This window comes from Rana temporaria, chromosome 13 (genome assembly GCF_905171775.1).
Source record: "Rana temporaria chromosome 13, aRanTem1.1, whole genome shotgun sequence".
In the NCBI taxonomy this organism is placed as follows: domain Eukaryota; kingdom Metazoa; phylum Chordata; class Amphibia; order Anura; family Ranidae; genus Rana; species Rana temporaria.
Genome location: NC_053501.1, coordinates 99,685,177 through 99,829,355, shown reverse-complemented (window position 1 = coordinate 99,829,355; position 144,179 = coordinate 99,685,177). Strand labels below are relative to the sequence as shown.

The window sequence follows — 144,179 nt, the reverse complement described above, 5'->3', positions numbered from 1 at the left end:
ATTGAATGCGTGTTTCCCCGCATTCAATTTGCATAGCGGGAGAATGTGACTGGCTGTGTATGGAGCCGGTTCACATATCTCTGCAGCGGGTCTGGTGCGGTGTGCTAATGCCCAAGTAGTTTCTTAAGGGTACAAAATAGAAATTCTATCATGCCCACCAAACAGATTTTTCCCCTCCAACCTCCAGCTACAGCCGACTCGTCGGGAAGCCCTACTTGGGGCAGTTCAAGACCTGCTGAAATGCGGGGTGGTTATTTTTGTCCCAGTACAGGAACAGTTTCAGGGGTTTTTACTCAAATCTGTTCATAGTACCAAATAAAGAGGGCGTTCCTCCAATCCTGGACCTCAGGGCCCTCAATTGCTTTGTGAAGATACAAGGATTCCGGATTAAATCAGTTCGCACCGTCGTCACTGCCCTCCAGTCGGGGGACATCAAGGTCGCCTATTTGCATGTCCCCATATGCACCAGATATCAGCAGCTACAATATTGCGATCGGGGAAGACAACTATCAATTTGTGGCCTGGCATCGGCACCAAGCTGCTTGCCCCAATTTTGGCCCTACTAGGGCTGCGGTGCGGCAGTTGACATCCCAAAGATGGTCGTCACTCCGATTTTTGCATGCGAGTCCTGGGCCTCATGGTGGCATCGCTATCGTGGGCTACTTGGACGATCTTCTGAGGGCCACTTCAAGCTCAGAATTGGAGGTGAGCGTGTTTATAACCTGTCAAACCCTCCGACACTGGTTGCTGAACACTCAGAAGTCAGTAATGGTACCGACTCAACGCTTAGTTTATCTGGGGTTGATTCTGAACTCCTCAGAGGCAAAAGTTTTTCTCCCTGTGGAAAAGTTGTAGAACCTTAGGGCTGCTTGCCCTAATTTTGGCCCTACTAGGGCTGCGGTGCGGCAGTTGACATCCCAAAGATGGTCGTCACTTGCTTTTTGCATGCGAGTCCTGGGCCTCATGGTGGCCTCTTTTGAGGCGGTACCATATGCGCAATTTCACAGGCAAGTGTTACAGAAGGAAATTCTGTCCAGATTGGACAAGTGCCCATCTTCCCTGGATTGTCCAATCCGGGTGAGCCACCTGGTCAGGACCTCCCTAGTTTGGTGGCTGACATCACTGGCACTTGTGGCCGGGAAATCATTCTTTCCCTTTCACTGGATGGGGATCACGACGGATGCCAGCCTTCCTGGTTGGCAGGGGGAGTCTGGGGGGGTTCAGTCGACCCAAGGTCGCTGGTCTCCGGAGGAATCCCACTTGCCGATCAATGTCCTGGAACTTCGGGTGATCAGGCTGTGCCTCTCCACTTGGTCTCAGAGGTGCCTCTCCACTTGGTCTCATAGGCTACAGGGGCGTCCAGTCAGGATCCAGTCGGACAACGCCATGTGGCATATGTCAACCATCAGGGAGGAACAAGAAGCTCGGCTGCAGCGTCGGAGGTCGCTCGCATCTTAAGGTGGGCAGAAAGGAGCATATCCGCTCTGTCGGTTGTATACATTCCGGGCGTGGAAAACTGTCAGGCGGATTACCTGAGTCGTCGGATGCTGGACCAAGGAGAATGGTCTCTGCACCCGGATGTGTTTCAGTTCCTTTGCCAAAGATGGGGCACACCAGATGCCGATCTCCTGGCATCTCGACTCAATCAGAAGGTATTGAGGTTTGTGGCCAGGTCAAGAGACCCATTGGCAGACGCGACAGATGTTTTGGTGGCACCCTCGGGCTCTCATTACTGCGCTGCTGAGCCTTTCACGTAGTTTCTCCGCCCAGCCGGCGCAGCTGCCGCTGCACACTGTGTGTTCCCTCCAGCTGTCGGGTGTAACGTGTACCAGAGCCGCTCGCCCTGGCCCCGAGTTAGTGTGGTAACGGGCGGGTGGGTGGGATGTTCGGCTTGTGATGGGGGTGTCCTTCGCCGGAGCCCGAGGTCAGCTGTTGCTATAGGTGGGGGGGTTGGCATGGTGTCGGCCACCCAGTCACACACGAGCCGCCCAGAGCTGGTGTTATGAGAAGTGCTTGTGTCCGGTGCCCTGAGCTGGTCTGATAAGGGGGGTGGGGGACACAGTGGCTGCATTTGATGGGCACAGTGGCTGCATTTGATGGGGCACAAGTGGCTGCATTTGATGGGGCACAAGTGGCTGCATTTGATGGGGCACAAGTGGCTGCATTTGATGGGCACAGTGGTGGCATTTGATAAGGACATAGTGGCATTTGACGGGCACAGGTGGCTGCATTGACGGGCACAGGTGGCTGCATTGACGGGCACAGGTGGCTGCATATGATGGGCACAGGTGGCTGCATTTGATGAGGCACATCTCTGCTGAGAGCTGTCATTGGTTCCTTGGACCGCCAGCATGCTAGCAATCAATTGCGTCATGCCCCCCCCCCCCCCGTGCAGCGTGCTTCTCCTTTTCAGCTACTGTCTGCATTTGATGGGGCACAGTGGCGGCATTTGATGGGGCACAAGTGGCGGCATTTGATGGGGCACAAGTGGCTGCATTTGATGGGGCACAGTGGTGGCATATGACGGGAACAGTGGCTGGATTTTATGGGGCACAGTGGTGGCATTTGACGGGCACAGTGGTGGCATTTGACGGGCACAGTGGTGGCATTTGACGGGCACAGTGGCAGCATTTGATAAGGACACAGGTGGCTGCATTGACGGGCACAGGTGGCTGCATATGATGGGCACAGCGGTGATTTGATGGCACAGTGGCTGCATTTGATGGGGCACATTTCTGCTGAGAGCTGTCATTGGTTGCTAGGACTGCCTGCATGCTGGGGGGGGGGGGGGGGACCCTGTTTTACCGCACCAGGTGACACCAACCCTAGTGACGCCACTGATCAGCTACTGCTCCGTTCCGTCAGACTCACTGTTTGTTTCGATGGCTGGTCCCATGAAGGGCATAGCGTTCTCGTCGACCACTATCTCGAGGTGGATCCGACATATAGTGATTCAGGCTTATGCCATAAAGGGTCGGGCACCCCTCTTTCCTGTCACGGCACATTCGACCAGGGCAATAGGTGCGTCTTGGGCTTTCCGACATCAAGCATCTGTTTCCCAGGTGCGTAAGGCGGCGACCAGTTTACATTTTCGTCATCCTGGTCTACACTATGATGCCTGTTGGAGTATTGAGTGCTTCTTTAGTTTTAGTGCCTCAACACTTTTTGTATGATTTGTCTGGCTGTTGTATATGGTGTTTTCCCCCTTCTTTTGCTCTGGGAATTGTTCGTATTTTATACTTTTTTTGTACTTTGAAAACTTCTCAATAAAAAATTATTTGGAAAATAGGGGATAGATTTATTGTATTTTTTTTATTTTTTTTTTTACTTGTAATGGCAGCGATCTGCGATTTTTTTTTTTTTTTTTTTTTTTTTTTTTTTTTTTTTTTTTTTTTTTTTTTTTTTTTATATTCTGACCGTGACATTGCGATGGATATATTGGACACTTTTGACCCATTTTTGGGACCATTCACATTTACACAGCGATTAGTGCTATAAAACTGCACTGATTACTGTGTAAATGTGACTGGCAGGGAAGGGGTTAACACTAGGGGGTGCTGAAGGGGTTAAATATGTTCCCTAGGAAGTGATTCTAACTGTAGGGGGAGGGGACTCGCAAGAGGAGGAGACCCATCTGTGTTCCTCTGTACTGGAAACACACATCAGTCTCCTCGCCTCTGACAGGACATGGATCTGTGTGTTTACACCCCATCATTACACACACAGATCCATGGTCCTGCCGTGATGCCCGGCGGACATCGTGGCCGCTGGGCACGCACAGTGGGTCCCGAGCAATGGGGCGTGCACCTGCCTGGGAATGCAAGGATGTCATATGACGTCCACTCTGAAGGAGGAAGGGTTCCCGCTGACGTCATTTTACAATGACTCGGTAGGGAACGTGTTAAAGAGACCATGTTGCTACAAGAAGTTACACATAGGCAGCCTGTATACGATTAAAGTGTTAATAAACCCAGGAGCCTGCATTCACTATATCTGGTCTCCCACAGTACACAGAACGTGGCAATTATTTTAGTAACTATAAACTACAGGAGAGTCAGGACGCTCTACGTTGCAGATAGAGAAAGGAGCTGTGTGTTGGTGGGCGTCCTGACTCTCCTGTGTAGTCCAAGGGAGGGGGCGAGCACGGCACTCCACACCAGGGAGAAAGCCTCGCATTACCATGTGGAGTTACAGACAGAAGAACAGGAAGTGATGATTTCTCAGAAGAAACAGATCCACGGTCCTGCCGTGATTGCGGGCAATCGCAGGTGCCCGGCCGACATCAAGTGCATCGGGTCCCGAGCAATGCCGTGCACCCCCTAGACGCCCGGGAAGCCCAGGACGTCATATGACGTCCACCCAGGATGGGCGATCCCATCTGTGGACGTCATTTGACTATGGGCGGGATCTGAAGTGATTAAAAGAATATTTCACTTTTATTTTTTCACTTGAAGCATCATTAAAGCGGGAGTTCACCCATTTGTTAAATTTTTTTTTTTCTCCCCTTAGATTCCTGCTCGTTCGGTCTAGGGGAATCGGCTATTTGTATTAAAATATGAGCAGTACTTACCCGTTTTCGAGCTGCATCTTCTTCCGTCGCTTCCGGGTATGGGTCTTCGGGAGCGGGCGTTCCTTCTTGATTGACAGTCTTCCAAGAGGCTTCCGACGGTCGCATCCATCGCGTCACTCGTAGCCGAAAGAAGCCGAACGTCGGTGCGGCTCTATACTGCGCCTGCGCACCGACGTTCGGCTTCTTTCGGAAAATCGTGACGTGATGGATGCGACCGTCGGAAGCCTCTCGGAAGCCTGTCAATCAAGAAGGAACGCCCATTCCCGCAGCCCATACCCGGAAGCGACGGAGAGGATGCATCTCGTAAACGGGTAAGTACTGCACATATTTTAAAACAAATAGCCGATTCCCCTAGAGAAAACGAGCAGGAATCTAAGGGGAAAAAGTGCCCTCTAAGGGTGAACCCCCGCTTTAAAATCACTGCTCCAGAAAAAACTGCAGTTTTAAAAACTTTTTTTTTGCATTGATACATGTCCCCTGGGGCAGGACCCAGGTCCCCAACCCCTTTTTAGTACAATAACTTGCATATTAGCCTTTAAAATTTGCACTTTTGATTTCTTACATTCGAGTCCCATAGACTAACGGTTTTCGAATGTTCGCACAAACTTTCGGTCTGTTCGCATGTCCTGGATGCAAACCGAACTGGAGGGTGTTCGGCTCATCCCTAGTGGTGTGTCGTGTGGACTGGCCAGAGAGGGATTACTTTGATGCAGTTGGCCGGCTTAAACATGTATTGCAATGCATGTGTAGCGCTACCCCCGAAGGAGCCGCTGATTTGTTGTTGGGATCGACGTATTAAGTTACCTTAGTGCTGTCTAGTGGTGTAGTTGGAGAACAGAGTTTTGAGCGAATGTCCAGATAGTGAATAAAGGTTTTTCAATGCTTTATTTCCAGGCCAACACGGTCAACATCAACATCAAATAGGAAGAAAAAGCTTGATGAAGAAAGAGGAAAAACTTTGCAGTATGAGGCCTGGATAAGAACCGAGCAATCCTGCTCTCAGTAGTACCAAATTACAGTTCGTCGCCACTCTAGTTGGAGTGGGTGAAGTGCCCCCGGACAGACTCCTGCCACAAGCCTGGCAGCCGAAGTGTCACTTTAGATTGCTGGGAGGAACAGATCTCTCTCACAGACCTGGCTCTAGGGCCTCTGCCACAGGCCAATTACTTGAATGAGCTAAATGGACGAATTGAGCAAATCCTCCCAGTAGGTTTTAGAATAGGTCACCGGATGACAGCAAAGCATACCTGTCAGCATTCCGGTCACCAGATGCCTGATTGGTTCTTTCAAGCCCTGTTGGACAACCTGCCTCCGGGTTCTCAAGCCGACCCCCCAATCGAACGGCATCCAGCCTGGGATCCTCTCAATAGAACTGGGGACCTAGTAAGTCACTGGGGCCCCTCACGGCAACGTAGAGCTCCGCGTAGCATTCGACCCCGGCCTGGAAGGCCATTGCCGGGGTCCGTTGGATGCGCGCACCCTAAAGGTGGATGCCGCACCTGGAACCCGCGGGAAGAACCAATAAAGATGGCGTCTGCCACAGGTATACTCTCCCCCAGCATGCCCCGCAAGAGAAAACTCCTCTAATTGGCTGGTGGGAAAAATTGCTCTGCCAGAACCCCTCTAGCGCCACCTGTCGCCCAGGGGTGGAAACACCACCCCTGGAGCGCAGGCTGACTTACAGGACATTTCTGGAATGACAGCAGCCCAAATTTGACAAATTGTGAATGGGAGCAAGAATAACTCTCCCATTCCCCACTAACTTTAGCGTAGTGCCCATACTGGAAGTAAGGGGGCGCTACATATGTGAACCAAAAATCCCTGTTTGCAGGGAATGTATAAAAATGTATAGCAGTGTGCAGAGGACTGATGCACATGATGGGTTATGTATACAGTATGTGTAAAGCTATTTGGATTTGAACACAGACATATTTCTATTTCTATAGAGAAGTTAGATTAAGGCTGCATTCACACTATAGCGTACTGAATCGCGGCGTTTTGTCCCGCGAATTGCGGCGGCAAATAGCGGCGTTTTGTACCGCGATTCGCGGCGACAAAACGCAGCGATTGTGAATGCAGCCTGTGACCCCCTCTATGGAGATGGTTCACATCTCCTAGCCGAACGCCGAAAGACGCCTGAAAAAAAGGTCCGGGACCTTTTTTCAGGCGGCAGGTGTCAGGCGTTCGGCGTGGAGATGTGAACCATCTCCATAGAGGGCAATGCTAAAGCATCCCTCTGGCGTGTCGGGGCGGCAGCGGCGTTCACACTACAGGCGTATATACGCCTAGGTGTGAACGGGGCCTGATAGAAACCACCAAACTTATGTATCCTCTTCTACAGAGAATCTATATTGTCTAATAAAAAATGATTTTGACCATTTATTAGAATGGGGTTGTGAGAAAAAAAACTAGGGGGCCTGATTATTTCACTTGTCAAACACACGTGACCAGCTCTCCTCCAATCACAGAGCAAGTCCATGCAGTTCTCCTCCAATCACATGCCGCATGTAGCCGCACACCAAGCTTCTACCTGTGGATGTCGGAGTTGAACACAGGTGACTGCATCAAGGCTTGGACATTTGCAGGTAAACACCCAGGCCCAGATTCTCAGAGGACTTACGACGGCGTAGCGCCATGTACGCCGTCGTAAGTCCGAATCTGAGACGTCCTATCTATGCGCCTGATTCTTAGAATCAGTTACGCATAGATTTCTATTCTATCCGACCGGCGTAAGTGTCCTACGCGTCAAAATATGTAAATCAGCTAGATACGCAAATTCACAAACGTACGCCCGGCCGGCACAGTACAGATATGCCGTTTACGTTAGGCTTTTCCCGGCGTAAAGTTGCCTTTGCTATATGAGGCATAACTGCGGCGTACCAATGTTAAGTATGGCCGTCGTTCCCGCATCGAAATTTGAAAAATGTACGTTGCTTGCGTAAGTCGTCCGTGAATGGGGCCGGACGTCATTTACGTACACGGCAAAACCAATACGTCCTTGTGGCGTACTTTGACGCAAAGCACACTGGGATATTCCACGGACAGCGCATGCGCCGTAAGTGCAAAACGTCAATCACGTTGGGTCACAGCACATTAACATAAAACACGCCCCCTATTTACGCTACGCCGCCGCAACTTACGGAGCAAGTGCTTTGAGAATACAGCACTTGACCGTCTAAGTTGCGGAGGTGTAACGTAAATCGGATATGTTACGCCGCCGCAAAGATACGCTGTTCTACGAGAATCTGGCCCTTAGTGTGCGGCTAAATGCGAATAGCGGCGGCCACTGTCAGCCTGTCATTAGTTTAACCACCTCAATACCAGGCATTTTTACCCCCTTCCTGCCCAAGCCATTTTTCAGCTTTCAACGCTGTCACAATTTGAATGACAATTGCGCGGTCATGCTACATTTTACCCAAATTAAATTTTAATAATTTTTTCCCACAAATAGAGCTTTCTATTGGTGGTATTTGATCACCTCTGCGGTTTTTATTTTTTTCGCTATAAACAAAAGAAGAGCAACAATTTTTTTTAAAAAAAAGCAATATTTTCTACTTTTTTCTATAATAAATATCCCCAAAAATATCTAAAAAAAAAAAATCATTTTTTTCCCTCAATTTTGGCCGATACGTATCCGTCTACATATTTCTGGTAAAAAAAAATTGCAATAAGCATATATTGATTGGTTTGCGCAAAAGTTTTAGCGGCTACAAAATGGGGGATAGATTTATAGCTTTTTTTTTACTAGTAATAGCAGCGATCAGTGATTTTTATTGTGGCTGCGACACTTTCTCTTCCGTTCATGGACGGACACAGCAGCCTTTGACCTTAGGGTTATATCCGCTTCCTTTAGGAGAGTTTAGGCAGAAAAAAAGCACTTTAAGTGTTAACAACACATTCCTCAGTGCAGCTCCTCCCAGGGGGCGCAGGACGGGTAAGTAGTGGCCCCTTGCTCAGGTAAGGTGGTATGGCTGGATTTTTCCCCTGGGAGGTCGACTGAGGGTTTTCCCTGCTTTCCTCTCTTCCTTAATTCCTCTCCCTCCTTTCCCATTTGGGAAGCGGCTGTGAGGGTTTTTTTTTTCTGGGGTCTCTTTATTACACCGGGGCCTGTGTGTAGCGGGGCCTGTGTGTAGCGGGGGCTGTGTGTGTTCACTACAGGGTCTTTTGTGTGTGTGTGTGTGCTGCACTGTTATTGATCATGGACGCGTGTTTGCATGTTCCCATTTGCACAAAGCACCAGAGATCTGTGCTTTGCGGTCGGAGAGGACCGTTTTTTTTATAATTTGCGGCCCTTCCGTTCAGCCTGGCATCGGCACCACAGGTTTTTTGCCAAGGTGCTCGCCCCGATACTGGCCCTGCTAAGGCAGCGAGGAATCGCTATCGTGGGATATCTGGATGACCGCCTCCTGAGAGCTTCTCAGGGTTACAGGAGGACGTGTCTATCACGTGTCAGACTCTCCAAGAGTTCGGCTGGCTTCTGAATATCCAGAAGTCAGTGTTAGTTCCATCCCAGAGACTGGAATACCTGGGACTAGTCCTGGATTGTACGGAGGCGCGGTTTTTCCTCACAACGGAAAGACTGGAGTCCCTGCGATCTGCTGTGCAGCCGTTGTCGGCAGAAGTGGTTGTCTCTTCGATTCTGCATGAGAGTTCTGGGTCTGATGGTGGCCTCTTTCAAAGCGGTCCGTATGCCCAATTCCACACCAGGGAGCTACAGAAGGGAATTCTGTTTCGTTGGGACAAGCTCCCGTCTTCTCTGGATTTCCAGATTCAGTTGAGCTATCTGGTCGAGTCTTGGTGTGGTGGCTGACGTCTCTGGTGCTTCGAACCGGGTAGTCTTTTCTACCGTGCCACTGGACAGTGGTCACGACAGATGCCAGCCTCTCCGGTTGGGGGGGCGTTTTGGGCACCCAGTCAGTCCAGGGGCGCTGGACTCAGGAGGAGTCCCGCCTGCCGATCAATGTTCTGGAGCTCCGAGCGATCAAGCTGTGCCTTGCCAGGTGGTCCCTGGATCTGCAGGACCGACCAGTCAGGATCCAGTCCGACAACGCCACGGCTTTGGTGTACGTCAACCATCAGGGGGGCACACAGAGTTTAGCTGCGGCAATGGAGGTCGCGCACATCCTTCGGTGGGCCGAAAGGTCCATTCCGGCTCTGTCGGCCATGTACATTCCGGGGGTTTTCGGAATTGGCAGGTCGACTTCCTGAGTCGCCAAAAGCCGGACCAGGGTGGATGGTCACTTCACCCGGAGGTGTTTCACAGCCTGTGCCAAAGGTGGGGCACTCCAGACGTGGACCTTCTAGCGTTCCGTCTCTATCGGAAGGTGCCACGGTTCTTGGCCAGGTCGAATGACCCGTGGGCCTATCGCCTAATTTACGCCTTCCCTCCTCTGTGGCTTCTTCCTCGCCTGCTGCGCGGAGTGGAAGCCGTAGGGATTCCAACAATCCTGTTCGCTCCAGGCTGGCCGCACCGCTCCTGGTACGCGGACCTGGTGCGTCTGGTGGCAGACTACCCCTGAGAGAAGATCTTCTGTCGCAGGGTCCGATCTTCCATCCTGTTTTACAGTCGCTGGCTTTAACGCCGTGGCTGTTGTGAGCCAGTTGTTGTAGGACCGGGGCCTGTCAGGCTCGGTGGTTTCTACCGTGCTGTGTGCAGGGAAGTCTATGTCACGTAGGATTTACCATCGTACGTGGAAGACCTGCGTCTCTATGTGAAGAGATGAAATGGCACCTACGTGCATACGTGGTGTCTAGGATTCTGCTGTTTTTTACAGTGGGGAGTGGATCAGGCTCTCGCCTTGAGTGCGGTTATGGGTCAGATTTCAGCTCTGGCTGTTTTACTTTCAGCGACCATTGACAGCGCACCCCTTGGTGCGCTCGTTTGTGCAGGGGGTCCGGCATGTGGTCCCTTCTGTGCGCCTTCCACTGCTCCCATGGGAATTGGATTTGGTCCTCTCGGTGCTTCAAGATGCTCCCTTTTGAGGACGTTCCGAAGTTCCCTTTGTTGACTTTGTCACAAAAGGTGTTTTTTTTCTGGTTGCTATGACATAGATCAGACGGGTGTCTGAACTGGCGGCCTTGTCCCGCAAGGATCCCTACTTAGTCATTCATGAGGATGAGGTGGTGCTGCGACCGCAGCCTTCTTTTCTCCCAAAGGTCGTTTCGGCCTTTCACGTTAATGTGGACATTGTTCTTCCATCCTTATGTCCTCAGCCGAAGAACCCGAAGGACGCCACTTTACATTCCCTGGATGTGGTTCGGGCTCTTTGTGTGTGTTTATCTGCTACGGCTCCGTTCCGTCTTACCTCTGATTGCCAACAAGAGTTTCTCCACCAAGTACTAAGTCATGTTTTGCTTGGGGATCAAATACTTATTTTACTCACTGAACCGCAACTTAATTTTATACCATTTGTATCACGTGTTATTTTCTGTATTTTTGGTTGCTATCATTTAAAATACACCTATGATAAAAATGATAGACCCTTCAAGTGGGCAAACTTGCAAAATCTGCAGGGGATCAAATGATTTTCCCCACTGTAATTTTGGTAAAACAAATCCCAATAAGCTAGACAGTGTTTTAGTGTACCGTGGGAGGTGCTTTTACTAAGGGAGAGATGGAATTTGGGAAATGTAGTTCCAAAACATCTGGGGTGCCAAGGTTCAACATCACTGGCCTAGCGCAAGATTACTCTTACACACACTTTTGTATATAGAACTTTTGATGCAACCCTCTCTTGTGTATGGTTGCTTTTTTAAATATATATACACTTTTTTAGTCTGTTTGATTCAATCTTTGCTTATTACCATTTCTTTTTCTTTTTTTGGCCAGGTCTTTAGAGCGCTCACTGTGGTTGCATAGTTGCTCGGGCCTTGGTTGGGCCCCCGCCTGGGTGGTTTCCTCCCCCCCCTCCCTAAGCCCCTGTGGCTTTCTTCCTCTGCATAGGGGCATTGGGGCTTTTGGTGGTAAGTTCCTTCCCCCCTTTTCCATTGGTGGACCTATCAACAAGTAGATCTCCAAAACAAATGTGATATCTGTGTTGTATTATTCATTTTTCCTTTTTGCATTTATATAGTTGCCTTATTGTATATGGTTGAGACATACAGCCCCTGATGAAGCTCAAAGGCGAAACATGTCGGATAGTGTATGATTACTCAACCCACCATTAGATCTTCAAATCTTGAATGCAACCATCATCTGTAAACCACTTGTAGCGCCGCTACCCCCTCATGAGCCGCTGGTTAGATTGGGACGGCATGATTATGTTACCTCTGTGATTTGTCTAGGGATGATGATGGAGTAACGGAATGTCCAAACAGCAGAGTGTCGTTTTCTGTGCTTTATTTATTTGCCCAACTTGGCAAACAGTTAACTTGAGGTAGATAGAGATAGGTTGGTGAAAGGAGAATTTGCAGATTCAGGCCTATGGATAAACGGAAGCAGTCCTGCTTCCAATGGGACTTTAACTCACGTCGCCACTCCAGCCGGAGTGGGTATAGTGTACCTGGACAGGCCCCTCACACCGACCTGGCAGCCAGGGTATCACTTAGAACTTCTGAGAAGGAACAAGTCTCTGTCACTGACTTGGCTCTAATAGAATTAGGATTAGTAGTGAGACCTCTGCCACAGGTCAGTACTCAGGAACATGGATAGTAGAGCGAATCCTCTCAGTGAATACAATTTGCCTGAATCTCCCTCAGGTAGCTTTCCACATGGTCACCGACTAACAGGTTGCCATCGAGCAAACTGTCAGTGTGCGGTCACCGTGATCCCCGATGGATTGTCTAGGCCCTGTTGGATTGCCTGCCTCCGGGCTCACCTCAGACTGACTCCCCATCGAACTCGCTTGGGATCTTCCTCATGAAGTGTAGGGACCCAGTAAGTCACTGGAGCCCCCTTGCAGTTTTAGTTGCTCCGGGCCATGGGAACCCAGAGTCAGGAACTCCGTGTAGCACGTGCGCCCCGGCCTGGTAGGCCATCTCGCCTGGGCCCGTGATGTGCGCACACCCTAAAGGTGGGTGCCGCACCCGTAACAAGCGAAGACCCCACAAAATGGCATCCGCCCTAGAAGTACCCTCCCCCAGCATGCCCCGCTAGGGAGAAACTCCTCTCATTGGCTGCTGACAGAAGGCATCCTTCCCTGGACCCCTCTGGAGCCACCTGCTATCCAAAGATGGAAGGGTATCTTTGGAACACAAAATGGAACCACAGGACAGTCCAGCCGGACAGAAACCTAATTTAACGAATCATCATGAATGAGAGCAAAATAACTCTCTCATTCCCCTCTAAATTTGACATAGTACCTGTACTGAAAGTACACATGCACTACACACTTTATTGTGAATCACCGATGTTGTGTTACTGCTTTACTTTTTATCAATTTTGTATAATTAAAATAAATCCTTTTGTATCTTTTACTTTATTTGTACTCGAGTCTTCCATTGTTATGGTACTAATTTATCCAAGCACCGTTATAGTCCTATCTCCTTTTTCTTGATTCCGTAGTTCCAAAACATCTGGGGTGTCAAGGTTTGCCATCACTGCGCTTGGCACTAAAAAAATAGTTATTGCCCGACAGAAGAAGAGAGAAGCAGAGCAGACCATTGTGATCCGGTAAGGTAACCAGTGCAGTACTGACACCAATGACTTAAGGGGTGTCACGGACTTTGGGCTGCAGGAGAACCATGGCCTGGAGAACTCTGTGTTATAATGTGTTCTTAAGTTATCCAGACAGGGCTGGTCACTAATTGCTTGTGGCTTCTTATGCAAGTTAGTTGGGGGAGCCAGACTCTCTAAGGAGGTCATTGTTATGATAATAGGACTAGATCTACTGTGTAAGGTGACTTTTGTCTAAAATAATGGGAGTAGCCCTTATCTGATGGTTTGCTGTATAAATTCAGTGCATTTCTAAAAATAAAGCAGTTCCTTTTCTGGTGTACGCCAAGACTGGTGTTGTCTGGTCCATTCGGGTTTCTATAGCCAGATCCATTAGTCTCGTGTTCCAGGACTTGGAAAGCAGGTTCTTGGCTGAAATATCCAACAGGGTTTCCGACTTTCCGTAGGCCCTCACATGGGGCATTTTATCTCACTTACATCAATGACTTTGACTCATTTTATCCAATGAATTGGACTCAATTTATTCAACGGACACCAATGACTTGGGCTCATTTTATCCTACTGACACCAATGATTTGGACTCATTTTATCCCACTGACACCAATCACTTGGACTCATTTTATCCCACCGACACCAATGACTTGGGGTCATTTTATCCTACTGACACCAATGACTTGGACTCATTTTATCCTACTGACACCAATGACTTGGACTCATTTTATCCTACTGACACCAAAGAATTGGACTCATTTTATCCCACTGACACCAATGACTTGGGCTCATTTTATCCCACAGACACCAATGAATTGGACTCAATTTATCCCACAGACACCAATGAATTGGACTCAATTTATCCAACGGACACCAATGAATTGGACTCAATTTATCCAACGGACACCAATGACTTGGGCTCATTTTATCCTACTGACACCAATGACTTAGGCTTATTTTATTCAACCGACACCAATGACTTGGGCTCATTTTTTCCCACTGACACCAATGACTTGGGCTCATTTTTTCCCACTGACACCAATCACTTGGACTCATTTTAACCCACCGACACCAATGACTTGGGCTCATTTTATCTCACTTACACCAATGACTTGGACTCAATTTATCTAACGGACACCAATGACTTGGGCTCATTTTATCCTACTGACACCAATGACTTGGGCTCATTTTATCTCGCTTACACCAATGATTGGGCTCATTTTATCCTACTGACACCAATGATTGGGCTCATTTTATCCTACTGACACCAATGACGGGCTCATTTTATCCTACTGACACCAATGATTGGGCTCATTTTATCCTACTGACACCAATGATTTGGACTCATTTTATCCTACTGACACCAGTGACTTGGGATAATTTTAACCCACCGACACCAATGACTTGGGCTCATTTTATCCCACTGACACCAATGACTTGGGATAATTTTAACCCACCGACACCAATGACTTGGGCTCATTTTATCCTACTGACACCAATGATTTGGACTCATTTTATCCTACTGACACCAATGATTTGGACTCATTTTATCCTACTGACACCAATGACTTTTCATTTTATCCCACTAAAACCAATGACTTGGGCTCATTTTATCCCACTGACACCAATGAGTTGGGCTCATTTTATCCCACTGACACCAATGAGTTGGGCTCATTTTATCCCACTGACACCAATGAGTTGGGCTCATTTTATTCCACTGACACCAATGAATGGGACTTTTTTTTTATCACATTGACACCAATGATGAGGCTTTATTTATCCCAATTACACCAATGATGGTAATCATTTTATCCAACAGACACCAATGACTTGGGCTCATTTTATTCCACTGACACCAATGACTTGGGCTAATTTTATTCCACTGAAACCAATGAATGGGACTTTTTTTTTATCACATTGACACCAACGATGAGGCTTTATTTATCCCAATTACACCAATGATGGTAATCATTTTATCCTACTGACACCAATGACTTGGGCTCATTTTATCTTGCTGACAGCAATGATTTGGGCTAATTTTATCCTACTGACACCAGTGACCATCAATGAGGCTTAATTTAGCCCACTGACACCAATGAAAGGGACTTTATTTATCCCAATTACACCAATGATGGTGGTCATTTTATCCAACTGACACCAATTACTTGGGCTCATTTTATCCCACTGACACCAATGACTTGGGCTTATTTTATCCCACTGACACCAATGACTTGGGCGTATTTTATCCCACTGACACCAATAATTTGGCTTATTTTATTCCACTAACACCAATGAATGGGACTTTATCCCAATGGCACCAATGATGGGGCCATTTTTTCCCCCACTGACAGCAATAATAGAGCTTATTTTTTTCACACCGACATAAATGATAGGGTTTATTTTTCCACTGATTGGGGTAATCCCACTGTCTTGTTAGACTACAACTGACAGCAATGATTGTCACTTGTTTAACATCACTGGGATTCATTCAATGATTGTCACTTGTTTTACAACCACTGACACCACTTGATGCTTATTTTATTCACACTGACATCTAGGGGTCCAGTCAAGTCACCCAGGAAACTCAGGAGTCACTTACCATTTCAAGGTGGTCCCTCAGTGTCCCCCCATCTGCTCCATCCTTAACCAGAGGCTCCCCTATCTTCCCTGGTTACTTGCACTCCCTGCATGCAGTTACATCAGTGATGTTGGAGTGGTGGGGCTGGGGCAGAATGTGCTTTCTGGGTGGGCACTGTGCTTTTAAAAACACAGATGGGGACAATTACAGTATAAGTGTCAGCCTCAATGTCATGTGTTTCTACTTTGCCTAATGAGTGTGCTACAACGAGCAGGGTACCTTCCTGCTGCATTGCCTGGTCCGCTGTATGGCCACCGTACAAACGTCTGATGGACCCTGACTCGGGTCATTTACATGACCTTTATGTACTACTATTTTTGTATATTTCTGTAAACATGCTACTGGCAGGGTCACCGCGGAACTAGGGTGACCACATTTCCAAACTACCATTCAGGGACCCCCTTCCCAAAAATCAGCTTGTGCTGTAACAAATCACAGCGCAGTGATTGGACACAAGAGGCAGGATTGTGCTCCCCCAGGCATTCCCGGGCAGGGCAAGTACTGTCAGTGAGTAAGGCGGTGATGTGGTGGCCATTTTTGGGAGCATCAGATTGGCCCGGGGGTGGCTGTGTCAGTTTCATTCCAGGACACTGTATTGTGCTGGAATGAATGTGCCCGGGACAGACCTGCAAAATGCAGGACTTTCCCAGGCAATCTGGGACATGTGGTCACCCTACGTGGAACAGCTGGTGTGACCTTCTGGAGATGCCATTGTGGCACTGATTAGATCTCTGGTGTCACTGTGGAACTTGTATCTCTGCAGTTGTGTTACTGGTGGTGTCACTATAGATCTGATTGTATGTCTGCAGATGTGTCACTGCAGATCTTATTGTATGTCTTCAGATATGTTACTGGTGGTGTCACCGGTGCCACAGTAAGAAGCAGGTAAGTTAAAGGGGTTGTAAAGGTATACATCTTTTTTTCCCCAAATAGCTTCCTTTACCGTGCAGTCCTCCTTCACTTACCTCATCCCTCGATTTTGCTTTTAAATGTCCTTATTTCTTCTGAGAAATCCTCACTTCCTGTTCTTCTTTCTGTAACTCCACACCGTAATGCAAGGCTTTCTCCCTGGTGTGGAGTGTCGTGCTCGCCCCCTCCCTTGGACTACAGGAGAGTCAGGGGGCAGCCGAGAGTCAAGCGATTGCTCGGCCTCGGCTTCCGACATCGCTGGCGCGCTGGACAGGTAAGTGTCCATTTTTTAAAAGTCAGCAGCTGCAGTATTTGTAGCTGCTGGCTTTAGAAAAAAAAATGTGGGTGGACCTCCGCTTCTAAGAAGATTCTTCCTCTCTATTTGTCCTGTTTACCATTATCATTGAAAGTGAAAGTCAAAGACAATTCCAAATTTTGGGTTGTCCCCAGAAACGTAATAGAGGAGAAATCTTCCATTGAGGACACTAGTTCTGGTGACCTGGGGTCCCAAGGAATTTCCTTAGCTTGCAGGGATTTCCTCTCACTTCCTGATTGGAAATGGGACAGGGAGTGAAGGGAAATCTCCGAGATGGGACACAGGTGGCGGAAATAAATCTGACAGGGGTTATAACCCTTCCTTACTCTATCCAAAATAAAAAAAAAAATAAAAAAGTTTTGCCGATAGCTCTGCTTTTACTCTCCATGTCGGGTACTGCACTGTAGGGGGAGGAAGAGAGCACAGCACATATTGTGCAAGACAGCTCTCCCTTGCTTTCACTTTTAGTGTAAACACAGTGTGATCAGGGAGCTGCCCCCCGCGTCTCCAACTAATCAGGCATACAGGGGGGCCGCACAGGGTCTCAATTGTTACTCCTGCAACCCCTGTAGGTCCACCTGTATCTAGTGTCTTTCTGCCCAGCCCTTCTCTGCCCTGCTACCTGGATATAGTGTCTCCTGCCCAGCCCTCCTCTGCCCTGCTACCTGGATATAGTGCCTCCTGCCCAGCCCTCCTCTGCTCTGCTACCTGTATATAGTGCCTCATGCCCAGCCCTCCTCTGCTCTGCTACCTGTATATAGTGCCTCCTGCCCAGCCCTCCTCTGCCCTGCTACCTGGATATAATCTCTCCTGCCCAGCCCTCCTCTGCTCTGCTACCTGGATATAGTCTCCCCTGCCCAGCCCAGCCCTCCTCTGCTCTGCTACCTGTATATAGTGTCTCCTGCCCAGCCCTCCTCTGCCCTGCTACCTGGATATAGTGCCTCCTGCCCAGCCCTCCTCTGCTCTGCTACCTGTATATAGTGCCTCATGCCCAGCCCTCCTCTGCTCTGCTACCTGTATATAGTGCCTCATGCCCAGCCCTCCTCTGCTCTGCTACCTGGATATAATCTCTCCTGCCCAGCCCTCCTCTGCTCTGCTACCTGGATATAGTCTCCCCTGCCCAGCCCTCCTCTGCTCTGCTACCTGTATATAGTGCCTCCTGCCCAGCCCTCCTCTGCTCTGCTACCTGTATATAGTGCCTCCTGCTCAGCCCTCCTCTGCTACCTATATATAGTGCCTCCTGCCCAGTCCTCCCCTGCTCTGCTACCTGTATATAGTGCCTCATGCCCAGCCCTCCTCTGCTCTGCTACCTGTATATAGTGCCTCATGCCCAGCCCTCCTCTGCTCTGCTACCTGTATATAGTGCCTCCTGCCCAGCCCTCCTCTGCTCTGCTACCTGGATATAATCTCTCCTGCCCAGCCCTCCTCTGCTCTGCTACCTGTATATAGTGCCTCATGCCCAGCCCTCCTCTGCTCTGCTACCTGGATATAGTCTCCCCTGCCCAGCCCTCCTCTGCTCTGCTACCTGTATATAGTGCCTCCTGCCCAGCCCTCCTCTGCTCTGCTACCTGTATATAGTGCCTCCTGCTCAGCACTCCTCTGCTACCTATATATAGTGCCTCCTGCCCAGTCCTCCCCTGCTCTGCTACCTATATATAGTGCCTCCTGCCCAGTCCTCCCCTGCTCTGCTACCTATATATTGTGCCTCCTGCCCAGTCCTCCCCTGCTCTGCTACCTGTATATAGTGCCTCCTGCTCAGCCCTCCTCTGCTACCTATATATAGTGCCTCCTGCCCAGTCCTCCCCTGCTCTGCTACCTGCATATAGTCTCTCCTGCCCTGCCCCCCTCTGCTCTGCTACCTGGATATAGTGTCTCCTGCACAGCCCTCCTCTGCTCTGCTACCTGTATATAGTGTCATTTTTTTTTTTTACCCTTTTTTTGAGAAAAAGAGTTTGAACCAGCCTCTTACGGTGTGCACTGTACCTCCTGGGATATGATCCACTTTAAATTGTAAGCTCCCTGGGGGCATGGACTGATGTGAAGCTATGATACTTATAGCGTTGCGTCCATTTTTTCTGCTACATAAATACCTGTAATAAAATAAACATGAGCACCTAAAAAAATTTTTTCAAGTGCTCGTGTTAAAGCCCGACTCCGGGCAAAGACAATTTTTTTTTTACAGTACCTCCCTCCCAGCCACCCCCATCCAAGTCCCTCACTGCTGCTGGTTCTGGTATGGGGGGACCACTGATCCAATGATGTGGTGGCGCCCCAAGAACACTGGTCCCGTGCCAGCAGTTCTCAGCCCCTCATAGAGTTTAACAGACAGTCTGCAAGTTGGTTGGTTGGCACATGTGTGCCCTCTAGCTGCAGCTAAATGCCCAATGTGCATGGGACCTCAGACTACCTTGGGGAACTACAAGGTTACCCCCAGCTGATAGAGAGCCGCTTGAAAATGTATATCTAAAGTCAAATCCTCCCTGTTTTGGGTTCAGCGCTCTACCAACACTCCAACTGTCCAGATTAAATACCAAAGGCAAAATTAAAGTGGCAGTGGGGTGGACTGAGGGGCAGCGGGTTGGACTGGGGGCAGCGGGATGGACTCGGGAGCAGCAGAGTTGGCAGGGGGGGCAGTAGAGTGGACTGGACTGCAGCGGGATGGACTGGAGGGCAGCAGGAGGGAGAGGGGGGAAGCAGAGTGGATTGGGGGGCAGAGGGCTGGACAGAGGGGCAGCAGAGTAGGCGGAGGGACAGCAGAGTGGACTGGGGGTAGCGGGATGGACAGGGGGGCAGGGGAGTTGACACTGAACTGGGACAGAGATGCAGGGAAGACAGATTGGTGGCAGGCACTGGGAACATCCCAATGGCATGTATGCTGTTAGAATGTGTCCGGTTGTCTGGCAGTTTGAAACCTGGACACATGATGCAAAAACAGGACTGTACAGGTAAATCCTGGACAGGTGGCAACCCTACAGGTAGGGCAGCCCGTTTAATGGGCTGACCTACCTGTAAAAAAAGTGGGGAAAGAAGTCCCTGAAGTTTTTTCTTTTAAAATCACACAAAACCGATCCGCATGGTGCGGTTTGCCTATGCGTGCCATTTAGAATGAATGACAAGCCCGTGCATCTGCTAAAGAGCGGTGCGATTCTCTGCGTGTCACGCAGTAATGTGAACTGAGCCTGATGCCGCGTACACATGATCATTTTTCGGCATGAAAAAAACGTAGTTTCCAAAAAACGTCATTTAAAATGATGGTGTGTGGGCTTCACATCATTTTTCGGGTTCTGAAAAACAACAATTTTTTTTTCCGAACATGCTGCATTTTTTAACAACGTTTTTAAACGCTGTCGTTTTTCATGTTGTAAAAAATGATCGTGTGTGGGCTAAAACAACGTTAAAAACCTGCGCATGCTCAGAAGCAAGTTATGAGACGGGAGTGCTCGGTCTGGTAAAACTACCCTTCGTAATGGAGTAAGCACATTCATCACGCTGTAACAGACAGAAAAGCTGCTTGTTGGACTGCTGCCAGTTTTAACTGTAGTTCTGCGTCTCTTATGTGTTTATCCTTCTGTAGTTCTGCATCTCTTATTTGTTTATCCTTCTGTAGTTCAGCGTCTCTTATGTGTTTATCCTCCTTCGCTAACAGGTCCATCACTTTCAGCACCACATCTGCCGTTGGGTTCGGACCGAACCATGCTAGCTTCTCTCTCATTGCCTTGTTGGTTGGTGACTCCTCCTGAATCACTGGTGTCTCCATCTCTTGTACTGCTGGCGTTGCTGCATCCAAGTTCTCCTGGTCTATCTCCATTAGTTCTGCTATGATGACCCGCTTGGTTTTGTTGCTAGCAATCCTTCCACGAACTTCCAGTAGTTCTTTCGGTGTCTGCTTGGAATCCGGGTGTAAAGGAGAGTAGAAGGGAAGATCCCGCTGCTACCAACCATTTGTGACGGTATCGGTATGATATCCCCGTCAAGCATTCCCTCCTCTCCATACAAGAACATCACAGGATCATCCACACATGAGTCAAGACTGAATGCTGGAACCAAGACTGATTTATTGGCAGCTTGCTGCTGGTTATAAATACAGTTTTACAAGCTAAATCCTTAATCAAGGAACACACTCTCTGGAGTTTCTCATACAGAATATAGCCAGACAATTCGGAGCCGACCTGAGACACATTTTCTTTAAATAATGACATCAGGGAAGTTAATTACAAGGTGTACAGAACACATTAGCTGGGCAGCCTGGCACCGCATAATGAAGCAATCAGAATACATAACATGAGTCACCTCTAATCACAGTACAGGATTAACATCCCTTTGAAATAAAGAGCTAGCTGCAGACGGGTCATTAACATGTCAATAGCTTGTAACACATGAATCCATTTTACCTTTAACCCACAATTTAACCAAGCAGGGAGAATTACACTGACATATCCTTCACAATGGCCCCCCTTTTTCTCCCTGCTACGGCAAACCCGGTTGGACCTTTCCTGGTCCAGTAGGGTTGACGGGTTCAGAGCTTTCAGTCCGAGGTTAACTCCGTTTGGCGTGACTGACCTCCATTGGCAACTGCTTCCGACTCAGGTATGCCACGCCGGTCAGTCCCCAAGTCTTTGTGTGATCTGCAGAGTCACCAGAAGTCAGTGTGAAGACGGCGAATGGGTCTGTGCGCCGCCGTCTAGGTGTCCCGCTATGGGAGGGGCAGGTTATGGCTCTGAAGTGACAATCACAGGAGATTCATAAAAAGGAAAAGTTATATTTGTTGAAATGCTGTAGCACTGGTGCTCAGAGTCCGGGGGGGAGGGGAATCAGAGCCCCATAAGGTCAGCCACCCCCTGCTCCCTCCACAGCCGCCGGTTCTCCTCTTTGAGCTTCTCCAGCTCCATCTCCAGTTCATAAAGCCTGGGGGGGTCAGCCCGCTGTGACCTCAGGTGGTTGTTCTCCTCCTCCATGCGGCTTATGCACTCCTCCAGCTCTATGTACTCACGGATCAGCTCCTGCTTGCTCATGTCCTGCAGGCTTTCCACGTGGTCCTTCATCATCAGGAACTGGGTGGTGGTGTAAGGGGCCACCGGTGGGCCCTTGGCGAACATCTCGGCCCGCATCTGGGGCGCCCGCTGCGACTCCCTCTCCTCCAGTCGCTTCTTCTCCTCCCAGGTCCGCTGGTTATATGACTTCCAGGACCTCTTCTTCTTGGAGGGTAGCTGGCGGTGCCTCTTTCTGCCCAGCTCCCTCCAAGGCCCCTCCGGCTCATGGCTGTCGCCCATGACCAGCTGACAATGGTGTTCCCTGTTGTCCGTAATAACAGATTGTACCATGAGGGCTTCGTAAGGGGTGCCCAATGGTTCTTCCTGACCCAGCTCCTGGGGATCCCAAGCCGAGTCTACACAATGGGCTGCTGCTGGTGGGCGGTACCCAGATTGAGACCAATTTGATCTGGTGTTGTCATTCAGGGGGCAATTCTGCTTGAAGTGACCCAACTGTTTGCACCGGAAGCAGCGTTGTTCGTTGTCCTCCTGGCGTGGATAGCGAGGGCTCGATGTCATCGGTCTGTTAGGAGGTTGGTATCTAGCGGCTGGTGGGTGTGAGGGCACTGTTGGTCGTGGAGGTTGTACCTGTGGTGTGACCTGGTTCGTCTTGCGAGTATCCGCATATTCATCCGCCAACTTAGCGGCCTCTGGTAGAGTCATGGGCCAGCGATCTCTCACCCAGTCTTTGACATCCGTCTGGATGTGATTGTAAAATTGCTCCAGGAGCATTAGTTGCAAAATGTCCTCTGCGGTGGTGGCCTGGCTGCTGTTAACCCAGTTAGAGGCTGACCGAGATAACTGGCATGCCCATTCTGCGTAAGAGTCTTTCGTGGTTTTGCGTGAGTCCCTGAACTTCTGTCGGTGGGACTCTGGGGTTACTGCATAACGAGCCAGGAGCACTTCTTTAACCCGGGCGTAGCTATGGATATCCTGATCTGGCACGGTCCGGAAAGCATCAGAAGCTTTGCCTGACAGTTTGCCTGACAATATTGCAACCCACTCTCCTGTAGCTATTCGGTGCAGGTTACATTGTCGCTCAAAATCTGCCAGGTAGTTATCAATTTCACAGTCCTTTTCATCAAAAGCTTTAAAAGCGCTAAACGGAATCTTCCTTGTGTCCGCTGCTTGTTGGACTGCTGCCAGTTTTAACTGTAGTTCTGCGTCTCTTATGTGTTTATCCTTCTGTAGTTCTGCATCTCTTATTTGTTTATCCTTCTGTAGTTCAGCGTCTCTTATGTGTTTATCCTCCTTCGCTAACAGGTCCATCACTTTCAGCACCACATCTGCCGTTGGGTTCGGACCGAACCATGCTAGCTTCTCTCTCATTGCCTTGTTGGTTGGTGACTCCTCCTGAATCACTGGTGTCTCCATCTCTTGTACTGCTGGCGTTGCTGCATCCAAGTTCTCCTGGTCTATCTCCATTAGTTCTGCTATGATGACCCGCTTGGTTTTGTTGCTAGCAATCCTTCCACGAACTTCCAGTAGTTCTTTCGGTGTCTGCTTGGAATCCGGGTGTAAAGGAGAGTAGAAGGGAAGATCCCGCTGCTACCAACCATTTGTGACGGTATCGGTATGATATCCCCGTCAAGCATTCCCTCCTCTCCATACAAGAACATCACAGGATCATCCACACATGAGTCAAGACTGAATGCTGGAACCAAGACTGATTTATTGGCAGCTTGCTGCTGGTTATAAATACAGTTTTACAAGCTAAATCCTTAATCAAGGAACAATGGGAGCTCCACCCCCTTTTCACACACTCTGGAGTTTCTCATACAGAATATAGCCAGACAATTCGGAGCCGACCTGAGACACATTTTCTTTAAATAATGACATCAGGGAAGTTAATTACAAGGTGTACAGAACACATTAGCTGGGCAGCCTGGCACCGCATAATGAAGCAATCAGAATACATAACATGAGTCACCTCTAATCACAGTACAGGATTAACATCCCTTTGAAATAAAGAGCTAGCTGCAGACGGGTCATTAACATGTCAATAGCTTGTAACACATGAATCCATTTTACCTCTAACCCACAATTTAACCAAGCAGGGAGAATTACACTGACATATCCTTCACAGTGCGCATTCCTGATACACAAAGAAACACGTTGCTCCTTAACAGACGTGTGAGGAGCAATAAATTGTTGTGTGCCAGGGTCAGTGCCAGGTCAGGGCCTTCTTTCCCTCTTGGGTCGGGCAGCCTATTGAAATGAACAGGCTTCCCTACACACGACACGCATATGCAAGTGTACATGCATAGATCTAAACCAGCCGTCATTAAATTGCGAACCGTGGTTCAAACACGGACTGAGCGACACTGCTGTCCGGACCGTCAGCCCGCCAGTCTAACCAGTCAGATCCCCGCCACTCAGCAGTCCTTGTTGCTAGGACCAACGGTATCCCAGCAACCAATAACATTGCGTGGGCACCCCGTTTCTCTCCCCACTGTAACTCCCTGCCTGGCCACAAGGCATGGTGTGGCATCACATATGCGCCCCCCCTCCCCTTCGTAACCCAAAAACACCCCTCCCCTTCAGCAAGGTTCTCGGTGCAGCTCCTGCCCCCTGTAGCTTGCTACCTCTGCCAGCTCCCGCTCACTGTCTGTTCTCAAGGTATGCTGTAAGTTTACTTCACACAGATTTACATGGACACACTGATGAGCACGCTTTATGTTAAGAGGCACTCCGATGGCCACCACCTGATGTGATTGGGACATCTGATGTAAGGTGGCACTCTGATTGGCACACCTGATGTAAGGTGGCACTCTGAGGGGGACACCTGATTCAAAGGAACACTCTGATGGGCACACCTGATGTGATTGGGACACCTGATGTAAGGTGGCACTGTGATGGGGGACACCTGATGTGATCGGGACACCTGATGTTAAGGGGCACTCTGATGGAGACACCTAATGTAAAGGGGCACTTTGATGGGGACACCGAGAGTAAAGGGGCACTGTGATGGGCACGCCTGTTGTAAAGGAAAACTGATGGGCACATCTGATGTGATGAGGACACCTGATGTAAAGGGGGCACTCTGATGGGCACACCTGATGTAAGGTGGCACTCTGATGGGCACACCTGATGTGATGAGGGCACTCTGATGTAAAGAGGCACTCTGATGGGGACGTCTGAGGTAAAGAGGCACTCTTATGGTGACACCTAATGTAAAGGAGCACTCTGATGGGCACACCTGATGTGATGGGGACACCTGATGTAAGGTGGCACTGTGATGGGGACACCTGATGTAAAGTGGCACTGTGATGGGGACACCTGATGTAAAGTGGCACTGTGATGGGGACACCTGATGTAAAGTGGAACTGCGATGGGGGCACCTGATCTAAAGAGACACTCTGATGGGCACACCTGATGTGACGGGACACCTGATGTAAGGTGGCACTTTGATGGGGAAACCTAATGTAAAGGAGCACTCTGATGGGAACACCTGATGTGATGGGGACACCTGATGTAAAGGGGGCACTGTTATAGGGACACCTGATGTAAGGCGGCACTGTGATAGGGGCACCTGATGTAAAGGGGTACTGTGATGGGGACACCTGATGTAAAGGGGGCACTGTTATAGGGACACCTGATGTAAAGGTGGCGCTGTGATAGGGGCACCTGATGTAAAAGGGGTACTGTGATGGGGACACCTGATGTAAAGGAGCACTCTGATGGGAACACCTGATGTGATGGAGACACCTGATGTAAAGGGGGCACTGTGATAGGGACACCTGATGTAAAGGGGTACTGTCATGGGGACACCTGATGAAAAGGAGCACTATTATGGTCACACTTGATGTGATGGGGACACCTGATGTAAGGTGGCACTTTGATGGGCATATTTGATGTAATGGGACACCTGATGTAAGGGGGGTACTCTGACGGTGGCAACTGATTTATGGAGGTAGTCGTCTGATGGGGGCACCTAATGTAAGAGGGAACACTATTGGGGACATTTACAGAGTATTACCGTGTGGTGGAAACTATAACAAAAGCGTCGGAGAGCGTGGCTTGCACCAAAAAAAGGAAATCAGTCACAGCACAGACTTGAGATTTGGACCTCGGCCGTAAGAAAATGTTAATGACCGGAGCTCAGGCCCATTGAGAATAATGGGGTTCTTCCACTTGCGCGTTTTCACGCGTTGGGATCTGAGGTACCAAAAACTCAGGTGTGAAAGAGGCCTAAACCTTTTTATTTTTCCTATGGGCAACCCATGTCAGATATTGATTTATTTTTACATTGAAAAGAATGTACTAAGAAAGCTGCGCGTTATTTTATTATTTCCTCATGGATTGCCTGTCACTGTACCCCAGTATTTATACTCAGGTCAGGCGCTGCCTTTCCCGCCTCTCTTCTGAGGAGACACACCGCAGTGGGAGTGGGAGTGTCCGCACAGTAGTGAGGGGCGTGTCCGCAGAACAGTAAAGCGAAGTGTACGCACAAGCAGCGAAAGGGGGCGTGTTCGGTTCGCGCTCTCGCTGGCCGTGCCCGCGCTCTCCATTATATAGCGCGGGCATCGAGGCGCGCTCTCGGGTCGTGTCAGCTCGCCGGTGACGCACGCGTTGGTCGCTCTCGTGCGCGCGCTCCGTCGTCATACAATTATAATCGCCTATTAAACGCTGTGTGTGGTGTTGGCAGCCGTGTCCCGTCTTTCCCTCGTCTCCAGTCCTGTCATGGCGAGCGGCCTGTAGCGCCATATACCCGCTACACCCCCCGCTCCTATCGGCCGCGGGGCATTGTGGGGAACCAACATGGCGGCCGGCAGCAGCAGCAAGGCCTCTGTCGGGGCCCTGGAGGCCGCTCTGGACCGCAAGCTGCAGGGAGTCTCCAATACTATGGAGTCCATTCAGAACCTCTCCACCTGGTGCATCGAGAACAAGAAGCAGCACTCCATCATCGTCCACTACTGGCTGAAATGGTTCCGGAGATGTGAGTATGGCGGCCATTATTGGGGGGGGGGGGGGGGATTGTACCGGGGACAGGTCTGGGGGGGCTCTACATAATTATTATCGGGGGCCTCTGATCTGGGCAGCGGTTATTTCTATTCTCACCATTAGGGGGCAGTGTGTGTGCCAGGAGATGATTGACAAGCTGTCATCATTACAACCCACTCTGTGTGCCCCTGACCCAGTACTGCCACTTGGGGGCATTCTGTGCCCACACTGTCAGGTGTGGTGTGGGGGTGAAGATGTCCACCCGTGGTTTCACGTCGTGCGATGGGGGCAAAGGTTTGTGCCCTAATGTAGGAGGGAGTGAGCGAAGGTTTGTGCCCATGGGAGGAGCGAGGTTTGCCACGTAGGGGAAGGGAGCGAGGATTGAGCCCGTGTACCCACGTAGGGGGAGGGGAGCGAGGTTTGCCACGTAGGGGAGCGAGGTTTGCCACGTAGGGGAGCGAGGTTTGCCACGTAGGGGGGGGGGGGAGCGAGGTTTGCCACGTAGAGGATGGGAGCTAGGTTTGCCACGTAGGGGAAGGGAGCTAGGTTTGCCACGTAGGGGAAGGGAGCTAGGTTTGCCACGTAGGGGAAGGGAGCTAGGTTTGCCACGTAGGGGAAGGGAGCTAGGTTTGCCACGTAGGGGGAGGGAGCGAGCCATGCGCCCGCGTTCCCACATAGGGGGGAGAGCGAGGTTTGCCACGTAGGTGGGGGGAGGAGAGCGAGGTTTGCCACATGGGGGGGAGGGGGAGAGCGAGGTTTGCCACGTAGGGGAGAGCGAGGTTTGCCACGTAGGGGAGAGCGAGGTTTGCCACGTAGGGGGGAGCGAGGTTTGTCACGTAGGTGGTTATTTCTATTCTCACCATTAGGGGGCAGTGTGTGTGTGTGTGTGCCAGGAGATGATTGACAACTGTCATTACAACCAACACTGTGTGCCCCTGACCCAGTACTGCCACTTGGGGGCATTCTGTGCCCACACTGTCAGGTGTGGTGTGGGGGTGAAGATGTTCACCCGTGGTTTCATGTCGTGCGATGGGGGCAAAGGTTTGTGCCCTAATGTAGGAGGGAGTGAGCGAAGGTTTGTGCCCATGGGAGGAGCGAGGTTTGCCACGTAGGGGAAGGCAGCGAGGATTGAGCCTGTGTACCTACGTAGGGGGAGGGGAGCGAGGTTTGCCACGTAGGGGGGGGGGGGAGCGAGGTTTGCCACGTAGGGGGGGGAGCGAGGTTTGCCACGTAGAGGATGGGAGCTAGGTTTGCCACGTAGGGGATGGGAGCGAGGTTTGCCACGTAGGGGATGGGAGCGAGGTTTGCCACGTAGGGGATGGGAGCGAGGTTTGCCACGTAGGGGATGGGAGCGAGGTTTGCCACGTAGGGGAGCGAGGTTTGCCACGTAGGGGAGCGAGGTTTGCCACGTAGGGGGGGGGGGGAGCGAGGTTTGCCACGTAGAGGATGGGAGCTAGGTTTGCCACGTAGGGGAAGGGAGCTAGGTTTGCCACGTAGGGGAAGGGAGCTAGGTTTGCCACGTAGGGGAAGGGAGCTAGGTTTGCCACGTAGGGGAAGGGAGCTAGGTTTGCCACGTAGGGGAAGGGAGCTAGGTTTGCCACGTAGGGGGAGGGATCGAGCCATGCGCCCGCGTTCCCACATAGGGGGGAGAGCGAGGTTTGCCACGTAGGTGGGGGGAGGAGAGCGAGGTTTGCCACATGGGGGGGGGGGGGAGAGCGAGGTTTGCCACGTAGGGGAGAGCGAGGTTTGCCACGTAGGGGAGAGCGAGGTTTGCCACGTAGGGGGGAGCGAGGTTTGTCACGTAGGTGGTTATTTCTATTCTCACCATTAGGGGGCAGTGTGTGTGTGTGTGCCAGGAGATGATTGACAACTGTCATTACAACCAACACTGTGTGCCCCTGACCCAGTACTGCCACTTGGGGGCATTCTGTGCCCACACTGTCAGGTGTGGTGTGGGGGTGAAGATGTTCACCCGTGGTTTCATGTCGTGCGATGGGGGCAAAGGTTTGTGCCCTAATGTAGGAGGGAGTGAGCGAAGGTTTGTGCCCATGGGAGGAGCGAGGTTTGCCACGTAGGGGAAGGCAGCGAGGATTGAGCCTGTGTACCTACGTAGGGGGAGGGGAGCGAGGTTTGCCACGTAGGGGGGGGGGGAGCGAGGTTTGCCACGTAGGGGGGGGAGCGAGGTTTGCCACGTAGAGGATGGGAGCTAGGTTTGCCACGTAGGGGATGGGAGCGAGGTTTGCCACGTAGGGGATGGGAGCGAGGTTTGCCACGTAGGGGATGGGAGCGAGGTTTGCCACGTAGGGGATGGGAGCGAGGTTTGCCACGTAGGGGATGGGAGCGAGGATTGAGCCTGTGTACCCACGTAGGGGGAGGGGAGCGAGGTTTGCCACGTAGGGGAAGGGAGCGAGGTTTGCCACGTAGGGGAAGGGAGCGAGGTTTGCCACGTAGGGGAAGGGAGCGAGGTTTGCCACGTAGGGAAGGGAGCGAGGTTTGCCACGTAGGGAACGGCAGCGAGGTTTGCCACGTAGGGGAAGGCAGCGAGGATTGAGCCTGTGTACCCACGTAGGGGGAGGGGAGCAAGGTTTGCCACGTAGGGGGAGGGGAGCGAGGTTTGCCACGTAGGGGAAGGGGAGCGAGGTTTGCCACGTAGGGGATGGGTGCTAGGTTTCCGCTAGTGTTCCCACGTAGGGGGAGGGGAGCGAGGTTTGCCACGTAGGGGGAGGGGAGCGAGGTTTGCCACGTAGGGGAAGGGGAGCGAGGTTTGCCACGTAGGGGATGGGGGCTAGGTTTCCGCTAGTGTTCCCACGTAGGGGAAGGGGGCGAGGTTTGCCGCGTAGGGGAAGGGGAGCGAGGTTTGCCACGTAGGGGATGGGGGGCTAGGTTTCCGCTAGTGTTCCCACGTAGGGGAAGGGAGCGAGGTTTGCCACGTAGGGGAAGGGAGCAAGGTTTGTTCCCACGTAGGGGGAGGGAGCAAGGTTTGCCAGGTAGGGGGAGGGAGCGAGCCTTGCGCCCGCGTTCCCACGTAGGGGGGAGAGCGAGGTTTGCCACGTAGGGGAGGAGGAGAGCGAGACTAGCCACGTAGGGAAAGGGAGCTAGGTTTGCATTTCCACGTAGGGGGGAGCGAGGTTTGCGCCTGAGGTTTTCCCACATAGGCGGGAGAGCGCAATCTTTTCCACATAGGGGAAGGGAGCGAGGTTTGAGCCCGTGTTCCTACGTAGGGGGAGGGAGCAAGGTTTGCCAGGTAGGGAGCGAGGTTTGCACCCGCTTTGCCAGGTAGGGGGAGGGAGCGAGGTTTGCTACGTAGGGGAAGGTAGCTAGGTTTGTATTCCCACGTAGGGGGAGGGAGCGAGGTTTGCGCCCGCGTTCCCACGTAGGGGAAGGTAGCTAGGTTTGCATTCCCACGTAGGGGGAGGGAGCGAGGTTTGCGCCCGCGTTCCCACGTAGGGGAAGGTAGCTAGGTTTGCATTCCCACGTAGGGGGAGGGAGCGAGGTTTGCCACGTAGGGGAAGGGAGCTAGGTTTGCCACGTAGGGGAAGGGAGCTAGGTTTGCCACGTAGGGGAAGGGAGCTAGGTTTGCCACGTAGGGGAAGGGAGCTAGGTTTGCCACGTAGGGGAAGGGAGCTAGGTTTGCCACGTAGGGGAAGGGGAGCTAGGTTTGCCACGTAGGGGAAGGGGAGCGAGGTTTGCCACGTAGGGGAAGGGGAGCGAGGTTTGCCACGTAGGGGAAGGGGAGCGAGGTTTGCCACGTAGGGGATGGGGAGCGAGGTTTGCCACGTAGGGGATGGGGGCTAGGTTTCCGCTAGTGTTCCCACGTAGGGGAAGGGGTCGAGGTTTGTCACGTAGGGGAAGGGGAGCGAGGTTTGCCACGTAGGGGAAGGGGAGCGAGGTTTGCCACGTAGGGGATGGGAGCGAGGTTTGCCACGTAGGGGAAGGCAGCGAGGTTTGCCACGTAGGGGAAGGCAGCGAGGATTGAGCCTGTGTACCCACGTAGGGGGAGGGGAGCGAGGTTTGCCACGTAGGGGAAGGGAGCTAGGTTTGCCATGTAGGGGAAGGGAGCTAGGTTTGCCACGTAGGGGAAGGGGAGCGAGGTTTGCCACGTAGGGGATGGGGGCTAGGTTTGCCACGTAGGGGAAGGCAGCGAGGTTTGCCACGTAGGGGAAGGCAGCGAGGATTGAGCCTGTGTACCCACGTAGGGGGAGGGGAGCTAGGTTTGCCACGTAGGGGAAGGGGGCGAGGTTTGCCATGTAGGGGAGCGAGGTTTGCCACATAGGGGATGGGGGCTAGGTTTCCGCTAGTGTTCCCACGTAGGGGAAGGGAGCGAGGTTTGCCACGTAGGGGAAGGGAGCAAGGTTTGTTCCCACGTAGGGGGAGGGAGCAAGGTTTGCCAGGTAGGGGGAGGGAGCGAGCCTTGCGCCCGCGTTCCCACGTAGGGGGGAGAGCGAGGTTTGCCACGTAGGGGGAGGAGGAGAGCGAGACTAGCCACGTAGGGAAAGGGAGCTAGGTTTGCATTTCCACGTAGGGGGGAGCGAGGTTTGCGCCTGAGGTTTTCCCACATAGGCGGGAGAGCGCAATCTTTTCCACATAGGGGAAGGGAGCGAGGTTTGAGCCCGTGTTCCTACGTAGGGGGAGGGAGCAAGGTTTGCCAGGTAGGGAGCGAGGTTTGCACCCGCTTTGCCAGGTAGGGGGAGGGAGCGAGGTTTGCTACGTAGGGGAAGGTAGCTAGGTTTGCATTCCCACGTAGGGGGAGGGAGCGAGGTTTGCTACGTAGGGGAAGGTAGCTAGGTTTGTATTCCCACGTAGGGGGAGGGAGCGAGGTTTGCGCCCGCGTTCCCACGTAGGGGAAGGTAGCTAGGTTTGCATTCCCACGTAGGGGGAGGGAGCTAGGTTTGCCACGTAGGGGGAGGGAGCTAGGTTTGCCACGTAGGGGAAGGGAGCTAGGTTTGCCACGTAGGGGAAGGAAGCTAGGTTTGCCACGTAGGGGAAGGGAGCTAGGTTTGCCACGTAGGGGAAGGGAGCTAGGTTTGCCACGTAGGGGAAGGGAGCAAGGTTTGTTCCCACGTAGGGGGAGGGAGCAAGGTTTGCCAGGTAGGGGGAGGGAGCGAGCCTTGCGCCCGCGTTCCCACGTAGGGGGGAGAGCGAGGTTTGCCACGTAGGGGGAGGAGGAGAGCGAGACTAGCCACGTAGGGAAAGGGAGCTAGGTTTGCATTTCCACGTAGGGGGGAGCGAGGTTTGCGCCTGAGGTTTTCCCACATAGGCGGGAGAGCGCAATCTTTTCCACATAGGGGAAGGGAGCGAGGTTTGAGCCCGTGTTCCTACGTAGGGGGAGGGAGCAAGGTTTGCCAGGTAGGGAGCGAGGTTTGCACCCGCTTTGCCAGGTAGGGGGAGGGAGCGAGGTTTGCTACGTAGGGGAAGGTAGCTAGGTTTGCATTCCCACGTAGGGGGAGGGAGCGAGGTTTGCTACGTAGGGGAAGGTAGCTAGGTTTGTATTCCCACGTAGGGGGAGGGAGCGAGGTTTGCGCCCGCGTTCCCACGTAGGGGAAGGTAGCTAGGTTTGCATTCCCACGTAGGGGGAGGGAGCTAGGTTTGCCACGTAGGGGGAGGGAGCTAGGTTTGCCACGTAGGGGAAGGGAGCTAGGTTTGCCACGTAGGGGAAGGAAGCTAGGTTTGCCACGTAGGGGAAGGGAGCTAGGTTTGCCACGTAGGGGAAGGGAGCTAGGTTTGCCACGTAGGGGAAGGGAGCTAGGTTTGCCACGTAGGGGAAGGGGAGCGAGGTTTGCCACGTAGGGGATGGGGGCTAGGTTTCCGCTAGTGTTCCCACGTAGGGGGAGGGAGCGAGGTTTGCCACGTAGGGGAAGGGAGCTAGGTTTGCCATGTAGGGGAAGGGGGCGAGGTTTGTCACGTAGGGGAAGGGGAGCGAGGTTTGCCACGTAGGGGATGGGGGCTAGGTTTCCGCTAGTGTTCCCACGTAGGGGAAGGGAGCGAGGTTTGTTCCCACGTAGGGGGAGGGAGCGAGGTTTGCTACGTAGGGGAAGGTAGCTAGGTTTGCATTCCCACGTAAGGGGGAGCGAGGTTTTCCCACATAGGCGGGAGATCGCAAGGTTTTCCACATAGGGGAAGGGAGCGAGGTTTGAGCCCTTGTCCCCACGTGGGGGGGGGGGGCAGTGGACTGAGGTTTGCCACGTAGGGGAAGGGAGCTAGGTTTGCGCCTGTGTTCCCATGTGGGGGGGGTGAGATTTGCCATGTAGGGGGAGGGAGCCAAGTTTGCGCCCGTGTTCCCATGTGGGGGGGGCCCCACGTAGGGGGAGGGAGTGAGGTTTGCGCCCACGTGGGGGTGGTGGTGCGAGGTTTGCCACATAGGTCAAGGGAGCTATGTTTGCACCTGTGTTCCCACGTGGGGGGGGCGGGCGAGGTTTGCCACATAGGGCAAGGGAGCTAGGTTTGCGCCCGTGTTCCCACGTAGGATGGGGAGAGCGAGGTTTGCCACGTAGGGAAAGGGAGCAAGGTTTGCAACCGAGGTTCCCATTTAGGGGGAGCGAGGTTTGCGCCCGTGTTCCCACTTAGGGGGAATGAGCGAGGTTTGCGCCCGTGTTCCCATGTAGGGGGAATGAGCGAGGTTTGCGCCCGTGTTCCCACGTAGGGGGAGGGAGCTAGGTTTGCAACCACGTTCCCAGGGAGGGAGTGAGGTTTGCGCGGTGTTCCCACGTAGGGGGATAGTGAGGTTTGCCACGTAGGGGAAGGGAGCGAGGTTTGTGCCCACGTTCCCACGTAGGGGGAGGGAGTGAGGTTTGCGCCCCCGTTCCCACGTAGGGGGAGGGAGCGAAGTTTGCGCCTGCGTTCCCACGTGTGTGTGTGTGTGGGGGGGGGGGTGAGGTTTGCAACGTAGGGGAAGGGAGCTAGGTTTGCGGGGCATGGGTGTAAACCACATTCAAAGTAAAGGCACTGGAGCAAATCTGCATTTGCTTGGTGGAGGAAGGGTTGCACAAATGCATTCATTTTGGAGTAACCTTTCTGTCTGTTGTGGAGGGGGAAATGTGCACATGCCATCACTTGGCTGGTAAATTAAGTTTTGTGCCCGTGCTTTCATGTATGAGGGGGGTGGGAGCAAAGGTTTGCGCCCGGGCATTCACTTGGAAGGGGTGAAGCGCTCTTTTTGGTGTAGGAAGGAGGGCTGTGCCCATGCATTTTCTTGTTGGTAGCATTGCCGTCAGTTGAAGGGGTGGGGCAACGTGTTGTGTCAGTTGAAGGGGTGGGGCAATGTGTTGCACCTTCGCCTTTATTTTAGGGGGAGGATTTGTGTCAACAACCACACTTTGTTGCTTGGGTGGGTGTTGCACCCAAACCAGGTAAAGTAGATCGGTAGGCAAAACTTTTTTCATTTTGGATATAGCAAGGGAGGGTTATAACCCCTGTGAGATTTGTATTTATTTTTTGTTTGCCATCTGTGTCCCATTGCAGAGATTTTCCTTCACTTCCTGTCCCATAACCTATATTTACTAAAATAATTGCATTTCCATGTTCTGTGTACTGTGGGAGACCAGATATAGTGAATGCAGAGTCCTGGGTTTATTAACACTTTAATCGTATGCAGGCTGGTTATGTTTTACTTATTATAGCAACAGGGTCTCTTTAACCACTTCCATACCAGGCACTTGCACACCTTCCTGCCCAGACCAATTTTCACCTTTCAGCGCTGTTGCACTTTGAATGACAATTGCGCGGTCATACAAAACTGTACCCAAACTAAATGTTTATCATTTTTTTTCCACACAAATAGAGCTTTCTTTTGGTGGTATTTGATCACCTCCTGGGATTTATTTTTCTGCAAAAAATAAAAAAAACTGAACATTTTGAAAAACAAATGCTTTTTTATTTTATTTTTTTTCGTTACAAAACTTTAAAGAAGTACATTTTCTCCTTCACTGATGGGCATCAATGAGGTGGAATTGATGGGGTGCTGATAGGTGGCACTTCCTCCAGTTTGCTCCAGTGCACATGTGCGAATATCTCCTAAACTGTGCAGGTTTAGGAGATATCCGGGGTACCTACAGGTAAGCCTTATTATATGCTTACCTGTAGCATAAAGTTGTTTTATAGGATTTACTACCACTTTAAAGTGACCCTGTGGCTAAACCTAAAAGCTCTTGTAACAGAAATGAAAGTTATACTTAAAGGGTCACTAAAGATTTTTTATTTTTTTTTGCTAAATAGCTTCTTTTACCTTACTGCAGTCCTGGTTTCATGTCCTCATTGTTCGTTTTTGCTCGGATGTTGCTGTAATTCTTCTCTGTTCTGGACACTTCCTGGTTGTCTGTTTCCTGATCACCACAGTACTGGGAGATTCTAGTTTCGTTTTCCAAACCATCACTGCTCTATGGCTCTGTGCTATCACAGAGGCAGGTTAACATGCACAAACGAAACTAGAGGTACATTATATGATTGTTTTTTATCTATTTGTAATCGTTTTTAAAAGGAATCAGTTAACTATTATGTCTCTCTACCCTGTAAACAGTCATTTCAGCAAAAAAAATGTTTTCCTTTACAACTCCTTTTAAAGCCGCCCATACACTATTCATTTTTATTTGACCTGAGCAAAGGGCATGTTCTTCTGTTCGCACTATGAACCGCATGCGATTCAGAGTGGAGAAATTTCAGCTCATTCATGTTGAATGGTTTTGCAACTGGATTGCATTGTCGTTTTTGTACCATCTGGGGGGGGGGGGGGGGTGTAAATGCTCTGAGTTTGACCTGCATTTGTGGTGGTGTTGAGATTGCCCTGACACCTGCTATAGATCACAAGGGCAGTGCGATTTAAGTGTGGTATGGGAAATGCGCACAATCCATGGGGTTTTTGCACCACATTAGTGTGGACCTAGGCTACACAATTCTGGTCTATTGCATTCTGGAATCTGTCATAACGGCTTCATTTTCTGCCCTGCTAGTTTTGGTTTATCATTCATAGGATGTTGGGTGAGAGATCATTTCTGCTGGTTTATCAGTAACTGGCCAAAATTTGCATACACTGGTTGGCTTTACCTGGTCCAGTCCTGGCATTCTCACCATGCTGAACTGCAAAGCTGTTCAAAGGATCTTTACTGTGTCCTCTCCATTCACCAGAGCTTTGTCATTTTTATTCTATTGATGACCAGGGTCTCCTTAACCACCTCCTACCCTGTAGCCAAAAGGCTGCTACAATGCAGGCTCACATTGCCAGGAGGCCGTCTATGGACGTTGTCCTGTGGTCACGCTTCCCGCATGCATGGGCATCGATCGATGATTGGCTATGTAAAAAGACTTAATTGAAATCAATTTGATTTAAATCATCATTTTTAAAGGGCAACTGTTATCCCTGAGCCGCTGTTGGCTCCCCCTCCTGAGCTGCTGTTGGCTCCCCCCTCCTGAGCCGCTGTTGGCTCCCCCCTCCTGAGCCGCTGTTGGCTCCCCCCTCCTGAGCCGCTGTTGGCTCCCCCCTCCTGAGCCGCTGTTGGCTCCCCCCTCTTTAGCTGCTGTTGGCTCCCCCCTCTTTAGCTGCTGTTGGCTCCCCCCTCTTTAGCTGCTGTTGGCTCCCCCCTCTTTAGCTGCTGTTGGCTCCCCCCTCTTTAGCTGCTGTTGGCTCCCCCCTGTTTAGCTGCTGTTGGCTCCCCCCTCCTGAGCCGCTGTTGGCTCCCCCCTCCTGAGCCGCTGTTGGCTCCCCCCTCCTGAGCCGCTGTTGGCTCCCCCCTGTTGGCTCCCCCCTCCTGAGCCGCTGTTGGCTCCCCCCTCCTGAGCTGCTGTTGGCTCCCCCCTCCTGAGCTGCTGTTGGCTCCCCCCTCCTGAGCTGCTGTTGGCTCCCCCCTCCTGAGCTGCTGTTGGCTCCCCCCTCCTGAGCTGCTGTTGGCTCCCCCCTCCTGAGCTGCTGTTGGCTCCCCCCTCCTGAGCCGCTGTTGGCTCCCCCCTCCTGAGCCGCTGTTGGCTCCCCCCTCCTGAGCTGCTGTTGGCTCCCCCCTCCTGAGCTGCTGTTGGCTCCCCCCTCCTGAGCTGCTGTTGGCTCCCCCCTCCTGAGCTGCTGTTGGCTCCCCCCTCCTGAGCCGCTGTTGGCTCCCCCCTCTTTAGCTGCTGTTGGCTCCCCCCTCTTTAGCTGCTGTTGGCTCCCCCCTCTTTAGCTGCTGTTGGCTCCCCCCTCTTTAGCTGCTGTTGGCTCCCCCCTCTTTAGCTGCTGTTGGCTCCCCCCTCCTGAGCTGCTGTTGGCTCCCCCCTCCTGAGCTGCTGTTGGCTCCCCCCTCCTGAGCTGCTGTTGGCTCCCCCCTCCTGAGCTGCTGTTGGCTCCCCCCTCCTGAGCTGCTGTTGGCTCCCCCCTCCTGAGCTGCTGTTGGCTCCCCCCTCCTGAGCTGCTGTTGGCTCCCCCCTCCTGAGCTGCTGTTGGCTCCCCCCTCCTGAGCTGCTGTTGGCTCCCCCCTCCTGAGCCGCTGTTGGCTCCCCCCTCCTGAGCCGCTGTTGGCTCCCCCCTCCTGAGCCGCTGTTGGCTCCCCCCTCCTGAGCCGCTGTTGGCTCCCCCCTCCTGAGCTGCTGTTGGCTCCCAGACCATCCCATTCACTTTAATGGGGCGGCTGGTGATATGGCAGTGACACAACAAGGTGTGGGACGTGGCGGCAGCAGGTGAGTGGATGACCGCTAATAGGTGCTGCCATGATGGATCTGAAATGACAGGTGCTCTTTAATGTAAGGACTCCTTCTTGCTGGTAGTTGGAATCTTTAATATTTGCAAACAAAATTAAGGTTTCCTATTAAGAATAAGGTTACTAAAACGGCCATATCAGAACCGTTACAATCATACAGTTTGTAGTGTACATAGATTTTCAAAACAATGAGATAATTCCTGAACTTGGGTTTATTGTGTGAATGCATCAATGCAGTGCATGTTATATCAGCTTTCAGAGCTTTGATTTGTTGAATGAGTTTACCAAAAAATGTAAATATTGCAGAATATACAGCCCCCTCATGCTACGTAACTAAGCTCCAATAATTTTGATTTGATTTAATTTTCTTTTTTGATTAAAAAAATAAAATAAAAAATGATTGATTTATATTCACCCTGGTCCCTTTATGACAATCTTGTCCCTGACCTCCTTGGACAGCTCTTTGGCCATGGTGGAGAGATTAGAATCTGCTTCTGTGGACAGGTCTTTTATGCAGGTAACAAGCTGAGATTAGGAGCACTCTTTAAGCCCACCTTCACATTGGGCCAATTTTGGCATGACAGAGGTCTGTGCAGAAACACCCATAGATGTCTCTGAAATCTCTCCCAAAGTCAGGCTGACATGTTGGGTTTGAAATCATGTGCATTCAGCTGAACTCTAACACGATTTCTAACCCACAGCAGTGTGAACCTTGGCTTAGATCAAGGGGTAGGCAACCTGGGGCCTCCACCTGTTGCAGAACTACAAGTCCCATCATGCCTCTGGGAGTAATTGTAACTGCCAGCCTTGCAATGCCTCATGGGAAATGTAGTTCCACAACAGCTGGAGGGCCCCAGGTTGTCTTGGAGTGCTCCTAATCTCAGCTTGTTACCTGTATAAAGGACACCCGGGAGCCAGAAATCTTCCTGATAGGGGATCAAATACTTATTTCACTCATTAAAATGCAAATCCATTTATAACTCTTTTGAAAAGTGTTTTTCTGGATATTTCTGTTTATCTCTCACTGTTAAAATAAACCGACGAAATGATAGATTTTATGTGTCAGCGGGCAAACGTACAAAATCAGCAGGGGATCAAATACTTTCCCCCTCACTGTATACTGATAATCCTTGTCCTGATGATCAGTGCAGCCTCCAACAGTGCCGATCAGTGCCGCCTCATCACTGAAGGAGAAAAATGACTATTTTATAACAAAATAAAACTTTTTTTTTTTTTCTCTCGCAAAATTTTCAGTCTTTTATTTTTTTTTATTTTTTTTCGTTCAGCAAAAAAAAAAACAGTACGGATTAAATATCACCAAAAAAAAGCTCTAATTTGGGTACAGTGTTGCATGACCGTGCAACTGTCATTCAAAGTGTGACAGGGCTGAAAAATTGGCCTAGGCAGGTAGGGGGTAAAAGTGCCCTGTAGACAGGTGGTTAAGCAAGCCATGTTGTAATCGCTAGCGCCGGTCCTCAGAGCCATGCCTGCGCACACATAATATGGGCTGTATTTTTATTTTACCTGCCAAGGCTGGTAGGCTAGGTGTTGGTAATACATGACTGTACAAACAAGTCAGTTGGCCTTATATAAAAGAGCCAATCAAAATGCCAAGATGTTGCCCTGGCAAACTAAACATGAGAACTGCTTTATGGTGCTGTAAAAAGTAGTAAACTTCTTGGATGTGATCTGTGAAAAGTTAAATATTGATGGATGTACCCGGTGCAGTAAACCTGTTGCCAGAGTAAAGGGTGGTTGTTGGGTGATGGGCGCACTTTGCTTTGTTTATAAGGATGTTTGTGTCACTTGCTTTGCTTTGTGCTGGTTTTCAGATGGGGCTGATTGTATAGAACAATGAATGCTTCCAAGATGTGCAGTGTACTGCTTCCAGTAATGGTAATTAGTAGTATAGCAGTAAGACTCCATGCAGATGATATTTTCATAGGATATTGCTGAGCATTTGTGCCTGGGTCTTGATGGGCTTTGGCCTCTTGTCACCTAGACAGGGCTATGCTTTTAGGCTGCATTCACACCTGAGCGTAGGTCGTTCAGTCGTTTCATGCTTATTTGCGCGTTCAGCGTCGTCCGACGTTTTTGTACTTCAACGTTTTTTATTTTAGCCAATAGGAAAAATTATCATCTTTTCATCACTTGTTGCTATGTTGGTAGATTTTTTTTTATCTTCTGCCTGGGTGAAAAGTTCTAGTCGCTTGAATCGAGAGTTTTCATTACTTTCTATGGGAAATAGAAATGCTCAAAAATGCCCAAACCGCCCAATTTGCGCGACAAAAAAGGGTCCGGAACTTGTTTGGGCTTCAGGCGTTTTGGAGTGGAGATGTAAACCATCTCCATTGGGAATGTATTTTTTCCCCTCTAGCGTTTTTGAGCGTCGCGCTTCAGGCGACAAAACGCTCAGGTGTGAATCCAGCCTTAAAGAGGAAGTAAACCCGGGGAAAAAAAAACACCTGCAAGACAAAGGCATAATGAGCTAGTATGCATGGCATACTAGCTCATTATGTAATGCTCCCCTTTGATTGAAGCCCCCGCAGCCATCCTCTTCCAAAGCCTGGGCAGCTAACATCTTGCCCGGGGGTTACTTTGTGTATCGCAGCTCTGGCACTCTGCCTGGAGCCGCAATGACGTCACTCCCTCGCGGGAGCCGGCAGGGACGGCACAGCCTCAATTAGGAACGGCACACTACAGTGCGCCTGCGCCGTAGACAGCGGTGCCCGTGATTATAGTAAATATCTCCTAAACCGTGGAGGTTTATAGAGAGATTTCAAGCACCTACGGGTAAGCCTTAATCTAGGCTTACCTGTAGGTTAAAGTGGTTGTAAAGGGTTTACAACCACTTAATTGTGGTTGTAAACCCTTCCATATACCCAGTTAAGTGACTGGCCTCAGGTGATGCACAGAGATGGGGGGGGGGGAATCCTCCTACATAATGTGTACCTGTTTATCTGCATTCTTCTCCATCTGTTCAAAATCCAGAATTGATAAAACTTGTTTAAGTGGTCAGAATAAAGGGGGCATATAGCTGAAATTACTCTGCAGCGCTTAGTGAGGAGCGTTTTGAGAGCTGATAGGAAGGAAAGGGACACCCCCCCCCTTCACACAAGAAAAGAGCTGAAGCTGTCAATCACAGGCTGTGTGCTGGTGGTCTCTCCCCTGTCACTTTTTTTTTTCTCTTGGTGTCAGGAAACTTGTCAGAAGTGATTCATGCTGATGGCAGAGGGAGGAAGCAGACAGAAATTACACTTGGTGCTGTAGTTTGAGACACATTATAGAGGGAATATGCTTTGTTTACCGGACAAAGCATCTGGGTTTACAACCCCTTTAAAACGAAGTTCCGACAAATATTTATTTAAACGGTCAGCAGCTACAAATGCTACTTTTAAAATAAGGACACTTGCCTGTCCCGGGTGCCCGCAATGTCGGCACCCAAAGCCGATCTCTCCCTCGGCTGTCGGGTGCTGCCGCCACCATCTTCGGTAAGGGAATCGGGACGTCAAACCTTGTGGCTTCACTACCTAGTCCCCTACTGCGTATGCGCTACCCCACTGGTACCGGTCTTCTGGGACCTGTGTGTCTTCCAGAAGACAGCGGGGGGGGAGAGGTGTTGGAAGTGGCGTAGATACCAGCGGGTGGCTCGGGTATCTCTGCCTGGAAATGGGAGAAAAATACCTGTATTAGACAGGTATCTAACCCCCCCCCCCCCCCTGAAAGGTGCCAAATGTGACACCGGGGGGGGAGGGGGGGACGTACCCGAGGAGCGGAAGTTCAATTTTTGGGTGGAACTCCTCTTTAAAGTGGAGTTTGCAGCCCCCCATACCCCCTGAATGAAAATCACTAGGGGCCCATTCACTACATTGCACTGTCAGGGGAAACGCAGGAATATGGTTTGCACAATGATCTACAATGCACGGCTGTGTTATTTCTTGGTGTGTGCCCTCCATTGCTGGCTATGTTTGTGATGCCATGCAGAATGCAGCACACCAGTGTCATCAGGTCCTAACTGAAAGCATTATTATAATGTAAAATTTACACAGAGCGGTGTCACAGGACCTCGCTGCAGGATCCTGGGAAAGCCGAGGATCCCATGAGAATGTTCTCCTGCACAGGGCTGGGGTATCTTCTAAGATGTGGGAACCTCGGCTTTCCCACCATCTATCATTGAAGCCCAGTGAACCTTCAGAAAGCAGCCAGACGCTGTGCTATAAGATAAGCTTCCCCTTTTATTTATTTGACTCTTATTTATTTTTGGTGGGGGTGGGAGCTGCAAGGTGAACAGATAATGCCCTTTCATGTCAAATCTGATTTTAAAAGAGAATTTGGAAGGGAAGAGCGAGCCAGAAATTTAACAATTTGAATCAAAATGTAGTTTTTAAATTTTGCTTTGCTTCCTTTTTGCTCTTTTTCCGTTGTATATCCCTATGAAAATTAACTTCAAAACTTATTTTATTTTTTATTTTGGAAAGTGTAGGAAGAAGTTATAATCAAGTCAAAGGGGTGTTTTTTATTTTATTTTTTTACCTAGCATATAAATCTTAAGCCCCGTACACACAATCGGAATTTCGATGGAAAAAGTCAGTCATCGGACTTTCTTCTTCTTCTTTTTTTTTTTTTTTTTTGAGGAATTCTATCGGAGTTTAGATATAGAACATGTTCTCTTTTAGGCCCCTTTACACACGGGGTGGATCAATAATGATCCGCCTCCGTAAGCTCAGTGGGGATCGCTCCGTTGATCCCCGCTGAGCCGGCGGATGACAGGGTGGTCCCCGCACACTGTGCAGGGACCGCCCTGTCTTTTCTCTGCTCTCCCCTTTGGGGGTATCTGATGAACACGGACCGTATGTCATTCATCCGATTGGTTCTTTGCGGAGGACGACTATTACGGGTGTCAGCGGATGTTCATCCGCTGACACCCGCAATCACATAGGGACCAATGTGTGTCCCTTTTTCATCCGCGAACGGATGGATGAAAAAGCGGACATACGGTCCGCACGTGTGAAAGGGGCCTTACTCCGATGGAATTCCGATGTGAGTTTGGCGGGCAAAAGCCCGATCGTGTGTACGGGGCATTGTGGAGTTCTGTCTGACTAGACAGGTAGTGATGCATGTATCTGCAATGTGAGGGATTTCCCCTTTTAGACGGCTGTCACGGGATCAAGTGTCCCTTTATTGGAAGATTTCCCCTCCATTCCTGTTCTGCCACCTAATCTCCTTTTTTTTTTTTTTTTTTGCTTTTTTATTCTGGTGACATTGGTGCTCAGGACATATAGTGAATCTCCTTAAAGGGGACACAAATAGGAAAATACATTTGCTTTAGAGCCGGTTCATACACGGACGGCATGACTTTGAGGGCAACTCGGCAAGGCGATCTCAAGGCGACTTGAGAGGCAGCTTGCAAAATGACTTCTGTATTGAAGTCTGCAAGTCACCCCGAGTTGCCCCCAAAGTCGTACAGGAACCTTTTCCCAAGTCGACTCAAGTTCCATTGACTACTGCGGACCGCGACTTGTCAGGCGGCTGAGTCGCCTGACAGGTCGCCCCTGTGTGAACCGGCTCTTAGTTATACTATAAATAGAATCGCTTTCTCTTTTTTTCTTTTTTTCTTTTGTGAATGTTTGTGTTCAGGGTTTTTGTTTTTTGCTTGGCAGCTCTACCATATTCTTTATACTTCATTGACTTGTTTTGAGTTTCCTTCACGTGTTATTTGGGAATGGCATACTTTGATGGCTCTTTTGAGGTTCTTGTAATTTCATTTAGTGTGAGCAGATCATTCTTGCATTTAATGGGAGAAGTTTTTTTTATCTTCATGCATTCTTTGCATGAAGATAAAAAAAAAATAGTTTGAGCAGCAGCCTCCCCCCCCCCCCCCCCCTAATACATACCTGAACTCCGTCTCTCTCCAGTGATGTCCACAAGTGTCTAAGCCTCTGGGACTATCCTCCTGATTGGCTGAGACACAGCAGTGGCGCCCTTGGCTCCCGGGGCTGTCAAAGTCAGTTAGCCAATCACAGGATAGAGGGGGGGTAGGGCCGTGTCAGGGCTCTGTTTCTGAATGGATACACAGAGCTGTGACATGGCTCAGGTGCCCCCCATTGAAAGCTGGTTGCTGTGGGGGCACTCAACAAGAGGGAGGGGCTGGGAGCAGCGAAGAGGGACCTGAGGAGTATCTGTGCTACTCTATGCAAAACCAACTGCAAAGGAGGCAAATACAACATGTCTGTAAAGTTTTTTTTATTTTTTTTTAACACCCACACAATCACTTTAAAGAAGTGAGAAATGCGCCTGTTACACACATACATTTTTCTTTTTTTTTTTTCCAGTCTGCTGGAGGAATAAGAAAAATCAGATTTTTCTCCATCCATGTTGATCAATACAGAAGGATGAATCTTTCCTGACAGCTATTGTATGCTTAGTGCTGGCCGTTGGCATAATACCCATACAGTGCCTTCATCTGATTGGATTCCGTCACTGTTTGGCTGACAATTTTTCCACCCAGCTCCTTTGCAAAAGTTGATGAAATTCTGTATACCAGCAGATTTGTTCTCTTGTTAGCTATGCCACTTCAGCCATGGGCCATTTGGCTGGCAAAAGATCGGAGCACTTTTTTAGATTCGCCACTGTGTCGCTTTAACTGACAATTGTGCAACGTGGCTCCCAAACCAAATTGCCATCCTTTTTCTCCCACAAATGGAGCTTTTGGTGGTATTTGATCACCTCTGTGGTTTTTATTGTTTGCACTATAAACAAAAATGGAGCCTAAATTTTGAAAAAAAAGCAATATTTTTGCTTTAATAAATATCCCTCCAAAAAATATATATATATTTTATATTCGCAATAAGCGTTTGGTTTGCGCAAAAGTTAAGAAATCAATGAGCAGCGACGCTTCACGGGTGGTTTTAACCCTTTTTTGGCCGCTAGCGGGGTTTTAAAATTGCCCCACTAGCGGCCGAACAGTGCAGTGAAAACAGTAAAGCGCCGCTAAAAATAGCAGCGCTTTACTGCCGACGCCTCCACTGCCCCATTGTGAAAGGGCTCTTGGAAAAAGAGGGAGGTGAAGCCACCACTACCCTGCAAAACCCCTCACTACAGTGGGGACATGAACAAAAGGATCAACCAGGTGTTTTGTTTTTCTATTCTGCAAAGAAAAAGTGCAAAAAGGAAAATCCAGAATTTGTTGCACTTTTCAGTATCTTTATTTTGGCCTTATAACTGTATCACAGACATGACGGGAACAATCAGTTGTATAGTGACTGATGAGTCAATTCACTAAAGGATTTTGCAAGAGCTATGACAATCACGTGACGGATTTTTTGGAAATATAGCAGGAGATAATGGTCAATATCTCAATGTAAAATGTTGAATGCTAAGTAAATACTGCACATTTGTTACAAATTTGAGGTAAACACGGCAACAAAAAGGGTAAATTGTTTCATCACCAGGCAGGATTTTAGTACAATGTAACAATGAGGAGTACTGTACTGGTCAGCAAGTTAAAAGTATACATTGTATTCATGTGGAAGTGTTCTACCCTGAGCTCAGGGTATTCTCTAAATATTTCACCAGAAGGAAATTGTTTGTTCTGTGAATGATAGATAGCGCACTGGAATGTTTTCAGTTACATTTCTGTGTGCATTCATTTATAGAACTTTCTTCCTCCTGGAGCACTATTATGCATGCAAAAATATATTTGGTTAATAACACATGGGGTGTGTGTGTGTGTGTGTGTGTGTGTGTGTGTGTGTGTGTGTGTTTGATTTTTTTTTTTTTCTTCTGTGAATTGGGTTAAATATTGCATACATTTTTTAAAGGATCACAAAAGGAATTTTTTTTTTTTTTTAGCTAAATAGCTTCCTTTAACTTACTGCAGTCCTGGTTTCATGTCCTCATTGCTCGTTTTTGCTCTGATGTTGCTGTAATACTGTTCTGGACACTTCCTGGTTGTCTGGCTCTGTATGAAAAAAGTCATGGGAGAGTTTAGTTTCGTTTTCCTAGCCATGACTCTCTATGGCACTGTCCAGCACAGAGGCATAAAATAACATGCAAAGACTACTTTCAGTTTCGTTTTTGCATCTAGGAGGTACATTATATGATTGTTCTATTTTTAATCATTTTTAAGAGGAATCCGTTAACTATTATGTCTCTATACCCTGTAAACAGTCATTTCATTAAAAAAATGTTTTCCTTTAGTGATCCTTTTAGGGCCGAAACAACTAATCGATTATGAAATTAATCTATTACAATTTTCATAATCGCTTAATCGGCCAGTAACATAATGGGGTTAAAAAAACTAAAATGAGCCCTTTATAGTACAAAAAAACAAATCGCTACTGTAATTACTTTCACTGTCCCACAGTAAAAAAAAAATAAACCCCTTACAGTAGCGATTATTTGCTCTTTTGTACTTATTTTTGTTTTTTTAACCCCATTATGTTACTAAACATCTCAGGCCGGGGTCACACCTCTGTTTTTTGGTGCTTTTTCCAGAATCACACTACAGTTCATTCACATGTTTTCCTATGGGACACGTTCACATCCATGATTTTTTTTCAGCTGCTGCCTATTTGGAAAGGGCGAGGACTTTTTAACGCAAAACGGTGCCATTTTGTTTTTTTTGGTTCAATATACTTCAACGGAGAAGCTGCAGAAAAGCATGTAATGTGTTTTTGCGGCAATTTGTGTTTTGTAATCTGCCCAACAACAAATTGGGCCAAACTTTTTTTTTTTTTTTTTTTTTTTAAGGCTATTATCCGATTAATCGAAAATAATCGGCCAACTAATCGATTATGAAAATAATCGTTAGTTGCAGCCTTAGATCCTTTTAAGTTAAATATCTTAGTGAATTGACCCCTGAGTGAGTATGAACAGATACACCATTTATTGATAGGTTTTTCAACTTTACAGTATAACTAAAGGCAATTTTATTTATCTGGATGGTAGAGAGAAATTGGGCCCCCTGTCGGTTTTTTATTGCTGTCTGTGCCCCCATTCAACCTCCTTTTTGTTCTGTTTACCATCTTTGTAAGCGAAACAAAGGAAATCGTACATTTTGGGTTGACCTCAGAAAGGTAATGAGGGGGGAAATCTTCCAATGAGGTCACTAGTTCTGGTGAACTGGGGGCTCTCTAAGGGATTGCATATTTCTTCTCACTTCCTGTTTTGGCTATGGGGCAGGAAGTGAAGGTAAATCTCCTGAAAGGCACAGATGGCGAAAATAAATCTGACGGGTTATAATCCTCCCTTGTTCTATCCAAAATGGGGGGGGGGGGGGGGGCTATAGTTCTTCTTGAATGTGTTTCCTGACCCTTTAATACTAAAGCCTTCACATTTTGTCACTTAGTCCACATCTTAAACTATCAATAAATGGTGTATTCATACTCGGTCACTATGAGATTTGTTTTCTGCATTCTGCAAAAAAACCTAATGGTTCCTGCTGTTCTCCATCTCCTCCTTCTGTCCTTGTCCCCAATGCAGTTAAGATTTTTGCAGGGCAGTGGTGGCAACTCTGCACATGCTCAGTTTTCAGTGAGTTTCTATGCTAAGCATTTACTTCCCATCACATCTGAGCAGCCATGTGACACACGTGGGTGTTTACACAGTGGTAAATGACAGCTCACTCTCCCTCCTCCTCCATGCCCACTAACCAGCTAAACACAATGGAGGTGGGATATTGCATGTGGATTGATGGAGGCTTCACCTCTGTGCTAAGAAACGGGCTGGAGGGGTGTGACAGTCTGCGACTGGCAGAAATCTGTCCATCCCATATTGCCAAAAAGTAATAAAGTTTTAATTTCAAATATCTTTGACCATTTAAAAATGCCAGCAGCAGAGGACTAGAAGCTCCTCCTACTTGTGTTTCTCTGCAGACAGAATGGGAAAGATCTGGGTCACGTGACAGCTGTTTATCCATTAGGAAACAGGTACAGTGAGGGGAAAAAGTATTTTATTCTCTGCTGATTTTGTGCATTTGCCCCACTGACAAAAATGATCAGTCTATAATTTTAATAGCAGGTTTAGTTTAATAGAGACAGAATATCAAAAATATGCATAAAAAAAAGCATTTAAAAAGGTTATAAATTGATTTGCGTTTTAATGAGTGAAATAAGTATTTGACTTCTTCGCAAAACATGACTTGGTACTTGGTGGCAAAACCCTCGTTGGCAATCAGAGGTCAGATGTTTCCTGTAGTTGGCAACCAAGGGTTGTTACCCTTTTGCCAAGCTGCTTGGTGATGGTCTTGTAGCCCATTCCAGTCTTGTGTAGGTCTACAATCTTGTCCCTGGACAGTTCTTTCGTCTTTACCATGGTGGAGAGATTGCTTCTGTGTACAGGTGTTTTTTATATACAGGTAACAAGCTGAGATTAGGAGCACTTCCTTTATGAGTCTTCCTAATCTCAGCTCGTTGCTGATGGGGGATCAAATTATTTATTTCACTCAAATCGATTTTACAACTTTTTTTAAGTGCATTTTTCTGGATATTTTTTTTGTCTCGCTGTTAAAATAAACCGACCATTTAAAATGATAGACTGATCATTTCTTTGTCACTGGGCAAACGTACAAAATCGGCAAGGGAACAAATACTTTTTTTCCCTCAATGTACTGCACATTGTGTGTTTATCACTTTAAAGCGGGGGTTCATTCGAAAAAATTATTTACGTTGGATTGAGGCTAATTACGGGAAGCAGAATCGGGTGTTTTTTTTTTTTTTTTAAATCAATGCAGTACTTACCGTTTTAGAGATGGATGTTCTCCGCCGCTTCTGGGTATGATCTTCGGGACTGGGCGTTCCTATTTGATTGACAGCCTTCCGACGGTCGCATACAGCGCGTCATGAGTTGCCGAGGCTTTACGGCGCCTGCGCACCGACGTTCGGCTACTTTCGGAAACTCGTGACACGCTTTATGCGACGGTCGGAAGGCTGTCAATCAAATGGGAAGGCCCAGTCCCGCAGTCCGTATCCGGAAGCGGCGGAGAACATCTATCTCTAAAACTGCAAGTACTGCATTGATTTAAAAAAACCACCTGATTCTGTTTCCCGTAATTAGGCCTCAATCTAATGTTAAAAAATTATTTTTTGGGTGAACCACCACTTTAAGGCTGCATTCACACCTGAGCGTTTTGTAGCCTGAAGCTATAAAACGCTAGAGGGGGGAAAAATCCATTATTCTCAATGGAGATGGTTCACATCTCCACTCAAACGCCTGAAGCTCAAACAAGTTCTTCACCCTTTTTTTGTCGTGTGAATCGGGCTGATTTGGGCGTTTTTGAAAGTTTGTATTCCCATAGAAACTAATGGAAACGCTCGATTCAAGTGTCTAGCGCGACAACGAGCGAATACGTGTTAATACGTGCGACAAAACGCCGGAAAAAAACGACCGAAAACGCTACGCTCAGGTGTGAATGCGGCCTAATTGTTTTAATTTTTTTATTTAAAGTAAAATAACCGTTTAATGTAGGGCTGTAGATTGTCTAAGAGATCCTCATTTGTCACAAAATAATCAATTCTGAATGGCTATTGAGCTGATGAAATGCTAAGAGGTATGTCATACAGGCAGTTTGGTGCAGTGTTTGTAGACTGCGCTCCCCTCCCTTTGTGATTTGTAGAGAACATCTTTTGAAAGTTCAGATAGGAATGCAATTTTCTGTTCCAGATCTGACATTGGCCAAAAATGTGTGATTAAGAATTAGCGCTATTGCTGCACCATGTGTTTTGCATAGATACAAATCTTGTCTGTTAAAAATTTGGGAAACCTTTTGCCTGGCAGTATTTCTGTACCCCGAATTACCAAGTATCGGCACCGTCCTTTACAACATTTCACTCTGCAATGCGCTGTCAGATTTTCACTAAATGCAGGTTGTGTATGTGGATCCATAGAGCTGTGTGGAAGTTTAAATGTAATATTGTGTTTTAGATATTTGGTCTTCAGTTTTGTATTTTCCTGTGTAGTCGGATAGAATAGTCTTTGATTTGTTTTCAATGAATAGAGATTGCTGTTCCTAATGCACATTTAAAATTCTAAACTGCCACTGTAAGTTTCTGAGAACAGTGGAACTCATTGAGAGCGGTCCGCTAGGGAGCTCTTGGGTCCTCAAAAACAAAGTGCCACTGGGAAATGCTAAAAAAAGTGATCGCTATCCAGCAGAGGTGTAGGCAAAATGCCTACAGGTAAGCCCTATAATAAAGCTTGCCTGTAGGTTAAATGAATATCTCCTAAACGTGCACTGTTTAAGACAGAGGTGTCCAAACTTTTTTAAAAGAGGGACAGATTTGATTAAGTGAACATGTGAGTGCCGACCATTTTGCCTGGCATTCTTTGAAGTTGCCAAATAAAATTAAATGGAAATCAACTAATGCACTGCCCCAGGGCTGTGGAGTCGGTAGATAAATGTTCCGACTCCTCAGTTTTTTGTACTTCCGACTCCTCTGTATTAATATGCGAATGTATTTTATACATTCCTACTGGCTGGGAAGCAAACAGTCTACTGTATTGAACAGTTTAAGAAAAAGACAAACACAAGCTGTTACACCAGGGGGGGGGGGGATCTCTTTTGTGGCCCTTCAATCCTCCTCTCCCCCCCTCCATATGAATCCCTGAGCACCACATGGAGCTTGGGGATTTGTTGGGGGGCCACACTTGACATGTATATCCAAATTGCCAGTGGTGCCGTACGAAACCAGAACACGGGCCGGACTTTGGACATGCCTGGTTTAGGAGATCTTCAGCCCGGGATGCAGCCAGTGACCTCACCGGCACATACGCTCTGAAGGTCTGGCATACTGTGCCGGAACCGAGGGTTCCCGCACATCAGTGACATCATTGTGGCTCTGGCCACTCGCAGCACTGGAGCCTGCAAACCCGAGAAGAAAGACCACGGGGGTACTGCGGCAAAATGTATATAAAAACCTGTGTTGTCCGATCTAAAAGCAGTCCTCTGTTAACTCTGTATCCAGTGAGGAGGGAGAAAGTAGTTGATCTCCTCTCTCACTACTGTCTCCAACCCGTAATGCTGTATGGGCTACCTGCCCACGTCCTTCCAACCGATCAAGTCATCAGTTGCTAAGGATATGTTGAGTAGCCCAGAGCTTTCTGGGTTGCTGATGAAAGTGGGGAGAGGAGGAAGATCCGGGAGGAGGTGCAGGCTGTGCTTTTTTCCTCTCTGTGCTGTATAGGGGCTGTATTACCTCCCAGTCTCCAGACTGCTTGTGTCCCGGCAGCAGAAATTGTGGGTGGGGTCAATCAAATCTGCACAGTCTGATCTGTGGGTTCTGTATCGTCTATATACAGACAGAAAGGGAGAGGACTTGGAGGCAAGGGGGGGGGGGGTGGTTTAGGTGGTGGAAAGCACAGCCCACACCACCTCCTGGCTCTCTCCAGGGACTGGCCTTGCGGTAGACGTACCCTTCATGGATCAGAAGGATGTCACTTTGACTATGGGATGATTTTTAGCTCACACTGGATGAGCCAAAACAGTCAGGGGACAGGAGTGATCTTTCCAGGATATGGATCCGAGCAAAGAGCATGTCTGCTGGACAGTAAATTCACTGGACATATTACATGCAACAATTTGAGTGTCCACTAGAGAGTAACAGTGATTGCAGGCACCATGACCACCTAGATAAAGAGAGCGAAATTCACCAGCATGAGGTGATGAGAGGCATGAGGACACCAGATGTTTTTTTGGGGGGAGCAGCTTGTCACCTTGGGCTGTTGGAGGAGCCTCCTGTATCTCACTAGGTCTGAGATCCTGTCCCCAGCCATTGTTCTATTAGATTGTGCAACGAAAGTGACGTTCCGACCGGGAAAAAACTTGCTGCACGTGCGCGATGCGTTCCACACACTTTATAATCTGGCAGGTTGCGGTATTTTGATACAACACCCATGCGGACCCTTTAGTACAGTGGTCATCAACCCTGTGCTCAGAGCCCACTAACAGGCCAGGATTTTTGTATTACCTTGGGAAGATGCAGACTAGAATACTGCAATCACTGAGCAGCAAATTATATCACCTGTGATGCATTTTAGTTATCTTGCAAACCTGGCCTGTTAGTGGGCCGAGGACTCGGAAGCATTGAACTTAATTTTTCTCAGCACGTCGTGTTTTACGTCACCGCGTTGCACACGGTCGGATTTTTGACTGATGGTGTGCAGGCAAGACTGATGAAAGTCGGCTTCATTGGATAGCCGACGAAAAAATCCATCGGATTAGATTCCATCAGATATCCAATCGTGTGTACAGGGCTTAAGCAAAAGTAATCATCCAAAGACCATCACAGGTATCCATATACAATTTTTATTTAGATATGCTAACTTTTATTGCTGAAATTTAAGCCTTAGCTCGGTGTAGTAAGATGTCCACATGGGTATTCTATCAGATACCCGTCAGATCATGAAGTGTTTGCAATGTATTGCACCGTGGAACGCATTACATGCGCCTCAATTATGGTTTGGTTGGAAAGGCCCTTCCGTTGCACAATCCGATGGGTAACTGTAATCTGATGGAACACGGCTCCCCTCCCTCCCCTTCATGGCCACAGAGGGAAGGGTATAGTGGTGCTAGGAGAAGGGGTGTGGTCGCCCTCTGGTGATCGGAGGGTTGCAGTGCAGGTTGTGCTGGCCATGGACCAGAACTGGTCTGCAGCCTGGGGATTGGGGACCCCCAGCTTTAGACAACTTGATTTTGCCGCGGACTACATTTTAGGGCTTCTTCACACCAGTTGCAATGTGCGTGAAAATGATGTGTTTACGTCTACATTTCCTTATGTTTTATTCATTTAAACATTCTGCAAGTATAGAAAGATGGCTGCTGATCTCTTTGAAATGCACCCAGCTCCTAATGTCTTCTGGTGGGCTGATAATTCACAGCAATAGTGTAGACTGAGTGTTGTCAGCTACACAACCACTCCCGCTTGCAAGTGTACGGTAGAGATGCACCAAAATTTTGCCCGCCAAAACATATGGGCCTAAAATGGTGTTTTTCGGCATTTTAAAGTGTGGGAGAAAAGGGTGCTTGATAATGATGCTGAAAATGTGTGCAATTTTGGCAAATTTTACTATGCTTACGGTGTTTTTCTCATAGGTCATGTAATTCCAAGACCGCATAAAAGTAACACGGGTGCGTTGATGATGCTTTCTTGCTATGTTTTCAATGGGAAGATGCAGGGCTTTTTCCTTTTTTGTGTGTATTTTTTTTTAATTTTATTTAAGTGCTTTTGAAAGACTTTCAAGTCCATGGAGTGTGCTGAAAACTTTCATACAACTGTTCATATGAAGATTCGATTGGAAATCCTCTAATGTATGGTCTGCTTGAAACTGGAGATATAAGCTGATTGTTTGTCATGTATGGCTGCTTCAGATTTGATCAATTCTCCTCATTGTGTTTTCCCTGACAATCTTCCATCTGCCCACATGTACAGTTTCCTGTTGGATGTGTCTCTAGTATTTGCCAATTGATAGTAGTATTGGGTAATATTCTCTGTGACTTTTGCTTCTTGTAAGGAAACGGCCAAAAGTTGACCCTACATGTTACAATCTGATTGTACTACATCCTTTAAATATACCGACTGCTATGTAGTGCAGGGGTCTGCCTGATTGGATAAAACTTGTTTGGATTGTTTAGAGAGACCTTCACTTTGATTTTTTTATGGTCGATCATGAAGACTGAACGATGATTTTACGTTCCAATTAAAACTTGTATCACCAGCTTAAAGGACCACTATAGCAAAAACATTTTCTTTAGCATGTAGCATGCAAACCAAGCTATCCAGAAAGTGTCAGTTCTAGGTATGGATGTATAAAGTATTTACATATAAACTGCTGGGGGTGTTTGCAAAGGTCACCTTTTTAATTTACGTGATTTTCTTTTTTGCTGAAGGAAAATAGAATTGTTGCCTTAAATGCTTAAAAATTTTATAGTTGAGCTTTTTGTTACCTACTTGTTGTACAAAGACCCCAATAAATCTGTGTAAATGGCTTCCTTCGTAGCTTTGCAATGTTTTATGAGCAAATCTTGCACACCAGTTGATCCATTCAGTTTAAAACTCTGAAATACATATTTTTTTTTTTTATATGGTCTACAAGACTGAACAAATTGAATCTGGGCTTTGGATTGGTTTTCCCTCCTCTCCCCTCATTGCATGCAAATGCAGCCTGCCTAAAAACTCCAACTTCCACAGACGTCCACTTATGAAAGTGTTTTGATATTTGTTTCCCGCGATCGGGTAACAGGAGCTGAAGAACGGGGAGAGGTGAGTGTAAACACACCTTCCCCGTTCTTTGTGGCAGTGTCAGTGATCGTCTGTTCCCTGTCATAGGGAACGACGATCAGTGATGTCACACGTACAGCCACGCCTCCTACAGTAAGAAACAAACATGAGGTCACACTAAACCCCTACAGCGCCCCCTAGTGGTTAAACCCTTCACTGCCATTGTCATTTTCACAGTAATCTGCATTTTTATAGCACTTTTTTCTGTAAAAATGACAATGGTTCCAAAGATGTATCCGCCATAATGTTGCAGTCATGAAAAAGATCGCCGCCATTACAAGTAAAAAAAAAAAAAAAAATGCCATAAAACTATCCTCATTTTGTAAACGCTATAACTTTTGCACAAACCAATCAAACGCTTATTGCGTTTTTTTTTTTTTTTTTTTTTTTTTTTTTTTTTATATAAATATGTAGAATACGTTTCGGCCTAAACCAGGGGTTGACAAATTTGCTTGGAATCTAGGAGCCAGCTAAAAAAGTAAGGAGCCAGAAAACGCGCTCCGTCCCGACGAGCTTGCGCGCAGAAGCGAACATACGTGAGCAGCGCCCGCATATGTAAAAACGTTTAAACCACACATGTGAGGTATCGCCGCGATTGATAGAGCGAGAGCAATAATTCTAGCCCTAGAACTCCTAACTCAAAACATGCAACCTGTAGAATTTTTTTTAAACGTCGCCTATGGAGATTTTAAAGGGTAAAAGTTTGTCGCCATTCCACGAGCGGACGTAATTTTGAAGCGTGACATGTTTGGTATCAATTTACTCGGCGTAACATTATCTTTCATAATATTAAAAAAAATGGGGATAACTTTACTGTTGTCTTATTTTTTTAATTTAAAAAAGTGTAATTGTTTCCCAAAAAAGTGCGCTTGTAAGACCGCTGCGCAAATACGGCGTGACAAAGTATTGCAACGATTGCCATTTTATTCTCTAGGGTGTTAGGATAAAAAATATATATAATGTTTGGGGGTTCTAATTAGAGGGAAGAAGATGGCAGTGAAAATAGTGAAAAATTACATTAGAATTGCTGTTTAACTTGTAATGCTTAACTTGTAATACCAACGGCCACCACCAGATGGTGCCAGCTCACACATCTGGTGGTAATAACTTGTAATACCAACGGCTGTAATACCAATACCAACGGCTCACCACCATTGCCCAGACATATGAAGAATACGGGAGATTGTTGTCACATGTACCACACAGCCAGTACTTGCCAGATATTCCTGCAGCTGCTTTAATGTTGCTGTACGCCTCTTGGCAGCCTCACTGACCAGTTTTCTTCTCGTCTTCATCAGTTTTGGAGGGACACCCAGTTCTTGGTAATGTCACTGTTGTGCCATATTTTCTCCACTTGATGACGGTCTTCACTGTGTTCCATAGTATATCTAATGCCTTGGAAATTCTTTTTGTACCCTTCTCCTGACTGATACCTCTGGTGCTTTGGAAGCTCTCTGCGGACCATGGTTTTTGCTGTAGGATGAGACTGAGAAAATGTCAGGAAAGACCTACTAGAACAGCTACAACTTTTTTGTTGAGGTTAATCAGGCACTTTAAATGATGGCAAGTGTGTACTGACTCCTATTTAGCCCTGGTTCACACTGGTGCGTTTTGACATGTCAAATCGGTGGCATTTGCCGGCAGTGGCACTGTCCTAATCGGTTTGACTCTGCACCAATTTCAAAGTTTCTGTACTACTTTTTGCGATTTCGGCCCATGATTTACACTGATATCTGTGCAGAAACTGCAGATGTCTCTGTAATCGTGGCTGAAATAGGGACTGGCAAGCAGCAGTAAAATTGTGCAAGTTCAGCTGAATTCGCATGGCTTCATTCTGCAGCTCAGTGTGAACCTGGGCTAAAGATGAATAGGAATTTGCTTTATACTGACCACAGCTACGTTCCCAGTTATAAGAGGGTGTGCACACTTGTATGCAACCACACTTTATTTTTAAAATATTTCAGCTTTTCAATTGAGTTTGTACAGTTTAAGAGCCGGTTCACACTGGGGCGACCTGGGATCCGACTTTAAGTTGCCCCAAGTCGCGTGGTCTAGAAAATGAATGTAAGTGAATGAGAACAGTCTTAATGTACGCTACTGAAGTCGCTCCGACTTCAGAAAAGGTTCCTGTATTACTTCAATCCGACGCTAAAAATCGCGCCGCTATACCGGCACCGCATCTCCACTGCCCCGTGTGAAAGGACCTTATTCTGTTAGTTGCTGATCAAGCAAACACCAAACTAGTGGTATTGGAGTTGTTGAAGTGGACCCTTTATTATTTCACTTTTATAGTTGAAAGGCAATGCCAATGACCCCTATTTAAAGGAGTTGTTTGTATTGCATGACTTGGGATATGTAAAATGGATAAATGTGTAATAAACACACAAGCCTAGTAAAATCAGTTGGGAAACCTTGCTGTGTCTAAGACTACTTGGATTTGTGTGTATTCTGTTTTTTTTATGTTAATCCTGCTTAGCTGGACTCATTGATCCTACGTCTCGGGATTATGTGAGCCTGCAGTGGACTGGAGAGAACGCATGGCGTTAAAATGAAAACAAATTTTTCTGTGCAGTTTGTCTGCTTTTTTTACGTGATTATTTTACAGGTTTTCTTGATGTTGGATCCAGATCTGATTCGGGTGTCCGTTTAATAATCTGTTTTGCACAAAGGTTATAGCGCTTACAGAGAGAGACCCCTGCGTGATACTGATTACAGAACACAGTTGAAGGCCATGTTCACCTTTTGCTTAACCACTTAACCCCCGGACCATTTTGCTGGCCAAAGACCAGAGCACTTTTTGCGATTCGGCACTGCGTCGCTTTAACCAACAATTGCGCGGTCGTGCTACATGGCTCCCAAACAAAATTGGCGACCTTTTTTCCCCCACAAATAGAGCTTTCTTTTGGTGGTATTTGATCACCTCTGCGGTTTTTAGTTTTTGCGCTATAAACAAAAATAGAGCGACAATTTTGAAAAAAAATCATATTTTTTTGCTATAATAAATACCCCCCCCCCCAAAAAAAATTTTCCCTCAGTTTAGGGCGATACGTATTCTACATATTTTTCGTAAAAAGAAATCGCAATAAGCGTTTGGTTTGCGCAAAAGTTATAGCGTTTACAAAATAGGGGGTATTTTTATGGCATTTTTATTAATATATGGCATTATGGCGGACACTTTTGACACATTTTTGGGACCATTGGCATTTTTATAGCGATCAGTGCTATAAAAATGCATTGGATTACTATAAAAATGCCACTGGCAGTAAAGGGGTTAACACTAGGGGGCGGGGAAGGGGTTAAGTATGTTCCCTGGGTGTGTTCTAACTGTAGGGGAGGTGGCCTCACTAGGGGAAATGACCAATCTTCTGTACATTGTATGAACAGAAGATCAGCATTTCTCTCCCGGTCCCCGCTCTGTAACGAGCGATCGCGTGTGCCCGGCGGCGATCGTGCCCGCCGGGCACGAGAGTCAGGGGGCGCATGCGCAGCCCCGGCGGCGCGCAAGCGTCCCTAGTGGCCTGTGCGAGAGCCGACGTATAGCTACGGGCTCTCGCGCAGGGGAGCCGACCTGCTGCCGTAAAATGACGGCAGCTGGTGGGCAAGTAGTTAAAGTGGTGGTTAATTCTGTTGCGCCACTTGTTGCCTACAGGCGAGCCTATAGTAAGGCTTACCTGTCCTGTAGGTACTGTGAATATCTAACTGGTGCAGGTTTTAAGAGGTATTCAAAGTGCATCCAGCTATTGACCTCACCAGTGCATGAGCTCTGAAGTTCCGGCTTACAGTGCTGGATCTTCAGAGCCCATACTGTAAACGGCAGCTCCTGTGCATTTGTAGGAGTGACGTCATTCCGCCCCCCACCACTCATGTGGCCGCGAACCCTTTAAAGATGACCAGAGGAAGACCTCTCGGCAATGAGATGGAAGGGCTTCATTCGAAGCCAAGTCTCGAAGCCATAATGTGCTAGTATGTGATGCATGGTAGCACAATATATTGCCTTGCAGGGATTTTTATTTTAAATTTTTTTTTTAACCATGTGGTTTACTACCGCTTTGAACTGGCCCATGCAGACAAAGGGGCCCTAGCAATTTAACCTCCTCCCGCTTCGCGCTATGTCCGGAAAATGGATGTAGCGTGGCTCTCAAGTTCTGGGAGGACATCTTCCCACGTGCACGCCTCTGGACATAGATGATCAGATTGTGGTAAAGGCCCAATCATAGCAGCCCTTTGCTATGTGATCAGCTGGTCGCTAGTAAACAGACTTGTTGGTTCTCATCATTCCTTTCCTAACATGCTGTCTCTGTGAGGAAAGGAGAGCCGAGAACCAGCAATTCTGAGAGGGGGCACAGTGATGATTACACTGATGGGCCACTGATCATCAGTGCAGCCTCATCCTCACACACAGTGAAGAACAACAATTAGGTATTTGCAAAACTTTGGTTTTATTTTTTTCTTAAACAAATGAAAAAAAAAAACATTCAGTGGTGACAAAATACCACCAAAAGAAAGCTCTATCTGATAATAAAAAATTTAATCTGGGTACAGTGTGTTTTGTATGAGGGCGCAATTGTTCAAAGTGTGACAGCGCTGAAAATTGGCCTGGGGGTAAAAGTGCCCGGTATTAAAGTGGATAAAATATACCGTGCCATTTGTAAAACTATTGGAGATTTGTCATTCCTAGATGGGCCTTTGTCACTTTCGTTTTCAAAGACGGCTCAGCGGCTGTTTTGTTGTAGCCCATGTCCTGGAAATGAGTCTGATGTAGGAAGGATTGCAGCATTTTTGAATATCATTGTAGAAAAGGAATGATCGCTTTTCACACTTTGTGTTACTCTGACCTGCCAAACGTACACGAGGCAATTGCCTTTTATTTTTCCGGCATGTTTACAATGAGTACCGGCACATATGTTCATGTCTGTGTATAGCTGGATTGCCCTAGCTGGTTTGTAGTTTAATTTTAGTAATTGTGAGATGTTGGTTTCTAATTTTTATAAAATCCAGATGCCATCTTGGACCACATATCCTATTTTCGCAGAATTTTTGGGTAGCGTTGCTGTATATTGCTTATGGATTGGTAGCTGGCAGTCGCGTCGGTTGTGGGATTTTTGTTGGGTGTGCGTTTTAGGAATTGCTGAGGTTCAGGATTTCTCCAGTGGCAGCTTACCTTGTTGTGTTCATTCATGAAGTGTGTTTGTGGTGTGTGTGTGTGTGTGTGTGTGTGTGTGTTTTTTTTTTTTTCTTTTTGCCCATTATCCCTGGGTAAAAGTCGGCCAGCTCTGTGTAATGTGCACGTTCTAAATGGTTAATATCGGTGGAAAAGCTTTAACTAGAGCAGTTCAGAGATCTTTTGTTTGACTAGACGAGTATATTTATTTAAAGAAATCACACGCCTGAAATGCTCCAGTGCGTCTTGTAGTCTCTAGAGCAAGAATCTGAATTGTATGTTTATGCCGTTCAAAAGTAGCAGCTGTTCGTATGAAGTCCTTGTGTGCAATGTTTATAATTTGTGTTCTATTTATTTCCTCACATTTTGGTCCTGGTTATAAATGTTGGCTTTCATTGGCTGTGCCTAAAATATTTGGCACTTCATGACCATTTAGCTTGTGTTTGGGCTCTGAAGGAGTTTATACCACATGTGTTTTATCCCAGATTAGCTAACTGGATATTTTTGTATGCGAGCCTCTTGAGAATTGTTTTTCTTCAGGTGTTAAGTCATTAAAGTGATTGTAAACGCTCTTGTTTACGCAAACCGGTTAATACTCCCCTACTCTGTGCAATGGAATTGCACAGAGCAGCCCGATTCACCTCTTTGGTCCTCTGCCAAAACTCCTGACTCCTCCTTCTCCTTTTGGTGTGTCACCATAGAAATACGCTTGCTATGGTGGCACACCTGTGGGCTCTATCCCAAGCCACGCTGCCTGTGCACATAGACAGTGAGGCTTGGCCTCTTTCCCTCATCACAGGATTTTACTGACAGCAGCAGGATCCAATGGCGCCCAATGCTCTCAGCCAAGACTAAAAGGGAGAGAAGACCTGCTAAAGGGCACAGCGGTGGGTCAGGGCTCAGGTAAGTGTAAGGGGGGTTGAGGGGGCATCCTGCTACCTAAACTTTTTTTTTTTTCTTTAATGCATGAAAGTGACTGGGCTTAAGAATGTTTGTTTTTAAAGCGGTATTAACTACTTCCCACCCGGCCACTGTACATATACGACCGGGTGGGCGCTTCTTCCTGAGTGGACGTTCAGATTGCACGCCCGTGCAGCAGTGCGATCCCGATGCGCTTGTGTCACACGGACACAGCGCATCTCCGATCGACAGGAGGGCTCTGCGATTTAGCCCTTCTGATCACTTGATAGCTGTGTCCAATCACAGCCATCATGTGATGTAAATAGAGCCAGTTGCTAGGCGATCGGCTTTCCTCTCCTTACACAGAAGTTGTCGGTGAGGAGAGCGGATCGCTGCAGCTGGCCGGTGATCAGTGTGTACGAGCGTGTTTTTTTTTTTTTTTTTTTTACACACTGATCACCAACTCTGTGCCCCCACACAGTGTAAACGCACACAGTCCCCATAACACCCCCACATATAATGTAACGGTAAAAGCTCATGTCCCAATGATTATTTGAACACGTGTCCGTGATCACACAAACCAATTGTTAAACACTTAACAGCTTTTTTTTACAATTTTTATTTTTTTTACCAAAAACATGTAGCAGGATACATTTGGCTCTAACTTATGACAACATTTAATTTTATTGTATTTCTTTTAAAATGGAAAGAAGAATCAATTTTTTGTGTATATGTGTGTGTATATATTTTATCTAGAATCTATCTCCCCCCCCCCCCCCATTTCCGCTTCCCCCACCCCCACTTATATCGCAAAAAATAAACGGAGTCGTGAATAAATACCACCAAAAGAAAGCTCTATTTGTGCGAACAAAATTATAAAAATGTAATTTCTGTACAGCGTTGCATGACTGCGCAATTGTCATTGAAAATGCGAGAGCACTGAAAGCTGGAAATTAGTCTGGGAAGGAAGGGGGCGAAAGTGGCCAGTATTGATGCGGTTAAGCACAAAACCAAACGTGTGTATAATGCACACTGGGTATTTAAACACCACTTTTAAGAACTGTTCACACGCTCGGTTTTCTTGGCAGTAAAAAGTCCACCGACAAATGGGGGAAAGCCGGTAACCCGACAGGAAAACTGGCATGGAGCTTTGGCCGGGAATCCCGGCCGTGTGTATGCTCCATCGGCACTGCAGTCTTTCCCATAGTTAAGTAGTAGATCTGGCGGGAAAAAAGACGCAGGTTCTTTATTTTTCCGACGGGATTCCCGGCTGTTTTCCTGATGGGAAAACTATGAGGAAGCATACACACATCCGGTTTTCCCGGCCAAAAGCTCTCCTGGCAGTTTTCCTGCGGGGAAAACGGGTCGTGTCCTTTTTTTTTTTTTTTTTTTTTTTTGCTTCTCAACATCCTTTAATGTCGGCCTGTGTGTCCATGCACATGCATAGGCATTTAGAGGTAGAAAAAAAAACTGCCAGGATATTCTTCATCAGCAGCAAAAAAGTCTGACATGTCTAAACAAGGTGCATTCGCACTTGGCCATTAATTTCAATGGCCAGAATAAATTGGCATTCTGACCAATGAAATTGACAAAAAAGCACTTGATGTTTCTAAATGCATTTACAAAAATGCGGCGTGCATGAGGCCTTCATTCTGGATGGAGTACAGGGGCAGATTTTTGGACGGCAGCATTGTCTGCTTTGGGGGGGGGGTGTTAAATGTACTAACAAATCAAAGCTAAACTCTAGCTCTAATTTTATAATCCGTTAATGCAAACATTTTTCTTTTGGGACATAAAAAAAAAAGAAACTGATCATTATTGGCATGCCCTGCCAGTGTTAAATGGTTTGTCTCACCTCAATGCTGATGCATTCTGCTGGAGAGCTTGTTCTTTTGAATAACAGATTTACTGGCCAGATGAAAGCCTAAAAAACAAAACCATTGCAGCTTCACATCTAATAATCGGTAAGCCACAATGTGCTTTCCTTTTTTGGGTTTAGTACCACTTTAACAGACTAAAACAGAGCAAAAACCCGCGTTCATTGTTGGTTTACATAGACTTAAAATATAAAGTCAGAAGTTTTCTATGCATTAAGATAAACGGCATTCTGTGTGTAGCAGCCCCCCTAATACTTACTGGAGCCCCATCTCTGTCCAGCAATGTCAACGAGTGTCTCAGTTGTCTGGAACTCTCCATCCTTAATGGCTGAGACACAGCAGCGGCGACATTGGCTCCTGCTGCTGTCATTCAAAGTCAGCCAGTTGGGAACTAGAGAGGGCGGGGCCAAACCACAGCTCCGTGTCTGGACATATGGCGCTGAAGATCCGCTTGGGTGCCCGATGGCAAGCTGCTTGGTGTGGGGGCTCCTAACAGGAGGAAGGGGCCAAGAGCACAGAAGAGTGACCCCAAAAAAGGAGGATCTGGGCTGCTTTGTGCAAAACCACTACACAGAGCAGCAAAGTATAATATGTTGTTTTTATAGAAAAAAAAAATCACTTAAATTACTTACCGGTCGCCATCAAATGAAGGGGAAGCGGTGCGGCTCTCGTTCTGGGTGGACGTCCTATGACCTCGCCTCCAAATGTCCGCTTTCGCAACCCTGACCTCCGTAAAGAGCCGATGATGCTGTTCTGTAATCATGTGATCGGCTGTGTCCAATCACAGCCGCTCACATGTAAATGCGGAAGTGACGGTAATCGGCTCTCATTGCCTCACGCTGACAGTGTCGTAGGGGACACCCCGGACAGGTAATTGGGGCACTAATTATTAGTGCCCTGATTACCGTAAAGCTCCCAAGTGATGCCCATTAGTGCGGCATATCGGTGACGCCTAATCAGCGCACATCAGAAAAATTACTTATTTACGACGTTTTACAAACGCAGACTTGGTAAAAAAAAAAAAAAAAAAGCAGTGATTACGAGCAGTAATTTTACAAAAGATTTGGTAAAAAAAAAGCTTTTTGTGAAGAAAATGATCAATGTATTTTGGTTACAGTGTTTCATGACCGCGCAATTTTCATTCAAAGTGTGAGCTGAAAAATGGCCTGGGCAGGAAGGGGGGGAAGTGCCCTGTATTGTAGTTAAGCATTGGACATTAAATCAGACCTTCCATGCCAACCAGAAGTTTTTTTCTTCCTGAGCCCTCTTTTAACCATCTCCCTACCGCCCGCCGTCAAATGATGGCGGGAGGAAGAGCCTGTTCTGGGTGGACGTCATTTGACGTTGCGCCTTCCAAAGCCACTAGGGGGCACGCGCAGCAGAACCCGATGTGCGTGCCCATCGGCCGAGATGGCCGAATGGCACCCGTGATTGCCCAGTAACTGAGCAGGACCGTGGATCTGTGTGTGTAAACACACAGATCCACGTCCTGTCAGGGAGAGGAGACTGATGGTGTGTCCCTTGTACATAGGAACACAGATTGGTCACCTCCCCCAGTCAGTCCCCTCCCCCCACAGTAAGAATCACTCCCTAGGGAACACATTAACCCCTTGATCGCCCCCTAGTGTTAACCCATTCCCTGCCAGTCATATTTATACAGTAATCAATGCATTTTTATAGCAGGGATCGCTGTGTGAATGTGTCAAGTGTCCGCCGTAATATCGCAGTCACAATAAAAATCGATCGCCGCCATTAGTAGTAAAAAAATAAAAATGCTATAAATCTATCCCCTGTTTTGTAGCCGCTATAACTTTTGCGCAAACCAATCAATATCCGCTGCTTGCGATTATTTTTTTAATTTTATTTTTACCAAAAATATGTAGAAGAATACGTATCGGCCAAAACTGAGGAAAAAATGTCTTTGTGGGGGAAAAAAAATTACAAAAATTTCATATGGATAATTTTCATTTCAAGTGTGAAAGCTGAAAAATGGCTTGGGCAGGAAGGGGGTGAAAGTGCCCAGCATTGAGGTGGTTAAAAAGCCATTTGTAAACGGTTCTGTTCTTGCCATGTTTTGTGTTTGGCTTCTTTCACTACGGGTAGGTTAGTTGGCTGCTTACCAGTTTGTACTGAAAGTGGGTGCTTGTGTTGCTGTGGAGAAGACTCCCTTGAAATGAACCTTGAGAAAAGCGGCCTGTTTATTCTACTGATTGTGCTTCACTAGCTAATGAGTCACAGGCCTGGAACAAACATAAAAGCAGTGGTTTGTGAAGTTTGAACTCTCCGCCTGTGTACTTCTTCCACCAGTAAACCGGAGAACTGGGATGCAGTGGAATTCTCAATGGCACTACAGCAATCTTTTTTTTTTTTATATGCCATGTTTGTTAAAAAAATAAATAAATAAAATGGCATCCATTTTTCAGTACATAAAGTTGCGCTGCCAGCCCATATAAAATTCATCACAGTGCACTTTCGCAGATGCAAAACATAGTATAAAAGGCCTAAAAGAGAATCTATACCCTTGTTTTTCACAAGTTTAGCTCTGCTACTAAAACTGCATCTATAAATGGCTGCACCTGATGCATGTAGTAGTGATTCATTTTGCACGATGGTGCAATGATCCAATTCTGTGTGGTTGCTACACCATGTTATTTGTGTACCTTACTCTATAGCAGTGGTCATCAACCCTGTCCTCAGGGCCCAATAACAGGCCAGGTTTGCAAAATAACTGAAATAAATCACAGGTGACATCATTTGCTCCTCAGTGATTGCAGTATTCTAGTCTGCATCTCCCCAAAGTAATACATAAAACCTGGCCTGTTAGTGGGCCCTGAGGACAGGGTTGATGACCACTGCTCTATAGGGAATTTTTTATATATATATATATATATATATATATATATATATATATATATATATATATATATATATATATATATATATATATATATATATATATATATATATATATATATATATATATATATATATATATATATATATATATATATATATATATATATATATATATATATAAAAAATATAAATAAATAAACAGGATTTACATAGTGCCAACAGTTTTCACAGCACTTTACAATATAAAGCAGGGATATGCAATTAGCGGACCTCCAGCTGTTGCAGAACTACGATTCCCATGAGGCATAGCAAGACTCTGAGAGCCACAAGCATGACACCCAGAGTCAGTGGCATGATGGGACCTGTAGTTTTGCAACAGCTGGAGGTCCGCTAATTGCATATCCCTGATATAAAGTGACGATGCACCAACAGTACAATTCAATACAAGAGGGTTATGCCACGTACACACGATCCGAATATTGTACGAAAAATGTTGTCCGAGGAAGAATCGTCCGATAATCGGATCGTTAGTACAGGGCCTAGACGAGCCGATCATCTTGGTTCATCCGATATTTTATCGGACATGCATGAACATTTTCCTCGTACGATTTCAGTTTGGCCAGTACAGTTGTCGTCCGAAAATACTACACAGATGCATTACATTACATGACATCACTTCCGATTTTTTTTTTTTTTCTGTCGTACGAGAATTTTTGTGACTTTAGTAACCTATTCAATTTCTACTTGGGACTAGTAAACGAAAAAAGTTGGACCATCTGTCGTCTGATTTTCGGATCGTGTGTACGTGGCATTAGGATTATGAGGGCCCTGCTCCTGCAAGCTTACGATCCAATGGGGAGGGGTGACCAGTTTCTACATGATTCACTTTAGTAGCACAATTGATCTGCTAGAATTATTCAGTGCAGCTCCAGTCTAATCGGATGATTCCTACAAGTAGATCAATCTTTTAGTAGCAAGATGTTTAAATTGCCAGCGCATGTCTGTACAAAGTAAACCCTTTGCAATACAACTCAGCAATGTACAGTATATCCACTTAAGGACCGGACCAATATGCTGCCTAAAGACCCAAGGTGTTTTTACAGTTCGGGACTGCGTCGTTTTAACAGACAATTGCGCGGTTGTGCGACGTGGCTCCCAAACAAAATTGGCGTCCTTTTTCCCCCCACAAATAGAGCTTTCTTTTGGTGGTATTTGATCACATCTGCGGTTTTTAGTTTTTCGCTATAAACAAACATAGAGCGACAATTTTGAAAAAAATGCAATATTTTTTACTTTTTGCTATAATAAATATCCCCCAAAAACATATATAATTTTTTTTTTCCCTCAGTTTAGGCCGATGCGTATTCTACCTATTTTTGGTAAAAAAAAAATCGCAAAAAATCGTTTATCGGTTGGTTTGCGCAAAATTTATAGCGTTTACAAAATAGGGGATAGTTTTATTGCATTTTTTTTTTTTTTTTTTTGTTTACTACTAAAGGCGGCGATCAGCGATTTTTTTCGTGACTGTGACATTATGGCGGACACTTCGGACAATTTTGACACATTTTTGGGACCATTGTCATTTTCACAGCAAAAAATGCATTTAAATTGCATTGTTTATTGTGAAAATGACAGTTGCAGTTTGGGAGTTAAACACAGGGGGCGCTGTAGGAGTTAGGGTTCACCTAGTGTGTGTTTACAACTGTAGGGGGGTGTGGCTGTAGGACTGACATCATCAATCGAGTCTCCCTAATAAAAGGGATCACTCGATCAATGCGCCGCCACAGTGAAGCACGGGGAAGCCGTGTTTACATACGGCTCTCCCCGTTCTTCAGCTCCGGGGAGCGATCGCGACGGGGCGGCTATAAACGAATAGCCGCGCCGTCGTCCCGGATCGCTCCCCAAGGCAACCCGACCGACGCATGTACCGGGGGGGGGGGGGTGGGGGGGTCCCGATCGGACCCACGTCAGAGCACGTACAGGTATGTACATGTGCCTGTCCGTGCCATTCTGCTGACGTATATGTACATGAGGAGGTCGGCAAGTGGATATATACCCTTCCATGTCTGTGTACTCGAAGGGCCCATTCACACCAGAAACTGCATTGTTTTTATGCACATTTACATGCAGTTGTGTGTTTGTTTGTTTTTTTCCCATCTGTGTTTGTCCTTTTGAGGTTACCTTCTTCTTTCTTTGGGCTTTTATGTGCACTGCATTTGCATTAGTTTGCAGTTCAGAGAACTTTTTTCACTGCACTCTAATGGTGTGAATTCTGCCCATAGAATAACCTGGACTTTGGCTTCTCTGTGCAGGTAGAATGCAGTCAAAATGCACCCAACTGCACCTTGTGTGAATGGGCTCTTAATTTCTGGTTTGAGCTGAAAACACTGAGAGACTTATCTGTACTGAAATCCCCAGCAGTGTTTGCCCTGCCGAATTCTGTTGTGTTGGGCTAAAGAGCACCTGTCTGGGATCATCCCCATAATCTAAGTGGGGGGGGGGGGGGTAACCGTTTTGTAGTCCAGAGGAGATCTCGGGCAGGTCTCATAACACTGCTTGAGATTCAGCATTGGCACAGTAAGCTAGGTGGTCACCAGATTTCTGGCAGGATTAACAAGTTTTTTTAAATGGCTGGAACACAGAAATGTCAATGTATTGCAGTGATGTACTGAATGTTTGTTTCTATTTGGTTTCCCCAGACAAATGGTTTAACCACTCCCTGTCTGGGCTTTAGCAAAATGACAGCCGGGTGGGGGTGCAGCGAGACAATCGGTGGTGCGGTGTGTCGCTCGGACACACGGCATCCCCGATCACTGTAAAGAGTCTGACGTAGGCTTTTTACCATGTGATCAGCTGTGTCTATTAACAGCTGATCAGTGTTAGGCTGGGTTCACACTACGGTTTTCCCGTCCGTCAGCCGCATACGATTTATATGAAAAAACGTATGCGGCTGAAACGGACGGGAACGTATGGCACCGCACATATGTGCATTTTCCATTAACATTAATGTTAAAGGAAAACGTATGCGGTTGCCATACTGTTTTAAAAACGACCGCAAAACCGTGGTTGAACACGGTTTTGCGTACGTTTAAAAAACGTTTTGCCAGCAAATCGTACGCACCCGGATGCATCCGAGTGCATACGATTTGCAATGCATTGTCTATCTCTACGTTTTCCCGTCCGGGCCCGTACGTTTTCAATACTGAAATCGTATGCGGCTGACGGACGGGAAAACCGTAGTGTGAACCCAGCCTAAATAGGAAGTACCTGTTATCAGCATCTATTCAGACTGACTGTGTGGAGAGCTGGTGAGCTGCTTTCCTCACACAGGGATCTGCAATGATTATCAGCGATGCCAACCAGTACCACCCCTTCATTGCCGCCTATCGGTGCACCATCATTGGTGCATATTGTTCCCTTCTCAGATAAATTACTTATTTTCAAAATTTTAGAACGGAAATTAAGGCCCCCCTCGTGTCTTCATTTGTTTATCAAAAAAATAAAGAAGGGGTTCACCCAAAAAAAAAATGTAACATTACATTCAGGCGAGTTGTTAATGACAATCTTTTTTTTTTTTTTTTTTTTTTTTTTTTTAAATCGTTGCCGTACATACCGTTTTATAGATATATGTTCACCGCGGCTTCCGGGTATAATCTGCGGGACTGGGCGTTCCTAATTGACATGCTTCCAACCGTCGCATACAGCGCGTCACGAGTTGCCGAAAGAAGCTGAACATCGGTGCGCAGGCGCCTTATAGAGCCGACTCGCAGTCTGGCTTCTTTCGGCAACTCGTGACGCGCTGTATGCGACGGTCGGAAGCATGTCAATTAGGAACGCCCAGTCCCGCAGATTATACGCGGAAGCCGCGGTGAACATATATCTATAAAACGGTATGTACGGCAACGATTAAAAAAAAAAAAAAAAAATGTGATTGTCTTAACAACTCGCCTGAATGTAATGTTAAATTTTTTTTTTTTTTTTTGGGTGAATCCCCGCTTTAAATACCCCCGAAAGAGCGCCCTGTCTCAAATGATAAATGGTGTTGCATGACTGTGCAATTGTCATTCAAAGTGTGATGCCGTGAAAGCTGAAAGGGGGGTAAAAGTGTCTGGTTTTGAAGTGGTTAAAGCGGAGTGCCACTCAAAAAATGAAACTTCCACTTATCTGTTACTCACCCCCACCCCCCCTCGGCTCTTGCCAGCTTTCAGGGGGGGAGGTACCTGTTTTTGACAGGTACCGTGCCCTACTTCCGAGACAGGGCTAGGGCCCGTTTCCCGGAAGTTCAGCCCCCTCCTCTGCAGCGGGACCATTTAGCAAGGGCAGCATGCTTTGCGCATGCACAGTTGGGAACCAGCTGTGAAACCGAAAAGGCTTCACTACCGTGTTCCCTTACCAGGAATGGCGGCGGCTGCACCCAACAGCCAATCCGAAGATCCGCTGTTGCTGCTGACTTTTTATTTATTTTTATTTTTTTTCATGGGGAGAGCAATTGATTCAGAGTGGAATGCAAAAATGGTTTCTAGCTTGCACTTCACTTAATGGAAGCTGTTAAAATCTTTAATTCTGTTTGCCAAATCTTGGATTAAAGATTTAGTCCAGCCCAAGTTTTATATTATAGTTATTACTGTTAAAATGTTATAATTGTTGGTTACACCTTACAATGCTATACCAGGCTTATCTAGGTATTGTAGATCTAAATTCTAGGGGATTATGTGCTCACTGGGGCAAACACATTATTGCTGTACTTGTTATACCACTATATGGACTGCAAGAAAAATCTACTCTGTCCATGTGATGCACATTCACTTCCACTTTTTTCTGATTTATATGCGCTCGATCACACTTGTGTACAGATTGGTGGTTTTCTGCACTAGAAAAAACACTGATCTCTGCCCGGGCACACAGAAAACAGTGATCTATGTGCCCAGTTCACACTTGAACCTGGCCTTCGGGTGAGCTGCTGTGCTTGGATCTGCAACAGGTCTGCTTCTTTTTTTTTTTTTTTTGTCCTGCACTGTTGCTGACCAACAGAATTCTGGCCTATAGAATGTATATAACCGAGAACCAGGCTCATGCAAAAAATTGTGTGTGTGTCTGTGTGTTTGTGTTCTCCCTGTCCTCCTGACAGGGGAATCTGTTTTTTTTTTTTTTTTTTTTGTTTTTTTAAATCGAAGCTGTACTTACCGTTTTAGAGAGCGATCTTCTCCGCCGCTTTAGGGTATGGGCTGCGGGACTGGGCGCTCCTATTTAACAGGCTTCCGACGGTCGCATACATCGCGTCACGATTTTCCGAAAGTAGCCGAATGTCGGTGCGCAGGCGCCGTATAGAGCCGCACCGACGTTCGGCTTCTTTCGGCTACTCGTGACGCGTTGTATGCGACCGTCGGAAGCCTGTCAATCAAATGGGAACGCCCAGTCCCGCAGCCCATACCCGGAAGCGGCGGAGAAGATCGATCTCTAAAACGGTAAGTACTGCTTCGATTTAAAAATAAAAACTACCAGATTCCCCTTGACAAAATGAGCCTCAATCTAATGTTAAAAAATTTTTTCGGATGAACTCCCGCTTTAACAGGAAACATTGTAACTAATGCTTCCTTCTTGTATCAAAGGGATAAACTTCTTTGTGTAAAGAGAAAATCCAGGCAGTCTGCCAAGTTTGTAATGACATTAAACATTGTAACAAACTTCCTTCTTGGAGCAAATGTCTGTGTCTAAATGCAGGAAGTTTAACCACTTGGTCAAAATCTTTTTCTGACACAAAGTTAAAAAGTTATTAAATGAAAACAAAATGTTTTATTTTTTTAATAACAAACATGTTATACTTACCTCCACTGTGCAGTTCGTTTTGCACAGAGTGGCCCGGATCCACGTCTTCTGGGGTCCCTCGGTGGCTGTCTCTGGTCCTCTCCACAAGAACTCGCCACATTCATGCAAGAGAGCTCGCATGGTGATGAGTCCTTGCGGGCGCGCTCCTGTGATACAGCGAGCGGCCATAGCCGCTCACTGTATCACTTGTCCCTGCCCCTTGGCGCGCCGCATCACTGGATGTGATTTCACCGCCAGCCAATGGCTGCGCTGCGCTCAATCCATCCGCTCTAGCCAATCAGCGGTCAGGCTGAGCGACGAAGAGGATTTAGGGACAGAGCGCGGGACTTTCGACGGGTCAGGTAAGTAAAACGGGGGGGCCGGCATCATCAGATGTTTCACCTTAATGCATAGATTGCATTAAGGTGACAAAAAATTCCTTTACAACTCTTTTTAAATCCAATATTTTTTTGCTAGAAAATTACTTGGAACACCCAAACATATATTTTTTTAATAGAGACCCTAGGGAATAAAATGGCAATTGCTGCAATATTTTATGTCACGCTGTATTTGCCCAGCGGTCTTTCAAATGCAATTTTTTTGGGGGGAAAAATACACTTCAATGAATGTATATTAAAAAAACAGTAGTTGGTCCATTTTTTGTTTTTTTTTGTTTTAACGTGAAAGATGATCTTGCACCGCGAGTATCGTGATCTATCTTCTAAGCAAAAAATCGTGATTCTCATTTTAGCCAAAATCGTGCTGTTCTAATGGATTAGCAGAGAGCTTGTCTTGTCACATCACAGCTCTGAAAGTATCTTCGTTCTGCCTATGTGGATTGGGGGTGTGACTTCCTCCATCAGCTGTCTCCCAGTGTAAAACAAGAAACCATTGTAGCAAGAGAAAATTCTAACCTGATTTCAAAAATTCGAAAGAATAGCAAGCTGAAGACTGCAGATATACAAGTAAAACTTATGTAGGGACATTTATTTAATCTCTGTGTATCTGAGGCTGTTCCTTTCACTGGGTATATGTGAGTTTACATCCACTTTGTGACTCTTCCATATAATTGTGTAAGACTGAACTTGGAGGCTGGCGTTCCGTTCCAGGCTGGATTCACACCTAATGCCGATGCGGCTCCCAGCCGGGTCCTGTGTGTCCTGGTTCACTGCTTCAGTCTGAATTTTGACCTGAAATGGACCAAAAGACACACAGGGCTCCTGTGCAAATTTGCACTGGAGCTGCATTGGAGATTTGTGAACCTGGCCTTGGGGCCCTTTCACACACAATTTTTTGCGCGTTTTCGGTTTAAAGGCATAACAAAAATGCATGTAAAATATCTCTTTAAACCCATAGAATGCTTCATACCACTGTGGGTGTGCTGTGTTTTTAAAAAGTCCTACATGCTGCATTTTGCGCATGTTTAAAAAGCACACATCCCCATTGAAATGAATGGAAAACGCATAAATGCTCAGTGGTTGTTTTTGTTGAACTTTCATGTGTCCATGTTTCACAGGCGCATGCTTGGGAGTCGGGCAACTAGAAAATGCATATGCATTTTGTTTTTTCTCAGCAGAGCAGTGTAAAAAAAACAGATTTCTAGGTATGACAGTTTTTACATCCCTTGTGGAAGTTGTAATTGACTGCAGTATAGTGGTGCCTACTCCAATGTCCTCCACTAGCCCATGTCGAGCAGCTGCCCTGCTGTATTGTAAACACAAGAGGTCGCTCGTTTTCTCAGTGCAACTGCCATTCAGGGAACGCTTTTTTGCATTTTTCTTAATCCAGAGCTCGACAAATCCCGGTCGCCAGGTCGACTAGAAATGGCGTCCTGGCAATTTTTTTATTTTTTTTGTGTGTGAAGTCCCCAGCTCTTCCTTGTGTGAGCTGGCGCCATCTGGTGGTGGCCGTTGGTATTACAAGTTAAGCATTACAATTTAAACAGCAATTCTAATGTAATTTTTCACTATTTTTCACTGCCATCTTCTTCCCTCTAATTAGAACCCCCAAACATTATATATATTTTTATCCTAACACCCTAAAGAACAAAATGGCGATCGTTGCAATACTTTCTGTCACGCCGTATTTGCGCAGCGGTCTTGCAAGCACACTTTTTGGGGAAAAAATTACACTTTTTCAATTAAAAAAATAAGACAACAGTAAAGTTATCCCCATTTTTTTTTATATTATGAAAGATAATGTTACGCCGAGTAAATTCATACCCAACATGTCACGCTTCAAAATTGCGTCCGCTCGTGGAATGCCGACAAACTTTTACCCTTTAAAATCTTCATAGGCGACGTTTAAAAAATTCTACAGGTTGCATGTTTTGAGTTAGAGAAGGTCTAGGGCTAGAATTATTGCTCTCGCTCTACCAATCGCGGCGATACCTCACGTGTGGTTTGAACACCGCTAACATATGCGGGCGCTGCTCACGTATGTGTTCGCTTCTGCGCGCAAGCTCGTCGGGACGGGGTGCGTTTTCTGGCTCCTAACTTTTTCAGCTGGCTCCTAGATTCCAAGCAAATTTGTCAAACATGTTTTGCAGACATGCTTTGGATGTAAACGTCAGTGCCGCTGGAGTTTACTGTCTTGGGTTGTATGTGATGGTACTTATTAGTGGGGGCCTAAAGATTAATTTACCAAGTTAAATCCCTGTGCCAGAAACAAAGCGCATCAGGTGGGATCTGTGCATAGTCTGTATATGTGGATTTATTTGTGTGGCAGAGCTGAAAACGCCCCATCCATAAATTCATTGTCCAGAAAGAAAAAAAACACTGGTGCCTGCGCTTATCTGCACCATTCACTGCTACACCAGGATGCCAGGCTATTCGAATTTGAACTCTTCTCTCCTACGCATTCTTATTGGTCCTTCACAATAATGGGCCCACACTGGCTGATGGGAATTTGCGAGGTGCAGGATGGGGGGTAGTGAGTATTGATGGAACGAGGAAGTGTTTTTTTGAATTCTTTCAGAAATCCTGAAGATTTGGGCATTGTGGCAAGGACTTCAGGCTGCTGAAGATCAATGTGGGCTCCTTAGAGTTATACTTCAAAGCTATTTTTGCATTTTGCCTTGATTTTTAGTAGTACCTGAATTTGTCTTCAGAGACTCCCAACATCGGGAGCATTTCCTCGCACATGCTCATGATGGAATTCATTGTGAAAAAACAAAAAAAAAGACTATATACAAGCACACTGCTATGCTGCTCTCTCCTCTCGCAGAAGGTCTAAAATGGTTAATGAATATTTTATGATTATTTTATCATTATTACGTTCATTATAATGATTATTACCAATATGAATTTATTTGTGTCCAACAGTGTATTTCACATGATTTGCGACATTTTAATTGAAGTAAATTATATAATTAGGTGAATTTCATTACTGATGGGGTGTGTGTTTGATTTCTATATCTATATCTTCGCTTAATAAATTTGTTTCGCATTGACTTCAATAGCATGCAATACAGCATGCGGCTAGAGGCGGGGGGTGCTGGAGAGCCTCAGGAACAGAGTATTTTTGTGTCTTTCCAAGCATTCCCGAATGGCGCAGTTCGGTCCCGCTCGGCTCCAGCGCCCCCCATCTCAGGCCAAATGCGGTACTGCACACCCACTTTGTGTGTGTGTGTGTGTGTGTATGTGTATTGTATTGGAGCTGCACGATTAATCGCAATCTCGATTTACCCCCCACGATCTTCGTGTCATTGACGGATCAATGACATCGAATCAGCACACGCGTGTTTCGCGGCACGCCGCGGGATCGCAGAGCGGTAAAACACACATTGAAACTGTCTCCGCTCTGCTCACCCTCACAGCCCCGCCTCCTCCTAACCCCCTGTGCTGTGATAGACAGAATGCGGTTCTAATGTTGGGATGTGTTCGGTCTATCACAGCATGGGCTTAGGAGGAGGCAAGGCTGTGTGCGAGCAGAGCGGAGACAGTTTCAACATACGGGCGGTGAGTTGCTTTCTAGCAGAAAATGTGTGCTGGACAGGAGTTGTAGCACAGTGCTAGTACTCCTGATTTTGGAGGTGACTGGGTCAATAAAGAGAACCGGTCACCTCCAATTGCTAAACCACAGGGAATTGTTTTCTCCTGTGTGATAGCAATAAAGTTAAGTGAAAAAAAGATTAATAAAAAATAATTAAATGTAATAAAATAAAGGTTTACCATTTTAAAGAATCGTGATTTTTGTTCCAAGCAAAATCACGATTCTCATTTTCCCCAGCTCTAATGTATAGAAGGGGTGTCAACTTCCTGAACAAATGGTTGGTTTCCTAGACTGTGGCCCAGTGGTATTAGAAAATGCTGTGGTGTCAGTGAGAGCAAATGGTGCCCCATTGGTTTTAGTGGAAGAAATGGTTGGTATGTATTCAAGGTTAGGAATGGTGCCCTGTCATTGGTGTCATTGGGAGGAATGGTGCCCCATCATTGTTGGTGGATGCCCCAAGGGCTGTATAAAGGCAAGCAAAGGGGGCCACATTTGGGCTGCGCTTTGGGGACCCCTGATCTATAGTCTAAACTAGTTTTTCCTCCCCCTGTCTGGGACATACTATCCCAGGGGCAACCAGACAGGAAGTGAGGGAAGCCATTTAACTTATCCAAAGCATTTATACTTTGTTTCAGGTGTGTGTGTGATAGCTAGGCTGCAGATTTAAGATTGAAGCGCCACACCAACCATTTCTGGGGGGGCAGAAACTCCCTTTATCAGGGTTTGTAATGGGAAACCGTAGATCTGGACAAACTGAGTGAACTGCTTTACCAGTGTGACAACCAGCACAGGCCTTTACAGCAAATACTGGCCATTACTCGGGTCATTCCTATTCCAAAATGCTGCTGCAGAGCACCCCCCAAATCCTGATGGTTCACAGTATATGAATATTGTGCTTAAAAAATAAAAAAAGTCGGCTCACCTACATATTTCACAATGGAGTTCTGGGTCTCGGCAGCCTGTGGCGAGGTGACCCATATTACATTTGCAAAGCAGCATGGATTTTCATCCGCAGTTGCTCGCTTTTTTGTTGCAATTTTGCTGGTTTCTCCTGCATGTTAACTGGTGCCTCTCAAAATGCATTTGACACTCTTTGAAGGAAAAAAAATGACCCAGAAAATGCATCAACTGCAACATGCAATAGTGTGACCCTAGCCTCAAGGAACCACACAGGGCATCACTGGATGGTGCCTTGTACCTACTGTAGAGTTCATATATGTAAGTTTGCATTAGTAACCCGCATGCTGTAAAATATTCTGTGAAACACGAGAGCAGGATTCCTCCTTGACAACTTGTTGGGGGGGGGGGAATTTTTTTTTTTTTTTTTTTTTTTTTTTTTTAGTTCTTTACACAAACTTACGTTCATTAATTGATGATTGACCTCTCTTCTCTTTCCTCCCACACAGCTGGGTTTCCACATCGACTGAATCTGTTCTACTTGGCCAATGACATTATCCAAAACTGCAAAAGAAGGAATGCAATTGTCTATCGTCAATCTTTTGCTGAAGTGCTGCCAGAAGCGGTTTCTCTAGTAAGGTAGGTGACTTATTTTATTTTAATAGTTTTATGTTTGCTTTAACATCTCAATGTTCTTGATTTCCAATCCAAGTGATATTATTTTGTACTAAAAAATGTGTAGAGAACTGTTATTTTATGTCATAGTCTTGCCTAGATATTCAGTACCATTGTTAAGGCTTTTCAGATCGCGGGCAAAATTGTCGTGTTTCTGCCCATGATTCTGAATTGTCGCGGGACGCACTTGCTATTCCTGTTACTTTCAATGGCACCCGAATTGCGGTGCAGAACTTCTTCTGGGTGACGGGCATCTCGCAATTCTGTTTTGTGCCATTTCACTGCTATTCGTTGGGTGGCATGCTGCGATTTGGGTGCCATTGAAGTAACGGATTGAAAGTGTGTCCTGCGTTTTGATTTAAAATCGCAAGCAGAATTGCAGGGAACACTATAATGTGAACAGAGCCTCAATCTTTTGATCATAGACCTATGTTTTGTGTTCTGTATGTTAAAGCAGAACTTAAGGCAAAAAAAAAGGCCAAAAACTGCTTTTGCTGCAATGCTTGTCTTTTTGTCTAGAGCTGTGCCAATAGATGTCCTCAGTCTTCAGGTTGACGACAGCATCTTTTAAAAGTGATTGAAAACCCTTGCTTGTACTTGGTGAGGGGACTATTGGGCGATACAGAGATTAAACAAATCCTCCTACATAAGTTGTACCTGTTTTTTTGAAGTCTTTTCTTCACATTTAAAGTGGTGAATTTATAAAGATTGTCTTGAGTTCAGAAAAAAGGGGACAGAAAGCTCAAGTTGCACTCTGCAGAGCTCAATGAGGACAGCTCTGAGCTGTTTGGAGGGAAGAGACGCCCCCCTTCCTTCACACAGTTAGTGCTGAGGCTGTCAATTTGCTGGGGATCCCTCCCCCTGTCACCATTTTTCTCTTGGTGTCAGGAAAACTTGTCAGAGGGGATTCACGCATTGAAGAAGCAGACACAAATGACACTTAATGCTCTGGATTGAGGCAAGTACACACGGCAGTGTGACATGCTTTGTTCATATTTCATGACTGAGGTTTATGACCTCTTTAACCCCAACACGTGCAGCTTGTCACAATCATTAATGGTCTGTTTATGAAAATCGGTTACAGGGGGATTTCGATAACCAGTTGATCCTGTTTTTCAAATTTCCTTTAAAACACTTGTCGACCGCCTTATAGCAGCTTTACTGCTACAGTGCGGCCGTTCCGTGCAGAAGTGTGTGTGTGTGTGTGTGTGTGTGTGTGTGTGTGTGTGTGTGTGTGTGTGTGTGTGTTTGTGTAGATATTTTATTATTACTTCATGTGACAACACTGAAGAAGTTGGTGTTACAAGGTCTCAAATGTGTTAAATTTGTTATCGCTCTCTCTCTCATACTGGTCACTGGAAGTTCAACATGGCACCTCATGGCAAAGAACTCTCTGAGGAGCTGAAAAAAATAGTTTCTCTACATAAAAAGGTCCTAGGCTATAAGAAGATTGCCAAGCCCCTGAAACTGAGCTGCAGCATGGTGGCCAAGACTAAACAGCGGTCTAACAGGAGAGGTTCCACTCAGAACAGGCCTTGTCATGGTCGACCAAAGTAGTTGAGTGCACGTGTTCAGCGTCATATCCAGAGGTTATCTTTGGGAACTAGAGGTACGAGTCCTGGCAGCATTGCTGCAGAGGTTGAATAGGTGTTGAAGGAAGACTCTTCTAAAGATCATGCACAAGAAAGTCTGCTTATTTTCAGCAAACTGTTTGCAGGCTAAGGACATGGATTACTGGAACCATGTCCTGTGGTCTGATAAGACCAAGATGATCGTATTTGGTTCAGATGGTGTCAGGCGTATGTGGTGGCAGCCAGGTGAGGAGTACAAAGACAAGTGTGTCTTGCCTACAGTGAAGCATGGTGGTGGGAGTGTTATGGTCTGGGGCTGCATTGAGTGCTGCCGGCACTGGGGAGCTACAGTTCATTGAGGGAACCATGAATGGCAACATGTACTGTGAAATACTGAAGCAGAGCATTATCCCCTCTCCTCAGAGACTGGGCCGCGGGAAGTATTCCAACATAACGACCCCAAACACACCTCCAAGATGACCACTACCTTGCTAAAGAAGCTGAGGGTAAATGTGGTGGACTGGCCAAGCATGTCTCCAGACCTAAACCCTATTGAGCATCTGTGGGGCTCCTCACATGGAAGGTGGAGGAGCGCAAGGTCTCTAACATCCACCAGCTCTGTGATGTCATCATGGAGGAGGGGAAGAGGACTCCAGTGCCAACCTGTGAAGTTCTGGTGAACTCCATGCCAAAGAGGGTTAAGGCAGTGCTGGAAAATAATGGTGGCCACTTAAAATATTGACACTTTGGACCCAATTTAAAATTTTTCACTTAGGGGTGTACTCTTTTTTTTGTTGCCAGCAGTTTAGACATGAATGGCTGTGTTGAGTTATTTTGAGGGGACAGCAAATTTACACTGTTATACAAGCTGTACACTCACTACACAACATTGTGGTGTAATTTATTCAGTGTTGTCACATGAAAAGATAGAATAAAATATTTAAAAAAAATGTGAGGGGTGTACTCACTTTTGCAATACTGTATGTATGATTTCTGTATTACTGCATTTTGGGCATGTATGCATGCTGCTTCTGTTGTTGTTGGATTCTGCTGTGACTAATCAGTGGGTGCCAGCCAACATCAACAGATGGTTGAGACACGGGACGCATATGTAAACAAGGCAGAGCTCTGTTCTGTCAGCAGGGATGTGCCGGATTTTGTTTAACCATTTGCCAGCCGCAGCCTGTACATTTACGTCGGAGGAATGGCACGGCTGCTCAAAGTAACGTACCCGTACGTCACATTGAATTTGCCGCCATGCGGGTGTGTGCCGCCAGTCGGCTCGTGGCCCTCTGTGAGCACGGGACCCACGGACTCTATGTACACCGGCGTCCCGCGATCGTCTTACGGAGCAGCACTGATCTCAGTATAAGTGACAATATTCCCAAACCAAGTCATCTTTTGCGAAGGAGTCAAATGATTATTTCACTCATTTAAATGCAAATCAATTTAACTTTTTTGAAATGCATTTTTGTGTATTTTTTTTGTTCTGCCTCACTGTTGACATAAACTTACCATTAACCACTTCCAGACACCATTATTTTGAATAAGAATATCTTTTATGGCAGCAGCAAGCGGTCTGGTTTCAGATAAATGTGGTCTCTGCCACAAAATTGCTTTTTTTTGAGGACGGAGCGGGCCCACCGCTGCGCTCCGGTTTTCTCCGACACTTACCAGAGACTATCGGGTCCTCTTCCCTGCTTGGCTGGCTGCCGAGTGAGGGGAAGATGGCTCCCACTCGGCTCCATAGCATTGACTGGCGGAAGTGACCTCAAACGTCACTTTCAATCAATGCTCCTAAAGGAGAATTTTTTTTTTAATTATTATTGCATTTTAGTCTAAATATGAGAACTGAGGTGTTTGAACCCAGATCTCATATTTAAGAGGACCTGTCATGCTTTTTTTTTTTATTACAAGGGATGTTTACATTCCTTGTAATAGTGAGTTGAACGAATCCGCCAGCCCCAGAAGTTTACCATAGAGATTTCCAGCAGACCAGATGGTCGCCGGACTCTGATCGTTCAGAGGCCGGGTGCGATGGTATGACGTCACGACTGGCCTCTGCATTCAAACAAATGGAGCTGCATTGGCTGGGAAGCCGAGATCATTTATTAGTGGGAATGCTTTAATAAGCATTCCCAGTATTGATATTCGTTTTTTATTAGTGGGAATGCTTTAATAAGCATTCCCAGTATTGATATTCGTTTTTTATTATTAGTGGGAATGCTTTAATAAGCATTCCCAGTATTGATATTCGTTTTTTATTATTAGTGGGAATGCTTTCATAAGCATTCCCAGTATTGATATTCGTTTTTTATTAGTGGGAATGCTTTAATAAGCATTCCCAGTATTGATATTCGTTTTTTATTATTCTTCTTCTTAATTTTATTCCGTACGTTTTTTGGCTCTGCGTAACTTCTGCATACTTTCAGCTATTGAGACCATTTAACTTTTAAAATGTTCGTCTCATTCAGCTAACGATGGGACTTCTTCAAGTTTTTTTGTACTATTTATACTTTTTAAAATATTAAGCTTTTAGACACTTTTTTTTAACATTGAAGTCAATGAGAACATCCTTTTTCCTGCTTCAAAACACACGTTCTGCCAAAAGTTTCAGCTCCTTCATACTTTCACTTACAGACACCAAACAAACTTTAAAGCGGTCACAAAATATTCAGCTATCCAAACATGACTTTTTAGATTGATATCTTATACGGTTTTTGTGAAAACGCAATTTACGTTTAGTGATTTTTTTATCGGTTATAATGTAATCCTATGGAGCAGGTTTAGAGTGTGTCATGTGACCTTTAGAGTGGAGATCTTTGAAAACAAAAATTATCTTTAAAAAAAGGGCGAACAAATTGCTCTCACGCCCACAAGATCTACTTGTCATACACAATTTATATATCAAAACGTAGGTATGCTTGTCTGGTTTCAGGCAATGTGATCAGTTTTGTGATACGTATTTTAGTTTTAGTTCCAGGAGCTTCTAAAGGACAAGAGCGACAAAACCACTCTCATTGACCGTCCATGTTAAAAATTTTAAAAATTTTCCTGCAAAACACACAAAGACGCTCTTTTCTAAATCGCTGGCATGGCCACAATTTTAAGTTTATCAACATAAATTTCATATCGATGCGTTCACAAGGGCCGTGTCTTTCAAACGGTGAAGTCGCTGTATCGATCGCATGTACGGTTGTGGATTTATTACGTTTTGTTTGGAGGCGTAATTAATGTATTGGTCTGTGAATTAAAAGGCGTTTGTAATGGAATTTCTTTCCATAAATAGCTTTCTACCTCAGTGCAATATTCCTCCTCACTGACCTGGGGGGAGGGGAAACCTCTTGAGGGGGGAGGGGCGACCAGGAAGTCAGGATACTCTCTACTTTGCAGATAGAGAAAGGAGCTGTGTGTCCTAAAGATAGTGTAGTGGTTATGGTGAATGGCTTTGGTGCGGGCTCAGCAATTCAGCATTCCCACTCGCATTTTCCTCAGGGAATGCATTTTCTAGTTATTCTTAATTTTAATTTTAATTTTATTCCGTACGTTTTTTGGCTCTGCGTAACTCCTGCATACTTTCAGCTATTGAGACCATTCAACTTTTAAAATGTTCATCTCGTTCAGCTAACGATGGGACTTCTTCAAGTTTTTTTGTACTATTTATACTTTTTAAAATATTAAGCTTTTAGACACTTTTTTTTAACATTGAAGTCAATGAGAACATCCTTTTTCCTGCTTCAAAACACACGTTCTGCCAAAAGTTTCAGCTCCTTCATACTTTCACTTACAGACACCAAACAAACTTTAAAGCGGTCACAAAATATTCAGCTATCCAAACATGACTTTTTAGATTGATATCTTATACGGTTTTTGTGAAAACGCAATTTACGTTTAGTGATTTTTTTATCGGTTATAATGTAATCCTATGGAGCAGGTTTAGAGTGTGTCATGTGACCTTTAGAGTGGAGATCTTTGAAAACAAAAATTATCTTTAAAAAAAGGGCGAACAAATTGCTCTCACGCCCACAAGATCTACTTGTCATACACAATTTATATATCAAAACGTAGGTATGCTTGTCTGGTTTCAGGCAATGTGATCAGTTTTGCGATAGGCATTTGACTTTTAGTTCCAGGAGCTTCTAAAGGACAAGTGCCTCAAACGCCCTCCCATTGACCGTCATGTTAAAAAGTCTAAAAAAAATTCCTGCAAACACACAAAGACGCTCTTTTCTAAATCGCTGGCATGGCCACAATTTTAAGTTTATCAACATAAATTTCATATCGATGCGTTCACAAGGGCCGTGTCTTTCAAACGGTGAAGTCGCTGTATCGATCGCATGTACAGTTGTGGATTTATTACGTTTTGTTTGGAGGCGTAATTAATGTATTGGTCTGTGAATTAAAAGGCGTTTGTAATGGAATTTCTTTCCATAAATAGCTTTCTACCTCAGTGCAATATTCCTCCTCACTGACCTGGGGGGAGGAGAAACCTCTTGAGGGGGGAGGGGCGACCAGGAAGTCAGGATACTCTCTACTTTGCAGATAGAGAAAGGAGCTGTGTGTCCTAAAGATAGTGTAGTGGTTATGGTGAATGGCTTTGGTGCGGGCTCAGCAATTCAGCATTCCCACTCGCATTTTCCTCAGGGAATGCATTTTCTAGTTCTTAATTTTAATTTTAATTTTATTCCGTACGTTTTTTGGCTCTGCGTAACTTCTGCATACTTTCAGCTATTGAGACCATTTAACTTTTAAAATGTTCGTCTCATTCAGCTAACGATGGGACTTCTTCAAGTTTTTTTGTACTATTTATACTTTTTAAAATATTAAGCTTTTAGACACTTTTTTTTAACATTGAAGTCAATGAGAACATCCTTTTTCCTGCTTCAAAACACACGTTCTGCCAAAAGTTTCAGCTCCTTCATACTTTCACTTACAGACACCAAACAAACTTTAAAGCGGTCACAAAATATTCAGCTATCCAAACATGACTTTTCAGATTGATATCTTTTACGGTTTTTGTGAAAACGCAATTTACGTTTAGCGATTTTTTTTCAGAAAATGGAATCGGTTATAATGTAACCCTATGGAAGGGATTTAGAGTGTGTCATGTGACCTTTAGAGTGGAGATCTTTGAAAACAAAAATTATCTTTAAAAAAAGGGCGAACAAATTGCTCTCACGCCCACAAGATCTACTTGTCATACACAATTTATATATCAAAACGTAGGTATGCTTGTCTGGTTTCAGGCAATGTGATCAGTTTTGCGATAGGCATTTGACTTTTAGTTCCAGGAGCTTCTAAAGGACAAGTGCCTCAAACGCCCTCCCATTGACCGTCATGTTAAAAAGTCTAAAAAAAATTCCTGCAAACACACAAAGACGCTCTTTTCTAAATCGCTGGCATGGCCACAATTTTAAGTTTATCAACATAAATTTCATATCGATGCGTTCACAAGGGCCGTGTCTTTCAAACGGTGAAGTCGCTGTATCGATCGCATGTACGGTTGTGGATTTATTACGTTTTGTTTGGAGGCGTAATTAATGTATTGGTCTGTGAATTAAAAGGCGTTTGTAATGGAATTTCTTTCCATAAATAGCTTTCTACCTCAGTGCAATATTCCTCCTCACTGACCTGGGGGAGGGGAAACCTCTTGAGGGGGGAGGGGCGACCAGGAAGTCCGCATACTCTCTACTTTGCAGATAGAGAAAGGAGCTGTGTGTCCTAAAGATAGTGTAGTGGTTATGGTGAATGGCTTTGGTGCGGGCTCAGCAATTCAGCATTCCCACTCGCATTTTCCTCAGGGAATGCATTTTCTAGTTTTATTTTATTCCATTTCAGGCTTCCCAGCCTAGTGGTGAGATGTGGAGTCTTATTGACCCCATATCTCACTGTAAAGAGGTCCTGTCATGCCTATTACAAGGGATGTTTAAATTTCTTGTAATAGGAATAAAAGTGATCAAAATTATTATTATTATTTTTTTTAAGTGTCTAAAAAAGAAAAGTAAAATTAACAATAAAAAAAAAGAACTTAAAGTGCCCCTGTCCCCGTGTGCTCGCAAGCAGAAGCGAACGCATACGCAAGTCCTGCCCACATATGAAAACTGTGTTCAAACCACACATGAGGTATCGCTGCAAATGTTGGAGCGGGAGCTATAATTTTGGCCCTAGGCCTCCACTGTAACTCAAAACATGTAACCAGTAAAAAAAATTAAAGCATCGCCTATGAGGATTTTTAAGTACCGAAGTTTGGTGTCCTTCCACGAGCGTGTGCAATTTTGAAGCGTGACATGTTGGGTGTCGGTTTACTTGACGTAACTTAAAGGGTCACTAAAGGATTTTTTTTTTTTAATCTAAATAGCTTCCTTTACCTTACTGCAGTACTGGTTTCATGTCCTCATTGTTTGTTTTTGCTTTTAAGTTGCTGTAATCTCCACACTTCCTGCTTGTCTGGCTCCTTATAACCACGGTACTGGGAGCTTTCTCACGGTGGTCTAAGCTGTCATTACTGTGTGTCTAAAACTTCCCAGAACCAATCGGATTCATTTTAAAAACACTGTCCTGGATTTGTTTGTTTTTGTTCTGTGTGTCTCTACTTCACAGAAACATGAAGCCAGTTTAAAAGTGAAAGTGAAACTAGAGGCACATTATATGATAGATTTTTATCTACTTTTAATCATTTTTAAAAGGAACCAGTTAACTTTTATGTCTCTATACCCTGTAAACAGTCATTTTAGCAAAAAAATTTTTTTCCTTTTAGTGACCCTTTAATCTTCCACACTATGCAAAAAAATTGGGCTAACTTTAATGGTTTTTAATTTTTTCATGCAAAAAAAATTAATTCTCAAAAGTGGACGCAAATACCGTGCAAGATAAAGTTGCAACAACCACCATAGTATTCTCTAGGGTCTCTGCTAAAAAAAAGTACATAATGTTTGGGGTTCTATGTAATTTTCTAGCAAAAAAAAAAGATTTTTACATGTAGGAGCGATGTCAGAATTGGCCTGGAATGGATGTGGTTAAAGTGTATGTAAACCCAAAAACTTTATTGCTGCTCACTAGTCCTTCGAAAACAAATGCAGCCATCACTGGTTGCATATGTGATGGCTGCATTTGTTTTTCTAAGGACTAGTGAGCTGCAATAGTTTTGGGGTTTACATACACTTTAAAGGATAAGTTCACCCTCCTTTTTTTTCTTTAGGAGCCTGCAGATCATGGGTGCAATCTCGGGCTCCTGCCGACCTGAGCATAGCGGTCTGTTCATACCTTGTACGGGAAGAGAGCAGGAAGATCCTTGAACTACAAGGACGCTCACAGTTGATTGAAAACCTACAAGCCATCAGCTGCAATGGCATTCATTCACAGGAAACTGAATGACACAGCTGTGTGGGCGGAGTTTTGCGACCTGATCGCGTATGCGGGGAGGAGAGCCCCTGCTCGTTAATCAGGTGGGAGAGGCTGGAACATGTTACATATTCCAACCTAAAAACAAGTGGAACATGTATATTCATTAAGGGTCAGTCCACCCAGAAAGGCTCAATTGGACCTGTTCATTAAAGCGGGAGTTCACCCAAAAATCAACTTTCTGCAGTTAGATCCAGCATACTGCTGACATCTGCAGTATGCTGGTCTTTTTTTTTTTTTTTTGGTACTTATCGTTTTAGCAGTATTTCTTCTATGGCTCCGAGCGGGGATTACTTCCTGGTATAGGCGTTCCTGAAGACAAGCAAGTTGATTGACAGCCTTCGATAGCGCGTCACGGCTTCCGAAAATACACACGAGTGACACTAGGCAATTTACGGCGCCTGCACAGTCAGCTCTACACGGCAGGCACAGGCGCCGTAAACAGCCAAGTGTCACCTCGGCTATTTTCGGAAGCCGTGACGCGCTATCGAAGGCTGTCAATCCAACTTGCTTGCCTTCGGGAACGCCCATTCCCCGAAGGATTCCCCGCTTGGAGCCATAGAAGAAATACTGCTATAACGATAAGTACCAAAAACAAAAAAAAAAAGACCAGCATACTGCAGATGTCAGCAGTATGCTGGATCTAACTGCAGAAAGTTGAATTTTGGGTGAACTCCCGCTTAAGGTGCTTTGCCACAATCCATCATGTGTACATTGCTGTATGGGACCCCAATGCATGTGGGTTGCAGTGCACTACAATGCATGAGAATGCACTACTTTGCAGCTGTTCACTTCCTCCTTTGTCCCAGGCCAGGCAGCCCACGTGTTGGGTCATACACACAGATCGGTATCGGGCTTTACCCTCTTTCATCCTCCTTGATCTAAATACACAGATTTTTATTTATTTTTTTATTCCTATTATGTAGACCTTTAAAACACTTTAGTGATATTGGTTATGTATTTCTTTTAGATTACCCGCTTGCTGACCGCATCACTTAGTTGTATGGCGGTACTTCTGTGCTGGATCATGTACCTAGTACATGAATCGGCACTTCCGGGCAGGCGGTGTGTTCCACCGGTGCTGCAGCTGTGCTGTGATGGACCAATGGATGTCCGCTGGCACCTGCTGATCGGTGAGACAGACAGAGCAGAGTTCTGCATATGTAAATAAGGCAGAACGCTGTTTTGTCATCAGGGATCTGATAAATTTTATTCCATGCAATGAAAATCCATCAGATCCCTTGGTAAAAACGGCACATAGTACAGGCAGAGAAAGCTCACTACAGGGCCATGTGAAAAAACACATTTACAAGCTTTTTTTAAAACAATTGTTGGAGCATTAGGTAGAAGCATGCTTAGAAGGTGTGTGCATTTTAATATTGCTTTAAAAGCATTTGTAAACAGGTGTTTGTGTGGATTTTTTTTTTTTATTATAACTTTTTGTAATTTGTAGCTCAAACTATTGCATAATATTTACCTTGGCCTAATTCTCTTGCACTTTTTTCCCCCCCCCAAAGGGACCCATCAGTGGTTAAATCTGTAGAGAGAGTCATTAAGATTTGGGAAGAGAGAAGTGTGTATCCTGCGGACACTATTGGATCATTTAAATCCTCTATAAGTAAGTGTTTTTTTTTTTTGTTTTAAGTTGTTTAAAGAAAAAAAAACTGCAGCTGTCTTACTGCACTGGTGTGTTGTGGTTTGTAATGTCTTATTTGCATAGCCATACTGATTGATGCAGGATCCTTCTGGCAAGCATAAAAAAAAAAATTGTCATTACACTTGTTTGTTTTGTGCATGCGTACATGGATACAATTGGCCGCTGCTGCTGGGCCGACGTCTACTAACGATGCTGCTGCCGCTGGTTGCACACTATCAGTGTTTACATCTCACCTGTGAATGAGTCATTCATGCAGTTCTGACCTCGGCCTTCATTCATTTAGAATCGGTCACGTTTATTCTGCACAAATGACTCGGAGATGTAAATATCGGTGTGTAATCAGCAGTGACAGCACCGTGGGCTGCATATTGGTAATATTTACATGCCGGCCTTGAGTCCAGGTATGTATGTAATTGTCATCACAAACTGTTGCATGCATAAAATGTGGCTTAGACTGGTATTGGTAAGAGCCTACAAAGGTAAGCATTTAAAAGCCAGTTGGTGAACCACCCCTGCAGGTCTTTAAAAAGTGCTTGTCTCAAAAGTAATTTCTATTGTTTGGCTGTCCTAGTTTGTGTAATGTCAGGATTTTGTTCGTTTGCAATTTCATTGTATCTGTGTATGTTGCAATGACAGACACGCACACAACCGCGCCAGTGCCCATCAGCGCAGACATTGGGGAGAGGAGAGCCGCCGGTTTACACAGAGCATGAGTCTTCTGCTGCAGTGTCCACTAAGCGCCTGTCTGGACCAGCGCCTTATATGGTGGGCGTTTTGCATCCAATTTTTGGACCAGTGTGACGTCCATCATAGAAGGCGGCACTTCTGTCACTTGGCCATGCTGGGTAGTCGTCCTCTCTCTACCAATGTAGAAGGGAGGGGTCTCATGTTCAAACCTAAATAAGAGAATAGAAATATAAAATGATCTAAAATAATACTAACAAGCCGCTGCCACGACTAATAAGTGTTCACACACTAAAACAAATATGATTAGCAAGAGATGTAATGGCGCTTGCTAGAATATTACTGTTAACGCAATAAAAAAAAAATGCAAAATCCACAATATTAATAAGGGATAAGATAGAACTATAAAATCCTATAAAATGAATCGAAATGAAAGCGCTGTGAAAAAAATCCAAAGTGCAAATCCAAAACAGTGCCAGTACATATGTGCTAAAAACTGTCACCAGTAGATAAATGACAGTGATGCAATGTTAGAGCTACACGATTCTGGGAGAAATGAGCTTAGAATGAAGATCACGATTCTCAAAAACTTTTTTATTTGACTGTGGTAATATTCATAATATATTATAAGGGACAGTGGTTGCCGGTATTTTAAGTACACTCCTCACATGCCCCCCTTTAATAGCATGATACTCCAGTTTCCTCCAATTCCAAGAGCATGCTGGCAGGTTAGCTCCTGTCTACATTGGACATAATATGTGTATGTGAGTTTGGGACTTGGAGTGTAAGCTCCATGAGATCAGGGACTGATGAGAAATGTACTGTATGCAAATTGTTGGTGCTGTATAAATACTACTAATATTATTCTTATCTAGCAATTGGGGCACATGGAAATGCCAATTGATGGTTTTAAAGGGGGGGGGGGGGGGGTTGTATTCGACATATGGGAGTACATATATGTTTCTTGTAAAGATTTTGGATATTCTGGGATCAGGGAACATGGACAAGCTAATAAGTGTCAGACAAGTTCTGCTTTAGCATGATTAGAATAGTTGCATTACACATAATGGGGTACATGTGTATTTCAAGATAAGATTTTGGATATCTGGGTACATGGACAGAGCACTAAGGGTCAAAGTTCCTCAGGCATTGGAGTGAATAAAGCATGTAAAGGTGTTGTCTTGGCCATATGGGGTGTAAGATTTGGGATAATCTTGTATGGGGGTACCTGGATAGAATGTTCCCCATGCAGGCTGTGTAATGAGGAATGGATATAGAAGGCTTGTATTTCCCATATACACTCAGCACTGCAGATTTGGGGATCGGAGGATGGGATTACATATATGGGGGGGTCTCTATCAGTGGCTGCTGTGATGTTAAGTTTGGGGCGGGTCGGGTGACACGGGAAGGGTTGTAACCCTCAGGGGGAGGACAGGGGTCACCTGGCTGGGGGGTCACAAGACATCCTGGGTGACATTGCAGGAGATGCGGACACCCAAAGGCAGTACACGGCGGCGTCTTTTTCCCACTGGTTGAGAAGTTTGGTGGTACCGCCCACGCCCAGGCATCACGCTGCATCTCCGATAACTGACGTTGGTTCCTTTATCCGCCATTTGCGTTCCACGCTGGTTACGTGGAACCAGCGGTGACGCAGAAGAATTGCGCGTCATCCCGCTGGGAGATTGTGGGCGGGGAGAATCGCGATTCTCTCCGCGATTAATCGTGCAGCTCTATGCAATGTCACATAAATATTGGGATTCCCAAATAGTGCAAAAAATTCCATAAGTGAAAGTATTCTAATATAATAAGAATAAAAAATTCCAAAAAGTACAGTCCTTCATGCCAAAAATGTGCAGCTGTGAGTCTCTGCAATGTGACTGCAATCCAGAATATGTGCAGAATAATCCAGTCCTCAATCAATCCTGAATGTGCCAGTGCTCCACTCCTAGTGACCCAGTTTCCCCCGGCCTCTCACCTTGGCCAGCTTGTAATCAAGCCTCTCCAATCCCACCACTGCAGCAGCTCCCTGATGTCCAATATAACATATACTGGGGAACGATGGTTCTCAATGCCAAGATAAAAAAGGAAGGGGCTCCATAGTGTAATAACTTTAAAAGATCTTAACTTTCATGCAAACCAATCAATATATGCTTTTTGGGATATTTTTTTTTTTTTGCTTCAAAAATATGTATAAAAATATATACTGCGCTCATCCAATATAGTGTCAAAAGTGGCAGCCAACACAACAAAGAAATAAATTGTATAAACAAAAAATAAAAGTGCTGCGCCAAGCATGAAGCCTAACCATATAAAGGTAAGGTTATGAGGATAAATCTCTAGTGCGATGTATCCAAGCACACATCTGACATGTGAAAATGGCCACAAAAAATAATAAAGATCTTAGTGAATAATGAAATTCGTGAACCACAATCAAATTGTGTATATAGTGTCTATCCACATGAATCCAGTCATCAGAGCTTATGAGAGAAATAATGTCTGTTAATTTCCCAATGTAACCGATCTACGATCCCATTCAGGGAGGTTTTCAATCAACAGGGTGAGAAGAGATTAAATGCTCTTACCAGATGTGATGGACCCAGGAACACCGTACGGTGGTGGGTCAAACGCACTTAATCAACCCAGTGGATGGGGAAACCGCTTCTCTCAGCAGGTTTGGGCCGTGATTCCCCACGTTGGTAGTAATCCAAAAACAACTTTGATCCTGGACATGGAAGTGGTAAACCACTAATCCTTTAAAGGCATAGGAAAATAAACAAACAAGAGAGGACTCCTCCTCATAGTGTAAAAAGTACAACATTTATTGTCCAAACATGAACACACTCAAATAAAAATGCGTAAAAACAGCAAGGAAAAAGCCAAACATGGAAAAAATATTAAAATCCCTGTATTCGAAGAAAATGGCACAGCAAGGAATGGCTGGGGCCAATGTATGTGCCCGACCGGTTTCGTGTGATGACGCTTCAACTGGGGCATACACCAGCCAGACATTCCTCTGTGCTTAAATAACATTTAAAATCATTTGATTGGTGAGCTTGCGTGAGACCAGCTGATCAAGATTGGTGATTGATTGCAGGATTTTAATGAACAGGGTGTGTATTCCATAGGGAAGTGGACGCAGTGTCCGGCTGGAATCGGCATCTGTGTTTGTTACCCAGCTAAACCAAATCCCGGACTGAACTCTATATTAAAGAAGGCCAGGGGGGAGGAACAACTAATAAATACGGGCACTAAGAGAGCCCACCAAGTGACACCCATATGAAATGGTTTCCAAATTGTCCGCAAATCGCGGCTGCGAGTGTCCCCTGACGTGATCATGTGACCGCGGGTCAGCACAAGGCCACGTGACCATCCAGCGGCCAATCAAAATGCGGCCGTGACTACCCTGATCTGGTCACGTGATCGCAGGTCAGAGCGAGACACGTGACCGTCCGGCGGCCAATCAAAACGCTGCCTTTTTGTTTATGCTGGCTAGCTGTTGCTAGGCTAGGCAATTTTCTTTCTTCCTGGTCTAGCCCTGTAGAGTCATGTGATGTATATTCCCCATTGACATGGCTCTCTGCTATATTCCTTTTCTGATTGGCTGCTGGATGGTCACATGTCTCGCTCTGACCCGCGAACATGTGACCTGACCAGGTTAGTCGCGGCCGCGTTTTGATTGGCCGCCGGACGGTTGGAAACCATTCCATATGGGTGTCACTTGGTGGGCTCTCTTGGTGCCCGTATTTATTAGCTGTTCCTCCCCCCTGGCCTTCTTTAATATAGAGTTCAGTCCGGGATTTGGTTTAGCTGAGTAACTGAAACACAGATGCCAATTCCATCAGCACTGCGTCCACTTCCCTATGGAATACACACCCTGTTCATTAAGATCCTGCAATCAATCACCAATCTTGATCAGCTGGTCTCACGTAAGCTCACCAATCAAATGATTTTAAATGTTATTTAAGCACAGAGGAATGTCTGGCTGGTGTATGCCCCAGTTGAAGTGTCGTCACACGAAACCGGTCGGGCACATACATTGGCCCCAGCCATTCCTCGCTGTGCTATTTTTTTCGAATACAGGGATTTTAATATTTTTGCATTTTTGTCTTTTTCCTTGCTGTTTTTACGCATTTTTATTTGAGTGTGTTCATGTTTGGACAATAAATGTTGTACTTTTTACACTGAGGCGTCCTCGTTTTTTTTTTTTTTTTCCTATGGCGAGTCCATCCTATGCCTTATAAGGATTAGTGGTTTACCACTTCCACGTCCAGGATCAAAGTCGTTCTCGGATTACTACCAACGTGGAGAATCACGGCCCAGAGCCACTGAGAGAAGCTGTTTCCCCATCCACTGGGTTGATTAGGCGCGTTTGACCCACCACCGTACGGTGTTCCTGGGTCCATCACATCAGGTAAGAGTATTTAATCTCTTCTCACCCTGTTGATCAAAAACCTCTCAGAATGGGATCGTAGATATGGTTACATTGGGAAATTGACAGACATTATTTCTCTTCCGTTCATAGACTAACACAGCATCCTTTGACAGTAGGGAAGCGGATATAATCCTACTGTCAAAGGATGCTGTGTCTGTCTATGAACTCAGAGAAATGGATTTTACGGTGAGTACAAAAATCCTATTTTCTCTCATAAGCTCTGATGACTGGATTCATGTGGATGGACACTATATACACCATTTGATTGTGGTTCACGAATTTCATTTATTCACTAAGAACTTTATTTTTTTTTGTGGCTATTTTCACATGTCAGACGTGTGCTTGGATACATCGCACTAGAGATTTAATCCTCATAACCTTACCTTTTATATGGTTGGGCTTCATGCTTGGCGCTGCACTTTTATTTTTTATTTTCAAAAATATTTAGCAGATTACTTGATGGCCTAATTTTTTTTTTTTTATTTATTGGATGTTATCGCAGAAAGTACTTTTTCCAAAGAAAAAAAATAAAATTCAGCTTGGTGGATGTAAACCCGATTCATGAAATTTGAGCTGGGCACATATATTTGCAGTATTTTTGTTCTCTCTTCAATGAGCTAAGTCTTATAGCTCTCTTCTGAACCATTCCTCTGTTATCAGCCTGAGAACTCCTGACATATATTTTTTTTATTTTTTTTACAAAAGCAGCCAGAATCTTTTGTCAAAGGAGGTTGGTAAAATAGAGTAGCAGAGAGCAGCTCCTATTACAAAACAGCTCTTAGAGTCTCTGCCTATGAGGAGAGGGGGTGTATGCCTTTCCTCCAATCATCAACTGGTTGTATGGAGGGTTTACATCCACTTTAATGTGCCAATAGGGCTGGGCAAAAAGTCGATTTTGAATCTTGAATCGAGTTGCAAGGTTATATCAATTCAGATTTTCATCAAATCTATTTTTTTTTTTGTCACCGTGCCAGTCCTGAGGAGCTGCAGGCAGGAGTTTTTTTTTAGGGGAGGCCGCAGCCGCGGACTAGACCGAAGCCATGGCCTTGCCTAAACTCCTGCCTGCAGCTCCTCTGGACCGGCGCGGTGCCCATCAAAGAAAAACATTTGAATCGGTGAAAAGGTGAGGAATTCTCCCTACTGTAACAATACAATGACAGCGGGAAAAATTTCCCCCATCTACACTGAATGTGTGGATGGTGTTATCTGATCAGTTTAGTGCAGCTGCTTGACTGGGGAAAAAGTGTGACCAGCTTCAAGCTGTAATACAATAGCACAGCAGGTAGTATTCCTTTATCCAGCTCACGTGTGACTATTGTATGCCCAACTTTAAGTTTATTTTAATAGAAGTTTAAACCAGGACACCTTTTCTTCCTGGCACTTTGAGGAGCATTTGGCTCACACAATGACTAATTTGATACATTTTTCTCACCACAGGTGGAGGCTGGAGTAAACGAGAGAGGGAGAGAAGCAAGAGTTCACGCCCAAGACCCGAGAAACCTCCTCCTGAACGTAAGTTTCCGTGCATGCTACTCTGGTTTAGGTTTTTGGTAACCCCTTGGCGGCAACAGTACACATGTGGCCATAGGTGTGCGCAGCCTGTTGCATTAGAGAGTGCACCCCAAAGCTCACACACACACGCGTGTGTGTGCGTGTGTGTGTGCGTGTGTGTGTGCGTGCGTATATATGTATGTGTGTATATATGTGTGTGTGTATATGTGTGTGTGTGTGTGTGTGTGTGTGTGTGTGTGTGTGTATATGTATGTATATATATACACACACACACACACACACACACACACACACACACACACACAGCGAAAAGTACGGTAGCACTTCATTAATGGCGGAGCTGGGCAGAGGGAGATGTTTCCCATCTCCACGTCGGCACACAGGGTGATTTATGGTGTGCCCAGGGACTCCCCCCTGCTCACGCCTATGTATGCGGCCCTGCTGAGAGCACGCTCCTAGCACAGTAGCCAATGGTGATAGGTAAGCACTCTGATGCTTGTGATCGGGAGCTTTCCGATCATGTGAAATGTGACTGGTTCAAAAAAAGATCTGATTGTGACCGAGTATTCCTGCTTGCTCACAATGTACACTGAGTGGCGCACATGCAGCTTGGTGTACAATTTCAGCTCTGCCAAGAGAAATGAACTCCTGCGCATTGGTGGGAGTGACTTTATCCTGGGCTTGTCAATCAAAATGGCCGACAATTGGAACCTGGCTGACTAGCAAGGGTGCCCATGGACACTGAATCGCTGGAGGGGAGTATAGCTTTTGCTTTAATGGATGTTTGGTATATGACAGATTTGTAACTGCATTGCATTTAATTTGCTTGTTAACAGGTTTTCTTTCTGTCAGTATTGCTCCTGTAATGTGCTGCCCTAGGATTCTTCACTGTCACATTCATTGATTCTGAATCTTTTTATATCCTTATGTTTGGCAGCAAAATATCTGGATAGATTTAATTCTGTCCCTAAAGTAGTTGTCACTTGCTAAAAATAAAAAATGCTTTCTTGTTTTCTATTCTAAATAAATGTTGACAATACTGATTACTAGTTATCATCCTTTTTTTCCAGCCCCGGTTGTGGTTAATAAAGCTGAACTGAAGTCTAAGATTGTAGCTGAATTTAGGGTAAGATTAAAATGGTTGTCTGTACAGATCAATATCAGGAATATCATTTGAACAATCAACTTTTATGTATGGTTTTGGTTATCAAGGAAGGCTTTTATCCAGTGTGACGGTGGGAGTTTAATACCAAACTACTGTCAATTTTTATTTTTGCATTTATTTATTGGGGCTCCCAGCAAGTTGGCAAAATAAAATAACAATTCCTGCCTTCAATCCTAAACTTTCCACCAGTTTTTTTTTTTGCCTCCATTTTTTAAATTCTCAATGATGCCAGCATCATACAATCCAGAAGACATGCTATGAATGTAAAGGTGTCATGGCCACTCACCCCCAAAGCACCCTTCATTAACGTGTTTGTAAAGAAAAATGTTTTTTTTATAACAAACATGTTTTGCTTACCTCCTCTTCTGGGGTCCCCAGCTGCTGCTCATGGCTCCTTCTTGATAAGCCATTTTCTAGTGTGGCGCACCTGCGAGCTCGACATTGGCGCAGACAGTGTGGCCGACACACAGGATTTGATGGTAGCGGGAGCCAATGGCTCCTGTTACTGTCCATCTGCTCGAAGACAGATGCTTTTCTTGAGCACAGTGTTGGATCAAGAATGGGTTCAGGTAAGTTTTTTTAGGGGGGAGTTGGAGAGCTGCACACTTTTTTTTTTTTTTTTTTTTTTTTTTTTTTACCTTGATGCATTAAGGTAAACATTTCTACCTCTACAGCCACTTTAACCACTTGCTGGCCTATCTGTGGGTGCCGTGCACTCGATACCGTCGATCATCAGGCAGAGCTCTGCCTATGTAAACAAGGCAGTTCTCTGTTCTGATTTCCCCTAGAAAGAGCACCTCACAAAGTACCTAAACACTGGCTAGGCACACAGTTAACCCTTTGATCTCCCTACATGTTTAACCCCTTCCCAACCAGTGTCAAAGTGACCGTGCATATTTTTATCACTGATCACTGTATTGGTGTCACTGCTTTAAAGTCGGTGTCAGATTTGTCAGCTGCGATTTACTAGTAGAAAAAAAAATTCCGTAAACCTATACCATAGTTTGAAGATGCTATGTTTGTGTAAACCAATCCGTTTACGCTTATTGGGTTTTGTTTTTTTTATCAAAAACCAACTACATATTTCCCTAAATTTCTGAAGAAATTTAATTTTTTTTTTTCTGTATTGTTGTTTTATAGCAGAAAGTCAGGTTTTTTTGGTCAAAATTGTAGATATTTTTTGTTTTTATAGCGCAAAAAAAAAATGCAGTGGTGATCAAATGGCATCAAAAGAAAGCTCTATTTGTGGGGGATTTTTATTTTATTTGGGTACAGCGTTGCATGACCGCGCAATTGTCACTTAAAGTAACGCAATGCTGTATAGCAAAAAATGGCCTTCTCGTGAAGAGGGTAAATCTTGCAGAGGTCAAGTGGTTAATGTATTCCTTCAGAGTGGTATTTTCTGCACCTGAGAAGACTGCCCATCCGCTGGAGAAGATTTGGAGTAGAGGACAAGCCTGTGTGTCACTTCACTAAATAAACTCCTTAACGGCTTTACCTGCCAAATACATGCAAGGCTGTCTTGTTGTTTTTATGATTGGCACTTGCCTGCTGCACTGCATAGCGGTTGGTCAGTTTACAGAGCAATATTTGGTCTTGTGTAAATTGTGCTATACTATATTGCTTTCAATGGACCATTTAGAAGCTTCTCTGCATTGCTTAGACTACAATAAAATGTGCAAGTTGAAAAACGTTAAAATTGTTTCATTTGTTTTTGCCTATAGCCCCAAGGTCTAATTGATGATGTGCTGGCTTACAAGCGTGGAGTGGATCATATTGATTTTAAGGAAAAGCAACTTTCGAGCATGAGGGTTGATGTGTGCAGCACAGAGACCTTAAAACGCCTAAAAGGTATTTCCGCCTCCCCGTAAAGTGATATAACCTTCATTCTTTGTAGCTTTACTGGCGTGACTATCTATTACCTGTAATTCTTTTTTATTTAAGATAAAGCTGGAGGAAAAAAATTCTCAAAAGACTTTGAAGAGGCAAGTTCAAAACTTGAAGAATTTGTAAATCTCCTTGACAAGCAGGTGAAAAATGGTCCATCCATAACCGAAGCTCTGGAAAATGCAGGAATATTCTATGAAGCTCAGTACCGGGAAGTCAAAGTTGTGGTGAATGTACGTATCGAATTACTAATGGTTTTTTAAAAAAAAAATTAGTTTCCCCCTTAAACACATTTTTAATTGCATGCTTTTACTTCAATGCGGTTTGCACCCATCAGTGTTTATCATATTGGTTTCTTGTGTGCCGCTATTTACGCAAAAATGCTCTATGTAATCTTATGCCTATGCAAAGGTGGGAAATAGTCTCTGGCTACAAGGAACTTTATGGGTATTTCATGTTATGAGAGACTGCAGACAAAAGTGCATTTCCAGGCAAAGTACACTTAATATTTTTGTTAATCTCCACTGATCAGAGCCCACCCTCCCTCTCCACAGATGCATAGTTACTGAGATCTGATGCCTGCAGCCTCCTGTTTTGATGTCCCGCACTGCAAGTCCTTTATTCCTTACTGTGCCTGTGCAGAAGAGCTCTGTAGAGATCTATGGAACTCCACTGAGCAGGCACAGTCATGAAGAGGACTTGCAGTGCATGATGTCAACACAAGAGGCTGCAAGTATCGGATCTGTGTAACTGCATCTGCAGAGGATAGGGTGAGCTCTGTTAGGTCAGTAGAGGAGGAGAAAAAAAATGAAGTGTACGGTGACTGTAACGTGTCACTAGACACTCAATCTTAAAATAACATCATATATATATATATATATATATATATATATATATATATATATATATATATATCTGCAAGGTTCTACTACATAACATTAATTTTATGATGGTTTCACATGGCCAGTGGGGAGGATCTTTTCTTCACTTCCAGTTTGAGTACTAGCAGTGCACGTATATTGTGGACATATGTGCACCGCTCTACTCAAACTACAAGTAACAGTATTCCATGTGCTGCTCATCTATTGCGCATACATTCCATTTATTTTGGCTGGTATGTGTCCTGGTTCCACTGCCACATTAAGCCTGTGGATGGCTATTTTATGAATGGGAGGTTTAATATGCACGGGTACTGCACTTTGTCACACGGATTTTGGTCAACCTTGGGAGTACGCCAAGGAGCATTACCGCATAGTGGGACCACATTTGCACATGAATGTAAGAGTTTACTGATGATGATTTTCCAGATCTTGTTGATGGGACGATCCTGAGTAAACGTGGCGTTTTTTTAATTGCTGCGTGCAAGAGGCCTAAAAGTAAGTTGAAGTTTAAAGTAAATGAGCAAGGGAAGAGTTATAACCCCTGTCGTTTCTTATTTTACTTTTTTAATTGCCGTCTGTGTCCAATTGCAGAGGTTTTCCTTCACTTCCAGGAATTGAGTGGAAATCCCTGCAAATTCAGTGAATCCCCTGGGGACCCTAAGGTCACCAGAACTAGTGTCCTTGTTGGAGGATTTCCGCTCTATTACTTTTCTGGAGACAATCCAATATTTGGAATTAGCTTTTCCTTTACTTTCAATGATGGTGGTAAACGGGACAAATAGAGGTTGAATCTCCCCAACAGGGACACAGGCAACAATAAAAACTGACTGGTTATAATCTCTGCTCTACCCAAAACTAAAAAAAAGTTTTTGGCTTTAGTTATACTTTAACAATTTTTTTTTTTTGGAAGGGGCAAAAATGACTACAAATTAATGTAATGCATAGTATATTTATATTGGGTTTAGTGACACTTAAAGGGTATTTCCATTTTTGCAGTCATTTGATATAATCCGCCATACGTGTACCCAATCAGCCTGCTCATACATGAGCTAAACCAGTTTCCTGTCATATATTACTGTAATCTGGCTGTTTTATTTGTATCTATCCCCCATAACATATTGTACTTTCATTATGTTTTTCATAATCTTTATAGGTGTATTATGATAGTTGGAAAAGGGTATTGCATAACTCTCAGCCTATGTAACGTTAAGATTCAGTGAATGCAAAGAACAATTGGTTCATAAATGCTGTAAAACCATAAATCAAATCTTTGTGTAAAAAAATTCCATTCCCAAAGGAACCCATTCTGTTGGTAGAACATGTCACATCATTACTTTTAAAGTGGATGTAAACCTACTCTCATCCTTTCTAAACTTCTGCCATAGTGGTCCTCTAAGGATATAGATGCCTCCTGCATGTATCCTTACCTGTCAAATGTTTCCCCTCTGTCTGTTATGAGACCCGAAAAACTGCAGATTCGGTGGGTGGAGTCGTGATGTCAGACTCCCCGCCCACCTCTACACTCCCCTTGTCAACGTGCATTGTCTCCTGTGTATTTCTTACACTGAACTTCTGCCAATCAAAACCCAGAAAAGTCACCCCATGACTTCAGCATGCCCAATCACGCTGAGGTGTGGAGCAGCCAATCCTGGGAGAGCTGGAGAAGAAAGGAGGGGGGGGATGGGAAGTACACAGAATGCCTCTTGGGCACCTGCATGAGATAAGGAAATCACCTGTTGAGCAAGGTAGAGAAACTGACTGGTATTTCTCTGTCTGTTCCCTTTTCTCACTGAAAAAAAATAAGAGGATTGCTCAGAGCTGGCTTAACTCTTCGTGGACTGGACACAGATAATGTGAAATCCTATACTGTAGAAGTTAAAGTGGTTGTAAACCCACTTTTTCCTACAAGTAAGCCTATAATGAGGCTTACCTGTAGGTCTAAAGAATATCTCCTAAACCTGTACGGTTTAGGAGATCTTCCCCTCGCAATGCGCCGCTGATTGCAGCGGCGCAATGCGCAGGGGGGAAACCACGGCGAAAGGACCAGCATCTGCCGGACCCTGCCGATTTTAAATCTCCCGCGCGCACGCGCGGGAGTGACGTCATCGCCGCTCCAGCCAATCGCAGCGCTGGAGCGGCGATACCCCGAAGACACGCCAGAGCAAGATGATATCTCGCTCGGCGTGGACCAGGTAAGTGTTCTTCACCTCGTTCCAAGGTAAGTATTTCATAATCAGCTAGTATGCGGTGCATACTAGCTGATTATGCCTTTTTACCTTGCAGGTTTGAAAAAAAAAAAAAAGTTTATGCGGTTTACAACCGCTTTAAGTCTAAATTAAAAAAAAATTGGGTTTACATCCACTTAAAAAGAAGTACTGATAAAAGTAGGGTTAGATGTGTATAGAAAAGCAATTTCCTAAATGGAGTCTGAGTGTTCCAGATTTTATTACAACAGAGTTTAATAATCTGAAAAATTAAAACTAGTTAATTCTGGTCAAGCCCTAACTACTGTTTAAAATGACTTCTCCCCATGCCTATTCTGACTAACCTGTGTGTGTGTGTGTGTGTGTGTGTGTGTGGGGAATCTATACTTCCCTGTTTTCAGGCCACTGTGGTCCGGTCATGTGATCTCCCGTGTCAGGCAGCATTGGCTGCAGGGGGGATGTAGAGAGCTCAACGGCTGGTAATGCTTTAGTGACACCACACATAGGCTTCCGTGTCCCATGCGTTGTCGGCGCACCCTCCTTTACCCTGCAGCATGTGGTGGTTGACAGAGGGAGCCAATCCTGTGACTGGACCGGAGAAACTTAAAGTAGGTAAATATTCAGGTCTTTTCTTGCCTGGGTTAGTCAGAATAATGGTCGGGGTTTGATTGGACTTCTTAAGTGGTTCTAAAGGTTGACTGTTTTTGACCTTCATACATTCTTTGCGGTAAGGTTAACAAAAAACCTTCAGTATGCAACCCCCTCCTATTACTTGGACGAGCCAGATCACGATCCAGCAATTTGCACAAGACTGGCTGCTCTTCCAGGTCTCTGCCGCCTCATTGGCTGAGACAGCAGCGGGGTCCATTGGCTCCCATTGCTGTCAACCACAGCCAGTGAGGAGGGAGCAGGGGTGGGGCCAAGCCCTGTTCTGTGTGTCTTATGGATGCACAGAGGCTGCTCGGGAGCAAACATGCATGAGTGCCGGCTTGCTATGGAGGCCCTCAACGTGGGGGGGGGGGGGGGTGTGCCCAGAGTGGCAGTGGGGGACCCGGGAAGAGAGAAGAGATCAGGGCTGCTCTTCGCAAAACCATTACACAGGGCAGGCAAGTATGATGTTTTAAAACATTTTTTTTAATAAAGAATCCTTGTAATTCACCTTCTAGATTCATGGTTTAAGAGGCTGTACTATTGGACTGCTAAATTCCTGATTTATAAGGCTGTTCTGGAGATGATTACACCATGCATTACATTTTTGACCTTTTCTTCAAATGGCTTCTGGAGAACAATTTAAGAGGTTCATTTGCATGAAGTTAATGTTCATAAGTGTGAGTTGAATATGTACGTACGAGTCTTGGTCTGAAATTGTGTTTCTGCTGCTTGTCCATTCATGATGACCTGGTGGAATTGAGATTTGTTTTCCACACTTAGTAGTGCCGTAGGCTGGTTTCACATGGACGGTCTCTGTAATGCGCATCCGCTTGCTCAGCAGGGGATCTCTGCACTATGCAGAGCTGACACAGCGCTACTGTTATCAATGGGGCGGTCCGAAGAATACGGACCGCCTGTCCGCTAACATCCCCCATCCATATGTTTTTATCGGATGCCGGTGAGTGTCAGCGGACACATCTGCTGCTCCATAGAGAGCAGTGGCTTGTCTGATTGGGTCTACATGGAAAAAACAGACAGGCGGACCTGATCGGACCACCCGTGTGAAACCAGCCTAAGTAATTTTGGTAAAGTCTTGTATAACATCACAACATTTTCACATCATGACTTTTTATTTTTTCCCCATTATATATTTATAGGCCTATAAAACGTTTGCTAATAGAGTAAATAATCTGAAAAAGAAACTTGATCAGCTTAAAGCCACTCTTCCTGATCCTGAGGAATCTCCAGTACCATCTCCTGTCCTTGATGCACCTTCTCCAACTGGCTCAGAGTCCCCCTTCCAGGGCATGGAGGGGGAGGCAAGCCCTTTGTCCCCAGAGGTTGAGCCTATCCCATCTGAATCTCCTGAGCCCCCCAAGGACAATCGCATTGTGGAAGATATGGAGCTTTCTGATGAGGATGCAGATGACGATATAGCTGCGATTATCCGTAAGTGGTTTGTTTCCCCAGATGCCTTGTACTTTGCAGGCAGCACGGTTGCTCAGTAGTTGGCACCACAGTTCCTTTGAACTGCCACCACTGCCCAGTTTGTATAGTTTGCATTACCTCTCCATGCTGGTGTTTTTGTTCCTCATCCATACAGCTAGCTCAGTTGGCTACCGACTGGTGTATTTTTATGAATTCTTATGATTGGAGTTTAAAATTGAGGTACAGTGTTTCTGTAGGAATTCAGGAAAAGAAAACCTGAAGAGATTTTTATGTTCTGTGTAAGATCTAGGGGGCTGACTGGATCCGCGGGATGTTACAGAAGTCTTTTTGTATCCATTTTACAGTAAATGATGAAAAAATGGGTATCTCGCACAAACTTGAGACTTGTTAAAGCGGAACTATTGGCAATTACTTTTTTTTTTTTTTGCCATCTGTCCCTTTAGGGAGATTCTCCGTCACTTCCTGTCCCATAGCCAAAACAGGAAGTGAGAAAATTCTTATAAATTAACCACTTGCTGCCCGCTAATGGTACATTTACTGCTAGCGGCCGACACAGCAAAGTACTTTTAAGTCTCAAGCCACTTTCTGTTTTTTGGGCACATGTTGGTCAGCAGGTTACAGCCAGCGATTGTTGGCTGTGTCCCTGCTGACTGGCAGTGGTCAATCACAGCACAAAGTTGTTTACAAACACAACAGCGATCTGGCTGTTTCCTCTTCCTGAAATCAACCGAGTTTAAGGCGAAAAGACTGCCAGATCCTGTGAGTAAAAGCAGCACGCACACACTTGTTAGGCACACAGTTAACCCCTTAATTGCATTTCTGACCACCCCTGTCACCCATTGGTGTTATTTAGTACAGTATCACTGATCGGTGTATTGGTGTCACTAGCAACATTGGTGTCCCTCCCAGACTGTGCCAGCGTTCGATTGCCCTCCACACGATCAGTCTTACTATAAAATGCTGATCACCACCATTACTAGTATAACGATTATATGAACAATAGGCACACAATCTTATAACCAAATCATTAATTTAAAGCGGTGGTTCACCCTCCTTAACAACAGTATAGCATTAAATTCGGCATAGTAGCGCGAGCTACAGTATGCCTGTCTGTATTTTTTTTATCCCCGTACTCACAGTGCTATTGTACATTGAAGATTCCGTCTGCCGCGGGGAATGGGCGTTCTTATGGAGAGGGAGGATGATTGACGGCCGGCTCTGGCACGTCACGCTCCCCGAAGACAGCCGGAGTAGGTCTCGGCTCTTCACGGCGCCTGCGCACAGGCTATGCGCAGGCGCCGTGAAGAGCCAAGCCTATTTCGGCTATTTCCGGAGAAGCGTGACGTGCCAGGGCCGGCCGTCAATCACCTTCCCTGTCCATAGGAACGCCCATTCCCCGGAATCTCCAATGTACAATAGCACAGTGAGTACGGGGATAAAAAAATAGACAGGCATACTGTAGCTCGCGCTACTATGCCGAATTTAATGCTAGAGGAAAAAAAAAATTTTTTTTTTTTTTTTTTTTTATATAGGGTGAACCCCCGCTTTAATCAATATAGGTTAATGAAAGTTGCCCCCTTTTGTGCAATACCACTTATGACATCCAAATATTCCATTCTATTAGAGGTAGTAGAAATATTACTGGGGAAGAGATCTCTATGAAGTGTCGCCATACTATCCACCAGCTGGAACGTGTCTGTAAACCCTGCGGTTTAAGTATTTATGACCTTTTTTTAAAGGGGTCATTAAATTGTGAAGAGTGCATTGGTTTATCACTTGTGGTGAAATACTGGGCAATAAGGAATGGGAGACTCTTGTCCCTTCAGAACACCAGAACTAGTGTCACCAGTAATTTTCAGGGGACAACCCAAAATGTGTGTTTTACGTTCAATAATGGTAAACAATTGGCGAGGGTGAAACTCCTGAACGGTGGCACAGACAGCAATAACCTGAATAGGTGTTCCAATCCATCGCCACCCTATTCAAACCTTAAGTTACCTTTTTAGTTTTACTATGTTATGTGAATAATTGGTGTTTGTGTTTTTTTTTTGTATTTTGCTTGTAGTTGAGGAAAGGAGCGAACAAGTGGAACCTCCTACTTCATCTCTCAAAGACACGACAATAGGCTCTGATTCTCCAGAAGCCCCTGAGAACACAACGCCGCCTCCTGTTCCAGCACCCGTCTCTGCTCCTGCTCCCACCACAGTCAGCGCTCCGAGACCTGCTACCCCCCTCTGCAATTAGTTCAACTACTACTTCACCAGTAACCTCCACTCCCTCTAAATCAGTAACCACTCCCACAATACCTCCATCAGTTCCCCTTGCATTGCCAAACTTGGCTAATGTAGACCTGGGGAAGATCAGTTCCATCCTAAGTAGCTTAACGTCTGCGATGAAATCTGGTGAGTGTTACATTTCTGCACATGAGAATTGTTTCATATGTTTGAGTCAGTATTTTGGCTGTTTTCTAAATAACATGAACAAATGCCTCGCATTTAATGCCTGGCTTAGTTTTGGTGCAAGAAAATTGAACCATTGTGTCTTTTTTCTCTTTTGTATTGGAAACCAACCAGGTGCATGATTTACAGTATATAAAATCTTGTTTTGTTTATTTTTTTTATTTATGTAGGAGTCAGTCCTGCAGGAAAGCCTTCTCCTGGTACCCCGACAACTCCTAATACAAATTTGGCTGGAGGATTAAAGACTTCAGTTCAGACCACACCAAACTCCTTGGCCAACATCCTCTCCAAAGTCGAGTTTACTCCTGAAAGCATTCTTTCGGTTTTGTCTAAAACGCAGGTTCCTGCTGCATCAAATCTGCAAGGTAAAGTTGGCACTGCTGTATTTGTGCTGTTTAATTGTATTTCGGTAAGTTTCATAATTGGTTGTTAGGTTATCACGCACACTGATATGCCAAATCTTGATCCTTTGCTCACGTTGTCCAGTATTTTCTCCAATCCCCACAGGACCTTTCAAGCCCTGATGAAAAGGGAGTTGTGAGCCCCAAAACGTATTGGCTTTTCTTACTGATGCTTTATCAAGATTAAAGGGGTTGTAAAGGTTCGTTTTTTATTTTTTTTATTTTTTTCCCCAATAACAAACGTGTCATACTTGCCTCCTCTGTGGAAGTGTTTTGCACAGAGCAGGCCCGATCCTCTTTTGGGGTCCCCCAGCGGGGCTCCTGGCTCTGCCTTTTCTCAAGTGCCCCCACGGAGAGCCGCAGTCCATGCGGGCACTCATGCTCGAGTCCTGCTGCGTCCATTGACACACGGCAGGACTCGGCCCATCTCCTGTGTCACTGGATTTGATTGAGAGCAGCAGGAGCCAATGGCTCCTGCTGCTCTCAAGCTATCCAATGAGGACCTGAGACAACAGCTGGAGCTACTGTGCTCATCCCTGTCGCTGGAACGATCGGGTTCAAGTAAGTAAAAGGGGGCTCTGGGGGGCAACTGCACTACAAAAGGTTTTTCATCTTCATGCATGAAGGTGAAAAATCTTGAGGGTTTACAACCCCTTTAATCTATACTGAACTTGCCATGGCCTTCATCTTTACACTTGCATTGCTCTGGGATCCATAGAGATACCCCATATGGTAGAGCACTATCACTTAAAGCGGGGGTTCACCCTATCGACGGGAAAAAAAAAAAAAAAATTATTTTACCTTAAAATCAGGCATTGTAGCGCGAGCTACAGTATGCCTGTCCCAAATTTTTTACCGCCGTACTCACCTTGTAGTCGTCAATCGAAGATTCCGGGGAATGGGCGTGCCTATGGAGACGGAGGATGATTGACGGCCGGCTCTGGCGCGTCACGCTTCTCCGGAAATAGCCGAAATAGGCTTGGTCTTCACGGCGCGTGCGCATAGCCTGTGCGCAGGCGCCGTGAAGAGCCGAGACCTACTCCGGCTGTCTTCGGGGAGAGTGACGTGCCAGGGCCGGCCGTCAATCATCCTCCCTCTCCATAGGCACGCCCATTCCCCGCGGGAGCCGGAATCTACGATGGACGACTACAAGGTGAGTACGGGGTTAAAAAAATCGGGACAGGCATACTGTAGCTCGCGCTACAATGCCTGTCTCGATGGTAAAATGTGTCGGGGGGGGGGGGGGGGGGGTGAACTACCGCTTTAAGATAGAAATACACCTGATTTATATTTTCTTTGTGTTCAGCATTACACTACCAACTATTTCCTACTAATGTTGCACTTTGCTGCCCTGTAACAAAGTGTCAGAACAAGGACCACCATAGCGAGCTCACTAGGTGTTTTAATGGAATCTAAATATTTTAACCTGCATATTTAACCACTTGCTGACCACCCCATAGCAGATTTGCTGCTACAGGGCAGCTGTTCTCTGTAGAATCACGTGTGTGTGTGTATGTATGTATGTGTATATGTATGTATATATATATATATATATATATATATATATATATGTATGTATATATGTATATATGTATATGTATATATGTATGTATGTATGTATGTATGTATGTATATATATATATATATATATATATATATAACTTCTGCCTAGGGGGCGCACCGATTCTGCTGTGATTAGGCACAGCAGAAGCTGATCAGTAGGTGCCAGCTAATAGATGTCCGCTGATCATCGGGAAGAGACTGGGCGATGCTCTGCCTATGTAAACAACTATGCTGCTCCTGACAGCAGGGATGATGTCACGTTTTCTTTCCATGCAAAACGGGGAATAAAATCAATTGCATCCAACACCGTACACAAACACTGGCTAGGCACTCATTTAACCCTTTGGTCTCCCTAGATGTTTAACCCTTTCCCAGCCAGTGTCATTAGTACAGTGACAGTGCAAATTTTTAGCACAGATTTACTGTCTTGGTGTCGCTGGTTCCCACAAAGTGTCAATGTCCGATTTTTTTTATTTTTTTTTGGTCTGTCACAATATTGCAGTCCTGCTATAAGCCGCTGATCAGTCATTGCTAGTATAAAAAAAAAAATAGTATACATCCCATAGTTTGTGGCCATTATAAATTTTGCGCAAACCTATCAATATGCGCTTATTGGGATTTTTTTATTTTTTTTTTTATCTTCTGACGTAAAAATCAGCATGGTTTTGCTAGAAAAACATTAAATATTGTTTTAAGCAGAGGCCCTAGTGTATATAATGTTGGTGTGGCAATTTTTTATGCCATGCAGTATTTGCGTATCGGTTTTTCAAACACAATTTTTGGAAACTAGTTGTATGACTGCTGTCCTGACCCAACGACTTCAGTGATTGAAGTCCCTCACCTGTAACAGGTATGCAGATCAGGAAAGTCATGCGTCCTTTTAAGGTTTGTTTTGCGACGCAGAAACCCAGAAGATTAGTATGCCAAGCCATTAGCATTTCCAAAAGGAAAGGTCGGTAATAGCAGTTGGCATGTTCCTTTTTAGGTAACGGTTTTCCTTTAAAACGGTTGAATAATTTTTGGAAAACCATAATCGGGTCATTGGTTATGATTGTCAAGTAACTCTTGAATTGCAGCTTGGATCTTCTTTAGTTTGTGCTAAATAAACATTTTATTTTTTTTATAACTTTGCTAAATAGTTGCACTGTTGCTGTAGGGACTTAAGGCAGCCATACATTGATTAAAATTTGACTGGGTCATTAGGGAGTGACCAAGTTCCAATCCATGTAGGGGCTTGCTGATTGTACAGAAGTCAATCTACAACCAGCCTGTCCGGTTTTTCTGGTACTATCAGTGCTGCCAACTATAGCCAGTAAGACAGTGGGGAAGTATCCCCACTGTCAGAACTCGATAACACCGCAGAATGGCGGAACGAAAAAGCTGTATGCCCAGCTTTAAAAGTCGGACTAAAATTCCGACTCATCATTATACAGTCACGGCCAAAAATATTGGCACCCCTGCACTTACAGATAATGCATCACTTCGACCAGAAAATTGTTGCAATTATGAATGTCTTGGCATGCTCATGTTCTTTTATTTGTATGGCACAAAAAAGTGGAGAAACAAAAAGCCAGATATGACACATTCCGTGCAAAACTCCAAAAAATGGACTGGACAAAATTATTGGCGCCTTTTCAAAATTATAACTAATTTCTTTCCAAGTTTGTGATGCTCCTGTAATTACACTTGCTTGTATCAGTGAACAGGTGCTGACAATCTAAAAAACACATCGGCAACCAGGTAACTTGGGGAAAAAATTGACTGGGCTTTTTCAGTTGTGTGCCGCATGGAGAAAAGAGCTGCAAAGAATTCTAACGTTTTGAGAACAAAAATTGTGGAAACGCATGGACAAATCTCAAGGTTACAAGTTCATCTCCCAGAGATCTTGCTGTTCCTGTGTCCATTGTGCGCAACTTTGTCAAGCTACAGTGCCTTGGGCTGTAAATGTATCTCCCTGGATGTGGATTAAAGGGGAGGTTCACCCTAAAACTACTTTCTAGTATTACAATGCCCCGACACATTACAATACAATTAGGCCTATTTTTTTTTTTTTTTTTTATGCTGTACATACCTCGGTACAGCTAATTCACCCGCGGCTTCCGGGTTGTGAATCCCACGGGAGTGGGCGTTCCTAACTTGCTGGTGATTGACGTGATGACCAAAAACTAGCTCCCTCCGTCGCGTAAGCTGCGTCACGATTGCCGAAAGGAGCCGAACGGCGGTGCGCTGTATAGCGCCGACTCACCATTCGGCTTCTTTCGGCAATCGTGACGCAGCTTATGCGACGGGGGGAGCTAGTTTTTGGTCATCACGTCAGTCACCAGTCACCAGCAAGTTAGGAACGCCCACTCCCGCGGGATTCGCAACCCGGAATCCGCGAGAGAATTAGCTGTACCGAGGTATGTACAGCATATAAAAAAAAAAAATAGGCCTAATTGTATTGTAATGTGTCGGGACATTGTAATACTAGAAAGTAGTTTTAGGGTGAACCTCCACTTTAAAGAGAAAAATTGATCAAAGATTGCAACAAAGGAATGTTCGAATAGTGGATAAAGCTACAAATTCAAGCTAACCTTCTGGCACAGGGTACAACTGACAGCTTACATTAAATGTTGCCATCTAAATGAAAAGGAATGTTCTGGTAGAAGACCCAGGAGGACCCCACTGCTGACAAAGAAATATAAAGCCAGATTGGAGTTTGCCAAAACTTACCTGAGGAAGCCAAAATCATTTTGGGAGAATGTGCTGTGGACAGACAAAACAAAATTACAGGTTTTTGGTAAAGTCTACTGTTTTCAGGAAAAGAAATGAGGCCTTTAAAGAAAATATGGTCCCTACAGTCAAACATGGAGGTTCACTGATGTTTTGGGCTTTGATTTGCTGCTTCAGGCACTGAATGTCTTGACAATGTGCATGGCATTAGGAAATTTGAAAACTACCAAAGAATTCTGTGGTGCAATGTGGGGCCCACTGTCAAAGTTGGGTCTCCGTCAGAGGTCATGGGTCTTGTAGAAGGACAATGACCCAAAGCACCCAGAAATGGTTTAAGACAAATTGCTGGAGGGTATTAAACTGCCCAGCAATGAGTCCAGATCTGAATCCCTTAGAGCAGTGGTTCTCGACCTCAGTCAAGTACCCACAACAGGCCATGTTTTGGGAATGTCTCTTGGATAAAATAGCTGTCCAAAATACCAAGCCATTGACTCTAATTTAAAGCACCAGTGCAAGATGAAGGAAAACCTGCAAACATGGCCTGTTGGGGGTACTTGAGGACAGGGTTGAGAACCACTGCCTTAGAGTGCCTGTGGAGGGATCTCAAAACTCCAGTTGGGAAAAGGGGAACGCTTCCAATCTGAGACCTGGAGCAGTTGCCGAAACAGTGGTGCAAAAAAAGAATTGATTTACATTATTTTTTTTCAAGGGGTGTGCTATTAAATAATTAATTGAGGGTGCCAATAATTTGGTCCAGTCCATTTTTGTAGTTTTGCATGGAATGTGTCAGATTTGGCGCTTTTGTTTCTCCACTTTGTGTCATACCAATAGCAACAAAAGAAATAAACGTGAGACTGCCTAAACATTTGTAATCGCAACACTTTTCTGGGCAAAGAGGTGCGTGAGCTAATAAAATCCAGGGGCACTAATATTTGACCGTATATTAGAATTGGTAAAACAAAAAAATAAAACCTAGGCCTGGGAAAGACTGCATTGTAACTTTGACTTTTTTCAAGGTGAAAACACAGTTTTTTATGATTTTGTGATTTACGCGCCAGCATCCTGATTAAACTGATTGCACTGGCCTTCCAAGGGGATTGTTGGGAATGAGCACTGTGACCTCTATTAAAGTGTTTCCCAACTCCAGTCCTCAAGGCACACCAACAGGTCATGTTTTCAGGATTTCCCTCAGATGAAACGGCTGTGGTAATTACTAAGGCAGTGAAACGGATCAAATCACCTGTGCAAAATAATGGAAAGCCTGAAAACATGACCTGTTGGTGTGCCTTGAGGACTGGAGTTGGGAAACACTGCTCTATTAGACCCCTTTTGCACAGGCATGCCGTTTGTTTTTTTTCCATTGAAGGATGAATAACAATAAATGCATCTCTATGAAAAAACAGATGATCATACATTTGCTTCTGTCACCCTTTGTTTTTTGAAAGGTGTCAAAGCCCTATTTTTTTCTTTGGATTAAACGGAATGGATGAAAAACGGATGTAAACGGTCAAACTTGGGACTCAAGTGGTCAAGCACTCCAACTGGAGGATGTAAAAACGAATGACAAACTTATGTAAACTTCATCCAGTCTTTCTTTTAAAAAATGTGATTTAACTGATTAAGGGCTCTTTCACACATCGTATGTCCGCTTTTTCATCCATCCGTTTACAGATGAAAAGGGGACATACATTGATCCCTATGAGATAGATCTCATCCGGGTCCCCAATCCTCCGATTCTGCAGATGGAGGAAAACCCTATTTTTCCATCCGTAATTGGATCGGGTGAACACGAACAGACGGAGGAGAATGGCGATCTGACCGGGCGGTCCCCGCACAGTGTGCGGGGACCGCCCTGTCATCCGCCGGCTCAGCGGGGATCAATGGAGCGATCCCTGCTGAGCAAGCGGAAGTTCACAGGTAGGATCATCACAAATCCGTCCCGTGTGAAATAGCCCTAACGGTCCACATGTGTGAAAGGGGGAGACAATACCCATAAGACCCCTTTCACACATACGGGATTGTTGGTTTGTCCATCCGCCAGCTAGAGTCCCAGAGACATTTTTTTTTTCATGCAAAAATGGACTGTTTTACATCAGTTCTTCGATCTATCCCTTTAACAGAAGAAAAATAAAGCTTTGATTTGTTCCAAAAAATGGATGTTGACAGAAGCAAATGTAAAGGATTATCTGTTTTTACATCCGTTTTTCCATAGAGATGCATTGGTGTCCTTTTTTTTTTTTTTTTTTTTTTTGTTTTCATCCGTCAATGGATGGACGAAGAAAAATTTACAAATGGGCCACATGCGTAAAAGGGGCCTAATGTAGCATGCACTCTTTTGACAGGAAAAGAACACAAGGTCCTAATAGTAGGATGCTTTAATCATGTTTAAAAATTCTCGGGTTCTTGCCTGAACATATACAGTATGTATAAAGTCGGCCAACAAAAATTCAAAGGTTTGAAATTATGAATTTTAGGTGGAGGGAGTCTTTAAATCCGCCGTCTCAAACTGGTGGCCCTCCAGCTGTTTTGCGAAACTACAACTCCCATCATGCCTCTTCCTGAAACTGTCAGCCTTGCAATGCCTCATGGGACTTGTAGTTTCGCAACAGCTGGAGGGCCACCAGTTTGAGATCTCTGCTTGAAATACAAACACAGGCTTCCAATTGTGATCATGAAAACGTCTTCCCATTTGTGAATCATAACGGCGGTAGTTTTGGGTTTTTTCTTTTTGGGTTTTGATCTGTAGTCATATAAAATAGTCACACTTCAGAATTTTTCAACAGTTGAATTCAGATAAACATTGCAAATTTGTGCTATATCCTTTTTTATTCATTCTTTTTTCTTTACAGGTTTATCATCTTTGATTCAAAGTGTTGCTGCAAGCACCGCTCTCTCAAGTGGATCCGCAACACTCAGTACATCCACTGCACCAATGAACACTACTTTACAATCTGTAAAGGACAGAGTTACTCCCTCTGTAACACCTCCCTTTGTGTCTAAAAACTTTGGTTACTCCCCAACAGACCCAAATCCAGATACTTCCCTCACACCTGCCAGCAAACCACCTGCCCCTCCCAGTTCTAGTGTAACACAAGCAGTTAGTACCGTTGGATTTTCATCTCAAACACCTGTATCTGCAGAGAAGACAAATAGCCAGCCGCCTGAGATACCTAAACAAGCTGAGGAGACCGAACCATCGAGTCTAGAAATGAAGATTCATAACTTCTTAAAAGGAAATCCAGGATTTAGTGGTTTAGATCTGAACATTCCCATTCTAAGTGGCTTGGGTTCCAGTGCTGTGCCTGAGACATCATCTGAGTTTCAGAGTGGACCCACCAGCACTTCTCTAGATAATATAGATGGAACTCCGGTACGTGATGAAAGAAGTGGTACGCCCACACAGGATGAGATTATGGACAAACCACCTTCAAGTAATGTTGATAGCGTTTCCCTGTTATCAAAAATAATTAGTTCTGGCTCCTCTACACCCAGTAATACAATGTCCCCACTTTTAAACAAAGACAGTGACTATCAAAAGCTACCACCTATGCCAGCGTACAGACCCTTCGGTATTGGTGGAAGTTCTCCAAATGCATACCGGCAGTCCTCTGATATAATGGAAAAACCTTCAATAGTAGATTCTACTCTGGATACATTTTATCCAGATACATCATTTAATGAAGATGAAGACTACCGTGCGTTTGATTTTACTGGTCCTTCACCATCAACCATTGGTAATCTTGAGTCAAAATCTATTTTACAATCAAACATGCATTTAAACTCAATGGAATATCCACCTGTTACACAGAGTTACAGTCAAGTCCCAGACTATAGTATGCAGCCTTTTCCCCCATCTGTGCAGCCTCCTTTTATTTCAGGTGAGAACAGTGGTAAGTTATCACCACCTCCTGATAGGTATGGTGGCTATAATATAAGAGGAAATCTAGAATCTACTAGTTCACCTTCCCCTCTCAAAGATGACTCATTGTACCCATCTGACACTAACCATAATATCCCTTTGTTACATCCCAGTATGCCTCAAAATAGACATTCAGACTTCCTTCCAAAGAATAATCTTCCTTCTGTAAGACCACCAATTGCATCTACTGAACAATCGGGCCCAAGTGTTGCAGTTTCTACTACAATAGAGTTTAAAAATATGCTGAAGAATGCATCTCGCAGACCTTGTGAGGAGGGTCCCTTTGGACAGTCAAGCCTAGATGAAGATATTCGCATCTCTGGACTTGGTCATGTGGGAAGATCTTCCGACGTCCAGTCTGAAGAACAATATCGCATTGAAACTAGAGTTTCATCCTCTTCTCTAGACTTGTCCGATAGTACAGAGGAAAAGGGAGCTCCTATTGAAACATTAGGATATCACAACATGGGCAATAGAAGAATGTCAGGAGAGCCTATTAAAACAGTAGAGTCTATGAGGGTTGGAATGAAGGGTGGTAGGGGGCATGGCATGGAAGGAGGTAGAGGTGATTGGTTTGACATGGGTAACAATGAGGGTACTTTTGATGGCACACAAAATGCTGATGCACAGCCTTCTGTCAGTGGCAATGTTGGCTTTAAACCTCAATATGATGAGCACTTAACTCGTTTTCCAGACTCTGTCAGCGATTTCAGAGCAAACAATATTCAACCTTTTGAACATCGGCTACCACCTCCACCCATGGCTCTTCCATTGGATCGAGGTGGGCCATTTCAGATGGATCAGACTGGACCACCTCCTGGGCCTCCACCTGTTTTGCCTCCTGACCCAGGAAGTCTTTTTGGTAGAGACATGCCTGTTGCACCCCAAATGCCCCCTATGGAGCCACCTCAAACATTGCCTCATGTTGCTCATCCTCCTTCAGATCATGCAAACAATCCTTTCCCTCTTCATCACACAGCAGAGCATGGTGGCATGCAGTTTTCTCCACCTCCCCGTTTAGATATGCGCAATCCATTCTCACAGGACCATGGTGCTGTTCACCAGGGAATGATGCAAGAACCCTACTCAATGCATTCAAGCTCGGGAAGGGATCAAGGACCTATGTCGCATGACTACAGTGGCCAACACAGCCAGCCCCATGGTAGGGTAAATGAACCTATGGGCCATCATCCTAGAGACCATCATGGAAATTTTCCTGGTTCTCAACAGCCTCACTTCAGCTCACATCATAGAGACTTCATGAACACCGGTGGTCCAAGGCCACAGCGACCTCACTTCAGGCCTAGGGAACCTTTTCACAACTTAAAACGACCACGGCCACCTTTTGGAAGGGGCCAGCAATTTTTTTCCCCAAAACGTCCCTACTACCCACCAAGATACTAAAGGCTGTTAAGACACTTTTGAAGATGTGGCAGTGATTTTCATAAATGTCCCCCAATGAAGCCTGGCTTTGGCATGGATGTAATGAGGTTGTAAGTAACCTATGTTTTAATCATAGTCCATGGTTCACCAATATGCCAGGTCAATTGGTTGTAGAAAAACTTAGGTGACAATTCTTTTGCTTAACTTTTCACGATGCCCACGTTCCTACAAGCCTAGATGGAACATCGGTGATGAAGCAGTTTCCTCGAAAGAATCTTCAGATCCTTGTAAACCTTACCTTAACCAAAGGAGCCAACAAAAAAAAAACTGTCCTGCTTTTTGCTCTCCAATGAAGCCCATCTAGATCATCCTATTGCTCTCTAAATACCAGATAGGTGAGTCACAAGGGGAAGTTTAATAAAAAGAAACCAAAAAAACACATCTGTGTTTTTTGAATCAAAATAGTGGAATCTTTGTCTTCTTAACATGTTAACATTTCTTCCTCTGCCTACTCCCTCCTTATTATCTTCACACCCACAGTCGAGAGAAATGCAGCTACAGGCGCAGTTCAGCTACATTCCAGCGTGACGCGTTTCAGGACGTGATCCAGCTCTGGGAAATTGCAGCTGAAGTCCTTGGAGTATGAGAAGCAGTGTATGAACACTTGGTGGCTTTACCAATACTCCAAGTTGTACATGGTTTTGTTAATTTTTTTTTTTTTTTTTAAACAAGGGTAGTCAAAAGAGTACTACGTAGTGTGTTAGTTTCTACTAACTGCTTATTTTATGCCCATTGTTTGTGCTTAATACGTATACAATGTTTTTCACCTGTTCATGGAGAACAGATCTCATGATCCTTTCCTACAAAATTTTGTGTGTAATGTTAAGTCCACAGATCCGGAGGTGCATAAAATAGCAATATTTAACACCGCTATGGTAGTTTCACATCTTGCTCTTTTTAGCCTTGTAGTTTAACTTTTCACAGTGTGAAACTGATATACCAAGTGTTCTGAAGGTTTTCGAATATTTCAAGTGTATCAATAAACATTCAGTTTCTGCATAATATGCTTCTATTTCCACTCGGAACAAAAGGTTTTCTAAGTTGGTCATAATGAGAAGACCAAACATTCTGACTGTTTGAATACAGCTGAGTATCTATATTGTTGGTGCCAGACAAGTGTTGTCATACATTCAGGAGTCTAAAACCTTGTACCACACGGTTCGATTGTTGGCCAACGAAGCGTCTGATTTTTGTAAAAATGGCGTGTGCCCGGATCTTGTCTTGCATTCTAACGTTGCACAAATTGTCATGCCACAAACATGAACGTAGTGATGTTCTACGAGGAATTTCAGCTCTTGAGCGCCACCCTTTGTGCCCCTTCTACTAATTTCACGTTTGAGCATTGATTCCGAGCATGCACTATTAACTTTTGTGTGACCATCAGAAGATCTCACGTGGAGCTGTCCTTTGACAAAAAATTACTAGCCTGTTGTCCAACATTTTTGTTGGTGGAAAATTGGACAACAATTGTCAAAAGGAGCGTACCAACACTAAGAATTTTGGACAACAGACAATCAATCCCCTTCCAACAATCGAACCATGTACAAGGCTTTAGTCATGTATACATGAGCTGGCACACCCAGTGTTATCGTAATCTCAAGAATTATTGATGTCGGTCTTGAAATACCAAATCAGGCCTTTGCCCCTGAGAACTGGCCAGGGGTTTCAACTCCTTTTTTAGAAGGTACCCATAAACCTAGTGCTTGACTTCCCATCATTTTGTATATCCGAATGGGCTATTTTGGCCTTTTTTTTTTTTTTTTACTACCTGCTTGATGACAAATAGCTTGCTGGCTTTAAAGAACAGACATTTGGTGTGACATTGATTCTGTTAACCTCCTGAGCATACACTGTGGGTAAAATCCATCTTGCAAGATGAGATTGCAGGAGTGGTGAATGTAGTATATAAACTACCCAGGTTTCTTCATGAAGCTTTGAACTTCACAGTCCAGGAAACCCTTTTTCCCCACTGGTTGCTCAGTATTCCTTCTATACCTGTTGAAGACCAAGTGCTAAAATTGAGGTACAGATTTATATCTAAAACATTTGCTCAAACAGACTTTCTGATTTAAGGCAAAGGGAATGATGGATTTAATGTACTCATTACATGCCCCAGCACGTCTGTGAGCATGGTTTTCTGTCCTTCCTTTGAGATTACCATGTAAAAAAAACAAGACTAAATTACAGCTCCACTTATGTAAAGGGAATATTTTAAGCGTATCTAAACCCAAAAACAAGATGTGGTGGCTACACTAGTTTTTCTATTTTCAGGCTCTTTCCTTTTCACCTGATGAGTCTTGCTGTAATGTACTTCCTGGCCTAAAGTGAAACCACTGAGTCACAACACTTTTTTTTATAATTTTTCCGATGTTTCGGAATCGAAGATACAAATGTTCTACACCCTTGCAGGTTTTTTTCCCCAGTTGTAAAATAGATCTGTAGTTATAAACTTGGCAAATTCCATGATATACCTGTAACCTCTAGAGGACCCCAAAACACGTCCTGTTATGCAGATAGGGATAGGTTCCATTGGTCAAAAGCTTGCCATCACCAATTCTACACATTTCTATTAGCCAGTGAAGTTTTGGTTAGGAGTCTGTATCCATTTGCAAAACGCAGAACCATGTGGTGGTGTTTTTTTTTTTGGCCTCTAGGGACACCCCAGAACACTGAATGGATGTGCAGGCACCTGGACCTGCCGGTTATTCTCATGGAATTGTTGGTTTATTAACATATTGCAAACTACAGGTAGAATGCAAATCCAAATTGCAACATGGAAATAAAGCTGCCCATACACAAGTACATCTGGCCTGAACATGCCATATTGGGTGGGGCTTTGGAAATCCACGGTGGTGGCAAAATCCATACATCAGGAACGTTTTCACATTGCTTCACCTTTTCCACATTTTGTTATGTTGCAGCCTTCTTTCCAAATGTATTACATTTCCTCAATTCTACAAGCAATACCCCATAGCGTGAAAGTTTGAAATCTTTGCAAATGTATTAAAAATGTACATAAGTATTCACGGCCTTTGCCATGACACTCAAAATTTAGCTCGGGTGCATCCTGTTTCCACTGATCAGCCTTGAGATAGATTGGACATGTTTTGTAAAAGCACACACCCTGTCTAAGGCCCCCCAGGTAACGGTGCATGTCAGAGCACAAACCAAGCTACAAAGTCCAAGAAATTGTCTGTCGACCGCCAAGGCAGGATTGTATTGAGGCAAAGATCTGGGTACAAAAATTTCTGTGGCATTGAAGGTAATAATGAGAAGGTCCGTAAATGGAAGAAGTTTGTAACCATCAGAACTCTTCCTAGAGCGGGCCACCCAAAAAAAAAAAAAAAAACGATTGGGGAGAAAGGCCTTAGTCAAGGAGGTGACCAAGAACCATATGGTCACTCTGACAGAGCTCCAGCATTTCTCTTTTGGAGCGAGAACCTTCCAGAAGAACAACCATCTCTGCAGCACTCTAATCAGGCCTGTATGGTAGAGTGGTCAGACGGAAGCCACTCATTAAAAGGCACATGACAGCCCGCCTGGAGTTTGCCAAAAGCCAACTGGAGGACTGACCATGAGATACCATATTCTCTGGTCTGCTGAAACGGATTGAACTATTTGGCTTGAATGGCAAGCATTAGTTTTGGAGGAAGCCAGGCAATGCTCATCACCTGGCCAATACATCCCCACAGTGAAGCATGGTGGTGGCAGCAGCATTGTGCTGTGGGGATTTTTTTTTAGTGGCAGGAACTGCGAGACTGTCGGGGGGGGGGGGGGATGAATGCAGTAATGTACAGACACATACTTGATAACCTGCTCCAGATCACTCTGGATTCAGACTGGGGCAAAGGTTCATCTTCCAACAGCCCTAAGCACAGAGCCAAGATAACAAAGGAGTGGCTACGGGACAACTCTGTATCCTTGAGCGGCCCAGACTTGACCCCAATTGAACATTTCTGAAGATCTGAAAATGGCTGTACACCGACACTCCCCATCCAACCAGATGACTCTGGGCAGTTTCTCCCATTCTTCATTGCAGGACCTGTCAAAACAGTTGTGCCAAGCTTTTGTAGCATCATACTCAAGACTTGAGGGTTTAATTGGTGCCAAAGGTGCTTCAACAAAGTATTGAGCGAAGGCTGTGAATACTTGTGTACATGGTGATTTATTTTAAGCAAAGATTTCAAACAAATTACTTTTACATTTGCCATTATGGGGTACTTGTAGAATTTTGAGGAAAATTAGTTTTAATACATTTTGGAATACAGCTGTAACATCAAATAAAATGTGGAAAAAGTGAAGTGCTGTGAATACTTTCTGGATGCACTGTAGGGTGGATATGGCAGCCTAGGTTGCTTTTAACTGGCAATATTCAGGAATGATAAAAATGGTTGTGCAAGAGCCGCATACAGCCCTGAATTTCAGCATTTTGTATCCTGCCCCAGCAATATCCGATTCAATAAGTATTGAACAGGGAAGGCAAGTAGGAATCCATACATTTTACAGATTTTCAGAGGTGGTCTAAAATTGCCTTACTGCGGGTAATCTGCAAATATTGGAAGCCTGTTTGTTCCCCAACCTCATTCATGGTTTGGGAATTTGATGGGAAAATGTGTGATCCTTTCACATAACGTAGCGTTTCTTAGGTAATCGTGTACCATTGGGAGTATTATCTTGCATAGTATTGTACACTGTTTTCTGTAGAGACAGGATAAGTGGAAGGCTCTTGAGAGAGCCTGTTTAATTTGTCTTCTGACACTAAATTGTCTTGGCACTTGTGTGGTAATTTCTGCCAGGGCAGATGCTACTCAAACTCTGTAAAGAATGTATTGGTGGAACGAAAATATGGGAAATGCTGATGTAAAAGCCAGCTTTATTTTTAGCATTACAGGTCCTTTTTTAAGAGGTAACTACTAACAATAGGTAAACAAATACAGGAACGATCCAGAACAAAGGTTGTAACTTCTTTAGCACTGCTTGATGGACCAAAATACCAAATTCCCAGTCCTAATACTAAATCACGTAAGCCATGGATTACTGGTTTTAATTGGCAGGAAGCCTTGGAGCAGATGTACAGCCAAAGTGCCACAGGCAAAGAGGCAAAGTGTGATCCACTTCTCCTGTGGATCACAGGAGTGCAGTTTGTTCTGCAGACGTCAGAGCCGGTCCAGGCTCTGGCAAGATCGACAATTAAGTCTGCATCTGCCCACATCCCTGCTGCTAAGAGCCTGAGTCTGCCGCCCCTGCCCCCTCCACAGCTCTGTTGAGTGGGGGGCAGAGCAGACAGCAATGACTGACAGTCACTAGCTCTCTGAGAATCAAGCGATCAAACACCACTGATTGCTCAGTCCTCAGGGCTAGGGAGGACTGAGCAATCAGTGGTGTTTGATTCTCAGTACCCGAGCCTGTGGGGGCTGTCCCACAATGCAGTATTGGACTGATGCTGCATCCACCTAGGTAAGTATAATTCAAAAACAAAACCCTTTTTTAATGGGAAATGAAGCAAAACAATATTTAGTTACCCTGTTGGGTTATGTACTGTCATGCATACAGGATCATGCCACATGCAACATTTCTTTTCAGGTCTTGTTTGACTGGATTGGCGATGTTCGGGCTGCATTCACATTGTTTTGTGTGCATGTTGTAATGCATAGATGTGAACGGGCCCATCTAGCTCTACTAGTTACACTTGACTGCAGCATATAAATGTAAACCAACATTTCTACTTGAAATGCATTTTCAAGTAAGACATTGCTGCATCTGTAGGGACAAATGTAAATAGATCCTTTTAACGCAAAATGAGCGTTAACGTGCATGCATTTAGGCACTACAACAGTGTAAATCCAGCCTTAAATGTGCTTTCATCAGTTATTGCACTATAACCACTAAACTTCCATTATTTCTGTGAAAGATGTGATTATGAAATGTCATTAAATAGTGAAGGAAAATGAATTATTTTCCATAAGCTTTTAAATTACCGGTAGATCAGAAAACATGGCTGTGTGTGTCACACTAATAAAGGCTACCTTCTAATAAACCCTGATGATGTAATCTCTAGGAAATTACTTAAAGGCCAAGTGCAACTTTTTACGAAAAAAATAAGTGCACATCTTTTTGCAGGTCAAATAAGTGATTTTTATCTTTTTATTTACACGTCAGCCAGTAGGGCTTTGCACCCATGATCGACAGATCGCAGGTGCGATGCCAGGCTCCTGCAGACATTGTCAACTGTCTGCCCGTACCTCCTGGTTTGTGCAGGCAGTTACTGAATGGTAGGCAGAATCTATCTACGAGAGGGCTCATCAGTGCCTTTTTGTAGTTCATTGAGGATTATAAGACATCGGCCTAGGAGTGTGGGTGGAGCCTCACTGCTGCGCTGTCACAAGGGAGGGAGGTCGGTAGGCGAGGAGGCAGGAGCTGGAACATATATGTTCCACCCTAGATATGGGTGGAACATGTTCCAAAGATGACCGTTGTCTTTTAGTATAAGTTCACCTTTTGTGACAGCGAACAGGAAATCTCCCTGCACCCGCTGTCACAATAAAAAAAAAAAAAGTCTGGGGCTCCAGCCAGTCTGTGAAAGGGAGAACTAAAAGTACCGACAGCCACCAGATTGTAGTTCTCAATTAACTACCAGGGAGCTATTGAGCAAGGTAATGCATTGATGCTTCCTCTGTGTGTAACTGCCTGTCTGTGTGAGGTACTAGCAGACGGCTTATGTTGACAGTCTGCAGGAGTCCTGCATTGCCCACAGGTGCAGTGCTTTGCAGGCTCCTAATAAATGTACATTATTTTATTTTTTCCTACAAAGATAAGCATTTATTTTTTACAAAGGAACAGAAGTAATGCAACATGCATTGGTGAGATGTTCAAGTTGTTCTAGCCAATGAAATTTGGTTGCTGGGAGCTCTTTGCCTTCCCGCATCTTTAACTGAAAGTAAGATTGAATGCACATTTTCTATATATTTCCTGCTGCCTGACATGAAAACTGATAATTAGTCTGCTCATAAGACCAGTGTGCAAGTTTTATTTGATTTTTTGGAGGCAACTGAGCTATTTGATCTAGTGACTTTGTAGTGACAATACTAGGTAGAGCTTTGTTGTATAAAGCATGCACTCTTAGACCACGAACGGCAAATAATGTTCTAGGAAAGGGCCATAACATCTAAGATTTGGGAAAACTTTAGAAAACAAATTCAGCAATAACATCTAAGAATCGGTAAGCTGCAATATGTTTGCTTTTGTGTTTATTAGCTTTAATTGTCAGATTTTGGTGTACAAAGCTTTTTAGGGCTGGTAGGTCAAATATTGGTCTAACAAGCCCCATGCTTAAAGTAAAGCTCCCACTTGGAGAACTTTAAAAGAAAAAACTCTACATATTTAAAGATGAGAAATATGAAAGTCCATACTTGGCCATCCAAGATAAAAATTTAAAAGGTGTAAATATTGCTTTCTACTCTTTCAACTCGCTTTTGCCTGTTGCCTAAATGCTTAATATTCTCTTGTCTGTGTTCAGAAATCTTTGCTTTACAGCTAAAACCAATAAAACTGTAGGTTGTCTGTGTGTTAATATCATAAACTAGCTTTGATGGTCACACCACACTTTTCAGTGTACATGCTAAATATTTTACAAATTTCTACTGATCAGAATTTACGTGTGTGCCTTTAACCAATATTTGTTTTAGAAATTAGATTTGATACGTACTGAACTAAACGGACAACATTTAGATACTTGTAGTGTCTGGAATCTGTAGGGAAAGTGCACAAAAAAAGGACAGAGTGGCAGTTTTCTTAATGGTATTTAAATAAATGCTTCCTATTCTAAATTGCTGCGACGTAAACTTTCACTGGGGTTTTCTTTACCTTCCATCCTCAAAGGTAGTTGTCCTATGCCATTGTTTCATGGGGGAGGGCTGTTAAGAATGATCTCAATCACAAGTTCAATTAAAGTGATATTCTGAACCTTACATTTATAGACATGCTGCTGTTACAAATGTAAATTCAAGGATTTCATTTTTTTGCTAGAAACCATTATTTCATTTATGAGAGTTGGAGTACAGTAGTTCCTGAAGTAGCAGCCAATTGGCATTGTTAGGAAAAATCTGATTGGTTTCTGCTATGAGCACCAATTATGATTTTATTGAACATTTATTCAACTGAATGTCAGTGGCCCTGGGGCCAGTCAACAGTAAATAGCTTCAAACATGCACGTGACAAACTGATCTATACTCGGCCAAAAAAGTGAACGAAAAGAAAAAACTGGCAGTCTTGATGGGCCACGCTGTGTTTTTTCTGTTGTCACTTTTCTATGTTTCTAGCAAAAAGTACATATGTAAAATTTGAAATAAAATTCTAGGTTGATTACCTCTGTTCAAGCACCATTTACAGACCAAAATAGTTAAATTCAACAATATCTTTAATTCCTGACTTGGGGGGGGGGGGGGGGGGGGGATTTAATCTGTAAATATCTTGCCACATCAACATTTGTAGAAATAATTAAGTTTGTACTGCTCAATGACTTGATTTTTCACGAATTTAAAGAAAATTGGGCATTTACACTCGCACCTTCTTCTTTTTTTTTTTTTTTTTTTTTTTTTATAAAAAAATTAAATAAAAAAAATCATAAATTTTTACTGAGGACAATGTAATCTTTTGACTACAGTACCATTTGAAGAAAAAAAATAGAAACACAATGGCTCGACTGAAATAAATGGAACTAGAGGACATCTGTAATTGAATAGGTTACAAGTTGTGCGAAGTATATGTGACAGTTGATGACGCAGTCATCCTGGTACACACACACACACACCTATAAACATTTCATATTTCAAATGCAATGTTCCACTGCTGCAAGGATTTTTAAAAACATTTTTGCAGACAAAACCAGAGTTTGCATATCAATGTGATTTTTTACATACTTGTAGGCAAAGTACAGAAACCTAAAGCAACTACTTTCAAGATGAGTGAAACATGCTTTCATTTATTGCAGTAGTTTAATGCCGAAGTAAAGGCAAGATTGGTACTTTTTAACATTTTTTAGTTTTGTTGTAAAATATATGGCTCAAGTTCCTCTTTATCTAGCCCTGCTCCATTTGTGATCCATCAAGGGCTCTCCACAGCCTTGAAATGAAATTGATTTCACATGTACAATAATCAACTCGGATGCTAGACATTTTTGTATGGCCAATAAGAATGGGGGTTGTATCTGAATTACGGTACCTCATGTCATTTGAGCACCTTCATTAGAAAGTCACGTCGGTCTTCACATCTATTAAGTCTTAACTTTACTGTGTCATAAGCACAGAAGTGTGGATCAGCACAGCACATAACTCCCTACAAAGAAAGTGCTTGCATCGCTGTGAAGACAAACCAATACTCATGTGCCATACATATCTGGATATTGAACTCCAGGCCAGGCTGCATAGGACCGTACTTGCCAGATTTGTGGCCAGTTCCTCATAAAATCTTTGATATGAAACCATTTTGTATAAAAAGCAATCTGGCAAAAAAGATTTAAAAATGTGCTGGTTCTAGAAAAAAAAAAAAAAAAGAAACATTTGACTTAAAATCACCCTTTGAAGACCACTGTTTAATGTCTTTGGACAGCTAAAGGACTTTGGTTAAATTCATCCAAGTGCCTTAGGTGTACTGTTCTGTGATCTTAAGGTACCCATATACAGGACCATGGTCTCCTCATCTGGGTGTTTTTAGGCCAATTGGGTGAATGACTCATGTTTTTGGGCAGTATGAGACCTGTCTAACTGCCTTGGGGTTGTGCTTGGCCCCTTAGTTGCAGTGAAAGGAACTCTCTTAAAGCATCTGCATACAAAGACAATTTCATGCTCCCAACTTTGTGGGAACAGTTTGGGGATGGCACCTTCCTGTTTCAACATAACTGCACACCAGTGAAAAAACAAGACATGGGTGAGCTTGTTTGGGGTGGGGGAACTTGACTGGCCTGCACAGTCCTGACCTTAACCTGATGGAATACCTTTAAAATGAATTGGAGCAGAGACTGCGAGCCAGGCCTTCTGGGCCACGTCTGTGCCTGGCCTTCACAAATGTGCTTCTGGAAGAATGGTCAAATATTCCCATAGACGATCCTAAACCTTGTGGACCACTTTCCCAAAACAGTTGAAGTTGTTCTAGCTGCAAAGGGTAGGCCGACTCAATATTGAACCCTATGGACCAAGACTGAGATGCCATTAAAGTTCATGTATGTGTAAAGGCACACATCCCAATACTTTGGTGATCTTGTGTATGTTGGCTGATGGTGGCCTGCTGCACTCCCCAGGAATCTATAAAATCGGGCAACAGGCTTTATAGGGCCTATGGAGCTTTTTTAGCCCCACTCCCTTGTAGAGCTGCATGATTAATCTTGAAAAAAAAGTGATCTCAATTCAAACTCCCCCCCCTCATATTAATCCGGCATTTCCACGATTCATAGGCAACAAGTTCAGAGCTGTCAACGGATAAAAAAAAAAAAAAAAAGCTGGCAAAGTTTTTTTTGGTTTCTTTTGATTAAAGGATGAACTTGGGTCTTTAAATGAGGTCAGTTTAACCACTTAAAGACCAAGACTTTTCTGACACTTGTTGCTTACAAGTTCAAATTGGTATTAAAATTTGCAATATTTTATGTCACACGGTATTTGCGCAGCGGTCTTTCAAATGCATTTTTTTTGGCGAAAAATTACACTTCAATGAATTTAAAATATAACTAAACCCTAAAGTTAGGTCAATTTTTTTTCTTTAACGGGAAAGACCATGCGGTTACGCAGAGAATCGTGATCTCCTATTTTTTTTTTATCCATAATCGTGCAGCTCTACTCCCTTGTCGGCTTTGGCATTTGACCAATATCTGACCTCATAGATGGAAAAGATGAACAACTGCTGGCTTCAATTGCTGCCTATTTTATCAATCCAATTTTAGAGGTTATGTTCACCTTTGAAACATGTAATATGTTGCATCTCCTATCACCATCCCACCCCCTCCCTTGGTGTGACATGTGGGTGGGGACTCTTCTTCCCACACATGTCACAATTTAAAAACAGCTAGGCCGTGTGGCTCGGCCCAGGCAACCTCGTCATTCATTGTTTCCTGTGAATGAACAAACTACAACTACCATCATCCACCGTGTCTGGCAGTTGGCAATTCTGCAGAAGCCTGATGATTACACCCCTGATTACATGTACAATGCTTTCCTGGATCCTGCAGGAAGAAATTATGCACTTTTTTTTTTTCCCCTGCAAAAATATGTGCATTTTTTTTTTTTCTTGAAAGGTGAACTTGGCTAAACTTAATGCTAGCTTTATAGTATTCAATTTCAAAAACCTTGGAATGTTGCGTACAATCCTACATAAAAACAGGATGCAAAGATTTGCAAATCTCCTAAACCCATATTTTAACAATGGAAAACATATCAAATGTTTAAACCAAGAAAATGTAGCCGGCATTTTGAAATTGATGGCAGCAACATGGCTCAAAGTTGGTCGAGCTGTGTTTACCATGGTGCAGCAGCCCCTCTTTTAACACTCTGTAAATGTCTGGGAACTGAGACCAGTTACTAGAGAAGACTGTTGTCTCACTCTTGCCGGATATAGGATCCCAACTATTCAACAGTCCTGGGTCTTTGTGTGTGTTTTTTTTTTTTCCCAAGATGCACACATTTTCAATTGGTGAAAGGTCTGGGCTGCAGGCGGGCCAGTTAAGCATGTAGAATCTACTATGAAGCCATGTTGCCATAGGTGCAGTATGTGATTTTTGCATTGCCCTACTGAAATATGCAAGATCTTCCCTGAAAAATATGTCCACTGGATGGGAGCACATGCTGTGCTAAAACTTGGTTATATCTTTCAGTATTGATGGTGCCGTTTGTGCAAGCCTCCCATTCTGTACACACCAACACAACCCCATAACATCAGATGCAGGCTTTTGAACTGAGCACCGATAAGCCAGAAGGTCCCTTTTGCCTGGAGGACACTGTGCCCATGGTTGCCAAGAAGACTGTCAAGTTTAGAGTCATCTTGCCGCAGAACCGTTTCCCCTTTGCAATAGACCATTTTAAATGAGATTTGGCCCAGAAAACATGGCTGCATTTCTGGATCGTGTTCAGATATGACTGCTTCTTTGTTTTCATAGAGATTTAACTTGCATTTTTGGAAGGCACAGTGAACTGTGCTCCAACAAATCTTTGGCAGTGTTCCTTTTACTTCTGAGACACTTGATTCTCTAAGATGCCCTTTTTTATACCCAGTCATGTTACTGACTTATTGCCAATTAATCGAATAATTGGTTGAAAATTTTTCTTCCTGCTCTTCTTTATTAGCACACCTTTCCTTTTTGTTGCCCTGTCTCTACCATTTAAGATGTGTTGCTGCCATCAATTTTATTTTTGTTCTTAAAATTTTTAATTTCTCAGTTAAAAACATTGGATGTTTTCATATTTTATTCACAACAGAAAATAGAGTTTCTGAGATTTGAAAATCCTTGCAATCCTGATTCCTGGCAACCTGATTTAGACATCTAGCCACTTAATCAAATATAAAATGTGCTTTTTCGATGTAAATCACTTGCTGGATTGATGAAAAAAAAATTCTATTAAAGTGGTTGTAAACCTGTCGGTGCTGGGCTCAACCCTTCTTTTTCAGAGCTCTGTGCTCAGCTGTCGGTTAATTGCCAAAGACTTCATTCCACAGTGACTCCCCTGGTCTTCATTTCCTGTTCTTCAGCTAGAGCTTCTGGTTAAACTCCCTGGATCAGATCATCTGTGCCTTTGACTTGGTCAACAAATCAGGACTCTGCTGTTTTCCTGTGATGGACTTTTGCTTGGCTGACTTCTGGTTCCTGATCCGGTTTGCTGCACCTGACTACGTTGATCACTGGACCCCTGTTTCTCTGGCTTGTTCTGACTACCTGTCCTGGTTACCGAACTCCTGGCTATGTTTTGACTACGTTTGCTCTGTTTATACCATTTTATGAAGTGGTGTATTTTTTTTTTTTTTAAACTGCACTTCTGTCTGATTTATGGTTCCTAACCGGTAGGCAAAGCCAGAATTTGCAGGCAATCCACTTGTTAGTAAAAAAATGTTTACAGATTGGATGAGCAGGATCATCACATGATCAGTTTGCCATAGTGTTAGACGCTGCTGAATTGCACTACTCGCCTAGAATCTCCCACTGTGGACTGCTCCGGTACAACCTGTGTTGCAGGCGGACCCTGCTGCTACACCAGTCCTGTAGGCACCCGCCTCAAGTATTCCCTATTTAAGTGGTATGTCTGGTTCCACTCCACTTCCCCAGTGTTTCGGGGGCTATCCAGTTCAATGCAGAGGGTTTCTCAACCAGGTTGAGAAATACTTTTGAGATGCTGCCCCAGACCGTTTTTCACGGACAGAAGCAAAATGGGCTTTGTGATATATCTTTGCTTTTTGAGAGCCTCCTATGGGAGATGCAAAAACCTGTTTGTCCTGAGCGAACCAGAGTTGGTGGCTTCTTTTTTAAGAGTATTTGATGTTCCTGCACCCTCCAGAGCTGCCAAAAAGCCTAATGTCCATCAAACGGTACGAAAACTGTTGCCGATTTTACGCCATTGGCTTCCATTCTCTGGCAGCAGCGGTTTCTTGGAACGCGACCCTCGTGGCTGCCTCCTGTACGTTTTTGAGCTTTGTAGTCCCACCCTTGCCTCCCTTACCTCCTGGTACAGATTCTGCCAGTGGAGGTAGAACCCATGCAGTGGACTTCACGCACCTCTGCAGAAGTAAGGGCCTTTAGGAGATGGAGATTTTGCCTTTATTGTGGCCAGGCAGGTCACTTTTTGAAGTCTTGTCCTACCCTTCCAGGAAATGCTTGCACCTTGAGGTCCTGTATGGACAATCCTTAGGTGGTGGTGCGTCTCCTGTTATCCAGAAGGATAGGCCTCTGGTTCCAGTTACCCTTTCTTGGTCTGAGTCTTCCAACGAGATACAGGCTCTAATCGACTGGGGCTGCAGGCCTGTTCGTAGACTGTAACCTTTTGTGTCAGCACTCTATTCCGCTGCAGTCTTGTGCCACTCCCACTTGCCATTGAGGCTATTGATGGCAGACCTCTACAGCCTGCCCATGTGACTCATGAGACCATAGGGGCTCTTCACCAGGAGATATTCAAGTCATTTCCTCACCTTAATTTCTGGTGGTTATTGGTTATCCTTGTTTGGAGGCACTACCCCTCTTATGATCGGGTTCCTGCTGAGGTTCTTTCCTGGTTGCCACAATGCAGGGAGACATGTTTTTTTTTTTTTTTAAAGTGGCAAAGGTCTTGTGCACCCCTTCACACTCAAATTTTGTGATTTGTTTTTTTGACAATGGTCAAGCCGTTTGTTTGCCTCTGCACCTGTCATATGATTGTGTAATTGACCTTCAACCTGGTGCCATACCCCCTTGTGGTAGGGTCTACCCTTTTTGTCTATCTAAGGACAAAGCCATTGAGTATTGGGCCGCCACACTTTCTCGAGGATTCATCCTTAAATTCTCATCTGCTGTGCTGGTTTCTTTTGTGAAAAAGAGTGGTGAACTGAGACCCTGTCTTGATTAAAGGGGCTCAATCGCTTCAAGAACAGGTATCAGATTCCTTTGCTTACGGAGTTTATTTGACCGCCTCGAGGGAGCAATGGTTTTTTCTGAAGCTTGATTTGCGAGGGGTATACAATCTCGTCGGGCTCCAAGGAGGGTGGACGAATGGGAAAACAGTTTTTAATACCAGAACAGGCCATTGTGAATACCTAGTAATGCAGTTTGGTCTTTGCAACGCTTTCGGCAGTTTTCCAGGAATTTATCAACGATGTCCTCTGAGATTTGTTGCAGCTATGTGTGTGGTTTATCTCGATATTCTCCTATTTTCCAAGTCCCTAAGAGCCATCGCACAGGTGACTGCCGTGTGCCGCAGAGGTTGAGAGATAATAACCTGTATTGCAAATTGGAGAAGTGCAAGTTTCATTGTTAAAAGGTTAAATGCCTGGGTTATGTCATTTCCACTCTGTTTTTTGATGGACGCAAAGGAAACGTTTGAAAGTTCTAAAGTGCCCCGACCCGTGGGTTTTACAACCGTTGCAGCGTTTTCTTGCTTGCCAAGTTATTGGAAGTTTATTCGTACTTCTCATCTCTGGTCAACCCCTGACTGATAGATGACCATAAAGGACAGTAGCCCACAGAATTGGCCTCCAGATTCCATTAATGCCTTTGAGAGTCTCAAGGATTCCTTTGCTTCTGCTCCTGTGTTTGGTACATCCTAATCTACAGCTTTAAGAACGGGCACAGTGGTACCTTTTTGAAGAGATGACTCTATTCTTTTTCTGACTAACCATAAGAATCTCACATTCTTGTCTAAGGCTAAACGCCTCTTCGAGAAGGGCGAGAGGCTCTTTTCTTGTCAAGTTTCAATTGCATCTCATTCTTAACAGGAACTAAGAATGTAAGGGCTGATGCATTGTCGCAATAGTTTTCCCCCACTTCCAAGATAGCGTCTGTTCCTGTGATTCCTCCCAATCCTATTTTAGCTAGGGTTTGCACTAGTCTAACTTTTCCTTTTTTAAGAGAAATTTTTTGCCTCTCAGATCCATTCCAACCTTGTGACCGCTGCTTCATCCCTGAGAGTCTCTGTACTGCCGTGCTCCAGACTTGCTATTCTCCCAAGGTTGCTGGCCACCCAGGGAAAAATAAGCTCTTTTTGGACCATTTGCCAACAATTTTGGTGGCCTACTCTACGTGCTAATGTAGCCACCTTCATAGCTGCTTGTTCTGTGTGTGTACGACACCACGACACCTTCCAGTGGGACTCCTACAACCCATACCCAATGGAGAGAGGCCTTGGACCCACCTATCTATATGGATTTCATTGTGGAGTTGCCCAACTCTCAGGGCAACACAGTTATCCTTATGGTGGTTGACCGGTTCTCGAAAAATATCTCATTGTATTCCACTTAAGTTGCCTACATCTAAAGAACTGGCTTCCATTTTTGCTCGGGAGATTTTTCGCTTACATGGGATACCCAAGGTGATCGTATTGGACAGGGGTAGCCAGTTTGTGTCCAGGTTCTGGCGAGCCTTTTGTTTAGTTGGGAATTCAGCTTTCCTTTTCCTCTGCGTATCACCCGCAGTCCAATTCCTCCCTCAGTCCACCAGGGTAAAGGAGCCGGGTCTTTTGTTCCCCACTCAGAAGCGGTATTCGTCAGTCAGTCGGCCCGTGGGTAAACCCTCCCAGGCCGACAAGGGCTCAGCTGGGGGATAGAACCGTCCCTGGGTACGTAAGCCGAACAAGCCAGCACCCAAACCCGCCAATGCATGAAGCCTTGCCCTCGCCCGACTCATGGGTGGGGGGAGGGCTTCACAGGTTTACAGCTCGGTGAACCTCCCTGCTCTCTGACCAGTGGGTTTGTGAGGTGGTTTATTCGGGGTACAAGATAGATTCTTTCCCTCAAGTCTCCCTCCAGCTTGTCGGTCTGCCCTGCTAGAGGCAATGCAGGACTTGCTAAGTTGCAGGGTAATATTATCCGTTATGCAGGACGAGAGGTTTCAGGGATTTTATTCTTATCTGTTTGTGGTCCTGAAGGAGGATGGGGTCCGTACAATTTTGGACCTCAAAGCCCTGTGCCTTCGTGAGAGTAAGGAAGTTACGCATTGAATCCATTCGTTCGGTGGTAGCTGCGCTCCATCCTGGGGACTTTCTGGCATCCTTGGACATCAAGGACGCCCACTTACATGTCCCAATTTGCGCAAGTCACTAGAGGTTTCTGCGCTTTGCGATAGGGGAGGACCACTATCAGTTTGTGGCCCTTCCTTTTGGGCTAGCGTCGGCACCACAAGTTTTCACCAAGGTGCTCACACCAGTCCTAGCTTTGCTGAGACGGCGAGGCATTGCCATCGTGGGCTACTTAGATGACCTTCTTCTGAGAGCAGCTTCTGGGTCATAATTGGAGGTGGATGTGTCTATAGCCAGCCAGACCTTTCAATAATTTGGGTGGGTGTTAAACATTCAGAAGTCGGTCTTGGTCCCGACTCAGGGTTTGGAGTACCTAGGATTGATTCTGGACTCCTATTTATTCCCCTGGAGAAATTGAAGACTCTTCAGTCTGCGGTGAAGCTGTTGGCATCCTACAAAGGATCGTCTCACCGTTTTTGCATGCGAGTCCTGGGCCTAATGGTGGCCTTCTTCGAGGCGGTACCTTATGCCCAGTTCCACACGTTTTTGCAGAAGGAGATACTGCCCAAATGGAACAAATCTCCTTTGTTTCTGGATCCTCAGATTCAGGTTAGCCACCTAGCCAGGGTCTCTCTACATTGGTGGCTAAGATCCCCGGCTCTTTGGTCCGGGAAGTCGTTTCTTCCCTTCCAGTGGACGGTGATTATGACGGCCCAGGGTCGATGGACTCTAGTGGAATCCCGTCTGCCGATCAATGTCCTAGAACTCTGGGTGATCGCGCTACGCCTCTCCTCGTGATGGAGTTTGCAATGTCTCCCGATCGGGATTTAGTCGGACAACGCCATGGCTGTGGCCTATGCCAACCATCGGGTTGGCAGGTGGACTACCTGAGTTGCCAGATGCTGGACCAGGGCGACTAGTCTTTGCACTTGGAGGGGTTTCAACTCCCTTGCAGGAAGCTCACAGGGCGTGGATCTCCTGGCCTCTCGTCTCAACCGCAAGGTGTCGGGTTCCTGGCCAGGTCTAGAGATCCCTGTGCAGACTCGTCAGTCAGTATCGGCTACTTTTATGCCTTTCCCCCATTGAAGTTGCTTCCTCACCTGCTCCTCGGAGTGGAGGCCGAGGGGGATCACGGTGATTCTAATCGCTCCAGATTGGCCTTGGTGTCCTTGGTACTCTGATCTTGTGCGCCTGGTGGCGGATGTACCCTGGCGCGTGCCAATGCGGGAGAAACTTCTTTCTCAAGGTCCTATACTTCATCCTGCTTTAGTCGCTGGTTTTATCTGCATGTCTATTGAAGGCCAGGTCTTAAGAGACCGGGGTCTTTCCGGCTCGGTCATCTCAACCATGCTGAGGGCTCAGGAAGATCTACCATCGCACCTGGAAGGCCTACATCTTTGTGCGAAAAGATGGGGGTGGCGTCTATGGACGTACTCTGTGTCCAGGGTCCTGCCGTTTTTTAATAGCTTTGTGTGGATCAAAAACTTGCCTTAAGCACCGTTCAGGGGGCAGTTTTCAGCCTTGGCTGGGCTGTTTTTTTCCCCTCATTCTTTCAGTGGCCTTTGGTGGCCCATTCTCTGGTGGATACCTTTTGTGCAAGGGGTTTCGTCATAAACTTCCCCTCTTGACCCACCTCTCCCCCCCCCCCCCCATGGGTTTTGACTCTGGTGCTCTCGGTTCTTCAGGAACCTCCCTTTGAAAACATCAGATTCCTCTCTTGACACTATCTCAGAAGGTGTCCTTTTGGTGGCCATTACTTTTGTCAGAAGACTTTCTGAGTTGGCGGCCTTGTGTTGCAAGTCACCATACTTGATCCTCCATAAGGATAAAGAGGTGGTGCGCCCGCAACCTTCCTTTCTTCCAAAGGTGATTTTGGCCTTTCACCTGAAATGAGGACATTGTTCTTCCATCCTTATGACCTCGGCCGGCACATCCTAAGGAAGTTGCTCTTCATACTTTAGACACGGTACGCGCTTTGCGGGTGTACCTGTCAGTTGCGGCGAGCTGACGCACTTTGTGTCGGTGTCTGGTCCACAAAAGGGCCTGGCGGTCTCGTCCGCCACCATTTCTCAGTGGATCAGGCAGACCGTCATACAGGCCTATGCTCTTAGGGGGCGGGTGCTCCTTTTTCTGGTCACGGCACTTTTGACCAAGGCAATTGGTGCTTCCTGGGTTTTCGACTTGGTCAGCCGTTCACATTTTTCCAAATTTTACAAGGTTGATGTGAATGCATCTTCTGATGCTTCTTTCGGCCGCAAGGTTTTGCAGGAGGCTGTTTTAAGTTGCAACTCCTCCGTTGAGGAGCTCTGCTTGTTTTGGGGTGAAGTTGCTTTTACCGATACTGTTCCCACCCCTCCTTTTTGACACTGCTTGGGGATGTCCCACTTGTCAAGATTTGGGGAGCTGTGTCCTGCTGGTTACGAACTGAGGCTGCATGCTGCAGGGAGGGTTATGCCCGGAGGGACCTCCCCCTGGGCGGGGCTGTTCAACTCAGTTAAAGTAACATGTATTTAATCATCTAACATGTTTCAGCCTAGTTCTCTACTGTGAACAGGAATATAACCTACTTGTCAAGATTTAAGGAGCTGTGTCCGTCCATTAACGACGGAGAAAAGGATTTTCTGACTGCTTCATTAAGCGGTGGAGACCACTGAATCACGACGGGAGGGGCCACTATCCCGCCCCTGAGACAATTTTTTTTTTTTTATTATATCGGGGGGAACTGGTCCACACGGACCTCAACAACAGGGTTACATACATAAGAGTTGGCAAAGTATCCATACAGGTCAAGTAATTATGCTTAAGCAACGATATATTGGCCTTAAAGATGTATATTACAATACGATCCTGACCCAGCCCAGATCCACTGTATAATCTAAGTCAGTGTAGCAGCATCCCCGGGCAAGCTCCCTCGCAGGGGCGCCTCACATGTATGGCATGGCTAGATTGCTCATCTGCTTGGTTATCCCGCATGGTTAGTTGGGACAGGGTAAGATACTGTAGCCCAGTGGGGCAGTTCCCCCTCCCCCTTCTTATTGTTTTTTTTTTTTTTTTCCTCCTCCCTCCCCCAGCCTTTACTTGGCCAAGGACGGAGAGTGGAAATAGTTGGACAGAGTCCAGAAATAGAAAAGTGTTGGGAGAAAGTATGTGGGTGGTGGGGGGAGGGGTTGGTTGTAAAGACCCAAAAAGGGGGGGGGGGGGAAGAGTCGACGGACATGGATCTATGCTGTGAAAGGGAGGGGCTGTCGGGTGTATACGGTGTGCGAGTAGGCTGTCAGGGCACTGTGCCTTCTCCTCTAAGGAGTATCCCTTTTGTCTGAATAATTAAATACCTTCCACAGTTGCCGGGTTTTTGAGTATCTGTCTGTGTTGGCTAGTCAGAATCAGGTTTTTCATCCTACTGTAGCTATGGTTGGAGGGTGGGGTGATTTCCAGGCGAGCGGGAGGGAGGCCTTTGCCGCGTCTAGCAGGTGGTGTACAACTGAATTCTTTTAGACTCGGGCCGGGGTGTCATTCGCATGTAGAAGGAAATATGCTGGCTCATTCGGGACATTTCGGTCTGAGAATTTTTGAGTTATCCTGCAGACTTCTGTCCAGAAACTCTGAAGTCTGGGACATGACCAGAAGATCTGCAAAAGGGTTCCCCTTCCCTCCTGGCATCGCCAGCAAAGGTCAGATGTCGCTGGGAAATGGGTATGCAGTAGTGCAGGCGTCCTGTACCAACGTGTAAGCAGCTTATAGTTTGTCTCCTGTATTTTAGCGCAAAGGGACGATTTGTGTGTAAACCTGAGTATGTGTTGCTTCTGGTTAGTGGTAAACTGGCAATTCAGGTCTATTTGCCATTTGATAAGGCTTGGGATTTGGTAGTCCCTAGGTGGAGTGATGAGCATGTCGTAGGTCAAGGAAAGCGTATATTGCAGTACTCCCGTAACGCTGCAGAGTTCTTCGAACGTTGTGAGGAGTGTGGTCGCGTCATGGGGGGGGGGGGGGGATAGGCCAGCCAGAAAGTGACTAAGTTGTAAAGCTCTCATGAAATCCAGTTGGTACCGGTTGCCCGGGTCTGAGAGTTCCGCTGTCGTCTTCCATCTACCTCCAGTGCTGAAGTGGGATGCTTGGATGATGTCCGCGTCCCGTAAGTCTCGGAATGGTTTGTCTCTCATTCCGGGCTCAAATTGGGGATTCCCAATTATGGGTCTCGGCGCAGAGTTGCGGGAGGAGAGAGAATAGTGTTCCAGTAGTGCATAATTTAATAGTGTTCCTGATCAGTGGGTGTCTTTTGAGTGTGGGTGTTAGGGCTGCTGGGCTCCATGGGGCCCTCTGAAGGAGTGTGTCGATTTGTGCATTTTCCATTTGTACCCATAACTTGGTGTCGCTGTGGCGGCACCAGTCCAGGAGTCTACTAAGGTGTACAGCATAATAGTAGGTCTGAATCTCGGGCATTGCTAGGCCACCATGATTGCACAGAAGAGTCCTCTCCCTTCCCAATCGGGGTCTTTTCCCAGCCCAGGTAAATTATAATAAAGGCGGACTGTATTTGCTTAAAGTATACCGCAGGTATGTGTATCGGGAGGGCTTGTAAAAGGTATAGAAACGTGGGTAGGATCGACATCTTAATGTTACAATGGCCAAACCACGAGTGTAGGCCGCTGTTCCATTGATCTAGTAGTTTTTTTGAACAGTCTTGAGTAGGGAGGGGGGGGGGGAGTTAAGTTTGAAAACTTGAGGTATGGTCGTGGGGATGTGGGTGCCCAAGTATTTTAAAGCAGTATCCGTCCATTTCAATTAAACTCCTGCGTAATGTGTTGGGGTTAGGGAGGTCTTTTTTTGTCCAGTGGCGGATGTGGGATGTATGAGGCCAGTCTCTGTGTCTTCAAGGTCTGGGCCAAGAGTCTACCGCACTTATCACCTGATTCATAAACTTTCCTCCTACAGACTTGTAACGCTGCTTTGGCCTTGAAATTTAACAGGTCTGTAATCTGGGTGTGGACAATGTCTAGTTCAGTCCCCAACAGTCTGGTAGGGGGTCTGTTTGTGTTCCGTCGTTGGCTTTTGTAGTTTCTGTAGGAGTTGGTTCAACTGGGCTGTACATTGTTGTTTTAAGCGGGAGCCGTGCTTAATAAGTACTCCCCTGATCACGGCCTTGTGTGCTTCCCATACAACCCCGGAATCACTGTCAGGTGTACTGTTAGAGTCAAAGTAGTGTCTAGTTTCAGCTACCATTTCCTTCAAGGTCTCTGGATCCTGCAGGAGGCTCTCATTGAGCCTCCAGGGTGATTTGTATGTCGCGTGTATATCTGAGATGGCGTAACGCAGGCTTATCGGGGAGTGATCTGACCATGTGATCGACCCGATGGTGGCAGCTTTAATCGCATGTAGTTGTCTGTGTGGGATCAGAAATTAGTCAATGCGCGAGTATGCCATGTGCGGCTTAGAGTGGATAGTGTAGTCCCTCTCCCGGGTGCATAAGGCGCCATACATCAGTTGCGCAGAATGTAGTGCCAGGTTGATGCGTTTACGTGTGTCACGTGATGTGGAGGAGGTGCCGGTGGAGGTATCTTACGACGGCGTCTGGGGAATATTAAGGTCGCCACCAACAATCAATTTGCCCTCCACATATTGTGCAAGTTGTTCCAGGTGTCGTTTGAGAAACAAGTCCTGCCTATCATTCGGGACATAAAAGTTCGCTAGGGTCACTTTCGTATCTCCAATCTGTCCCCTTAAAAATATGTACCGTCCCTGGGCGTCTGTTTTTGTGTTCGTAGGTGTCCAGGGGCCCCGGGCCGCAATGAGGAAGGATACTCCTCTGGACTTGCTTTCCATGTACATGGAATGGTAGACATGGGGATAGTATCGATTCTAAGTACCGGCAGAGCGCCATCCCTAAAGTGTGTTTCTTGCAAGAGGACGATGTCGGCCCTCTCGCGACGCATATCGTGGAGCAGCATTCGCCATTTCTCTGGCATTTTTAGGCCCTTATCGTTTAAAGATAAGACATGTAGTTCCATGGTTATAACCGGGGGGGCCGGAGGGGAGCTGAAAAGGGGTGCGTGGACAGTGGGTAAGAAGAAAGTGGGACTGACGGGAGGATAGGGGGGAGAGAAAGAAAGCTACCACTAGCGTGGGCAGCTGTAAAGAAAAAACGAAAGTAGCCTAACCGGCTAAGATGCTCATCAGGAGGGTCCTGGGTATTGAGCGCAGACCCAATTGGGGTGGTGGATGCACAAAGCCAGTGTACAAGCCCCCGGCAAACATGGAACATTATAACCTGCATCGGTACATCAAATTTAGTATTTTACATGGCAAACATCATGTATAGAACAGACAACAAAGCAAGTGCAATGGACAGTGCAAACAGCATTATCAACAAGTCATAGGCAAGACATGAAAGGTTCAAACTGAGCTTAGATACCTGTACCCCCTCCCCCCTCGCCAGCCAAACCAAAATCAAAAACAAGTACACAAACCCCACCACCAGTCCAGGGTCCCTTCTGATGCCTCAACAGGGAATTCCCTATGTATGTAAGCCCATGCCTATCCAAGGGCATAGAAGCATCACCGCAGTTAGGGATCAACAGTTCTTCACTGCGGGGGGACTTGTCCCCTCTCTGTCTTTGGGGCTGGATTGCGTGATGTGAACGTCTTCCTCCCCACACCCCGACTTCCACGGTTCCCTCCAGGTGTTTGCGGGTTCGTTGCCCCCTCCTGAATCCCACCCACCAGTCTTCTCACCGGCTCAGATGGTGTCTGGAGAGCCTCTCCCTCGCATCCATCCTGTCGTGGGTGTTGGCGCAGGGCAAGAGTTTAAACATGGGAGCAAAGGAGCGGGCTGTGTATCCAGCTTCTCTCTACTGGTGACTCCGGCGTCCCTGGGATCAGCCGATGAAGCGTCCACGGGTTCCGGCTGGTCGGCAAAGGGGAGGGGGCAGCAAACCCCAGCACAGGGGCAAGCCCTGCCGATCCGACAGTTTCCGGTTATTTTTTCCCGGTAACCGGGTGTTCTGTCATGAACGGGGTCACCTGCGGTGGGTTTGATAAATGCTGGGCGCCAGGGAGGGGAGGCCTACTCGCGTGAAACATCCACCGAGGCGACTCTGCGTCAGCATCTGCCCCTTTGCGGGCGGGAGGGTAATGGGCCGCGGAAGGCAGACACTCCCAACCTGCCCGCGACCCGCGTGAGAATCTGCAGCCAAACCTGGAACTGGTATCGGCTCCATTTCAAAATATTGGAATAGGGCTGGCAGATATGCGGTGGATTGTAAGTTGAAGGCACTTGATTCCTTGTGAAATGTAACTGCAAAGGGGTATCCCCAGCAGTATGTAAGACCCTTCTGTTTGGCCAGATTGAGGAGGGGGCACAGGATAGCCCTGCGCCGCAGTGTTGCCCTCGACAGGCCTGGGAGGATACTGATCCGGGCCTCCTCCACTGTCACGTTACCGAAATCCCAGACACGGCGCAAGATTTCCTTCTTCTGGGAGTAACGGTGCAAATTACATTGCGGGGTCTGCTCGGGTCCGCGGATCTGGGGCCTAGGGCCCTGTGAGCCCTGTCCAGGACTATGTCGGCGTTCGGATTCTCCAGCACGGTACGGAAGATACCCTTCACCGCCTCTCCAAGGTTTTCCATGTCTGTGTCCTCTGGTATGCCACGGAGCCGCAAGTTGTTGGCGACGGCTCCGGTCCTCAATGTCTTCCAGGTGGAGCTGGAGCGCCACCGCCGTGTCTCGATGGTGGTCTCGGGACTGCTCCAGTGCCAACACCCGTGACCGACTCCGCTCCCGCGGCCACCCGCTCCGCAATTCCCGAGATCTCTCCCTTCATCTCCTGTATATTTTATCTATGGGTTTCCTCCAAGCAGAGAATGAGGGTCTCAATGTCGTCTCGTGTGGGCAGGGCCGCAGTGTTGGCTTGGGTCGGCAGGGCCTGCAGTAGCGCCCTAATGTCCTGGTCAATGACCCCGACTTCCCTCGGCTGCTGGGCGGTCATTGTGTCCGGTAATGGGTTCTGGGGTTTTAGCTGAGGGAGATCATGCGCCTCTTAGCTGGGCCTTCTGTGTGGAACTACGTGTGGGGCCTCGTGGCGTCGCAGCTCTGGCTCTGGGGGAGATCTGGAAAAGCTTGAAATATCGCTGTATTTCGCCCGGGGTTTTCCCAGTACCCTTCATTGCTGCTCTTGTTCTGTGCCTTTTAGCTGAGTTCATACAGAGTCTGATATGTTTTTTTGCCGGTGAGTGAGGTTCGGGCCTGGGAGCTCTAAAGAAAAGCTGCCTCACTCAGCCATGTCCAGGCCACGCCCCCCCGAGACTACTTTTATCTTAAAGCGAACCACCTGCTGTTTAAGAGGATATCGTGGTTATGGCAGATATCTGCTGCTATAACGGTATTCCACTTCAAACAGCCCACATACAACTGCGGTGGGTGATCCTTAAGTAGTTAATGAGTGAAATAAGTATTTCCCAACAAGGGTTTTGCCCCCAAGTACTATGTCGTGTTTTGCAAAGGGGTCAATCTGAGTCCAAATGTTTCTAGTTGGCCACCAGGTTTGCACCCATGTCAGGAGGGATTTTGTCCCACTCTTTGCATATCCTCCCCAAATTAGGGTTTCAAGGCTGCCGTTTGGTAACTTGAACCTTCAGCTCCCAAAACATTTTCTATGGGATTAAGGTCTTTCCACTCCAGTACCTTAATGTGCTTCTTGAACCACTTCTTTGTTGCCTTGAACCTGTGTTGTGCATCATTGTCATGCTGGAATACCCATCCATGACCCATTTTCAATGCCCTGGCTGAGCGAAGGAGGTTCTCACCGACGATTTGACGGTACATGGCTTCAGGATACTGGCTGCATGGCTGTCATCCCTTTTTGATGCAGTGAAGTTGTCCCCTTAGCAGAAAACCCCCCCAAAGCATAATGTTTCCACGTTTGACGGTGGGCATGTTTTTTTTTTTTGAGATGGGGGAACTTGCGGGCGCTGCAGGATTTCAGTCCTTCATGGCGTAGTGTTGCCAATTTGTTTTCTTGGAGATTTTGGTCTCAGCTGCCTTGAGATCATTGACAAGATTCCTCTGTGTAGTTCTGGGCAGATTCCTCACCATTCTCATGATCATTGCAACTCATTTGTTTCATCTGTGTATCACCTGAGGCTAGTCTTACTAGGTATATAAGGGTTTACAACCACTTTAAGAATCTGCTACCCAATTCTTCCAGTGTATGGCAAATCTATATAATCTAATATTAAAGTTTCCATTTTAACGCCAAAGGTTTAGCAGTAAACTCAAATAGCTTCAGCTTTACTGTGCTTGCACTAGGTTAGCATTGGCTACTCAATATGGTTATTCCTAATTAGCCATCTGTATCTAATTTGTTAAATTGATGTCTAGCTGGACAGAACTGTAATGTTGGTAGCTCTTGAGGGGAAGTCTGAACTATCCAGCATGTAAGGAGCTGGCATAAAGCAACACCTAAAATTCAAATCAATAAATTCTGTGTCAACACTCCTACAGTTCCTAAAACTTTACGATCAAAGTGATTAGTGGAAAAATAAAATCCTCCTTTGACCAGATCCTTAACATTTTGCAGCATTTTAACAAACGGCATGGTAGTTTGAAGTATTTTGTCCCATTTTGGTATCCAAAACCGTGACTGAACAGCCTTCAGATCGTGCCAGAGCATTTCAATTCGATTTACATCAAGGCTTGCAGTACTTCTCCTTTTTGAAGCAAAAAAAAAAAAAACACCCTGGCATTGTGCTGTAAAACTTTGATACACCCCTAATATTTACCTCTCCTCAGACCTGTTTTTTTTTTTTTTACAATTCTTTATTTTATATATGTTTTCTACATACAAGTCAGACTAGGTACAGCTTATCATTACATCATACATTGCACTCCTTATCTTAACATTTCTTATACTCTATATTGCGGCCTCCTGTACCCCTTCTGGTCCCCCTTCAACAGCCCCGGTCTCCTCTCTTGTATATGCCCACGTTCTTCTTTTACCTTCCTCAGAGAGGTGTCCTGTTGCCTCCAAAATTATTAATTACCCTCCCCCCCCCTTCCCACAACTAAAATAAAAATAAAAAACAAAATACATACAAAACCAAAAAAAAAAAAAAAAAAAAAAAAGTCGGCCGTAGTCTCTCCCCTCTTCCCCCCCTATCCGCTCCGCTCCCTATATTCCCTATATGGGGTCCATACCCTCCAATAGGTCTCCTCTCGTTCCTGTATTCCCATTGTGAGGTTCTCCATCATCTGTATCTCATTTATTCTACTTATCCATTGCGATTTAGTTGGGGACGAGGTGTTCTTCCATAAATTGGTATACAGGCCTTCGCAGCAGTTATCAAATGGCGTATTAGGGATTGTTTATATTTTTCCATTGTTATGGGAATGTCGAGTAACAAGAACGCTGCGGGTCTATGTCCCAGGTCAATCCCGGTAATTTCCAGGACCGTCTCCGAGACCATCTCCCAGAATTCTCTTATCACCCGACAGTCCCAAAATATGTGTACCATAGTGCCCTCTTCCTTCTGGCATCTCCAACAGACTTTAGACGTATTAGGGAAGAGCCGGTTTAATATTGATGGTGTCCTATACCACCTTGTCAGGACTTTGTACCCCCCCTCCTGGTACCTAGATGCAATTGAGGCCTTATGTGTGAATGCAAAAATCTTATTTTTCTGTGTCTCAGTAAACTTGATGCCCAAATCCTTTTCCCATGCCTGCATAAAGACGAGCTCTTGTGGGGCGTTAACTTCAGTCAATATTTATACATATAAGACAGCGTATGTCTCATTGGTTCTTTTTTTAAACAGATTTCCTCAAATTTGGAGAGGCTTCCTATCTCTGCCTCCCGGATCTTAGAGAGCCTAGAAACGTTCTTAATTGATTCGTCTCCAACTGTCTATCTTCTCCGTATGCCATCTCTAAATCTTCACTCTGCATTACATGTTTTCTCTTATGAAGTGTATCAGCCTACTGCTCCCTTCCGTCTTAAGTTTTTAAACTGTCGATCTCTGATACCTGGCTCAAAGCTCGGGTTTCCCAGAATTGGTGTCATAGGGCCAATACACTTCACCAGATTCGATTTCATACCTATCCTTCTGGTAACTCTAAGTGTGGCCTTTATCATGGGATGTTTCTTTGCAGACTGAGATATCTTATTCATATCCAGCCACGCCATTCCTTCTATGGGGATATTGCTAACTTCTTGTTCCAGGTTTACCCAGGGTTTGTTTGTCTGGTGTAAGCACCAGTCCACAACTCGTACCAGGTGAGAAGCCTCGTAATACCCCATAGGTCGGGTAGGCCCACTCCTCCTTTTTCTTTGGATAAGATCAGTATGTTCCTCCGAACTCTGGCCGGTTTTCCTGCCCATATGAACTTCGTAAATTTAGAGCTTAAATCTTTCAGGAATCCCCTCGAGAGTGTTATTGGGAGGGTCTGAAATAAATAGAGTAGTCTAGGCATAATGTTCATTTTAACTATGTTTATTCGGCCAAACCATGAAAAGATTTCTTTGTCCCACCTTAGTAGGTCTAGTTTTATTTGTTTTAATAGGGTAGAAAATTTAGTTCAAGCCTACCCAAGTTTCTTGGTATTTTTGTCCCTAAATATTCTACATGGGATTCCGTCCATCTAAAAGGGAAATTACTGGCTAGTTGTTGCCGCAATCCACTGTCCACCTCAACTCCCATTGCTTCTGATTTGTTATAATTAACTTTAAAATTGGAAATTTTTCCGTATCTTTTAATTTCAGCTAATAAGCATGGAAGCGATGTTATCGGGGATGTTAATGTGAACAGTAGATCATCGGCATATGCTGCCACCTTATATCCACCTCCCCTACCCGGATCCCCCGTATATCATTATTTGCTCTTATAATTCTTAAAAAGGCTCCAACGAAAGAACAAATATGATTGGGGATAGCGGGCAACCCTGCCGGGTACCATTATGAATAGGGAAGGGGTCTGATTTTTTCCCATTTACTCTAACTCTTGCCGATGGGCAGGAGTATAGGCTTGTGACCCAATTCTGTACCCCTTTCCCAAGCCAATATGTGATAACATTGCTTTTAAATACCCCCATTCCACCCTATCGAACGCTTTTTCTGCATCCGCGGATATCAGGACTGCAGGCTTATGGCGTTGTTGGGCGAGGTATATTGTACTTATTACCCTTTGAGTGTTTTCTCTGCCCTCTCTGCCGGGGTAAACCCCACTTGGTCAGGATGTATCAATAACGGGATATATGTTAGTATTCTATCGGCCAAAATCTTTGCTAGAATCTTTAAATCAACATCCACAAAGATATTGGCCGATAGCTGGAGCACTGGGCAGGGTCTTTCCCTTCCTTGGGGATCACTACAATCTCAGCCAGCAGGTTTCTGCCGGCATCCTCTGACCATCGCGGATCGAGTTAAATGCCGTTATGTACCTAGGTGCCAGTTTTTCCGCGAAGATCTTATAATATCGCAGTGTATATCCGTCGGGACCTGGCGCCTTTCCCGCTTTTAGGGCGCCCAGCGCTCCCATAAATTCTTCTACTGTAATCGGGCCGTCTATCTTCTCTGCACTTTCTTTGGGTATCCTTGGCATTTCTGAGGACACTAAGTATTCCTTGATAGCTTCTTCTCTTTCCAAAGGTCTGGTCTTAAACACTGCTTTTCTAAACTATATAGGTTTGAGTAATACTCTCTAAATGCTTCCGCTATTTGTTGTGTAGAGCTCACCATCCCATTCCCCTGTGTTTTAATCTTCTCAATCTGGTTACGGGCTCTCGTGTCTCTGAGTGCATTTGCCAATAGTCTGCTGGGTTTATTCCCATATTCATAATAAGTTCTTTTACACCTATTCAATGTAGCTTTTGCTTTATCCGTTAACATAAGATTTAGTTTTTCCCGCAATCCCGCCAATTTCTCTCCTATCTGGTGCGACTGTAGTTTCTTGTGTGCCGTTTCCAGCGATTGGATTTCCCCCAGCAGACTATCGAGTTTAGCATTCTGAATACGTTTTCTGTGTGCCCCCAATGATATAAGCACTCCTCTCAAATAGCATTTATGTGTCTCCCATAAACTCATAGGCAGTGTTTCATCCAGATCGTTAGTAGAGAAGAAATTATCAAGTTCCTGGGCTATCTGTTTCTCATATTCCGGATCTTTTAAGAGTGTCTCATTGACTCTCCAGTTCCATTCTCGTGGGCCTCTCTCACCCCATTCTATGCTACAATTGGTTGGCGCGTGGTCAGATATTGTGAAAGATCCTATTTTTGCATCTCGTAGCCTAGAAAGAATGTTCTGGTCTAAAAAAATATAGTCTAACCTTGTGTATGTCTTATGCTTTGCGGAAAAGAAACTATAATCCTTGTCATAGGCATGCATTATCCTCCAGCTATCTATTATCTGTGTATCTTTCAGTAG

At 45.4% G+C, this 144,179-nt stretch overlaps 1 protein-coding gene across 1 annotated transcript; it reads left to right on the top strand.

Moving 5' to 3' along the window:
• The first annotated feature begins 26,586 nt into the window (after positions 1-26,586).
• RPRD2 (regulation of nuclear pre-mRNA domain containing 2) lies at positions 26,587-115,095 on the top strand. The gene is given in 12 exon segments (XM_040332700.1): positions 26,587-27,007; positions 75,940-76,069; positions 86,595-86,695; positions 93,288-93,362; positions 94,433-94,488; positions 96,252-96,378; positions 96,472-96,647; positions 101,308-101,599; positions 103,665-103,785; positions 103,787-104,001; positions 104,229-104,423; positions 111,584-115,095. Coding segments are annotated over 12 exon segments (4,140 nt in total). The 5' UTR covers positions 26,587-26,829; the 3' UTR covers positions 114,058-115,095.
• The last annotated feature ends 29,084 nt before the right edge of the window (positions 115,096-144,179 follow it).